This window comes from Gallinula chloropus (genome assembly GCF_964237585.1).
Source record: "Gallinula chloropus genome assembly, chromosome: 4".
Lineage (NCBI taxonomy): Eukaryota > Metazoa > Chordata > Aves > Gruiformes > Rallidae > Gallinula > Gallinula chloropus.
Window position 1 is genome coordinate 52,748,861 of NC_140088.1, and position 121,896 is coordinate 52,870,756.

Consider the following 121,896-nt stretch of genomic DNA (forward strand, 5'->3'; position numbering starts at 1 on the left):
ATTTTAAGAATATGAATCTTCCCTTGAAGCTATTAAAGATCAAGAAAGAAATTTATCCTTCAAGCAATTCTGGTTAAGCTAAAGGAGTTACACCTGGGGTGGTGCTGCATTTTTACTAAAATCTCTTTACTTTAACATTGTTATGCAGTCATCCGTACAACTTTTTCCCAGGTGGCTTAAAATAAATTGGGCTCCAATACAGAATATCAGATGTAATATTGAAGTCCATTCTCTTGTGATTTCCTTCATGAAATTACATGCAAGAAGTTTATGGTGAAAAGGAGGTTCAAGGGAAAGAGTTAAGGCAAATTATAATACTCATTTATTACCTTATGCTTTCTCCTACCACTGCATAAGCTGAATATAACTGGAACCTAAATTACAAGTTAGGACAGTGCTTTGGGCAGCCTGGTCTAGTGGAGGATGTCCCTGTCCATGGCTGGTGGGTTGAGACTAGATGATCTTAAGGGTCCCTTCCAGCCCAAACCAGTCCTTTATTCACCAATATTTTGTCTTACACACCAAATCTTTCCGCATCGCTACCAACTTGTCCCAACAAAAATATCAGACTTGACAAACTTGCAGTTTTTAACAGCTCAGCACCTGATCCATCACTCAACTTCTCAAATACCAATCCACAGATTAAGAATGGTTTCATGGATACTTTTATCAAAGACACAGACATCCACTAAAATGTTGATTCCATCAAGACAGACAGACATTTTATGTGAATCATTCAGCAACAATAAAAAGTTGACTTCTGAAAGAAACTGATCCAAATGCAGTCAAACAAAACAAGACTTTCTTTTTCTTTCAGTAGTCTTTGGATCAACCCCTGATTTATTTATCAGAATCTATTTATGAAGACCCTCAGGGTGCCAACTGACTCATCAGATTAAATATGGATCAACAAAAATTATCCTTGTGATTCTCATTTCCCCCTTATTGAGGAAACTCTTTATCTTGAGCAAGTAATTAGTTGGTGAGTATAACTATTGATTTCTAAAGAATAATGTCTGGTTTTGAACATTTTTTCTGCAACTCCTGCCAAGCCCCATGGAGATATTTTATATGAGATATTATTCAAAACTCTAAGTCTGCTAAATTAAACATGGGGCTCTAGGGTCTTTGAAAATTAAGTGTGGAGAAATCAGAGACTTTTACCTATACAACTTAGTGAAAATAAGCAGCTACAAAGCACACTGCACTTCTTTGTTTTGAGTTCTTCAGCCCATTACTAATTTTAAAGCCAGCATTTGGGTTTATAGCCTCTTTCCACAGATTTCCCATTTCTCATTTTCAATGGTTAGAACTGGAACCGGTTTTCTGTCCCTTTTTTAAATGGGGACTAAAAATAGATTTTCTCCTAACATGTTATTAATATTCCTGCTTTGGTCAATGATAGTCTTTGTTTTTCTGTGTCATTCTGAAGCAAAGTTCTGCTCATTATGTTTTGACATTTGCTTTGTTCTTTCACCTCAAAGAGACTCCAGACACTTGAAAAACTATTTGAGATAAGGATATGTAGGTGAATCATTTCTTCACCTTACTACTCTTTTTGGTTTTTAATACACACCAAGGCTTCAGCAGTTAGATGTGTTCAGAACATAGTTCAGTGAAATGTTCCAGTCTTATAACTTCTGGAAACAGTTCAGCCACTGATTTCATAGTCAGTTACAGAAAAACATTTCCTAGAAAGTATTCTGACTGCCCCATTCCCAACTAGTCAATATTTTATTCCTACTCTACTGTGAAGTTCTCTCTGGCTAAACTATTACATTTATGAATAGAGATACTTGAAAATAGTTATTAAAGATGTCACCTAAGGGCATCTACATTGTGGCCCCTCTGGTTTTCAGAGACACGGCATCCTCTAGACGTTTAAAATAATTGTAATACGTTGTTTCTTTTGTGGGATGTTTGGGGGGTTTTTTTGTGGAAAAAGTTAAAAAAATATCCTGTCTAGAATATTAGTTCAAGGCTCACACAGAATTTCAATCCTACTTAAGACCTCAGGCCAGGGTAAATTTTCATGCTTGAAGAGCCAGACAAAGAGAACCATTTTCTTTCCTTCTGACACTTTGGAAAAAATCAGTCTATTGTGTATCTCGACATTTTCCTCAAATGTGTTCTTCAGGTCACAGGTGGCCCCAGATTACCTCTCTCTGACAAGACATGGACTTCACTATAAAATGATGCAGAAAAAAAAGCCCAACAAAAACCAACCAAACAAGAAAACCCACACTGGAAATTCAGTGCCTGAAAGAAAGAGTATTTGTTGGCACTTGGAATACAGTTATATGAGAGATGGGCTGCAAGTTTACCCTTACAGCACTGTTCTTCAGTACCATCTTTATCATACCACTGTTTTCTATCACAATTGTGACACGTACCAGTGAGTACTAATAGACCTGTTCCAGGAAACAGTGTTTCTCTAGCCCCGTCCCACCAGATGCATTTCCTTTTTGCTGTATCCATGTCTTAAAGACAAAAGTATTTCTCCCAAAATATTTACAGAATTATTTGCTCTTTTGAGAAACAGGAACAAGCCAAGTACGTGGGCTTTGAACCAGCTTCCAGGGTCAAATTTCAAAACATATGGGACTAATTTCAAAGCTAAAGTCAACGTTTAAATCAAGTGACAAGAAAGAATGAATCATTTTAAACCACACCTTTAACATCACAATGGGAGAAGCTATCAGACAACCCTGATACAGTTCCTGGAGTACAGTCTAGGTACACGGTAGCAAATAAAAACTGAAGCAACTTCACTGAAGATTAAATATATTCCCTTGGGCTAAGTGTGTGCTTTATTTAACTCCAGTGACTTCCTTCATGTACCCCTCTGCACACACACACTTGGCTCACTGTGTTATCAGAAACAGCATAGAAATACCTGACTCCAGTAATACCTACCTAAAAGCATCCCGGTCTGCACTAAGCTGGCAGCTTCAAAGACTTGTGGGCTACATGTACTCAAAACACTCAGAGGCATAATACAGCTGGTATCAAAAAGCAAGCATCTAAAATCTACTATTAAGTATGGGAATGCTCTGACAGGAACAGTTGTTCATCCAGGGCAAACACCCTGGCTGTTTAAACCTCCTGGGCCAGCGCTACTTACTAGAGACAGAATATATTGCTGTATCAGACAAGATACATTAGAACAGGACATAGGAACCCAAGCTTCTCTTCTGTATGCATCTTTAATAAGGACATGCAAAACAAGATGTACTATATTACTCTTGCTTTGCAGAATCTACATCAAGTAGTACCACCTCAGAGCTAGCAGTGGAATGTTTGTGTGGTACATCATGTCAGAGGAAGAAAAATAAGCCCACTAAGTTCATTAGATGATGCAGTAGAACACACTACTACCAATACAACAGGAATTGGTAACACACCACTGCTTAAAACAAATGACCCACAGCCAGACCAGGTGACAGTCAGCGCAATGAGAAAATTAATTCATGACAGTCTATCAAAAAATGAATTAGTTTGCCCTGTTGCCAAACATGAAGTTTATTTCCTCTTGTAATTCCAATTAAGAGCCCAATTTAGGTTGAGACCCTCCTTCTAAAAGCTTTTCGTTCTGACCCTTCATTGCCAACTCCGCTAAAAGTGGCACAGAAACAGCAGGGCTATGAACATCTGCAGATTTATCTCTCTGCTGTAGTTATGCTTTAAACTTAAAATTTTAAGAGATGTTGAATATTTTGAGGAGACCCTACTGAGAACGGAAGCTGTAATGTGCCTATCAAGATGTACAGGATTGCAACATTAAAGTTACAATAGAGAGTTTAATGGACTGACACTTCCTCTGTGGAATAAAAGGAATTCTGCAAAAAAGAAAGGCAAGTCTTCTGCTTTCCAGGCTGCCTCCCCAGTTTGTTTAAGCTTCTATTTCCCATCCCACAGTTGTTCCAGTGCCTCAGGAATAGTGACTATATGAGCAAAATATTTAAAAAATTAAAATAATATCAATGTAAGTATGAAGAGCTTCTTTGTCCAGAATGATCAAATATTGGCAAATACTACAAGACTTTATAAAATCAGATGCCACAACAGCTAACCCATCCTTTCAGGAATAGCAGAGACATCACCCTATTGTGACAGTGAGACTCAACTAATAGGTGATGGGTTTGGTCAAGTCCAGCTTCCCACCTTGTTTTCTACAATTCCAGGCTTGTGTTACCAAGGATGATGAAAGAATCATGTCTGTGTGTAATGGTTGGGAACTTACACCAGTGGAAACCAAGCAGCAGAGAAATGAAGGTGGCAGAATCAGCTTTGTATTCAGAGACCCTGAAGCAGGTGGTGGTGAAAGAAGCCCATGCTACTTTTGGGTGAGCTCCCGTTCACACTTCTGCTGCACCATGAATGAGGCTAGAAGATCAAAAGGCATTTTACCTCCAAGAGGAGCTGAGACTGAAAATTATCAAACATAAGTCTAGTATTTTTTATAAGAAACAAAGGCAGTTTTGCAAATTTATTCTGGGCCTAAGAATAAGCACAGAAATGGCAAACAAAAAATATATATATTAATTAAATATTTTAAATATGCATAGCAAGAAATCCAAGCAAAATATGATAAAATTGTCAGAACATGTCATCAAAATGCGACAAATAGGGATTTTAAATATTTTTATTTCATTGATTCTGAAGTAAGTTGGGGTTTTCTTGGATACAGAAAATGGAAATTTTACTAATGACATGCACCTCACAGCAATTACAACATTTTTAGTTTGAACTATTTAGGATTGAGGTGAAAGACTCTTAAAATCAATTCTATTTAATGTTTTAAGAGCATGCATTCAAAATTCCATAGAAAGAGGCAAGAAATACTGTTGTACTGACATCTCCCTTACTACCTCCTTTTTTTTTACTGCTTAAAATACTGAGGTTAGTTTAGCTTCACCATCTCTTCCCCACTCCAGCTGTATCAGCTGCTCAACAGCCAACTGTCTGTATATGAAAGGGAATAGAAGGAGAGTTTCATGGAATGCTTTTAGCAAGAATAAGCAGGAAGGAAAAACTTCAGCAAACAAATGACTCCAAATATATATTTAGGAAATTAGTCTTGAAAATGTCAGAAAGAAACAGGGAAAAACCCAGGAAAGCTCTGGACTTTCTCCTCAAATAATCTATTGTTAGTGAAAAACAAAAGTCAGAATGCAATATTATTAAACTTAAGCTTTAACTAGGTTAGTTGATACAATAACTGACATGAAAACTGTCAATAAACTGTATGGGCAGGTAGTATTCTGAATCTTAAGTACTTCCAGCAGAGCATTGCTGAGGCAGATGCAGCTTTTCATGCCAAATGAGTCTATTTTCAAAAGGTAAACAGCAGAAGGTTACACAGATCTGATCCAGTTCTTATCTGTTAAGAAGTTACCTTTGTGACTGTTCTTTTATCAGTGCAACAGGGACACATCTGTATGCTCATTGTCTGTGTTTTTTTTCATTTTAAAATCACTTTGGTGTTTGTCTGTGTTGAAACATAACCTCACACCACACCAAAGAACATTTTAAACAGACTTGGGAAGTGAAAAACAGAATATTCAGAGTTTTAAAGGATGTACTTCACTCTAAATTCTGGTCTCTATAGCACAGACCCTCTTCCATGATTTACACTACTATGTAGAGCTGATTGACAAGCTCTTCTTTTCCAAGCTGTTCTCTGCCAGGGACATGCTGCAGAAACAGCCTTCACAGATGAGAGTAGGACCCAGCTTCATCCCAAATGCTGTACTAAATCCACTTACCAGAAATCACAGAATCACCATCACAGAATACTGGGGACTGGAAGGGACCAACCCCCTTCTCCATGAAAGCAGGATTACCTGGGTGAGCTTGCACAGGACTGTGTCCAGGAGAATCTGGAATATCTCCAGAGGAGATGACTCCACCACCTCTCTGCGCAGCCTGTCTCCATGTTCAGTCACCCTCACAGTAAAGAAGTTTTTCCTCACATTCAATTGGAAGTGCCTGCGTTCCAGTTTATGCCTATCATCCCTTCTTCAGTCACTGCACACCACTGAGAAGAATCTGTCCCCGTCTTCTGGATTGGGACATTTACCCTTCAGGTATTTATACGCATAGACAAGATCTCCTCTCAGTCTTGTTCAGGATAAACAGCCCCAGCTCTCTCAGCCTTTCTTCACAGGAGATGCACCAGTCCCCATATCATCTCTGTAGCCTTCTGCTGGACTCTCTCCAGTATCTTTCTTCAACTAGGCACAATACTCCAGATCTGACCTCACCAGGGCAGAGTAGAGCAGGAGGATAACCTCCCCCAACCTCCTGGCCACACTCCTCTTGATGCACCCCAGGATACCATTGACCTTCTTGGCTATAAGGGCACACTGCTGGATAACGGATAACTTTCCCCACCAGGACTCACAGGTCCTTCCCCACAGAGCTGCTTCTCAGGAGCTCAATCCCTAACCTGCACTGGTGCTCAGGGTTATTCCTTTTTACGTGAAGAACCCTGCAGTTACCCTTATTGAACTTCATTCAGTTCCTCTCCACCCCATTCTCTAGACTGTCCAAGTCTCACTGAATGGCAGGAGAGCCTTCTAGTGTGTTGGTCACTCCTCCCAGTTTTATATCAGAATTCAAATGAACTCAAAGGGAATCCATACCTAGAAGAGCCATCCACCAGCCAGTGACTGCCTTGTGCCCCAAAGCACAAGCTATTTTCCCCGCTATGGGATATCCCTATGGATTGCAAATATCCCTTTGATCCTCTTAGGAATTGTCTATGGACTTGTCTATGGTCTTAGGAATTGACTATGTAGTGATGAGCTCACCCCTCACATACACAGTATGTACTATGTAGTGCAGCTGCAGAGGGCATTCCTGAAGTATCAAGTGAAATACAGTGAGTGGGTTTGTTTTGTGAAAACAAACCAAAAGAAGTGGCTACTATGTTTCTTTTACCTTACCTATTGTCCTCCCATGTTAATATACATCTGTTGCAGGGAAGCAGCCAAAAGGCAGAGTGAGCTGGAAGCAAATCTACAAGCTACCTACCACCTATTTCAAGTAAACGATAATTATTTTCTTTGGCACCTTCTGAAACATGACTGACTGTACACAGGGACTGATGAACTCAGAATGGATGCTGTCATGCCCTGCTCACTGTACCACTCCTATAAAAAACTCCTCTGCCAAGACAAACAAGGACCTGGAATTCTGTGCATTTTTTTCTGAGCAGAGATAATGAGGTGTGGTTGACTCTGATCAAGCTCAACTGGGCTAGTGCAACTGGGTTATTCCGAAGGAAGTGAGAAGGGCTGGCTGAACACCAAAACCCACTGTATTTGCAAGAGGGGGAAAAAACTTTTTACAAAGAGCCTGAAAAGATCTCAGAATACCCACTCCAGCTGAGAATAAAGCAGAAAATTCAGCAGCAACTCACAGGGCTCATCAATTACGATAGGCTTCCAGAAGTCTTCTCAATCACACTCATCCTCTGCAAGCTCTTAGAGACAACCACTGATAATACTGAAACTTATCATCAAATTACCTAAGCACCCTGAAAGTCTACCACTCCCAGGTGACCTGAAAAGGTCTAATTTTATTATCTTTTTCCTTCTTTAAGATGATTACTTCTCTCTTTGCTACTGATACCATACTAGCTTTCTTATCCTCTAAAGAAATTAAATTCTTCAACATTTATTATACCACCTATTTTTAATTTTTCTTCCTCTTTTATCAGTGGACCAGCTCTGTCCTTGGTTTTCCTCTTAAGATTAACATGTTTGCAGAATGCCTGCTTGTTATCCAATGTGTACCTTCTTCCTGCATTGTATCCCACCTTCGAATTCCTGACCGTATCCTAATGTGTTCAGGTGATACCAGTATTTTCACTGTCATCAGTTCTGTTCTATGGGTAAAAGACACCATGTCCCAGTTGGTGATTCAGGTGATTTCATACAAAAATTATGTATGATTTATGGAAAAAGAAGATTCCTCGCTCTTCATTATATAACATGTTCTTCACTCCCACAATTTAGTGTTAATGCAAGACTGTTGCTGCAGTAAATGTTTCTGTCTTGTTGTAGATATTTAACACATATAAAAAGTATTTCTTATTACAGCTCATAAGCTAGGAGGAAAAACGTGGACTCAGCAACTACCACATATTATTTGGACTAGTAATAGAAGTAACTGAACTTTGAGGATTCTGCTCAGTTCCCTGAAGGAATATAAAATGTATCTTTGCCCTGATGGTATTTTGTCTGGAGTGTGTTGTATTAAATTAGCAGTAACACATTACCCATCTGTCCCACTCACTGCAAAGTCCATATTCATTTAGCAAATGTTTTTACAAGCAAGTGAATGGCAAACAAGCAAAAATAACAAATAATTATAAAGGAACAGCAATATTGAAGTTCATAGAACTATACATATTCATAAAAATCCGATCCTAATCATTAACAACTTTAGCAAAACGTTTTTCAGGGCAGAAGCCTTCTTTGTTTGGTCTGAGTCTGAAAAGACCTTTGCCAAGTATGACAAAATAAGATTCAGACATCTTATAAGTTACCAGATCACAACACAGTTTAAGATGCTTTTCTTTTTACTCAGATTAAAAAAAATATGTCTGGGATTTTTTTAAGCCTCAAACTTGGCAGGTGACACTGCTTTGAGTAAAAAAGCCTAATTCATATTTAAAAGCTGTTATTTGCTCAATGCTGCCATTGATATCAAAACTTTGCATCAGAAAGCAACATTCAGGTCAAAAGGGCTGCCAAAGATAACATCAAAGCAGCAAACAATCATTTTTACATTTTAAAAAAGCTACTTCATGTAAATAACGAGCACATTTCTTCTGTTCTTAAATTGCACAACATTACAGTTCAGCACCAGAATTAAGATGGTAACTAATTATGTGACTTAAAAAATTAAATATCTCCACATATACAATTGTTTACACCACTCAGAAGCCTTCCTTTTGTTGTGTTTTTTTTTCTGGGTCAATATATTTGCATCTGGGAACTCCAAAGTATAGTTTACCTTAAAATGCAAAATACAAGCCTATACATCATTTTCTTGTATTCTTCTCTAAATAATTGTTTCCATATTTTTGGCTTCCTTTGGAAATAGTGTCAAATTGTTTCAATTATTAGCTGATGAAAATGAGGAGACTGACTTTCTGTTATGCTGCCATGCACATCTCACCTAATTCAAATTACTTCCTTTCATATCAAGGCACACAAGTGCTGTTTAGCCACTTCATTCAAGAAATAGACGTTGCTTCCTTTGCTTACTAGGTTCTCAGGATTATAAAGAGCCTCAGAACCTCCAGACACAGCACTCACATGCATATCCAGAATCTTGAAGGCATGGAAGCATGAAATGTCTCAGGAGTTGGAAACAAAAAGATACCACACATACTTGAAACATTTTCCGATTCTATCAACTAAATCCCTGTTCTATATAGAGAACTGGGAGAAGATCACCTCCTTTCCCACAAGCTGACATGTAAGTTCTGCTTTCAAACTGAAGGACAACTGCTTGGGTCTTTTGTTTTTTGTTTAGGTAACTTACCAAAGCTGCCACAATGGGTTGGTAATACACAGTTCAGTAATGTTTTACAGAGCATCTCACTACTCAGTTTCATCCCATGTTTATCAGATACCCTGTGCAGAAGCAGTTCTCCTCTGAAATGGATGTAGCTAAATCAATTTAAAGCAGTGGAGAAGCTGGTTCTTTGCTTTCTTTATTTTTCTATTAGTTTAAAGGATTTCCAACAAAACAAAATGAAATGAACTTGCACAACACTGACTTGCACTAAGAGCTTGCAACTCCCCTCAACCTCAGGTAATTCTCATTTATTGAATTGCCATTGATCTGATGCTAAGTGGAGCGTGGACACCAGTTACATAAGGTGACTTCAAGTGCTGTAGCTTTATCATAGATCACAAAGTATATGAGAAGTGATGAGACAAAAAAGTTGAGGGTTTATTTTCCATGTGGCACATATATGTCCCAGTAAATGACTCTGAAGAGATTTTCTGTGTTTGGGTAGATAAGACACAAAGCCTTAGAATGTTTTGCTAAAACAGATTGCATGCCTAGATACTCCTGAACTTCTAGCTTTTGGAGCAGGGAAGCAGCTGATTCAGAATATGAATGAAAACCAAAGCGGCAAAGATTCAAAAGTATTTTAATCACTGCCTGTACTGGACTGTTAATTGTCCAGACCAAAGTGATTCTGTGTTTGACATCTGTATACAAGTCCATAAGGTGTTCAATTCAGTTTTACTCAGGCTTGAATTTGAACTGCATATATATTGGCTTTATGTACAAAATTCAGTAGTTGACAACAGACAGTTGTTGTGCCAGTGGAAAGCAATGGAGTTGAGACAGTTTCATTAGAGCCCAGACAGGATCTGGCTCATAGGTATAACTTGATATTCAGTTTGGGAGATGAAATTTAACAACTGAGGAATCTGTCTTGTTAACTAGTCCTTAAGAGTCAGAGGGAATCCCTGATTTAGGCTAGTTCAACTGATAGCTGCCCAGCAGGAATTTCTGAATTGCTTTCCTTCAATGCACAGATTTCTGTGGATCTTTTCTACAACTGAGAAACAAATCCACATGTCAGGTTAGGCAGATGTACTCAAAATCTCCACCTCTATTAGGCCTCTTTCTTCTGTGGTTTTGTAATCCAGAAAACACCATAATACCTCACACAAATCATTTCAAGAGACACACGGTTTACAGTGAAATCTACAGCCAACTCAAGGAAACATTATTTTTATTTCATTATCCGATTTTTCTTTTTACATTTCTGGTAGAGTGGCTCAGATTCTGTATTCCATTGACGTCAGTTGGAGTTACATATAAAATACTCAAGAACATGATTTATGTTCCAGCCCATTACATCTGCTTTCGAAAGGATATATACACTACAGTCAGACCATGGTATGCATCAAGGAACGTATGTTTAACCTGCTAATTCAAAGGTACTACATTTTAGTGTGCTCAAGACTATTTTTATTAAGAATTCCTCCAAGTTTATTCCTTTATCTAAGGATGAAACAGCCTACCAGATTTCTAGCATTCTTCGAACTTATCATCCAAAGTATTCTGCATTTAGAAGCCAATTACTATTATTCACACATAAATTCCAAACTGTAAGCCATGAACACAGAAGACATGACCCTGCTTTTCCTGATCCATGCCAATCCACGGTCTAGTCCCTTGAGTATTTCAGAATGCATCAAAAGAGCATTCTGAATAGCACTCATTAAATAAAGTATAATATAGCCTCCTAATCTAACGATGACAATGCCATTGGCTTTCATCTGGTGTTCAAAGCAGTAACAGACTCCAGGTCCCTCAACTATTTTTGCCTTTAGCCAATCTGCTCTAATCTGCAGATTTTGCAACACTAAACCCCAGTCAGCTCATAGGCTTTTGACAAGGAAGAGAAGCAAACCAGTCACATTGTTCTAACCAAACACAGAAGACAGAGGTTGTATCTAGAATCTAACATAGGTTTCTCTCTCTCCTATGGTAGCTTTTTCCTGCAAAGAGCCATTCACACTTCCCCACTGACAAATGAGATCCATCCACTCCTACAGATACTATGAGCAAACAGAGGTGGTAGATCTCTCAGCAACAGGTTAATACAGATGGAGCCAAAACAATTCCCCATTTCACAATTGCTTACTAGACTGCAGGTGAAATACTCTAGTCTTCTGAAGGTAAACCACAGAAATACAACTAACACAGGGAAAGCAAAACAAACACATCCTGCGGTTTTGTAAATAAAAGTCTTTAGCAAACAATAGAAAATGAAGTCTAGGATGTATTCCCCAATTTATCTCCTACATTGTCCTTGGGAATTGAAGTAGGACACATTACTGACAACCGTTTAGTTGCTGATTATTTCCTCGTAACTTAAGATTTTTACCTGAAAAATACAGTACTTCTGTCACCAAAATAGCCCATTCACCAGACAAGATGGCTAAGAGAGCTCTTTCAGCTGCTTTGGTTGGAACAGAAATGGTAAGAAGTTATTTCTGATTGATCTGTCCACAAAAGGGGATGATTTAAGGAGTCTTGAAAGAGTAAAGAAAACATCTAAAAAGGAAGCCCAGAGAGGATTTTTACTTTCATCTTCAATATTGGTAACTTTTCTTCACTCCACCTCTCCCCAGTGAAACTCTCAGATCAATTGAATCCCTTTGTATTTCCATTGGTTTCAGTGTTCTGACAGGAGGAATGAATTTTGCCTTTTCATCTCTATGTAAATATTTATGTCTAAATAGATACACTGCCCAAATTCTGGGCTGTGTTCCAGCACTTTCACTCTGTAGAAATGAGATAAGTGTCCCCAATGGACAATTAATTTCTTCATCAGGGTGGAAGCCCAAATGACAGAAGCTTCGCAGAATGGTTGTAGACTTGTCTTCCCTCAGGTTCCTCTAGGAATGGTGCAGGGAGACGGCCAAAAAAAAGGGACAGGGACTCAGAGAGCAAGAAGATACTTTGAGGGTATGGTGAGTTCTGGTTGATTCCACTGCCTGGTTAACTGTCCCTAAGACCAGTGCAGTGGTCGCTCTCCCAGAGAATAAGTCCCCCAAACTGCCTTGAAGATGTTTGCAAAGATGAATCACACAGAAAAAATATTTAACTGATACACACTCAAATAGTATTAAGTGGTTTGGAAGTTGGAGGGGTCTTACATCATTGATCCCTCTATTCCAAATTCTATATTCCTTGACATAGCAAGCAGGAGGTCAGGCATTGGAACAGGCTGCCCAGGGAAACGGTTGAGCACCATATAGATGTGGCACTTAGGGACATGGTTTAGTGGTGGACTTGGCAGTGCTGTGTTAACAGTTGGACTCATTCCAACCTAAAATATTCTGTTTCTATGATTCCATGAAAACAAAAGATTTAGGGCCTTTTCAGGATTTAGGTTTTAGCATTCCCCTTCACAGAAGTGGGATGTTCTTTGGGCAGCTTCTACCTGCTTCTACTACATAATCTGCTAGCACCAGAAAGTGGTGTTTTTCTTCTAACAGAGCGCTAAACTTCCAAATACTGAAGTCTATTTTTAACTCACTCCAGTATAGGCATTTACTGCAATTAGCTTTCTTCCTAAACTGGAGTTGGTAAACCAGAAACATGTGAAGGATACAGCAGAAAGCCTACCTTAAATGCACATGAACAGTTAAGAGCATCACCAGCTCCTGGGAACAGGCTGCTAGAAAACTCATCTACACTGCAGGCTTATTCCACTTCCTACCCTCTCCTCCCTCCCAGTGCATATGCTACTCGGAAGAGATCATGAATGAGGACTTCAGACAACTATTTCTCATAATAGCCAAAGTCCAAGGAATTCACAGCAAAAGAAAAGGCTGCCCAAGGTGTCACCAGCCCTTTTAGGAAAACATTATGTACCACAAGTGGCAAGTGGCAAGTTTCAAGAGTGCTTTAAATATACCACAGTTCCAGTACAACCGAAAAGAAGCCTTGTTGTAGAGTGCCTAAAAATAATCATCAGCTCCACACTTTCAGCCTAGCAACACAGAGTGCCCACCCACCAGGTGTGGCACTTGCTCTGAGCATCAGAGCCTCCATGCTTTGGCCACCCGTTCTCTGTTGCACCAAAAGATGATTGGGGTCTCCTAAATTCTAATCCACATGTGGAAAAGTGATATGCTTTGGCAAAATGGATGGAAAATGGTCAATTCTGCACCAGCTATAAAAGGAATTGGAGAAAAAAAGTCATATCTAAGCTTTCTTGTTCCTGGATCTGTCAGAAGAAACTATGTTTGACAAAGCACCCCACTGATTACAGAAATTTGGAGCAATAGACAATTATATGCTAAGGACTAAAGTAACTCCTTTCTAACCTGCTCGTGTTTAGTGGGAAGCCTGGGAGGAATCTGTGGCCTCAAATGATAACTGTCAGACTTGCAGCCACTATTCACAACAGCCTCTGTATTGTTTACATGTTAAGAATATTTTTAAGACAAATAATGTGTTTCATATTTTCTCTTTATCATGTTTTATAGCTTTTCCTTTTGTTTTATTCCCAAGGGTTTGTGCCTAGAGCTGCCTTGAATTCAGGGAGGTAATTAAATTGTGCAATTTAACCTCCACAAAGAAAGCGTTGACCTGGGTTGATTTTGAAGGAAGGGGAAGAGGGAGGTTATGTTCCATCCAGAGGCTTTATGCCAAATAGATTTGAAATGGAAAAATGCCCAGATTTCTTACTGCATGTATTCACTAAACCATACTAACTCATTGTGTACTGCAATACCACAGAAATTATCAGATGCCTTGAAAACACTGGTCTGAGATTTAGAAGCTCTGTGACCCTCATATTCAACAGCCCTAGTCTTTAAAACAGGGGGTCAGTGTTCCTGTGTCTGCACAGGTTGGATGAGCTGCTCTTGGTTGCCAGGAGGTAAATGATATTCCGACACATATGTACTCCAGCTCCAGCCCTGCTCTTACCTCTTAAATACTGCACAAATCAAAAAATAGTGTCTTTCTGGCCATTTTCAATAGCTCTCACCTCCATAACCATGGTCTGTTAGTGGCATTTAAAAAGCTAACCCTTTGGGCTGGTGAAAAAAAAAAAACAGCCACTGAGATAGCTACCCCCACAGCTGTCCTTGCTCAGCTGTAAGCCAGTATGAGTGGGTCATCATGCACTCAGGCAGTTACCCATTATTAGCAATTTTCTCTGCCAGTGCTCTACTCATTTTAGAGAGGCCAGAAGGCAATTCATATTCCCACAAAAAAGATAAGGTTGAGTTTGTTTGTAAGTCAGTTGAAATATAAATCTGACCTTTCTCTGATCTGCAACCACTTTCAGAAGAGCAACCAACTCATTCACATGAAAATTTTATTTTAATCTAGCAAGACCCTGATGATCTAATTTTTTAGATGCCTTTGCTGTGGCTGCATCAGAAACAGAAGGTAAGTTCGCAGGCAAACTTTGAGTCATTCCAAAGGTGCCTCAAAGGTTGCTCTACATAAAATAAACAGTAAGCTAATTAAAGAAACAATTCTGCCATGCATTTGATTGACTGGAAAAAGTGCACAAGTACCATATCATTGGTTGCACACAAGTCAAATGACATTTCATACCATACGTACAGAGGGGAATTCCACCCAGCCTGTCATGTATCTCATTTCTGATACATTTCCTGCAGTTTTGGTGGAGGACCTTTTGTCACCAAGCCATCAATGTACAGATTCTCTATGGCCTCTTCCAAAATAGTTGGAGAGCAGAATACGAGAGGAATCATACGTTAGGTAATGGACATGGGACTCTGGGTTAACTGGTTAACACTGTGCCCCACAGCCATAGAACACCAAGGAAAACATATGCTCTGCATTTCAAAACTCAGGTAATGTTTACACCACAGAGATCAGGGAGACCTTGTATATCTTGAGTTCAACAATCAGTCTTTGATACATTCCAGAATCTTGCTCAATAAAAAAAAAAATCAAGGAACTTTTCATACTCTGCAAAATCAATCATTTTCTTGATCTACAAAACACTGTTATCTCTTTTACCAGGTCATTTTGGGAATGACTTATAATCCATGAAGTCTTTTGATAGCTTGAATTGATAATACATAATAGCAATTTAATTGCTAATCTAACATTGTAGTTGTAGCTATTAATCAAACTAAGTTCACTAAGAGCAAATTTATAAGGACTGGTGCTATATCAAGAGCCGTTTTTATCCAGCTGAGTATTTTGGAATAAAATCTGAAGAGTGTCTTAATTTAAGGCAAAATAAATATACTTATGTCTCTTGTTTAACTAAATATGACCTCTTTATATTGATTCTCAACAATAGCCTGCATTCAGGTGGCTCACTCAATAAGTACCTTTCCATTTCATAGAAACTAAAAATTCTTGGTTTAACCAACCATTAAACATTTTATCCTTAAATGCATGCTGAAGTCATCTTTTTATAAAGGAGCACTTGACTAGCAGAAGAAAGAAAAGCATTTTTAAAGATTGAATTTGCACACACCACCTCAAAACTGTAATACCTCTTTTGGGAAAAGAGAAGCCAGCCTGTTTCAGGCAAAACTTGCTTCACCAGTCTAGCCTCTTCTTCCTTAAATAGTGATTCTGTAAGAATAGAGTCATAGCTTTACTTGTACATTCCCTGTCTTTGCTTCACAAATACTCTCCTCCTCAGTATTGTCTCTAGCTTTTACTATAGCTCAAACATTAGAAATAATTATATACACATTGATTATTCTGTGTTGTAGTGATGGATTAATCAATAAGGGTCAGGAAGACCATTTGTCTTAACATTTCCAGTGTTCATGGCTGATTCCATAGTATTAAGATGAACTACTATAGAAGAGACCAGGGATACAGACAGAAAGCATTTAAACTAACTTATCAAATTGTTATTGCTACTTAGCCAACGTAATAATTTTGGGACTGATTTATTTTCGTGTTTAAAGAGAGATAAATTGTGCAATAACCAGTTCCACAGCTGGTAGAATACAATACCTGCACAAAGGATGGCTCACAGAGTAGAATGACAAAAATTTAAATGCCAAAGAAAAGGAAAGATGAAAAAATTATTTGGAAAGGTATTCGGAAAAGCTGCTTACGTTTAGGAGTTTTCGTGTCCTTATTGTCTCTCTATGGATTCAGTTCCCCAGACAGATCACATCTCTCATCACACTCTGTAGACTAGGACCCTCAGGATGAATTTTTGTTGAGCACCACATATTTCTAATGATGTTGGAGTTGTGCAGTGGTTATACAATTTGTCCTGCTAATAAAAAACGAAGCTATAGTTGAGAGGATCCATAACACTAGAGAAACTGAGAAACAGTTACTTTAATACAACCAATACCAATGGACATTAAAATGGTAAATCATACCCTACTCCTTTTGGGTGCCCACCATCCTCCTTCTGTAAGGTCCCTTCTTCAGGGCTCACTGTTTCCTTGCTCCCAAGCCACCCTTCCTTGTTTTCCTTCCCTTATCTCATAAACCCCATATAGTACTTCATTTCCATGGGGTACTACCTCATAACTTCTGCTCAGTTGCACTGACTTCCAGACTACAATTCCAGTCATATCCCACTATACCCTGAGGTTTTCAACAGGAAGATGATTTATCATAGCAGATTCAGGTAACCAACAGACTATTTAGGACTATAAACATATCTAATTTCAAACTTGACCAAGTCTGAGGGAATGTGCGCAGAGAAGACTGCCAGGAAGATGCAATACTGGACAGCATTGGGGCCTCAGAGGTTTTCAGAGAAGGCTGGGAGAAAAGACAAAGGAAGTAATGATCAGGACTTTTCTAAGTAATTGTCAACAGATCCAGCAGTTTGTGGAAGAACAGGAAAGAGTGTCCATTTTAAACCCATCAGCTTAGTGTGTTCACAAGCTTCACCGTTACAGTGAAGTCTGGGAATTAGAAACATCAGAGCATTTAATTAGGCTTCACTAATCAGAGGTTCAGGAACGGGCAGCTCTCACAGGAATTGAGGGACAAGAAAGAACACCCAGGAGGTTTCTTCAAGAGCAAGAGACACTAAATCAGTCATGATGGCAGAGAAACAGTTTGGTAAGTGCTCCCATTCAGACTAGAATGGCTAGTTGGTGGTCTGTGCTAAGCCAGCCTCTTTTTCTGCTAACACCTCTATTTCAACAGCAGGTTTAAAAAATATGAAAATTTAATATTATGTTAACCCATTTAAAAGAAATCCTAATTTATTAAACAGTGGCCCTTTTTAAGGGTCAAAATTTGCCTTAAAGAAAAATAAGAACCAGCACTGGTTGGAGTCACAGGAGCCTTCCACTTTAATAAAATAAAAAATCTAGTTCCAACAATTAAAAAGAAGTTTTACCTTCATTAAAGGTGATTAATGCCCAGAGAATAATTCAAAGGCTTGAAAAGAAATGTTCGTAATCTTGGCTACTGGAAAAGTAATTTTTATAACTGACCCTCAGAGCTGCTAAGCAGCTGGGAAATCAATATATAAAGGCAGTTATTTCAAACGTCATGGAATTTTCTAAAGAAAAACAAAACCTTTACCTCAAACTAATAAATGGCATTCTTGTTTGAGGGAAAAATATGCATATATAGAAGTTAGTTTAATCTTCTCCAAAGAAAATTTCAAAGCCTTCATAATATTGATAACAATGTCTGAACGCTAACGTCAAGGTGGAAGCATCCCAGGAAATATCCACAAGGTTAAGCTTTCTCTGAAGCACACAAAGATCACTGGTTTTGCAGACTGAAGTCCAAAGTCCATCTTCCTGCCAGGCTGAACAGAGATATTTAATTCAAATACTGTGTACTTTCAGGATATGACAATAGCACCTCTAGAAAACAGATTAACATAGAAATCACAGCTCACAACCCCTGTATTAGAACAAACACTACCCTGTCATCAGGGAACTAGACAGCAAATTTGTGTATTTTGATTGGTCAAGTTGTTTCTCAGTTCCCTTTTAAGTAGCTTTAGAGGGACACAGGAAAATAGGGTACATGCTATGAGTAATATCAAGTCTCAGGAAATAGTCAACCTGTGATTAATACGTAATGACGCGAGGCAGAAGTTCATGGAAGCATAACAAAGTAGTAAGAGAAAACCTTCAAGATTCTTCAAGATAAATAATTCTCAAAGATTCTTAAAATGCTGAGGCATCATTTCCCTATATTTGAATCGCAGCCGAGAAGTCTACTTCATTCCAAATACACATGAATAACCAGGAAGTAAAATCCATCATAAAATAAAGCAAGGTCACTTACATCAGTTAGTATCAAACCACTATAAAATACAAAGTTTAACTACACTGTTAACACAGTGGAAGCTCTTAAAAAAAAAAAAAAAACACAGAGAAGATGAAGCAGACTAAGTTGAGTTAGAACACTTCCCTGGACACAAGCTAACTTGTTTCCAGTACCTATATTGTAGCTGACAGTGGCAGCTCAGAGAACCTGGGTTTTCTTCAACCTCTTCCTTCGAAAGAGGAGCTCCCCGAGTTTCCAAGGGAAGTGCTGGAGGCACTCCTCAGTTCCCTGGGACAGAAAGAACGATAAAGCAGCAGTTCAACTTCAGCAGCACCAGCTGGGGGTGTCCCCCCTTCCCTACCCATGGCTGAGCATCCCTGTCCCCTCCCCAGCACCTTCTCTGAAGGCATGTGGTGGCTTCTGCACCTGTCCTATGGACACCACCAGTGGTCCTGTTGGGACCAGCTACTACAAAGGGATGTACAGCATAAACACATCCAACTAGATAGCTTTCAAGCCCTGCCAGATTAACCATGTAACAAGGAAGAGAAATTTGGTTAAATTTGATTGGACTGAGAAAATAATAATGGGGTACTGAAACAAATTTTAATTTTTTAGGTCCTGATTCTGTTTTGCTCTCAGAAGATGAGAAGTCTTTCAACAGCACCTCCTTCACCAATGCCAGAACCAGACAAGCACTAGCTTCAGAAAACCTCCACTGTTTTTGTAGCACAGGCTTCCATTTAGTAGGATATACATGTTTTTTAATTAAATTTCCCATGAAAAACAGTGGTTTAAACTAAGAGAAACTCTGCCTCACAAAAACCCAGTAATATTGTTGAAACCTAAAGCTTAGTTAAGATGGGTGTTTTCATAAAAATCCTAAACACATTCATTTCTCTGTTTCTGAAAGTAAATATATCAGCTGAAAACCCCTCATTAATCCCCCCCTCAGGCTTCTCCAGTGGAATTTTGCTGGGTAAAGGATTAGGAAGGGCAAACAATACAATATAGTGCTTCCTGGGTGGTTTTTATAGCTCTGGGCATGGTAGCACTGGGACAGCCCCAGAGAGGCACAGAATTAGCATGCCTGATGTCTACCTTCAGAAACATGAAATCCAGAGGTCCTTTGGTCTCTCAGCTATCACCACCTCTAAGCAGCAGTGCAGATATCTTGACAAGAGAGAGAACAGGTACTGTGGCACTACAGCTCTTAAGTTACCTGTTCTGGTGTATCTCCACATTAATTAGGCTACTAGTCTAAATAATATTTCCCTGGTTTTGGAGGTATCAGTTTTTAATACGTACCTACATTATACATGGCAAGTATCTGTAAAGAGCTCAAGAGGCTAGCAGTAAGCACTGAATATTGGTAGAGCTTCTTACTCCAAGTGAGGGGAAGACCTGCTTGTTTTTCTAAGTTGCTTCCTTTTATTTGTTTCCTGTAAATTACAGTATCAACTTCAGAATCCACCTCTGGAATGGAGTGGAAATCAGGGTTTCCTTCATCTCAAGTCCAGGAAAACAACATACAACAGCAAGGCCAAAACTGCCAACTCAGTCCAAAATTGTGAATGGTAAATCATCAGATAGAGAAATGGTGAGGGTGGAAGGAGAGAATGGAATTGTTTACTCCCTTAGGACTTTAATTGAATAACAAAAAACCCTAGTTATAGCAAGAAAAGAAAAAAATCTTGGCTTATGTCTGTAACAGCCCTAGGTTTGGGATAGAAGCAATGCTAAAATCTATAATTATGTAACTTACTTAAACAGTTGCTTTCCATATGGGAAGTAACAGATTTGCCCAGCTGCATTTTGGAAAAGCCTGAATCTACCATTACAACAATTTCTCTCAAGTTTGGAAGTCTTACAAAGGTATCTACACATTTCACTGATGGTCTTAAACTGCTTCTCTAAGAATAACACATGGCTTGAATCCCCTTTTCAAGAGGTCCTGAGTCCTATTTATCTCCCAGGGTTGTCATTATTAAGTGTGTTCTGACTATAGATGACTGAGATTGCATTCCTTTCTTCCTGTGATGAAAGAAAGGACAGAGCTTCAGGAAGCACAGAAAAGATCTCTTTGAAAGTCTCACTTAAGTATTTTGATCTTGTATAATCCTCTGAATACACAGATTTAGTTCAGCTGCTTTGTGACCTCCATCTCAGGTTACCCTGCATCTTCTCTACCAGTAACTGAAGAAGTGAAAAGCAACACAGTTCTCTGGTAGCCTCAAAGCAGCAGCCAGCATTTGCTTCCTCTTCCAGTAGCTCAGCTATAACCACAAGGTTGATTACACTTCTTAATGTTTTGAAGATGGCTATACTTCCAATATTTATGAACCTGAACTCGCAGTGGTCAAAGCTAATGTTTGTCAAGAGTCCTTATGCAACAGCTTGAATACTAATTGATCACACCAGATTCCCTGCTGCCATGCTAGTGTCAAGAACTGGGAGATTTTCAAAATAAAACAAAGAGAGAAGTAACAGGGCCAGATGTTTGATATGCATATACAGGATCTAAGTTGTTGAGTGTGAGACTGAACATGGAAGCCACAAAAACTGTCACAGCTCCAGAAGATTGATGCCAAAGTGACCTAGTTACCAGAGGACCTGGGTAATCAAGTGAGAGTCAAATATGTATCAACTGGAACTGCTCCCACAGCCAACCTTTCAAGTATTGTACAGGAAGGACTAATGTAAGAATACTTAACAGGTTTAGTTCACCTAGTGTGGATAAAAAGCAAAGGTGTCCAACACCAGTGTGAACTAAAAGAGCATTCAGAAGTGGTTCCACAAATGCCACTCTAGCCTCCTGAGGAACATAGCCCAAAACATTTTCAGTATCCCAGTGGGAAATTACCTCAGATTTCCTGTGTTCTCATTTGTCCAACACATGTTTTTATTACTTTTTATCTTTAAGTATTCTGTGTTCCATTAAACCACTCCAAACGCAGTTTACCACATTATACTACTTTCTGCTATCTTTATGTATCATCAGAATTTTGATAACTAAAACTACTGTGGTTTGGAGAATCCATGGAAGGCATCTGTCACAAATAGTAGAGCTCAAGAAGAGACTGCATTCGTTGCCAGATCGTCTTCTGTATTTTGCACAGAAGAGTCATTGGATAAGAGATAGGAACAGGACAGGGAAAAGAACTGAGGCACATGGGTGAGAAGTTTGAATCCTCACAGGCAGACAAAATAACTGAGCACCAGTCTCCATACATCCTAGACAAGAGCTTCAGCCAAACCATGAACAGCCCAAATACCATCCCTGAGAACAGCAATCCACAGTGAAGGTCCTGAGTGGAGAAACCTCCTCGAAGCCCACGGTGAGCCAGATGAAGGTTCACATTTAGCATTTACCCTGTCTTTACCTTTTCCCTATGCTAATTCTAAGCAGCTCTGTGCTTAGTGCAGTAGCTGTTTCTGATCCTGATGTCTTGCTCAGTGCTTTGGATGCCAATTTAAATACCAACTATTCAGTTGGCTCTGATCATTCGTTTGCAGCTCAGTTTTAATTGGAAGTCCTGACCATGAATCCTGACTGCCAGCACATATTGGGGGAGAAGGGGGATGAAATTTGAGGAGGCATGTCTTCACCCAAATGGTAAAAACACTCAATCATCCTGTGAAGGAAGATCCTTCTCCACACCATTTATGTATCAGACATGACAATAGAGAAGCAGCCTGGGACATAGGCTCCTCTGAGAAAGGAGCATCAAGTAGGGAAATAAGGCACAAGTGATTGTATAAGGAGCACCACTAAAGCAACTAAGTTGCTGAACGTTGTTTTAGGGAGACACAAAATGCTTCCACTACAAGGGTCCTACACTACAATCATTTACTGAAGTGCAGATTCTTGCTGACTTGACATTCCAGCAAGTGATCTGGAGTAGCTTACAAATGTTGCCATATTTATGCAGCAGGAATAACTTCAGACTGCCAGCCTTCCACAGACCATGAAAACACTCCTTCCCCAGCCCCACAGTTCCTACACTCAGTGTTCTGTGAACTTGAGACACTGACAGTGTATTTTAACCAGTTCTTCAACAACTGCTGTTCAAAGTTGCTGCCTCTGACAAAGGTTGCAATTCTGTGTGCTCCCAAAACAATGTAAAGAAAACCTCCTGTGATTTGGCTGTATGTTTGATGCTTACAGAGACAGACATGTGCATACTCCTAATTAAGTTTCGACACAAAATAAGCCAAGGTGTTGGAATATGCAAACCATACTTGGGCTAAGCATGGGTTAACAAAGTGCTCTGGGCTCTGCCCCCCTGTGCTAGTAATAAGAATCAGGCTTGTAGGGAAGGATTTCTTGGTGACTGTCCAGGAAGAGAGCCTATAATCTGCAAAAGATGGGATCTGGGGCTGAGTCAGAAACTGCCTGAGAGTCTTCTGCCTGTCAGAGCCTCACCCAAAGCAGCCAAGCCTGCATGCAATGACAGGGGCTTGTCCCCCAGATCGTCTTTGTCATGCAGGCAATGCTTTGCTTCAGGGGAGGAACGGCCAAAGAAAACGTGTCACATGCTTCAGCTAGACAGTTTTTGGCTATGAGACTGTGGTGATCTTACAACAACCACTTAAGTTACAGTGGTCAAAACCTTGTGAAATGGGAGAATTTCTTTATCATTTAGTCAACTCCAAACAATCATCTGCCTTCACTTAAACACAGCGGTACTGACACTGTAGTAGGACAAGAGTCAGTTATTATTGGGGAATCCAGTAAGGTTTAACTCACAGAAGGAAAACACAATTACTAGAATCTCTTCAGACTGTTCCGTAGTGAAAGGGTACAAAAGGATCATTATTATAGTAGCTTTCCCATTAGAATCAGCTAATTGTGATCTGTGTTCAGCACATCACTACCTCAGATGAAAGCTTTCCCTCCTGAAACTTAGCAGAACAAAAGCACAAGGATGAAGGTTTCATACGTTCATTTCTGGTCTCTCAGTCAGTCTACACACTACTTCGATAAAAATGCAAAGATGACCAAGTACATATGGAGGCAAATCCTAAATATTCTTCCCTGCCAACTCAGATGGGCTGCTTTGAGTGCAGTTATCATGAGAGCTTACCAGCAGATGCATTTAAACAAAAACAAAGCCACCCAAAACTGGTTTCATGTGTATGTTACTTGGTAGAATTATCAGACTTCGTGTCAAGAAAAATATCGGATATACTGGAAAAGTTTTATTTGCTTTCAAGTCTCCGAAACTAATTGCCATTAATTTCCATTTTAACATTTTACAAATGCATTCCAAACAGTGATATCTGTGTGCATAATTAATACCAAGAGTGTGATAAGACTATTGATAAGCAAGAGATATCTAGTCTTAATTTATTCTACAAGTAAATCAGTGTTTTTTCCTCCTGAAGTTTTATTATAATTTTTATAGTCCCAGGAGTAAAAGCGGAATAGAGCACTCAAAGAGCCGGAGTGCCCTCTCGTGGTCCTACATCATCTGTATCGCTTCATTTTGGAAAATCCTTGTTCTTAGGAAAACAAAGAAAAAGCTGGTGGTTTGTTTTGTTGTTTTTTCATTACTTTTCTACAGAGAGAACTTAATAGCTATTAAAACAACATTCCTAAGAAAATATCTTTAAGAGAACACTTAAGAGCCAGACAATTAGTTACATAGATCCAGACAGCCAAAGGTCACCAATGTATAATGAAGCCCAGAAAACAAATCCCAGGCATCACAAAAAACCGAAACAAGCCACAGCTGAGATAAACCTCTCAGCAGCTAACTTGGTTTGATAACCTAAGCACCACATTGGCACAGTACAGAGGGGAGGAAAGGGAGTTAACCCTCTACACTGAACAGGAGTAACCATGCAAGTAAGCAAAGAGAGACTTCCAGACTTAAGTCTGCTCTGAAAAAGAGACCTAATTCTTTCCAAGAGCTCCTGCTCCTAGAGTTTAACATATGTACTTATCTGCTAGGGGCCAGATACCAGGCTGGTTTGTGCAGAGACTTCATCACTTACCTATTTTGGACTCATATCACTGTCATTTCAGATGTGCTGTAACAACACTGCTAACTGGGAAAGCAGCTCTGCACAGACACTAATACAGACTGGGCTGATAACTGGCAGGGGATTCTTACCCCATGCTGCAAGAAGGAAAGGATTTAGTCCTTCAATTTGTCCATCCCTCCTCTGTTTCTTGGTTCCTCATGGGCTGGCTCCCGTTTTCACTCAAGGGTGGCAGCTCCCCCTACAGCAGTAAATGGACAATTCAAAAGTAAAAATGAGAGGCTAGTCCCCAGTTCAGCTGAAGAACATCCTTCAAGAAATCAAAAGCAGATGGATGTTTTAATGCCTTGCTTCTACCAAGTTGCCAGTCATGTCAGGCATGACTGGACCAACGTCTGCTGATGCCGTCGTAGGCAGAAGAGTAAAATATTCTGATAAATGCAGAGATGCTGCTGCTGCTGCTAGGTCACCACTGGTGGCATAAAAAAGAATTCTAAACTTGCTGAACAGCACCTATATCAAAGGCAATTTATTCAAAGTCCACTTCCAGGAACAGCACAGCAGAAATACTAAGAATGCTTCTCTTTCCTAGGGACCTCAAACACTTGGTAATAAAGGTCCAATAAACATTCCATTTAATTTTTCTAATATGTCCTAAAGTAGCAAAACTAACACTGGCACTCATTTTTCATTGAAATAAGAAATTAAATTTAAAACAAAGCAGAATTCAGCGTACACATTTTTTTAATATCACATTTTTCAGTTCCAACAGAGTTTTACCCTTGAACTATAAACCAATGATTTAATACATTACCTACTGCCAAAGTTTTCCAAAGAGGGTAAAAATACCCTCTCCGGGCAATCTGTGTGCAAATGGAACAGCTTATTAAGGATTCCTTAATTGAGAACACGTAAACAAGGGTCTTAGCCACATCGAAATAATTTCTGGAGGCAAGCTTCATGGTCTGATTTCCCAGAAACACACTGGAAAATGAGCAAAAGGGAATGTCTTTCACTGCTTTAAGCCACAGAAAACAATGTCAGGGCACACCCAGCAGAGGGTCAGTTTGATTGCCTCTGGCATTAGCACAAATGTAACATCGAGCACAGCTTGGGGGGTGTGGAGAGGAAATCAGGTAAAAATCTCTGCTCAGCACTTAGCAGAGATTCCAGATTGCAGTATGTGACAAAGACATCGATTCTGTTTTCTGTTCTGAGAGTCTGGTGGTGGTTTTCACATTCTTGGTTGTTGTTGTTGATTATCAGCATCGTAATTATCCAAAATTTCCTCTTCCTCAGCTGAAAATCATCTTGATGATTGATTAGTACAACTCAGCCAATACACCCAGACACATTTGCCAATGTCAACTAAAGCAAAAACATCTATTACTAAACCAAATGGGGGAAAAATGTGGTTCCTCTCTGAAAAGTGGTTCTGTAAAATAAGTAAGAATTATTTCTTGCCTTGCTTCGTACAAACTGCTCTCTGCTGCTGAAGTTGGATCTGTTCACACAGCATATTTACTGCTTTTTCCCCCTTTACCAGAACAGATGCTATAATCTGGAAATGATATGTGGTGGGGCACAGAGTTACTGTATATCAATGCCTACTAATTTCCAATATCCATTTTGGATTGCTAGGTCAATGTAGCATTAGATACTGTATTCCATACCTCTTTCTTACATTGTGTCAAAGAAACTTTGCTGATGGTACCACAAAGAGAAGTTCAACACACTGCTTCCAGTTAGGCAAACTTTGGAAAGGACTTGATGGCTACAGTTGGACTTGATATAAGGTCTTTCCCAGCCTAAATGATTGTATAATTCTATGAAAGCTGAAGCAGTACACAACTGATTCCACTATTTCCTGATACCTTTAAAGTAGGCAAGTCTGACTCGTCATGTCAGTATGTAATGAATCTTCCTTTCCCCTTCAGTTCAACTTTACTGTAAAAGTGTGACTTGCTAGCCAGGAGGGGAACTGCTCTTCCAGTGTGTTGAATCATTAGAGAAAATAGCAAGAGGTTGTCACAGTGGGCTACTCTTGCACGAAGAGGTGTAAAACCATCAGCTGTGACATCAAGGTCCATGCAGCCAACTGGAACATTCACACTGAAAAAAGTGGGCAGTATACATAGAGACATGTAGAAAAGAAAAAGTGTCTACCCTTGGAAAAATCTTGAGTCACAGCAAAAAACTTACTATCAGAAAGGGAGTGATTTTACAGTCCTGTAATTGCTAATGCTTACTGAAAAGATCTTACTCTTTAGTAGTTCCACTGAAATTACTTGTTTGCGAACACACTGAACAGAAGGTTGTTACACAACTGATAGGTTAATTCTTTTATCTATGAAAACTAGGTGTCATCAATGGATTAATTCAATTAGGAGAGCTACTTGGACAAACAAGTTTTTTCATCTGCCTTAGCAAGTAATAAGATCATTCTGAGAAATTAAGGATGTAATTTTGCAGTTAGCTGCTTGTTTGCTGACTGCATGCCTCCTTTGTTCCCAAAAATTAATATGCTTAAAATCTCAGGCCACACACATGAAAACAACTCAGAAAGATATTGTCTAGGAGTTCAGAAGCATGTCATCTGGTCTAAGAGGTACTGCTTAAACTACCAATAAACCCAAAACTCACATCTAAATCAAACCCCAACAGCATCACTTAAGAGCTTAATTTCTTTCATTTGTTTCTTGCTCAGTTAAATCTCAGTCTCTGCAAGTTTTTTCATAGCTTTGGATTATATAAAGATATTATGAGGCCTAGCCTTGGGAATATACTCAGTGTCCTCTTGTAAGGGCACCTCTTGGTTTCTTTGTCCTCTACTATCACTGAAGTCTTCCTCAGCATTGCTATGAAAAACTAAGGACAGCATGCCTGTGTCTCTTCTGCATTCTCTCTCATTCTATGACATACACAATTTGAAGACAACCAATTGTAATAAATTTTCTTGCAGCATTATCAAGGTATGTTCAACAACTTTGAGCAAGGTCTGGACTGTGCACTCTGGAACTGTGAATGTTGCAGATTAGCAGAAGAGTCATGGCCAACAAATTCTCGACCAGCACTCCAATAGTTTTTTTCTTAAATCAGTACTTAGTAAGAAGATGGACTATCTTGCTACATGGAGCATTTCTAAGACCTCCTGAACCATCAGTAAACTTTTCCATATGACCCTGCATCAAGTAATTTGACCTACCTCTGCCTCTGTAAAACTATCTGGAAAAACATGTAAAATGTGTTATAAACCTGGTAATGTATCTGAGCTGAGTTCAGGGTAAATGAATTGCAGAAGCTGTGTAAAGACCTGACTGCTGCCTGGAGGCAGCCCTGTGCTGCCTTACTCCTGGGAGGCCCAAGATGTGAAAACCCCTGAGTATGGGTGTTATGCAGATGGAAATTCATTAGCATATGGCAATGTCAAAACACAACAGCAGTAGAGACTCATTTGGTTGCACTAGTTCTGCACCTAATCATAAAGTTGAAGTTCATCTGCAAAACACCTTGTGAGCCTTTACATATTGCAGGGAACAGCTCAGGTAGAAAATACAAATCCTTGTTTTCACATTCCAAAGACAGCAAGCTTTCTTCTCATTTGATGTTCACAATTGCTGAACTATTGGCAAAATTGTCAACCATGAGTTACAGAAGTTGCCTTGAAATTACTTCATCTTTACATCTTCTCATCTTCCTCTGCATTTTTGATTGGTTCACTGAATTTAAGCTAGATGCAGTTCTGGACCATACAGACATTCAGGTTAAATGTACCAAGCTGAACATCCTGTTGTGGCTGTGCAGCACAGGAGATTCACGCCCTTAGTTTCCCAGACTTCTAGACACACAGAACAAGACCTTTAGGGAATCCCAGTGCTTTTGAATGCACTGAGGAAAAAGGCACAGATGTGTATGTTGTGGGCAGAGGAGGAATTACCCCTCCAATGGAAGTAAAACAGCTTCACATCAGCTCTAATTTCAGAAGCTATTTTGCTAGGTGAGGATCATGAGGCAGCAGTAGTTTTGTGACTTTTACACTTTTTGCTGCTGAGTCAGGAGACCAGAACCAGGTGATGTAGTAACAACAGACTTGATCTACATCAGAGAAATTCAGCCTTAGGAGAATTCTAAGCTGCCTGAGAAATTAAAACAAAATGATAGGAAAAAGATTTCATCTTTCACAATCTTTATGGTCAGCCTAGCTGTTGAAAGCCATGGAAATCACATTCAAGTACTTTCCCATCACAACTACTGCAAAGTAATATCTTGCTATGGTTTCAGTCTGTTTGGGAAGAATTTTGCAAGCTTACAGTTTTACAAAAATCATACCAATTCAATTTTGCTTACTATAAGACATTGTCTCCTATTTCAGAACTTGGGAAACCTGTTTACACACCAAGAGTAGGTGCATCTCTGTCCTTCCTCTCTGCACTACAGCCAAGTGCTTTCTGGGCATATTGACACTGCTCCTTTGATCTAACTTGACCAAACTCAGCAAGTGACCTGATTCTGTCCTTAGGTCCAAATTATTCTGAGTTCTCTTTAAGGCAAACTCTAATTCCTTTAGTCACCAACAGACTAACACATCACCAAATTTTCTGCCTGCATGCATGAATATTTCTCCACAGCTTCATTCCAATACAAAGACCAACAGATTATTTTGAATTATACCTGCTGTAAACTCAAGCATTTGACTCTGAAGTGAAACAGTAAGAACCAGGCATTGCTCTCAGCCTTTGTGTCTGGTTCACCAGTCATATTGCAGGTAAAATCGCTCAGGCCTCCACTGAGACTGCTGTCCCTAACATCCCCTCACATGTTGATGCACAGAGCTCAAAAGTTGGTCTGAATGATACACAAGGTAGAAGTCAAATGAGGTTTGAGGGTGCATTGACACCCAGCGTGTAAAACAGGAACTTCCTGGGGAAGGAGGATGTTGGCATCAGTTCACTCTCAGCTCAGCCTGAGCCCGTTACCACTGACCTCAAGAGAAGAATGATGGCTGAAGTGAGTACAAGACTGGTGGTCATGACACTTAGGATAGCTTCTATAGACTTAGCTTTAAAGTATGCCAAAGCCACTGACTAATGTAATTTTCAATATATTCTACCCTTTTACTCGCTGCTAAAAAGTATCAAAAAGGGGAGAATTAGCATGGAATACATGTTATTACGCTGGGCTAAGAAGGAATATTTACTAAGATATTGTGGCCCTCTTGTACCATGTCCAATTCATTAATTTTAAAAAATTTTATGTGAAAATAATGCAATAAAATAAAACTTGTTAGCCATTTTCTGCCACCCTTGTTCTTGTTATATCAGCTGCTGTTGACATTTTCAACTTTGTATTCTCACCAACAGGTGGAGCCCTCAATTTTGAATTCATTATCTGTCTGGGATCTAAAACCACCTCAATATTTACTAAACCTTAAAAGTAAATATTTGCACATCCTGACTGATGTGAAAGAAAAGCTACAGAGTAAAAAGGACCATTACACCGAGACAGGGAGATTAGCTTCAGTAGGAGAGCATTCCAAATAAAACCCTATTGTTTCATTACTATTACTTGAAAATATGGACTATTTTTAATCTAAGATGTACTAAAAGACTCTCATTTAACTGTCTTCTGGTGCAATTTTTTCTATAGCCAGTAAAAGAAACTTCTAAAAACAGTTTAGGTAGCATAAAGTCTCATTACAGAAAAGGTGAACAAGATACACATTTCAAAAGCTTAGACACGGGGCTCACACTGGAAGCAACATTTCTTTCTCTCAGTTACAGCACATTAGTATTTGAAGTTTAGAAAACTTACTAAATTTTAGGGCTGAATCTTATTCTGGATAAGTACAACTTCCACTAACTTCTTAGAAGAACCATTCCCCAAAAGTCTTAGAAAGCAACATTCCCAAGAAACTTCAAATTCACCCTGCCATTATTTTCAGTCTACTTACTAACAAACTTCCTATGTGCTGACATATCACATTAAGACTTCCACACTAGAAGACGTTAAGCTTGGATGATACTTCACATACAAATAAGAAACAACCATTTACTTGCTCAAGTTTTGGCTTTACTTCTGTTCATAAACAGAAAAGAATAACAAGCCTCCAGGCCACACTCGGAAAAAATATGAATAATTACTCCCTACATACTGTATAGGTCAAAATATTATCATACTTTTTACAGCACTCACAGGACAAAAACATTGCAATTTCTTGTACAATATCTGTAGACATTCTGGTTCACAGCAAGTGACACTCTGCCAGGTAGGGAAAAGGGGTATAAGGAAAAAGGGGCTTTTCAGCATGTATAGGAACTTAGCTAGCAGCTCAAAGGAGAGGAAGGGAAAAGGTCATATCCTCACTTCAAGTAAATCAGCATCATCCCATGGATATTCAATTGATGTCAGTGGAGACAGAGTGAGAATTTAGGAAAAGCGTTATACAGAGAAGGGACACACAAGCTGTGTTCCAGTAATCCAACTCCTAAGTCAAACTTATCTTCCTCAGTATTTATATGAATCATCTTTAGTAATTTCAGTCTCACTGTAGTAGTGGATTTGAGTTTCTCACCAATCTCCTATTCCTACAGTTTCTCTAGTAAAGTGACAGGACCTGTACTCATTGACCTTTACTCCTACAAACTATCCCCATACAGCTTGCATACTGTAGTAGAGACTTTATGTATGTACTCCTGCCTTTAGTCTTTAAGCTGAGTTAACACACTGGTTTCGCCACTTCATTTAAAAATGAATGTGAGCATTCCTTTTTTTGCTCATCAAGAGAGGTATTGCATGAGTGTGGAGACAAGTTTGCTTTTAACTGTCCTGAGGTGGGTGTTTTTCTCCGCAGTATCAGTAAGTGTTTACTGGGAAACTATGTATACAATCTATCATGGATCCATCTGTTCATACAGCTCAATTCCTACTTCATTATTAAGCCAGCAGGTTGAGGCAAGTGACTCTTCCCCTGCGAAATGGCACAAGCCCTTCTGTTGGTACAGCAGCTTCTCTGCTGAGCCACCAGACAACCACAACCAGAATAAAAAGAAACCTGGCTTTTTTGCCAAAATAGCCAGTAGAAGTTTACTGCTGTGGTGGTTTAGCCCTGGCTGGAGGCGAGACACCCAAAGTCAGCCTATTACTGCCCTCCTTAGTTGGACAGGGGAGAAAATATACATTAAGACGCTCAGGAGACAAAATAAGGACAGGGAGTGATCATTCTGTCAGCAATGACATGGGCAAAACAGACTCAACACAAAGTCAAGAGGAGAGAAAATACTTAATTTATTACACTACACTACAAAGAACAGTGAGAACGAGTTGGGAGCATGACCAGATCTTAAACACAACCAGATCGAAAAAACACTTTCCTCCCACCACTCCCTTCTTAGCAGGTTTCAGTCAGGATTTTGCTCCCTTCTTCCCCCCTGTTCGCAGTACAGGGGGGCAGGGACTGGGGAAAAATAGGGTTCTCCGTTCCTTCATGAGCTGTTTTCCTCTTTCATATCTTAAAACACCCCAACCTCCCCCTCTGCTCCCTTCTTAGCAGATTTCACTCTAGTCATGATTTCACTCCCTTCTTCCCCCCAGTCACAGCACAGGGCAGCAGGGACTGGGAGATGGGGGCTTTGGTCAGTCCCTTGCAAGTTGGTTTATTTCTCCGCTGTGGGGGAGGTAAATGACATACATTCCACACCCTCCCCCTGCTGCACCGTGGGGTCTCACCCACAGGAGACAGTCCTCCACAAACTTCTCCAATGTGAATCCTTTCCCACAGGGCTTCATCTCTTTATCACAGTGTCTCTCAGTCCCAGTCCTCCACGGGATTCCAAGCCTCCCCCCAGCAAATCTGTTCTGACACAAATATTCCCCTCTCATCTCTGTGTCTGATTCTCCTCATGGCTGCAAATGCTGGCAGGGGCTTGTTCCAACGTAGGGTCACAGCATCTCCTCTATGTCTCCACCTGCTCCGTCCAGCCTGGAGCCTCTCCACACGCTGCAGGTGGGGTCTCGGCCTTTTCCATGGGCTGCAGGGGCATCTTTTTCTCTGGCACCTGGGCCGCCTCCCCCCCGGCCCTGTTCCTGCCTTGGTGTCTGCACAGCTCGTTACATCTTCTCACTCCCTTCTCCAGTGGCAAAATGCAGCTGCTTCCGGGTTGTTTTCTCCTACACATGATTCTCAGAGGCACTTGACTATCTCTCAGGCCGCGACTTTGGCCTTGAATTGCTCACAGTTCATAGTTCAGGCTGGCAGAAAACTAACTGCTGCTTAAAGAAACCCCATCTCAGCAGCACAGCCTCACAAAACTGCAACAACTGCAAATCACAACTGCACAGCTTGTTTTTATCACAGATAAGTTTCATTTGTTTCACTATCAGAAAACTTACTTCTTTGTGCAGTCATCCCTGAAAACATTGTCATGGGTTACTGAAGTTAATTTCCATGGAGGCCAGGCAAGTATCTAACAGTATGTTACTCGTAGCATATGGACTAATAGACAATAATTCTAATACACAAAAGGTTTCTGCGTGTTTTAAGTGGTCTGATTTCAAATTTTCCTTTGAGGGCATAAAACAATAGACATTCTCAAAAACAGTGATCATTGAAGGAGCATGCATTGTCTGTCACTTGACATGTACTGAAACATGAGAGTATCATAGAATCATAGAATGGCATGGGTTGGAAGGGACCCCAAGCATCATAGAGCTCCAACCCCCCTGCCACAGGCAGGGCCACCAACCTCCAGGCCTGGATCTACACAAGGTTGCCCAGGGCCCCATCCAACCTTGAACACCCCCAGGGACGGGGCATCCACCACCTCTCTGGCAGCCTGTTCCAGCACCTCACCACTCTCTGTAAAAAACTTCCCCCTAATATCTAATCTAACCCTTCTCTCCTTTAGCTTTAGTCCATTCCCCCTTGACCTGCCATTATCTGCTCTTTTTAAAAGTTGAATCCCCTCCTGCTTATAAGCTCCCTTCAGGTACTGGAAGGCTGCAATGAGGTCCCCCCACAGCCTTCTCTTCTCCAGGCTGAACAAGCCCAGCTCCCTCAGCCTCTCTTTGTAGGGCAGGTGCTCCAGCCCTCTAATCATCCTTGTGGCCTCCTCTGAACCCTTTAAGAGACACCATGTGACAGTGTAGTCATGACAGGATTTGTTAAATTACATTGAAAAATAACAATTTGGTTGGTCCTGAGGTCACTGAGATTGCATCTTTTCATCATCTATTTTTAAAAGCACTTCAGAAATTCGGAAATCACTCACAAGGAAAGCGAGTATGAGAACCCAGGCAGAATACAATTTATCATATCATTTGTGCCAAAAGCAGGTGAATAGAATGATTACAATATAAATGCAAAATAGAAATATATTACCAAGTTTTCTTCCCAATAATGACAAAGGATTTGACTTTTGCTATCTTACATGTGATTAAAAGTATGGGGATATTATAATAGCTTCTCCCCCCTAAAAATTTATTCTTGTCGATGAGCTTCACTGTTTTGAGTGAAAAAAACATTCCTTAAAAATCCAAATATAGCATATGCATTTCCGCAGTCAGTGGCATGTGTGCAAGAGATTTTCCTGAGTGCTGTTGAGGTCCGTGCTCTTAACTAAGAGATTCCAAAAAAACCCAAAAATTTAATAAGTGAGCTGAGATAAAGCTAAACAAGTGAGGAAATGAATTGGCAAAACCTTTTACTGACATATGATTCTGAACATAATGTAATTTATTTTTCCTTTGTTAATTATCCCAATGTATCTAATTTGCTATTTTATCTGTTCCTATTATATATTAAGTATTCCTGAACAGAAGCTTTTAAAAATTTTTACAAGGTTTTGCTTATAAGCCCTATTCCGTAGCTGGTGATAAAATATCTATAACTAAATTTCAGGAGTACAAGGAATACATAATAAAGTCTGCAACATGATATGAGAAAAGAGGAAGGAGTATGTGAATGTTTGATATATAAAAGCTTGGGAAAAGATTAAAGTCATACTGCTGATATGTTGTTGGTTCTTAAACAGAAGCCTCCACAAGCATTTAATTAATACTTTCAGCTTGCTGAGATAATGCTGCACATAGGTTACAGGGGAAAAAGACTACTTAAAACTGGACAGTTAAAATCAAAGAGAAATCCAACTATCCCCACCAGGGTTATGTTTGAAATTCAAGACACTCCTCAGTGATACACAGACTGACCCAAGGAACACTTCAATTCTCCTCCAGTTCAGCAAAGAGAGCTGCAGTACAAATTAATATGAATTCTATTAATGGCATTGTTAATATGTGGTGAAATATGCATATTGTATCAGTGAACACTATTCCAATTCTCAGCAGGCTACCTAAAGCAAAATGACTGAACTGGATAAATTCGATCTCAGCAGATCCTTCAGCATGCAGCTACTCATTTCCTATTGAACTACCCTACAGATTTAGGATTGCAGAATCCCAGACTGGTTTGGCTTGGAAGGGACCTCAAAGCCCAACTAGTCCCAACTCCCAGCCTTGGGCAGAGACACCTCCACTAGCCCAGGCTGCCCAGAGCCCCATCCAACCTGGCCTTGAACACTGCCAGGGAAGGGGCAGCCACAGCTTCTCTGGGCAGCCTGTGCCAAGTGTCTTGCCATCCTCACAGTATAAAAATTTCTTCCCAACATCTAATTTAAATGCCCCCACCTGCTTAATGCCATTCTCCTTTATCCTGTCACTCCACACCCTTGTAAACAGCTCCCCTTCAGCTTTTCTGTAGCCCCTTTAGCTACTGGGAAGCTGCAATAAGGTCTCCACAAAACTCTCTCTTCCCCAGGCTGAACAGCTCTCAGCCTGTCTTCACAGGAGAGCTGCTCCTGCCCCATGATCATCCTTGTGGCCTCCTCTGGACTAGCTTCAACAGGTCTATATGCTTATCATCTTGATGACCCCAGAGCTGACAACAGCACTGCAGACATTGGAAATCTGTGTAACCCATGGCATCAGAACTTGTTCTGACTAAGAGACACATGCTACCTGCTGTGTCAGGCTATTGAGAAGTTACAAGGAGCTCTCCTCTAGCTCCCATGAACAAACTGAATTACAAAAGATATCCATGAATGCTACCTAGCAGTTAGGCATCGTCTGGACAAAGAACCCTCAGAACTTTGCTGACAAGAGATCTCAATTTCATACCATAGATAACTCTTTTCTCCCTTGGTTTGCAGCTTCATTTATCAGTTACTTTCAGTGTACTTCAATACCCAAAACCACTTTCTCTGCCTTTCAAGATGATTGTTGAAAATAATCCCTCATCAAGACCTGGCAGGTCACAAGTGTTGGGCAAATTCCTCACAAACCCTTGACCAAAGCAATCAGAGTTTTTATAACAATTTTGTCTAACTTGTAATTTTGTGATATGCATTCTCTGGATCACATAACCAGGAAAGAGTCTATAACATAGCAGCAGTCTCATGAGCGTTGCAGAGGTTGCAAATAGTTGGAGTAGTGTTTTGGCTTGTGTCATATATTCTGCTGTCTGATTAGAAACAGTTTTATTGCTGGACTCGTGCTCTTTGAAATATTTCTTTTATGGCAGACATTTCACTGGCTTCTAGTTCACCAAAACAACGTTGTGTCTGACTGTTGACAAACAATTTTGTTTCAACACAAGTGGAGCAAGAATCTCCCAAGTCCACCAGTTTTTCCTTTAACCTAATGCAGTGTACTGTGATGTGAAAATTCTACAGGAGCCAACAAAACCACTCCATTTCAATGCATTCAACACAAAAAGCTCTACTCATCCTGCAGTCTGAGACGTAAAACACAGAAACTACCCTACTACTCTAGAGTAAAGTAAATGTGTATTACTGGCCCTGCTGTCAGCTCAAGTGTCTTTATGCATCTTGGATGTGGCACATGGCAGGGAGCTCATTCTTCCGATCATTACCTGCAGAGGTGGGAAACCCAAACCTACAGCTGGAAGTAACTGTAATTGTGATCCACCCTGGCAGTGAGCCTGGAGACTTATATTGTCCCTCTGTGGTCTCTAGTCCATTCCCACAGATGCCATAGCAGTTTGTCAATACAGACATGGAAGGAAGAATGAGACTATAAAATGAAAGGGAGTCTGAGAAAGGGATATATAAATAAGTGACATGCAGTCGATTACGCATGGCTATAGGGCAATACTTTGCACTTGGGTGTAAAGTGAGTGTAAAGTTCCCTGGTTATTCTTCCCTACACTTTCTTATGCCCTCAGCTGCTTCATTACCCCCCAAAAGATTGTCTTCCACATGGAAGAAGTTGTGTGTTTCCTGTTCATTTGGTGAAAGTCCAGTGACCAAAAGGGCAGGAGTCAGGAACATTGATGAAGGGACCCCTCTGGTTGATGGGAATCTTCAGGAGATAAGGATGGCGCTCCTACCCTAATTTCACACCAGTTAAAGCACACAGCAAGAGGGGAATGGAGACTGTTTATCCTGGGAAAATGTAAGGTTGGAGCACAAGCAAAGGCAAATAGAAGAAACAGTTGGAAGTGATAACAATCATGTTTATAAAAAGGTGATATGGTAAGGGTAAGAGAAATAAGACAATATACTCATCTCCAGGGCCCACCTGAAGCATTTTTCCAAAGTAAGCCAGCACTATAGCATCACACTGATGCTGCATGTTGTCTTTTTGGAAGGCTGACAAGCAAAAACCAGCAACAACACATTGATATTGCCATTTCTATTTGAACAAGTTACCTGTTCCTCTACTGAAATGTAACATTACTATTTGCTGTAGAAATACTTCAAGCATTATTACATGAAACAAATAGTTATCCTTGCCTCTCAATTAATATTGGGTTTAGGGTTGCTTTTGTTTGGGGAAGTAAGAATTTTTTCATGGATATATTCATTAAAAACAGTCACAGCTGATAATGGGATCAGCAGTTGGTTGAAAATGGTATATGCAAAATGAGGGCAAACCTATTACCTTTTGTCTCAACAATAAAATGAAGCCATTTAAAAACTTACCCAGTATTTTATTTAGGATACACACTGCACTAAGAGGTTTATCTTGAAGGAGTCTGTGTACAGACCACAGAAGTGTCAGTATTTTTCATTTCCAAATATATGCAAACTGCTCAAACACCTAAAGCTGAATATGTAACAAATTTACACCTTTCAGGTCCTGATAATTTTCATAAATGAAGATATAAGTGGGCAGGGTCATTTTGTAAAGATGAAGCTGCAGCAATAAAACAGGAAAACATGATCTCTTCAGTGTACAGTCAGAAATATACATGGACTACTCTACAAAGACCTCCAAGTTGACACACAAGTGATATTACCCTTTACAAATAAATCTTGATCTTTGACAGAAACCTGTTGGATAACCTCAAGAAGCTTCAAATTCTTAAGCAAAATCTGTCTCAGTAGTATCAGTGCAAAGAACACTGAAGAGTAAGTCATATTGACTGTGATATCATTATTTTGAAGATGGAAAACAGTGGAATGGAGCTGCCAGATAATGTTTGGAGTTCAAATAATTACCTGAAATTTAAAAGCAGCATAGAAATTCAACTCTGAGGTTTCTAGTAAAAACAAAATGGTAATTATATAATTTGCAATTTAAAAACTAGCAACAGTAGCACAGATGTTATTAGCAAAACCCTCTGAGACATAAATGACTACTACCTTTATAAATTCTATAGCTATTCAAAAGAAGGCAGGTTACTTCATTTACATGGCTCTCTGAAAGGCTAATTTGTGATCTTTCAGCAATCTGCAACAGCATGAGATGCTACTACACTGAATTCAGATGTCATTGGTAGAAAACAATTAAGTCTCTAGTTCATCAATGCACTTCATCACATCAACTGATTTAATTAACTCCCAGATAGAGTCATCCTTGTAAAAAGTACACTCAACACAGCAACTATCTTGGAAGGCAAATAGGCACTTGTGTTTCACTGTTTCATGGTGCCCGACACTTTAAAGTTCAGTTCTGATCCAGTCTGAACAATCAGAGTTATCCCCCCGCTGGGAATAATGAATTCAACATGGCAGTATTTTTGATGGAGTCAAAGCCAAATGAAATCTGGAGGTTTAATTAAAAAAATGCTACCAGTCCATCTGTGATTCTTTTTAGCAGAATTCAATTGTGTACATGCCTTTGTTCAATGAGATCTATAGCTCCTTGTACCCATCTCTAGAATGTCAACCAATATGCAGTGCTTCTGAGCATTTACACATAATATTTTCTAGACAAATGGTGTGGATCAAATTCTGTTCTCCTCTATCACCTGATTCAGTTTCTGCAATCCAATACTGCTCATAGCCCAAGCAGGGAGTTATTTCAGGAAACACTCCTGAAGAACAAAATCTGCAGCTCTTTTCCCCACCGGACATGCACTTGAGCCCTAGAAAGCCAGGTTTGATGCTATTGGTAGGAGGAAGCTATTTCCTATGAGAATCACTACAGCAAGGGGCTGCCTCTCCTGCTAGTAGCAGCACTGATCTCCCTCCCTGCCACCCTTCCTCAATCCTGGGGTAGCAAGAACAATTACAGCTCTCTGACCTCCCCTAATCCTCACAGGTAAAGGAAACTGCAGGGACTGAAGCTAGCAGGGAGAAGAATCCTGCCTCTCAGGAAGAAAACAGGTTGTGCAACCTCCAAAAAAAAAGGGGTATGGATGCAAGGGACAGGGAATGCCACATACTCTCAGGAACACAAAAGAGAAAAAACATTCCTCAGCCATTTACAAATCCCTTAAGACTCCTGGTTTCTTAGCCTGTTCAAATTCTTTTTGCCTGAGCCATGCTCTACTCCCAGCTTCCCTGTTCTTTTCACTCTTCTCATTTGCAGTCTCCTTATCTGCACTAGCTTCCATGGATCCCACCCAACTGCTTTTCACACAACAGCTTTTTACCACTCTTGCCAGAACCACATGTCCACAAACCTGAACTCAGCTTGCATCTTAAAGGAACCCTACCCTAGTTTTGCCTGTGCTGTTGGGGAGCCCTAACTTTGTTTTGCCTTCAGTATTGAGACTTTGATGTGTTTTCCAGGAAATGTTTAGCTGTTCTTCAGTTCTGCAAGGTCTAGACCAGAATCTCTCTGCTCCATACAAAAGTATTTCTGCACAAATAGAAGTCTAAGCCAGGCACTAAGATGGAGATTCACCCTAACAGAAGAGTTATAGATACCAGCTGTCTCCTTAAGTCTTGCGTGCATTCCTTTATTTTGTGTGTAAATTTATCTTTGACCCTCATGAATTTCTCACATGGACACATATTCAGTCAAACTTAACTGCTTCACTCCGTTAAATAAATAGAAATAATAAATTGCTTTTCATTTAAGCAAAATGCAGAAGTTCACACAGCATCTCTCTACCAGCTTCCAGACTACATGTGAACTTATGTGCTTATCCCTCTCCCCACTGAGAATACTGGGGAGAAGAACATAACTCACATTATCATTTTCATAAGTGTGGATGCAGCTATTTCACTGCTCCAACATCATGTTGTACCACAGATGTTACGAAGAATGAAAGCCAAAACACTCAAACTTTTGCTTCACTAATGAGCACACTGTTCCTTTTTTATTGCCTTGGTTTGGGTGTATAGACTCAGATAGCTCTGATAGATGTAAGGATGCAGAGAGCTGTGTAACAGTCAAACCCTGCAGGTGTATCTCATTAATGGCAGATAGGGAAAGATGGCTCCTTGGAGACTAGAGATTTATATAGCTGAGAGCTTTAGTCTGCACTGAAACAAACTAGATGCCATGACTCTAGACCAAAGCAAAGCCAAAGTTGACAGCAAGATTCTGCAACATAACTAGAAATCAACTATCTTAAAATGGGAAGCAGAACTTTTGCTTTAAAAGTATCATGGGACAAACTCACATTTACTTTCAGGTTCCTGAAGCTTGAGGCAGAATCCTTTTTTCCCCAAGTTTCTCACAGAAAAAAAGTACAACTATTACTGCAAGAAAACATGTAGTGCTTTATCATAAGACAACATAACACGCAGTCCTCCAGTTCATTTGAACACCAGTTAATTAGATAAGGGCAAAGGGAGCTTTTAGTTTCCTGGTATAGCCTGCAATTCCATATCCTACAGTGCAGTCACAACCCCATGGCTTCCATGGGGACAATGGGCCCTGGTGTACATGCCCTTGCCCATGCTCCTTGGTATGTCAATTGTAAGAAACAGAGCAGGTTGTGCTTTTGAGCTCAAGTTATGACTGACCTCCCACTCTGGAATAGAATCTGCTGCTTTTACCCCAAAATTTTCTAATATGCCCAAACAGGATGACTCTGTGTGTGAAGATAATAGATCAAATGTTTTAATAGCAAGTACTTCATATACCACTCATGACCTCTATCTGTAAGTCACAATAGTTCAGTAGCACTTTTGTTTTAAAATTCTCTCACCTTTTCAAGTGACAATTCTGTAGTCCATTTCAGTTTAAAAACAAGATTTCAAGCCATTTCAGTTACAGCAAATAAACTCAATTGGTCTTCTGGTATTTAAGATATTCCTGATTCATTTTTCCATCCAGTTTTTCTGGTTCCTGTCAAACTTCATCTTCTGTTTTTGATCTGACAGACAAAAATCAGTGAACTTAATGTTCCAGCGTGACAAGTCAGAATGAACTTTCACAGGCTGTCAGTACAGAAAAATATTAGCATACATTCACATCGTCCTCTCTGAAGGAAGCAGGACACAGCAGCAAGGGAATGTAAAGACCTGGTAAAAGGTGATACTAATCTGCAGCTGCTGCAAATTGAGTTAGTATTTGTCTAAGACTGGGGAGGGAACAGAAGATCCTCAAGCACTTCTGTGTAATTCTCCCCCTTTCCCTATCACAGGATATAACTCTTGACATAATCTAGCTGTTCGCATGAAGTGACTATTTGAATGCAGACATCTGTAAGCACTCCTGTAAATATCAAAAGCTTCACTGCACACATGTTCAAGGCTGACCTCTTCAAGGAGGAAAAAAGGAAGGTCAGATTCCAAATATAGAAGGCATTTGACTTATAAATTCTTAATAAGAAAGGCTGCAGTTGTCAAAAGTACGCAGCTTTCCACTTGAATGTGTGTGCATCCGTTACAGCTATTTCAAGACACAGCAATGTGAATCACATGTCCAACTTAAGGACTGAAAGAGTCCTGAAACATTATGGTTTATATAGGATGGCTTTTCCCACTTCAAGAATTTCCTAAAATGTCTCTATGTACATTACACAAGTCAGCCAACCAAGTTAATAAAGATGCCAGAGGCTTATACAGTTTTTAACTTACAGGTTGAGAAAAGAATTCCCATGACAGTGTCCCAAATCTGTTGGCTGTGACTAGAGTTACAACAGTGTCAAAGGAATCTGGGACAGATTAACAGTGGATATGATTCTTGAGGTGCTCTTACACCTGAGGCAAGCATTCAGTAGGGGTACGCTGATACGAATTGGTACAAAGACCTTTGAAAATAACTGGAGAGGACAGATCTGATTTGTTCACCCCTACTGCATGCTACATTACTTTGAAGGCAAAGGCTGAACATCAGGGAAAAAAGGTCCCTGTTCCCATTGTACTGGCTGCTGCCCTCTGGGTCAAGGAGACATTGGATGTCAATCCCCAGAGCAGATAAAGGTGCTCAGTGCAGAAAGGGTTCTGGAATGCAGTCTGGGGCAGCCAGAGTGAGGAACCAACTCACACTGTGAGAAGCCTAATGCAAGACCAAACGGTGACTCCACTGGTAAAAGCCTCAGAAGTGATAAAATCCTCCCACACACTTTTTCTAAGGACACACAATGTACTCAAGAGCATCAGGCCACAGCACTACTAGAGTAACAGCAAACCTGGAGACACTCCACGCAAGAACACAACGTAGAGAAGACACATATATACACTTCTTTCCTGCCTTACTCTGATAGATGTTGGCTTTTTTCTACTTGATAGACGCTCTTGGTTCTAATTTGTGCTCCAATTAAATTAACTTCTATAGTGCAATGCACTTGATCTATGGGGGAGCCTCCTAATAGGAAAAATGAATCATAAAGCCACCTGTACATTCTGGATGAAGTGGAGACCTGGCCCAACTTTTTTCCTCCTCTGCTTTGCTGTGGTTTTGGGATCTGCTGATACAGAAATAGAACCTTTGTACAAGACTTCTGGCTCTAATGCAGCCTGAGAAACTAAACTAATTACTTACTGCAAGATGTCAAGAACATGGCTATCAGCAGATCTTCTCTGCCCATGTCAGGGAGCATCTAACTTCAAAGTGAAAAAAGTGAAAGCATCTCAGTTAAATGAAGAAAAATAACTGAAGTTAAAGGAGGGATAGGAAACAATGAAGAAAAGCAACAATAAAAGACAGAGGCAGAAAGAATTAGCTGGGTATGCCACTGAAGACCAGCACAGAGGGGAATAATGCATCTGTCAACACCTTTCAGAACAAGAAGAGTAGCAACCAACATCCTGAAGAATAATGCAGGTCTTCCCTGCTGGGACCAACATCCAGTCATGGATGTGGAAACCAGAGGGGTTTTGATGTTCCGTCATGTGGATCCATAAATTAAATCAAAATTAATCCAATAAACCTGTTGGAAAATCTCACTTGGCATTTACCTCAAGACACAATAACTCCAGTGTTACTACCTGTGCTCAAAGAAAGTTCGCTGGACACCAAGGCTTTCTCAAAGTCCCACACATAGGGCTTTACTTGATGTTCAGTCATACTCACAGAAGCCAGACATCCACTAAGGACAGCTGCATGACATCAGATCAGTTTCAGACCCTTACAGCTCATGCCCAGCATACCAGGTTCATTTGCTACCACAGATTGGGAACTTGGGAGGCTATGTGATCCACTCTACTGCCAGTAGGCAGAACCAGATACACATAAATCACATCTTTCTAACCAGTTTGTAAAAACTTCAGACAAGCTCTGAGACCTTTATCTTAGGTTCAGACTACCACTAAATATTTTCTCATAAAAACATGGCCTTGAATAAATCCTACCTAAAAGCAGTGTTTTTTACACATCATGAATGAATTATATCTTAATACTTCAAAACTCCACTGCAATTTGTCAAGATGCTTGAAAATTCTAGTATTACCAACTAATTCCAGTATGAAACTCATGAAACTAAGATGGCTTTCTCCACAGGAACCTTAATGAAATATCTACCCCAGCATTCCAGTTATTAATGAAACTGAACAATAATAAACACATGAGAGATCCCTGAAGAACTCCACTTGGCATGTTTTTCCATTTCTCTGGGAACCTTTGATACATGGAGTATGACTTTTCAGCAAATTCTGTATTCACATGGTAGTAATTTAACCTGCACCAATTTGTACTCATTTGCTTAGCCACATACCATCTGAGACAGCATCAAAAGCTTTAAGGTGCAAGTGACATGCACTGCTTGTAATCTACACAAGGAACCCAGCCAGAGATGAAAATTAAGTTGCTTGAATATGATTCATCTTGAAATTTTCACTTTTTTCCTTTCTAGTCACTCAATTACCTGTTATGTAAATTCAAATAAATTAGTTGATTATTTGTTCTTGCATTTTCCTGAGTTCTAACTTCAAATGACTCATGTATAATTTTGTTCTAATAATACCACTGTTAAGTCAGGCATGTTTGCTTTCCACGAATCTCGTCTCTTCATTATGAGTCTTCAAATACAGCTGCCAAAACTTTAATATTCCACTGATATTATATTTCCAAAATAATTTTATATTCAGAAAGAAACCCTGAAGAGCTAAGGTATAGCTATATGAACAATGAAAGGCATAAACTGTCACTTTAGCATAAAAACATACCTACAGTATATATTACTACTGAAAAACATTCACTTGTACATTTCAGGACTGTCAGGGTAGGAGGATATATATAGGTAGCTTATTTCTCATCTTGAGTATTGTGCACAGGAAGTGTCATACATATTATGATTCTGTCTCCTAACGTTTCACTTCCTGTATATTATAGAATGACTGACAAGCAGAATCCATAAGACTCAGTACAGGAGTGAGGCTTCATCTTCTTCGCAAGCCAAAGCGTAGCTATTAGCCAACTAACACAGCTTTTTAACAAAACATGGGAAAAACGTCCCAGGTGAAAATGTCTCCACATCCCTCAAGTCTCACTATTTAAAGCAGCTCCAAGTACAACACATCAACTCAAACAGGTGGGATACAGCCACTTGCAAGTATTCAGTGTAGAAAGAATCTCATGTCTTTTCCCCGCCAGTCCCAGGCATCCTTAGCCATGGAACTTATGCCACAAGAAGGGCAATCACCAGGTTGCCTCCTCATCCCCCATGCCTTCTTGTAATTTTTACTAGGCAAACAATTTGTCAAAAACTTAACAAAACAGCTTTTTCCCCCCCTTGGCCTGTAGATCAAGCTCTCAAGCTGCAGTCATCTTGATTGCAATTAAACCAACAATAGCAACAACCATGACCACAAAAGCACTGCCAGTATGCTACAACAGATTATCTGCCACAGCTTTTTGTGGGAACACAACAAAAGAGTGTGGTTATTCTCTTAATGCAATAGTTCTGATGAAGATAGTAAAATCCTTTTTAGTTGCAAAATTCTGTGTATTTTGCAACCTATTTTTGAATAGAGGGTGTGGGCATAGTGAAGTCAAGTGCTACAGACGTACTTAGCCTGGTGCTACGTCAGTGTGTGCAAAGCCTGACAAAACCGCACTTGCTTCTGTTCCGTAACGAATGAGAAGCCATTCCACCAAAAAGCACTATCAAGGAGTTGAAATAAAAAGCATCAGAGCAGCAACTGCAAAATAAACTGAAAAGCAAGTTTCTGATATTCCATGACCTAAGTCCCTCACAAGAGGGCATCATAAATGCGCCATTGTCTAAGTGGCAGCATCATAGTCACATCATGGCAGCTCACTCGCAGACAGATAAACCTACAGACCTACTAAGAGATGCTATGTGAAACTATGTTAAAGAAAGGAAACATGCCAAAGCAAGCATTAGCACTTCAAAAACACTTTCGGAGATGGCTTTTTTACTGGATAAAAAGCAGAGAAAAAATCTGCATAGAAGAAGGGACAGAACAGTAAAAAATGGAGGTAAAGAAGCAAGAGGAAGAACGTTGATGATATTGTCAAAGTTGAAGTTGTTGTGGAAAGCAGTAATAATAAATGACTTTTAGCTCAACAAGGTCCCCACTACTCAGTTTACACTACCTGGAAAGGCTGTGAGGAATGAACTGAAAAAAACCTTTAACACAGGGAACCAAAAAATTTCACCTTCCAAGAACTAACATCACAAGGCACTTCAACAAAGAAATTGCATTCCCAGAACTAAACATTAAACATGTCACATCACAAAGTGAGGATTGGATGACCTACAATTAGTTAAAATTCATAAAGGCAGTGGGAGAGCAATACAGGACAGAGAAAAACCTTTACTACAACAACACTTCAAGTTGAGATACCCAAGAAGTCCCTTACTGAGTACGACTTAGAGTAACAGTGATTGAGGTGAGAAAAACTATAGACACAAATAATTTTCCTTTTTTAAGGCATGAAGCAAAGCAAGAACCAGCTGCATTTCATGTGTTGGCAAGATTTTTACTGTAAGTGTAATCATCAAAGAGAGCATTAAATTCTATTTACCACTCAGCAGAAACTTCATGGATTTCCCCAGCACATGGAGAGCTTCTATCACAAGCCACTAGAGAACATCTTGAACTGTTATTATATTTTAACAAAAATAATTGCCATCATTACAGTGGAGCTTGCATAGCTAAACACAGGCTTGAAAGAACTCTTAATTGCACAGCCTGACATTAAACAACATCTTCTCTAAACCATCATGTTCAGCACTGCCATTAGCTTCAATATTACAAAATACAGACATACAATATATGCATTCCACTCCACAGCAACAAAAGATGTTGAAGATCTACACTTCGTTCATGACATGGCTTTAAGTACTAGCTCAATAAAACGCAGATAAAAGCGGTCTAATCACAAAATATCTAACACCCTTCCCCTCAATTTTATATTACATAAAAACCCCAAAATTTAGTGAAAAAATAGAGTGTACTGCAACTAAATAACTTCATCACAAAGTCAAAACACAACAGGAAGTCAGTTGATTTCCATACACTGGCAGCAAGGAAAAAGTCTACAAGATTTTCAGAAAGAAATAATTAATTAATGGGCAAGGTGGCAGGTACACTTACCCATTTAAATAAGATTTGATGACTAAGATCTTGGAACCTTAAGATCAGCCTGTGCCCTTGTAGCACATTATTTCCATCATTCCAGATAGATGCAAAAGTTACAAATCAACAACAGGAAGAGAAATACACACCTTTGTGGTACCCCACACTGCTCGCTCACTCCCAAAGAAGGAACACACAGAGCCTACACGGGTTGGGATAAGGACAGTTTACTGAAAAAAAACACCTTGAAAAGGGAACAATAACAGCCCATGGCAAATTTTGGACACCCAGTGATAACAGAAAGCAAGTTACCAACCTGACAATAACCCAGAGGACTACAGAACAAGAAAACCAACTTGATGCCCCAACCACACTCAGACTGACCTGAAAACAGCCAGCCAACTACCTCCCCCTGACCAGCCCCTTTTATGGGGAAGTGATGTCAGGTGGGGTGGAAACAACTCTGGGCTAACTCAACTCACCTGGGCTAACTTGGCTCACCTGTGCTGGCTGCTTCGGGCGGTTAACTCTGGCCTGGCTAGAACAAGGACAACCTTTTATTTAAACTTATCAATCAAGAACATCGAAATATTTGGGACATGTTGAAAGAAGGTAAATCAAAATGATCTAAATGAGCTTTTCTTAAAACTCCTTGGAAGCAACAGTATCCAGGAACTAGTCCTCTCTTTCCATTTCAAGACATAAAAGGTGAAGGCCTTTTATGTCCAAACATACAGAACGAATTTGGACTTTGAAAAATCTAAAAAAGGTATAAAATAGGCACATTTGAACAATATTTGCTTGGATTACATGCTATTTATAGTTCTTACAACAGAATCACTTGCTGAGAATTCAACATAATAAGAAAGTGCAAAAGTACAACATACTGTAACATAAGTTATAAAAGAACAGGAGTCCATCTGGCAACCATGTAACAGATATTAAAAGACTATTTATAAATGGAACTTTAATTTAAAGTGTTTCTCAGATTTGATCCTAAAAAAAAATTCAGTTTATTTCTTTTGGGCCAAGTCAGCTTTATAGCCTGTATGAAAATATGTAGAACTGCTTTAGGGTATTGCCCAGACATGCCACCAAAGCCATGCATACTGTATTTGGGATTAAACCTTCCAAGCACAGTAGGAAGCTCAGCTAACAGAAAATCTTCACTTGCACTCCTTTTCTACAGACTCTCACACACTAACCAGCACCGCCAGCAAGAGACACTGAAACAATCCATGTGCCTGAGCAGCAGCAACCAGTGACAGCAGTGGTATGTTAGGACCTTTGCCTGGCTAGGTCTGACACATGACAAATGGAAGAGCTGGAAGAGCTGCCCTTCTATAGCAGCAGCTGGAAACCAGATGGGATACCTCAAAGCATCTAAATTAACACTAGGTTCCTGCACTTGAGGTATCTGACTCATACACATTGTTTTATTATTGTCTGTTTTATTAAGGTACCAAAAAAGGTATCTCAATCTGATTAGAGGATCTGCAAGAGAATGAATTACAAATGACAGCCACAATTGAGTAACTTATGAGTTTAGTCCATGCACACATACCAAACAAACTGATGGAAGGTGACATTTTCATTTTCATGTTGTTGTTATAAATCAGTGTATCTAACTAACATTAGTTTATCTGCATATAGGGCATATATCATTTAGATAAAAATATTTCATTTGGAGGAATAAGCTTTTGAATAATTTTATCCAGATGTTGGTCAGAAGCTTCCAAAATAAAAGCGTTTACAAGTGCCAGGTCTTATGCCCTTTATTTATTATCACAGCTGGGAAGCAGGATTCTGTCACCCAAATATCCAGTGTAGGACCACCTGGTTTGACACAGGGATATGTGGAAGTAACAAGCCCTGTTACTGAAGAAGTACACAAAAGTGGGGTTTAAAGCACAGTTCATCTTGTAGCCAAGACAGTGTTATGCAGAGAGTGAGTATGGGCAGAGAATGACATCAAAAGCTAGGCATGGGGGCAATCACATCCCTTCCTCTGACGCCAACCTCTGTTACTACTTATGGACAACCCATTCACTCTTCAAGAGTGTCATGAAGCCAAAGGCAGCCCTGGGGTAAATGACGAGTTCTCATTAGAATATACTGATTTCTTCAGTGCTCCATGAATCGCTCTACAGCCTCAGATCGGCTTTTCCTCCAACTTTCTGGGAGTACTGCTGGATATTGCAGGCGTATGTGGGAACAGTCTGGACTCTGCCTGGTAGGCACAGGTACCACATAAGCTGAACTATACCAGAGCTCCAGTATCCTCTGTGCTTTGTGAAGCAGAACTAGACAGAGGATCTATTAAAACTTTTTTGCAGGAGACCCATCCAAAAAATTAAGATGCTTCATGACAGCAGACACACAGGAGACAGAGAAAAATCCTCAGAATTATTTTTTCCAAAATAATTTTTCTTAGTATCTTAATGACATAAAACCATCTTCCTCAGTTATACACATGCAGTCCAGTCACTTGTGTTCAAAAGGAGAGCATTTGATCCACGCTATTGAAAGAAAAAATCAGCCTATTGTTATAAGAGCAAATACACTAGGCTAAGGTGCTGCAGGGAAAGGGGGAGGAGAAGGGCACATGTATTAAAAAGATTCATTTCTGTTTGATGTAATTTTTAAAGGAATTTCTCCAACAATGTGATTCAAAGAAAGAAACCTGTTTTTTTACCTGTTGTTGCAATTCAAATAGTTAGAAAACCTGGTAAAAAGGATGCCTTGGAGACTCTCATTGTGTCTGTCTGAAACAGGATTGCTGATTTTTAAATAGTTGCTTTTCGGCTGCTTGTTCAGAATCCCTTATAGGATTGAATACGCCAGCTTGTCTCTTACTAATCTGTTTGAGGCAGATTGCTATGTTTTCAGAACAAACAAATATCAAAATACATGTAGAATTCAGCAGAGTGATAAAAACAAGGAGTGGAGTCTGCTCACAGCTCACTGCAATGTTTTCACAACGACTGAGATGTTCTGTTCTATGAAATTAATTTAAAGTTCTGCTTATCAGAGAATTTCAACTGGTTTTGCCTTCTATCTGGAAGATATAACCAGACCATCCTTAACTGGTGCAATGAGGCTGCTTTAAGCCATATTTTAGCACTAACTTCTCCAGATGTTTCTGGACTATGAAGGCAGGTGTGCTACAATGGTACTGTATTTTCAAGAAGAAGAATTTTGAAGGAGTGTTTGGTAAAGCAAAACTGTGGCTCTGAGGATTCTTTTCTATACAAATCAATGTAGTAAAGAAGTGTGTACCTTTGAAAAGGGGAACAGGTAATATTATGTAACTCTATTTCTCCCCTGTATTTGAGCTCTTGCCATCCTAAGTTTTACTTTATTTTTGAAAAATAGTAAACATCCTGAATGAATACATATATTAATACATATATAATACCATAATTTTTTTCTGCTGAGATATGATAGGGTATTTGGTGCATCACTGATTGTAGAGAAATTTGGAGGTCATATTAGAATTCATAATGCATGGTGCTCTCTTCACAAACAATTCTTCACAGCTCAGTGATTCTTCCTATGACATAAACTATTTATCAAAAAAAGTTTGGGTCATCCTGAATTTGTCTGTTGCCTGTTTTGCCAGAATACCTCACCTAGAAGCTTTTTAGAGGTAACAAGAGTAACAAAATGAAGAATGTTGTCGTGGTCCCTTAAACGTAAGGGACAACAACAGTGTATTTTTATCCTCTTTACCTCTTGTTAGACTTCCCCAGGGGATTGATTTCACTTCCTGCTGTTTTTGAAGATGTTCTAGATCTCACTTTCCTCCTATTGAAATAGTTAACTGTAACAAACGTGTTTTAAAGAATCATTGGGATAGGAGCTGGTTTGGTTATAAAATTCTAGTCACCAAGCCAGAGAATTATTCTCTCAGTCATTCTGACTCAGTGCACATTTAAGAATCTTAAAGAAAATTACACAGCTGCTACAGCAATACAGAGGTACAAGACTGCCATACACTAGTGTCATGGCTGAGGCAGGGATTTGGGAGACAGATGATTCAGGTTCAAATACAGACAGGGATAAAAATGTTTATCATTTCTATTTGTATACTCCATTTGCTTAATTTTTAAGCTCCCTAGCCACAGGACTACTACAAAATACAACAAAATTCCTTGATCTGCAATACTTGCAGTAACATCTGAGGCAAAGCTTATGTGATTTGGTCTTGAACAAGCAGTGACAAGTGAAGAAAGATGTAGTACATCAGAAGAGAGATTATTGTTAATGATAAATTTCACCAGAAAGTCTGCTATTCCCACCCCTTCCACTTAACTCCTGATAGAAACTTACTGAAGTGTAACCAGGGCACAGTAAGCAAACTAACATGTTGATGGCTATGTCATTCCTCTGAAATAAGCAGTTCTAGAAAAATCAGCTAAAGTGACTGATTGTGTCTAGAGAACAGTAAAGGATTTCCACAATGTCAAATCAGGACAAGCTAAATTGTAGGCCTTTCCTATTGGCAACAGTAGCAGCATTGTCATTCAGGACTTGTTGCTGAAGAAACACTTGAATGAGGAAAAGATGAAAACCTCTGATTTCATCTTCTCTACAAGGGCACAGTACGCTGTTACTTAACTGGTGAAATAAAAAGCCCCAAGGCTTGCAGTTTTTAAGAGGATAATGAGTTAGAGCAGCTCACATTTTAAAGTGAGCACAATTTTAGAGGTATACTTAAAATACTGGTTTTTTTTAAAAGCCTCGTTTAGTGTGATCAATCTCTACACTTGCATGCTTGATCTCAAGATTGACAGAGTCTCTTCAGAGGAATTTTTTTTTTGTTGAGATATTTTTGATAGATTTTAACACACCACTGCATAATAAAACTAAGATGTGTGCTGAAAATATTTTCCAAAGAGCAAAACTGAAAAGCACTTAATTGAGTGACCACTTTACAGAGATACTCTGAGTGAGTGGTTTGTTTTCAATCAGTTAACAAAAAACATCCACTGTTGAAATCACCCATGAGGAATGTGGCTTGGTATTTAAAGTCCAGCAAGTTACAGTACTTGCATTTGTGGGTATCAACACAATACAGCCATGATAGCACAGAGTTTTGTTAAAATTTGCTTCTCAGGAGGTCCAGTTCATCAGGGTTAGGTCCCTGCTAGTCTAGATTTGTTTTCTGCATATTGTAAAAAAGCATGAGGACATATGTTTATGAAAAACAGGAAGATAGTAGTTCGTGTCAAAAGGGGTTCCCCACCACTTTCCAGAGCTTTATTTCAAAATTCTATCCTTCACCAAATGGTTGCCTTGCCCCATGTTTTTTTTTAAGGAACTGCATAACTAATTTGAACAGTTAGACACAGGAATGTAAAAAATCAGTATAAGATGTACCAACTACTACAGGTGCTACATAGTTACACCCATCTTACACTTCTGATGCAGCTCAGTAAGAACAACCTAGTAGGATCCAGCACAGGTTTTATACAAGACATGCAGTATCTGAGGAAGGACTTCAGAACTGGTTAGTCATACACAGGTAAACACAACAGCCTGATAGGATTTTACTGAGAAAGCTGCTGCTTCTTTGCAACACTATCAAGGCTTAGTATGCTAATTTAAGGTTCTCAAATATCTAAGACAAGTTGTTTTTTCCTCAAACTTCCTTTTTGACCTTTTCACTGGCATATCCTCTCTCCTTACACTCTTTTCCAAATAATCTCAACTTTTTCTTGGCTCACATCCAAAATATTCTTTTTGAACTCTCTCAGCAACAATCCCTCCTCTGCACAATTTTGTGTTATCTGCTCAGTTTTTCTTGTTTTCCTTGACATTCAGTAATCAGCAGGCCTGGCCTGTGATCAAATGAGTGTTAGAGCTGAGTACCCCTGAACACACGGAGTGGCTGCTGACATCATAAGGTCAACTGTAGGATAGATTTTCCTGGAGCCTTTGGTATGAGGTATCAAACAGACTGTTAATTGCTGCTGTTCTGGCAAGTTTTTGTCCTAGCAAATTCTCATAAGGTCCTGGAAATTTTGGGGGGCTAAAATTGATAGAGCAAAAGTATTCATCCATGGAAGAAGTCACCTCATTTAAGTTTTTAATTCACTTGTTCTTCATACTGAAGTTTTTAATTCTGGCCTGCTATAAACAGGCCAGACTGGGAGTAGTTTTTATGCGATGCTCTTGCCATCTTATTCTCCACACCTGCCAACACCTGTGTGGGCACATTATTCACCATATAAATCTCCTGTTCACATTTCTTCTTAAGATGATCTTGTCCTGGCCAAATTTGAAACATTCAAGTATCAGAAAGTATGATCAGTTCTAATTAGGGACGATTCATATCTTAAAAATTATTTTACTCTCTATATAAAAACCCAATAGCTCTCCATGGTCAGTTTAAGAATGTCCAGAAAATCATCCAACCCAAACAGTCTGTGAGCCTAAAAAACTGTGAGCTCATGTTTTTTCTCCTTTGTTTATCGGGAAATTAGGCTTATTTATATAACTTAAATTCAAGCATGATCAGCCTTTCTGTATGCATAAAGAATTAGATCTGATATCCCAGTGGAGCCAAAAGAGATCACATACACTTTTGAAAATAAAGAGATGGGCATTATATTTCTCTAATAATAAAATTATGACAAGGTTTTTCTTTTACATACGCAATAACCATATCTCTTGGAACTGCTTTTGTGACAGTTCTATCATTTAAAAAAGTCTAAAATATTGAGAACTGAGACTACTGCGCTACAGGGAATATCCCTGGGAAAGATATTTTTTTTTAATAAAAGTATTAAAGTAGTATTTATAGTTTGGACAGATGTCTATGCATTATTAGACACTTAATATCAAGGAAGGATAGGAATAGTTTAGGTTAATATGGGACACTATAAATTAGGACAATAAGATTATTATTCTTTGCATTATGTAATAACATCTAACTGCCTTAAACTGTAGGAAGCCGAATTACATGCTATCCAAACACAGCAGGTCCTTGCCCCATTGAATCAGGTTGGAAGTTAAAAAGAAGACATAAAAAGTGAGAATAGTACGTGGTAGAGGCTGGCAAAGACAGACAAGGCAAATGATAGAATAAGGCATACTGCTACACTGGGTATATAGCTACAGGCATGCTTCTAAATCACACAAATTTAGTGAAACACTGTCCCTTTGGATAATAAATCTGGACAGCAGCAAACCCACACTGACCCCATTATATTTTGAAATCAAAGAAGGGAAATGGGGACAGGATAGAGGAAGTATTTCCTAACTGTGATTTTTTATTGGGGAATTTAAATGCTCAAGCAAACAATGCCAAGGATATTTTTATTCTTCTGGTCATTTAAAGTGAAAAGAAACACTGTAAAATGTTGAACAGTGGACAATTGGGAAGAACACAGACCAAAATATTTAGTACGATGTGTTAATAGCCTGTTACTATGAAGAGTCATCTCAATGTGTAAGAAAGGGGATCTCTAATGAGAGATAAGATGAAAATTGGGAAGACCAAATAGCGTTAGAGCAACAACAAGGAATGACTTTGTGTCAATAGCAGTACAGTGTGAGAAAGGAATAGAATGGAGGGAGATGAGCTGTTCAAAATTCTGCAAGGGAAATGCAGGAAGAAATAGACTCAATGCCAAGCCTGAAAGATTGGTCAAAAGAGAGAAGAAAGGAAGGAAGCTTATCCTTTTGTAGGCAGAAAGATGTTCAGGGTTTGGGAAGGAAGGAATCATCTAGAATACAAAGCTATAAAATGATGAATTATGGCCTGGAATTTAATCTGAGGTTTTATGACCTGAACTTCATAGATTAACTTAATAGGCACACCCCCTATTCTGATAGAAAAATGGCCCCTCCATTCACACTGCACTGTTTATTCTGTATTTAATACTCCCTGTAGGTGACAGAACACTTGAGACTGTCAACACAGCAATCTGACATTTAGTATTAATGAGTCAGTAAATATGCCCTTTTTGTTATGTATAAAGGCCCAAGATGTTCTTCTGTCTTTGATTTTTCCAAGTCATTAAAAATACAGAGCTTTTCAAAGCATTCCCTGTCGAACAGAGATAATGGTGATTTCATTGGCCATTGCCTTGCACATGCTGACATATCTTCTAAACAAAAGTGTCAGAATGTTTACGCAGGAGGAATCTGGCCAGCTGGAAGGGTTTATTGAATAATAAAATATAAAATTAAAACATTTCTAACTGTTACATTTAATACAAAAATCTGCAAAAGGTAATGACTGGCAGTCAGAAAAAATAACTAAAAGTTGGCAGGGGGAATTTTTGTCACAGATCTCTGGAGAGCATAGCTGGAATATGGCACATGTTTTTTCAATAGAGAGCAATTACAGGCATCTCCAAATAATAAAAATCCATAAAATGTCCTGGTGCTCTTATTAATATTTTCCATTAGATAATGTTGAAAAATTACAGGATCCCATTGCATGCTGACAGGTCTCCACATCTGACAGGAGCACTGGGGAGATATAAATGCCTATGTAATCAGATCTGTACATGTTTTTAGATGTACCCGTTATGCTTAGTACAGTATCATGAAAATGAATACATGAACTTGTAAAAATTGAGAACTCTATTTGTCCTTTAAAGAATAAAATCCAGCGCCTGTGGACACATTGAAACAACTCAAAGTGAAACATCACAAAAATAAAATTTGGCCTGTAATAAATCATCTAACCACTTGCAACCTACTGTCAATGGTGACTGTATCACCTGCTGTAGGAAAATCATCAATCTTTTCCTTGTATTCTGATGACAACATCAAATACTCAAAAGTAAAAAAAAGACATCCAGTTATTTCGAAAACCAGGATGTCCTGTTTTCAGCCTCACTCTATAGAAGCTAATCCATAAGAAATGCTATTTTTGTTCCCCATTCAAGTTAATCAGGATTTGGTAAACCGATCCTAATAATACATTATAAACATAAATGAAAACTTGCCATCAGACTCAATTAATAAAAAATTCAGGTCATAAAGAGCACAGTACAGTAAAGAAAGTTTCCTTAGTTTCTGTTTGGCTTTGGACCACATTATTAATTGAACAGCAATATGTTTAGATTTTTCAACTATAACTGAAAAAGACCTCTTTAAAATATTAATAAAGCACATGTTAACTAGCTTTAAACATTGTTTATTTCTAGATCTCAAAGTAAATATCCACCAGAAATCTTAGTTCAGTAAGTAAGACTGATAGGGTTTTCCTGGCATTAGTACTAAGGTTATTTATATTCAACATTTTTTATCAAAAATATAGAAGAAAATACAATGTTCTGGTTGATAAAATGTGTGGAATCCACCAAGAGTGTCAGACTGGAAGGAAGGAAGCAATGTGATCTGTATCATTTCACAAGCTTGGATCATTAAAATTACATTTCACCATTGCCAAATTCAGGGCTACATCCACGAGTAAAGAATGCAGATTTTATTTATGAACAGTGAGGCTGCATCCTGCAGAGAAATGATTGAAAAAGATTTGGTCAGAATGGAGGGGACACTTGGATTCCTTCTACTGTCAAGCTATGGCTAACATTTAATACAGCCTTCAGGCCTATGAATACAGAGGATCGAATTGAAATAAATGAGTGTTATTATTTTGTGCAACATTACTGACATCAGTCCTGCACTACTGCACGCAGTTTTGATGCCAGCAGTTTCACTGCATTTGCAAAGCTGGAGAAGATAATGTAACAGACATTGAGATGGTACAAGGAGTGAGAGACTGTATGTAGGTCAACCTGGTTTGGTTTTAAAGTCTGGGAAGTTGCTATGTTCAGGAAAGATAAAAGATACTAATGATAAATTCTATTTAACAGGAAAGATGCTGTATGGTCAATGGCTGAAGCTGAATGAAGACAAATTTAAACTGGGAAGAGGGCACAGATTTTCAACTGCAGTTGCCTACTTGAACTTATTATCTGCGTAAAGGGTTCATTTTTCTATCCCCTGATATATTCACCCTAAGGCTGGAAGTGGTGGTTTGGACAAAGGTCTGAGAACTGCAGTGTTAGACAAACATCTGTATTTCTAAGGATCCATCTGATTGCCTAAGTAATAAAATGCATCCATGGATTCACTGACATGTTGGATAAGCAGAAAAGATCTTCAAAAGCTGGTCAGAATTTCCAATGGCAAAAGCGAACATAGCCAGGTATGGCAGCCATAACTAATGGTGAGAACATGAGAGTAGGAATCAGATCTCCAGAACTGTATTCCCTGGTATTTATGAGCATAAGCAAACATTTTATTTTCCCATAACCTTGTTTATAGATCTGAAAACTGAGGAGATGGCCTGTTAAATACAACTGAGGTGCTTAAATAAAGGGAGCACTATTTCAATAGCTTTCTTCTGGTGGAATTATTGTTACTGCCTTATGCTGCACAAATAACTTTTGATATTTTAGGCATATTCCATTACCAAGTCCTGTGCTTGTGGTCCCAACACTTCCACTAAAATAATAAAATACTTGGCTTTGGCTTTCATGGAGGCACAAACAAGTTCAGCATGTTTTATGACAACTGTATAAACAAATATTAAATAATAGGGGGTTAGGCTACAACATGTAACAGAAGCATTACCAGGGCATTTTCATTACTAACAAGCACACTGCTCCTCCAGGATGCTTATCATTTTTCATTACAACTGTACTGGCATGAAGAATTATTTTAATAAGCTGATTTAGTTTAAAAAAAAAAAACCTCCTCATTTTTAATTCACTGTTAGGCAGGAGAAAGATATGTTCAAGTTGTTTTACTAAAGTAGAATAGTCCAGAGGTGAGAAGGAGGGTTAGGGTATTTTAGGATTATTTTACATAATTACATGAAGAAGACACATGTTTTATGTCCTTCCAAAGGATACTGTCTCAGTACTTCTGCCAGGAAGATAATTCTTTTGCTCGGAGAGCACTGGTCTGTAAAACAGCACTGAAAAGTTGCTGTTTCATACCTTGCTTAATGACCCATGGTATACAGAAAGGGTACCAGGAACTTGTTACCGTCACTTTGCAAAAATACACTTCAAGATATGAAGTGTAAAATAATTCCAGGGAATTCTTGTTGAATAAAAATTTACAAAGTAATTTGCAGTCATTTATTCCTTGGCCTCTCTCCTGGGCTCAGTACTCAAGCAAACTGCCCATGAGTTCTGTGGAATCAACTAGCTGGGACTGTTTTCAATGGCATCTCCAGATTAAGTGGAATCTACTCCATTAAATCCTCTACTTGACAGAACACTTTAATAATGAGCATAAAGCACAAGCTGGACTTTTTATTTCAGATAAAATCAGAAATATTGTTTAACAGTTAGCGATACTGTAAATCGTTTGGTTTAATGATTTGTAAGATTAAAATTAAATTATTACAATTGATGAAATAAGTACTGTTTTTAAATGTTGGTTCTAATGTATTTCTAAATTGCACAATATGAATTTTTTTTCTAGTCCTTTGTGAGATGGTATTTTCTCTATTTTCCAGCCTTTAATCAGTAACACCCCGCTGTTACTATTGGCCTCTTTCCCTCCACAAATATAACTCCTTAATCTTTACATAATTCCTTCTCTGGCTAGAGGGCAATTCTTAGTGTTCTCCCTTCCCAGGGTTGAAAGAGCTGTTGCTGTTGCCCTGCAGAATGATAAAAGAATGATCAGGGCACAACCACAACTCAAAATACTTGAAAAAGTAACTTGCTAATACTTTTATGTGTTATTTCTTTGGTTTTGGATTTTGGATTTTGCTGGGGCGGGGAGGAGGAGCTAAGGAGGGAGGGCAAAAGCACATCCTGGACTTGCTTTCTCACTCCATTCCTCAATGCTTAGGATGAAATCAGAGAAATTCTTCTCTAAGCCCCATCTTCTAGTCAGACTCTGATCTACTCCTTAAAAACCTGGAGATATTCTACACTTCTACTTAATATGGAACTGAAGAAATATAAAATAGGAAGTTTTATTTCTTTCTTCATGGCAGACCTCAAAGGCAAGAATCCCAATTTCCATGTTTAAGAATGTCTTTTTAATAGCAGCGACCCACTGCTGTTCTCATAGATGTTCAGCTATTCCTCTCTGTTCAGAACATTCCTATTCGGTGAGATAAAGAAGAAAACAGAACACTGTAACAAATGAATATCCAAAGGTAGCACAGCACCACAGTGGTACTTGTCAACACAATAAAAGGTGCCAGAGTTAGCGTGATTGGTGTGCTATTACATGACTTTTTTTTAGAAGTCTTTTTTAAAAAACAATATCCAAAATACTCAAAATGTTTCAAATAATATGTCAGAAAAAAATAGGTGGACTTTATGGTTTACTATAAGATGGAACCTAGTGCATAATCTAAACAATATGATTACACCTTACCCTTCCAGCAGTCTCCAGTAAATTCGTAGTATGACTTCATCAGTTACCAATCAGAAAACAAAACCCCAAGCTACAGTACGACTTTTACTGCATAGCTTGTCATTGATTTATTATAATCACGAAGGCCTGTTATGCATCTTGACATAACTAGGCATTAATAAAAACAGAGCTGCATTAGTTCTGCCTTTATAGATGTTTCTGGAATGCAGTGGTATTATTTTGCAAGCTGGTTTAAATTGAAGATGTGTGTTCTGCTGTAATGTGGTTGAATTTTTTGTCATGTAAACCACTTGTGCTTAAGAGCGCTCTAGGTGAATGTAAGTTGAAGTGATTTGGGCAACAGGTACGAGATCCTACAGTTTTCAATTACACTCCTTTACGCTCCAAATTAACCAAAGAAGATTTTTGGTTTTCACAGAATCACACACTGATTTGGGTTGGAAGGGACCTTAAAGATCATCAAGTTCTAACCTTCCCTGCCATGGGCAGGGACACCTCTCATTAGACCAGGCTGTTCAAGGCCTGTATAGCTCACACTACTCTCCTTGAACATGCTATGGAGTGTTCATGTTGCTTTCCTATATAGCAATATGCTGACGTGGTTTCTCTTCTTAAAAGTCTGGTGAATACCGGCTTCCTTCCCCAGTAAACTACTGAATGTTACCAGGTAGGCATACAGGTATTTCGGGCACAATAAAGATGTACAAATAACTTTCAGATTCCAGCACTGAAAGCTCTGTCTTAAGACTCTCCTGAGAAGGATCATTACCATCATCATCTAAAAATGTAATTACATCTGCCTTAAAGTTGATTTTAATGTTCAACTCATTATACATCTTTTCCTAGTGAAGCCAAAGCTGTTATAATTAGGCTAGACAGCGGCAAGAGTCAATATAAAATGCTTTACCCTAGTTCATGTTGGCTAGGTTCTGGTTATGCAGCTGACTTCAGCTTGGCTACAAGTACTTGTTTGACGTTTTACTTGATTTGTGCCAGTAACAAGCTAAAAACCCCACAAAAATGTGGCTCGGAGAGAGCAACAGTACATCTCAATTGACCACAATAGACTTTGAATGCCAGTTACACTGTCTCTTGTTATCCAGGAATGTAGTAGCTATTAAAATATATGTTGTTTGGAACCCGAAAATTGCAAGTTTAGGGCATGGATCACTATGGCAAGTCCACTGCCCAAAGAAGCCAACAGAATTTCCTGATTAGTCATAGCTAGACGGAAAATGGTATCATTCAGTACCCATGAAGGACAACCATCATGCACTAATAAGAAGCACAAGTTCCTAGCTACTACCACTGATTGTGAACACAAAAATACATAACTGGTAAAGAAAACACGATTTAAAGATAAATATAATGACAAAACACAAAGTATTTCCTGTGCAGAAAGTGCAGACACCATGTTTCATTTTCTCAGGTCCTCTCCTGTAGTAATCTTCACCTCATTGCTGTTGGGCTTTACCTTATCTACCTCTAAACTCCTTATACGCTAGAAAAAAGCAGAACCCACAGCATCTGAGACTCTGAATAGAAACATTTTCAGATCTCATGGTGTAATTGTTCTGGTAAAAACTACAGCTGGTGGCAACTCCAGCAGTTTGTCACAATGACAAAAAAAAAAAAAGAAAATCACAAAAGCCTGAACCAGCAAACACAAATGAGATGCTGCTCCACTGGGAAGCACTACGAGAGCTCTGGTCTCTGTTTTGTAAGCTCCCACTGCAGATTTTCTTCAATTTTTTACATTTCTGTGTAACCTCAAGCCTTACAAATTTTTGTCAACAACTTGAGAAGGATGCAATAAGATGTCTGTTATTTTTGCAAACCCTGGGGCTTATGCAGGTAGAAAAAATCCATTTGGTGTTCTTCCTTCCTAAATGTTGTTCTTCATTCTTGTTATTAACAGAATACAACATGGAATAACCTTGCCACCAGTCTTCTCAGAAGTGGTTATATTTCACTTTTTTTCTTTAATGTGGTCAGATTTTTTTGCAAGTGAATTTGAAACACTAATCCAGTGATGAAAAGACTTAATTTCCCCTTTTTTTCCCCTACAAAACATACTTTTTGAAAGCATCATCTGTGTTGTAGACATAGTAGGTATTTCAGATCTTAAAATAATTTATTTTCCATTTGTTTAAGTATGATTTTAGCCACCATTACTTTATATATAAGTCAAATCCTACATTCTACACTGGATTTTACACAAGAGCTTTAAAATAGGAGTAGATCATGATTCTCCTTTGTAAAAGAAGTGTTGTCTGGTTGTTTTCTTATTGCAGAACATATGTCATAGGATTCCTACTTACTATGTCTTAATTTCCAACTGGGAATATGCCTTTGTTAGGACTGGTTTAAAGTCATGGGACACAACAGTTTCATTGGAATTGCTTTCTGTGTCACTGCTTCACTGCAGTGATATCCTTGACACTGTGTGTACTTCTAGTTCTGTGTAAAGTATGCTTCATTTCCTCTGATTTTTTCCAAAAGAAAACTCTGTCATAGGAATTTGTAACATTGTTTTTCTTTATATGGAAATCTCTAACATCCCTAAGAACAGTTCAGTAGTGACGGATGATTTAAATAGCTGCATGGGCTGGGTAGCTTAGCAATATGCAAAATTACTAAGGAAAAAACATCCAGGCTTAATCATTTTGAATCCAACACAGAACTACATACAAGTAACACAGCAATAAATGCCAGTATTTTGGACCCTGGTCTGTGATGGTGCATAGCTCTGTGCAGGTTTGCAAAAGTGATAGGAATGGGAGCAGCGGGATGGGGCTGCCTTTCCTTGCACTGCTCCCTCTGGCACTGTGGCAGCATTTGCACTTATCAAAAGAATATCTGCTTTGAAGTCTGCCACATACAGATATATCAGACACATATAGCCATGTAAAATAAAGAGATAAGGGAAGGTAAGCAACCATTTACCTTACAGGAAGACCTTCCTCTGTTATATCCCATATGTACAGTTCTGCCTCAAGAATTCTTTGCTTCCTCAGAATTTTTTCTCTACTATTTTTTCCAGGAAGAATGATCAGTATTATAGGGCACAGAAGTTCCTGAAGAGCCTGCATTTTTTGCAGGAAAATCAAAGCACCACCTTGCAACTTCCAATCCTATCACTGACAAATGACTTCTAAATCCATTCTAAAATCCCCGCTTTCTGTATACTCTGTCTTTACTTTCGCTCCCTGTCTATGATAACAGATGCATTTAAAACAGACCCTAGTGAAATTATCAATATTTTTGTTAAATCATGAACAGTATTTGTATCAATGCATGTGGGGGAAAAAAGTACTCTATTTATTAGACCAGAGATAGACTGGAATATATAACCCTACCAGCTGCCAGTCCCAAGTTATACAATTCCATTTTCAGAAATGACTGTGCCTAATACTGTTTTTGCTTCCAATTTCAGAGAAATCCATGTGCAACTTCAATTATGTTGGTTTGCATTGTGTGTGCTGCATATGCTTGCTGACCAAAGCAATCATTGTACTTGTCATTTAAGTGCCAAAAGTCGGGTTTTTTTCAGTCTGCACGTGGTCTCCACAGCTTTTTCCATCATGTTAGTAATCTTTTATTTGTTAATCACATGGAGAAGCAGAGCACTGTGGAGTTACCAGATGTATGTGCACAGAACTTTCAATGCCCTCTAGTGTTCCTTGCTTGCAAATTAAAATTTATAGTCGGTGAAAAATTGTTAGCATTGTCAGTTAGCTGGATTTTTAAGTCTCTCTGTGGATACTGAAAACAAACCCTTTGTTATTTATCATATCATAAAACATAGAAGATTAAGTAAAACTGTCTTCAAATGAAGCTGTGGGATGTTTTCAGTGTTTGAAATTAAAACAGTGAATAGCAAACCTCTGAATTCCTCTTACAAACTGTAAGACCCCAATCAATGGTAAACCCACACATTTGGAACACGCCTGTGCAAGAGATGTGATGTATCTACAGTCACACAGTGAGAAAGAAGCCACAACACTACCTATAGCTAAGGAGTGAATCTTCCAGAGATTTGGGGCACAGGATTAGATAGCTCTGTCCTTTCAGTGCCACAGTCTCCTTTCAGCTGTGTGACCCTATGCACTGGACCAAGATGACCAAGTGCATGTGCTATATGGAAGCAATTGAGGAAGGAAGAGACTATGTAAAAGCAAAGTGCCTTGATAACACTGAAAGCAAACAAACAGCTGAGATTTCGGAGCACAGAAGAACCTAAAGTTGCATGATAGAATTGCATTATCTCAGTAAGAGAGAGCATCCTGTCCTCAACAGTCCTACGACTGCCCTGACTTTTATGTATGTGCACAGTGAGAAAAAGCATAGGTGCTAGAAGGCAGCAGCCCATCAAGACAAGAAATGACACAATGAATTTACAAAGTTCTCTTCCAAATGACACCAGGATTTCAACATCTAGCTAGCATCTATCTAAGAAATAAAAAGCTGTGAACGCTTTGATTTCCTGATAGGCAGCACAGCAGTGGTAATACATCATTACAGCCCCACGTCCAAGCTAATCAGCTTTGATCACACTTTTAGGAGCAAGCAACTACCTCATACAGTATTGCTCTTACCGTGGAAGGTTCTGGCTTGCAGTTGAGAGATCTTGACCATCCTGCTGTGTGCACACATGAAAATATGCCCTTAGTATCACGTTACATTAGCTTCCTTGTCAGCAGTTTCTGAACACAAAGGTGCTTAGTTCTGCCTCATTAACCTGAAAAAAAATAGCATTTTTTAGTTGGTTTTAATACTTCAAATACATAAAAACAATGAAATTCCAAATGCTGTGACTAACTCACAAATTGTCCACTAACTGTGACAGTTTACCTAGTTGTTGGCTTGTTTATTTTATAAATGTATTGGTGTTTATCGTGTGAATGTATTTGGTTTATAAAAATAGTTTTCTCACTTCACAAAAAATTACATGCAAGTAAGTAACATAATCAAAGCAGTGGCACACAGAGTGGTGTTTATGGGGCAAAGTGATCATAATGTTACTATCAGTCACTGAGGAGGAACAAATGGTAAACTGCAACACAGAAAAACAAAACATCAGGCAGAAATAAACCTTCTTGTTCTTCCACTCTCTTCACAGTAAGAAAGTCAACATACCAGTTAAACCTTTTGCCAATATATAAAATTTTACAGAAGTATGTTATCCAATAGCTTCAGCATTCAATAGCTTCAGCATTCAATAGTTTCAGTACAAAAAAACCCCAATTAAATTAATAAATTAGGCTCAGGATTTTCCCCAAGGGTTTTTATTTACTGTTTAAGGGTAAGGTAGGTTAGGAGAGACACAGCTAAGCTTTGGGAGAAGAGTTTCTTTTCACTTTTAATGATCAGATGTTGGCTTCCTTCTTTTGTTTGTGCATTCTTCAGAATCAGAAAGCCTTAAGAGTGACAGCGCAGCTGAAGACTGGATTCTAAGCTATAATTCTAGGTAGCGTCAAGATGTAGCTGGAGTTTAGGGTTCCTGCTGGGATGTCAAATTCAAAGGCTTTTTTATACTTTTCATGGGCTTCAATTGAGGACTGTATAAATATCAAGCAAGAAACAGTTGATTTAAAAATGGGATGCTATCTTTTATTCTTTTATTTGCAGAAATAAATATATAATGCCAAGAAGTCGAGTCCTTAGGGATACATCCTCAGGCACTTAACTTCCCATTGAATTTGACAGGTTTTAGGCATTTTAAGTCCTTTCAGGATGTAGGTCTTAACCTCAATTAGGCTTTCAATTCCAAGGACCATGAGAAAGCACAGAAATAATTAGAAACAAAGAAAACAATTGGTGAAGTTCACTTTTAGCTGCAGTTCTTCATCATCCTCAAATCTACACCAGCTGAATACAAGTCTAGAAATCAGGCTGTAATCAATAAATTTTCACACATTTCCAGAATGTTTAAGCTACAAGCCCTTTTTTTTTAAGTGCCTAACAAAGGGTAAATAATGGATAATGATGTAGGGGGGAAAGCGCCTATGAACAAGAAGGGCCAGGAAGCATTAAGAACAAAGAGAGTAGTAACTCTATGTCCCTAATCATTTGACCCGGAATCGGGATTGTGAGAGGCCGTAGTTTGTCTGTTCAGCAATAGTCTCAAAAAAGTGACTGGAACTGACCGTAAAAACTTTACTCAGCACCAGGTGGTGCTATTCTGCTTTTTTAAAAAATCTGGGCGCTCTAACAATATTACATTTTAAAGAATAACTTCTGTTTAAAACTAAAGGAGTGAGAAAAGCATCTATTTTCCCACACTATAAATCAATTGTGGCTGCTTTTGGCATTATGCCTTTATATCTTTAAGATAGATTTTCTCAGCACACCTAATAGAAAAATTAAAGTCTTTAGCTTTTAAAATAACCCTTTTTACCTCATGATTAAGCTAGTTATATCAACTGTATAACCCATAAATATTCTACATATGCTCTTTTTCAGTCTCAGGTGAATTAAGTTCAGCTTAATCCAAAAGTGCTCATTGTGAGATGGTAGACACATTTTTTAATTACAGACATGCTGTCTAACCAGTGTTCCATAATTCTCCTTCCCTTCTGAGTTAAGATTAATATGCAATCTCAACATTGCTATTACATGCATATATGTCAGAAAACTTTTTGCCATGGGTTGTTATTAATGATTGTGATATTTGGGGCATTGCCAGACCCAAATACTAATTAGCATAAGTCAAAACATTCACCATTAGATTTTTTTTTAATTATAAGATCTGAAAACAATAAAAGTATGTTTTAGCTGTCTTAGTACCAATAGAGTTGAATCTTTACATTCTACTTCAAAACCACCAGGACTAGGCATAGAAGCATTTTTTTTTTCCAAATTAAATTTTCACATGTCTCCAGAGAGGCTGGATTTGGAAAATATGCTTATTTTGTAAATGAAAAAAAAAAATCAAGAACAAACATTCAAGTACAGTTTTTGCAAACAAAACCATAATGCAAGAACATCATGCTGCTTGCCTTGGAAGAGTCAGGCAAACCGGCCTACTTGCTGCTTAAAGGAAGAAGAAAGATGGAAGGGGTGAGCACCGAAATCATTGCCTCCAGAAACTCAAACAAGTCCAGAAGGTGGGGATAAGGGGAGATAGAGCCTTAAAAAAACAATTCTAGAAAATAAATCCGGGGTGAAAGTTCAAGGATACTTTTTTTTTAAATTTATTTAGCATGCTGGCCAGATATTCTTACACTTTGCCCAGATGTTCATATAAAACATAAGTTGCCCCTTTTTACAGTTCTCCTCTATTTCTCAGAAGACCAGATGGTCACAAACCTTATTTATAGACACATTTATGAAAACCTTTCCAGCTTCAGTTTAACAAAATCTAATTATGTTTTATTAGACTTTGCAATATATCAATAATCTAATAATTTTAGGATAGCTTTTTCAATTACATTTAGACTCTTCATTTGTACGAAAAAATCTGTCTTAGAGGAAGTAGTAATAATCCTGCAAATTGTTTTAAAGGCCATGAAGTAGCCACATGTTGCTTCCCTGTTTCCACTGTTCTGCAAACAGAGAAGTCTTTGCAGAGGAGAACTGATAGACTGATATGAAATGAGAGCCATCATCCTACGCTGCTCTTCAGATTATCACTTAACCCTTGGAGTAATGGTTTACTCTTGGACTATGAGTTCTTATTTCCAGGGAGTTTTGTATTGCTGACTTGTCCAGTTTGTCAAAAGCAATGGCTTTGCGGTTGGTTTTGAAGAGTTCCCAGAATTACAAGAAATTTAACAAATAAACTGGATCTTCCTTTTGCTCGTGAAGGCTGAACTGAAGGCAGCCACGGCCACTGCACACAGCGGCTAGTGCCCCTGTGCTCTCAGAAGAACAGATAATTAAACTCAGCATAGCAGAGCTAAGCCTTCAGCTCTCTGCAGTGCAGTGCTTATATAATACAAATGAGTTAACAGGACAACAACTTGGGAACTCAGCTTTTGCCACACAGGCAGAAAAGGAGCTAGTCTTCAAGTGATGCAATACCACAAAAATACCTGTCTGGTTTGTTGGTTTGGGTTTTTTTAAATATGAATCTAGCATTAATTAGAATAAAGAAGCAAATCCAGAGGTAGATGTGCATATTTGATCCTGCCAGAAGTGGAAAAGTGTAGCACTGCTTCTGCTTCCTATAACCTGGATAGCTGGTTGTTGAAAGTTGACAGAGCCTGCAAACATCTCCTTGGCAACGATACCCTGCCAACCCCACTCCTCAATCTTTTAAACACAGCAAGAGGCAGGCAGTTAACAACCCAAATATGCATCCTCTGGTGAGTGAGAGCCTCTCCTGTTATCTGAGAACAAATATCCACTTCACAAAATAAGCCATCATTACCCACTATTAATCAGCAAAAGATTAAGCAATATTAGAAATAAACCACTATAGGCTTGAAGAATGTTTCTACACAGGATGGCAGAATTTACGCACGTTCATTCTTTACGGGTCATGATTCTGAAGAACTATATTCACTAATGCAAATTGCTGCTTTTTATTAATCTTTGCAGCTATTCTTAAGTTTTTAAGACAGTAGAAGCATCTGTGTTAACCAACTCACTTACCAGAAAAGGCAATATAACACAACACAGATCAATCCAGCACTAATTGGTTTCTTTCATGGGTTTTCATCTCTCTTGGGAATGTGGAGCCCCAGCATGCCAACTTGCCTACTACCTCCAAAGATAAACTATCTCCTATTTACAAGGTAAATTACTCATGACCCAGTTAGATGGAGAAAAAAATTAATCCTTAAATTGTCAAATCTCTGTGTTTTCAGATGAGTAGAAAATGTGGTCTCTGGTTCACCATTGCTGGATCCCTTCAGTTACCATAGCTTAATGCAATGGAGATGTGAACTTGACACTTTGCTGCCAAAATTTATAGCTTGGAATAACAAAATAAATGGAAGTAGACAGGGGCTTAAGTTAATATGCTGCACGATGAATTGCAGCTGGTAAGATACAGTCTCAGTGCCTGTTCTGCTGCCTCTGCTACAAGGGTAGTTTCATGAGCAAAGAGGTGAGAAAGCACAGAATAGCCAGAAAAGTAACCTTGTTCTCAAACAACAATTTGCCATAGCTCTTGTTTGGAAACTGAGTATAGTAAGGTATAGTCTCCCCTACTCATAGGTAGAATTGAGCAGAAACAGCTTTTTCTACAAACTTATCATCAGGACAAAGAAAATGTTACAGGCAAAAAATGTCTAAAAGAGAAACTCTCCAGATCCTTCCTGCTCACCACTCCTAATTTCCATTAAATTCTTACAATCTTGTCACAGTCACCTTTCCTTCAAGCCTCATTTTTAACCCATCCTGGGTCAGCAGCCAACAACAGCCCACAGTTGGGTCCTGCTAGGATACTGGACTAGAAAGTATGTGTTGCCTCAAGAGGAGGCGACAAATTAATAATTGTTTAATATTTCCCCCCTGCAAATTCAGTGGACGGAATGGAGTCTCTTCCGCAACATTTTAACTGTCCCCAGAGTGCTAACTTGTCACAGGTAATGATATTAATGATAAATCCTACATATGAAGCAATCATAACTTGATTTCCATCTTGTGCAGCCAAAGCAAGCAGGTTAGTCTCTGATGCCTGGGCATGCTAAAACTTACTAGCCTAGTCAAGGAAGTCAAAGATCTTTAAATATAACACAAAGAGCTTCACTATCTCTTTTAGTCTCTTCCAAAAGTGGGTGATACAAAAACTTCTGATCCTGTCAGCACAGGAAATAGTTTCATAATCAAGAGCCTAACAACTGCTTCTTTAAGAAAAAAAACACACTACAGTCTCAGAAAGAGATCTCTCTCATAAGCACAGCATCACGATACTTTGCTGGTCTTTTTCTTTTACATCAGAAGCACCAGAATTGCTCTTTAACAAAGCAGAAGGGCTTTCATAAGGCAGTTCAAGTGGCAGTAAAAGTACCACAAGCAGAAGGGGAATCCAAACATTCTACAGTTAATTTGTATGCAGGGTGCCTGTTAAAATTCTTTTTTATTACCACTGCTCTGTCTTTAACCTGGTTAAATTTCCTCCTTCCCCAGTCCCTGATAGTTTTGTTTCTCTGCACTTTAGAACTTTCAAATCTTTCTCCAGTTGCATGTAATTTGCTGGATTCAGGAAATACACTGCAATGCCATGTTCTCTGTATGTACTTAGGAGTTAAATACAAGAGGTGACAGATTTCAAATGAACGGTGACCCACCTTTTTCTGTGGATCATTCTACCCATGCTAACACCTTGCAGAAAATACAATGGAATGGCACTTTGTCCTTTAGAGAAACTTCAATCTGTAAGACTCAACTAAAATAATTCTTATAAATGCCAAAGGCTGGGGGTTGTATAGAAGCTGTGTTAGAGGATTAACGCTAGCTCAGAGCTCTCTTTTAACTGAAGAAGCTTAGGAGTGGCTAGGGTAACATAACAATATTCAGGAAAAAACAAATATGGGTCTGAAATTACCCACTGAAATTACCCACTTCTGAATTTCTGCTCCTCTTTCATTTTCCAGTTGTCATCCATAAGTATTGAGCCTATATAATTCATATCTAGAAAAACATTCTATTTGATTTTATAATTAGCAATTTTGCCTGTTTCTCAGCAGCATGGTGCTGTTGGATCTGCCATTTCATAATGGCACAAAACCTAAGTCACCTTTTTCAATTTTGACCCGTTTTGAGTCTCTCTTTTTACATGTTCTAGTTTTGCAGAGTTGTAAAATATTCTAATAAATAAGTTCATAATTGATTTTAAGCTCATATCAAAGTCCAATACTAGTAGCAGATTATGTTATCATTAAATTCAACATTAGGTCAGTAGTTCTAAGAAACACAAAAAATGGTCTCCTGTGAGAAGGATCCCAGGGACAAAGAAAAACTGACAAGCATCTTGGAAGGGCCTTCTGGCAACCCAGTGAGATTTTGATGGTAATGTTTGGGGGTTTTGTTGTTTTCTACCAGCAAATGCCAGCCCTAGAAGTGAGGTTTGCATTGTCCTAAGCAAACTGGGTAAACACACTCCTGCTGTGTACAAAGTCTCTACTCCCTTGGGGCATAAAAACAGTATTAAGAGTGAAAAAAAAAAATATAGCCAAGTAAATCTCTGCAGCCTTTTGCTCTGCTGCTGTTGAATAATGCTGTTCTGAAAACCACATTGAACAGGACTGATTGGAATCTAGTGGCCCAGATAAACTGCTGAAGTCCCAGATATACATGAAATTCTAGCCTAAAATGTGCAGCCTCAGTATGCATGTATAGGGACTTCTGTTCTCATTTTCTTGAGGAAACTACACACAATGCTAAGCAGCTCTGGCTCCTAATCATGGTACTGTCAGATGCTGAGCTGATTACATCAAAGAGGAATTACAAAATTTTATTTCATTAATCCATGCTACTTTAAATATAATCTTTGCCTTTTTTTTTTCAATTCAACACGCAACTTTGAATCACCTGCACTGTCTCTTCCCCACTTTCACAGGGCTCATTTACCATAGCAGACGCACTGCCAAGACATCAAAGTATCTATCAACAGGAGGAAAATGTCTGACCTTGAACATTTGTATATGAAACAGTCTAAGCTTCAGATCACACATTGCCCACTGGTGCTGTCACCTAGAAAATGTAACATCAGCTTTCTGAAATCAAGATATGGGTATTGCAAGAAGTTCTTTGCTCAGTGCATACCGTGGAAGCACTATGCGTGTTCTGATCCTGTACATCCCAAACTCCTCCAGACAGTAGTGTTAGACTCAAAATCCTGGTATACCTTCAGCTTCACCAGCACCATAGCCTTGGTGCTAAAGATCATGGCCGAGGTTTTGTGGTAGTGCTGCTGCTGCTACTGCTTACCTCAGTGGATGATGGTGGTTCCCACATTTTTGACAGTAGTAGAATTCAGAGATGATCCTTTTCTTAAATTCTAGCTGGCATCAAAGAAACAAAGAAAGAATTTAAAAAAAGAAAAAAAGAAGGAACAAATAGTAAGACACATAAATATTAGAGTCACACTGCTTGGCAAGAATCCCAGCCACAGACTCAGGGTGAGTCTGCATTCACCCTTTCCAAACTGAGCTGTCACCACTCTCTACTCAAGCTTTTACTCTGTGTAGTAGCCAATATCCCACGGAGTTGGGTGCTAAAATATTCAATGGCTTCCAATTCATTATCCATTCTGCATGATGCTAATGGCCCTCCTCTTAATGGTCTTTCTGGGAAACAACTTCATTTCTGTGTTGCTATAACTGTCTCAGACACAATGACTGAGAGAAACTACAGTTGATGCTTTTAATAACTGATTGCAAGACTTTATTAGCTATTGATCTTAAATCATCTACAGAAGGAAATCTAAAGGAGCTGACCACATCTTGAAAAATTCTAAACATAAGAGAAAACTGACCACTGGTCATTCGTGGGTAAGAAAGAAACATGGTGAAGATATACACCACTTGTGTACATTCACATCCCTGTTCATTCCATACACTGCCTCAGAATTTCACAGATGGGAAACCAGTAAGGAGTCCTGTAATTCAGTGGTCATCCGAAAGAGCATGTAATTACTGTTTTGTGAAAGAGGCAAAGAAGACTGGATTAGATTTTCGGGATGGATCCTTTTTTCATATTAATACTTAAGGAAATACAATCAACTGGGCAAAGGGAAATACACGGGGAAAAACTATTTTCTCACTTAAAGCTCAAGGGGAAAAAACTTACAGCTGCAGTTAGGAATGATTTTACTGCATTTACATGAAACTTGTGTTTTCAGGGTTTGCTCGCTCCCGAGAGAAACAACACCGTGTAACAGTGTAATGCAAGCCCCCCTCGGCGGCCGGTCAGAGGTTTGGGACAGACCAGTCCCGCTCCCTCCCGCTTCCTCAGCTGCGCGGGGCGCGTTTCTCCCGTGCCCCGCGGCGTGGCGCCGGCGGGCTCTAGGACCGCGCGGGAGGCGCGGCGGAGGCGGGCGGGTTGAAGGGCTCCCACCTGCCCGCGGCCGCCCGCAGTCCCCGGTGCTTTGGGGCTGGTGGCTGTGGGCCGGGCGATGAAGGGGCCGCGGCCGCCCGGGATGTTCGGGGCGGGTAGGTACAGCATCCCGCGGCCCGTCACCAGGAACCTGGAGGATCTGGACTCGGTGCAGAGCGTCCTGCTGCACAGGTCAGTGGCGGGGACGGGGAGGCGGCAGCGGCACCGGCCCGCCGCGGGCTTCGTGGCGCGGGGCAGCTGGAGTTTGCTTCCCGGCCGCTTTTCCCGGGAGAGCAGCGGCGGATGAGAAGCGCCCCTGTCCCTCCGCACAGGAGGGGGTCGGCGCAGCCCAGCAAGGACCCGCCGCCGGCAGCGCCCCAGGCAGGGGCCAGGCAGCGAGGCCCGCGGGGCAGCGGCAAGCCCCCGGGTCTCTGGAGTGGCTTCCCGTGGCAGCCTTTTGTTGTGGAGGCAGGAAGCAAGAAGGGCCGCGTCCCTGCCTCCTCACCGGCCGCCCGTGAGGCGCGGGCAGGGGAGGCAGTGGGTGGCTGTGGCTGCCCCGATGCTCACGGGAGGAGAAAGGGCGGCCGCCCGCGGGGCGCTGACTCACCTTCGGGTTTACCTCCCTCCTCGAGAAGCCGTGCAGCTGCAGGTGAGGGGAGTCCCCGAATGCACCTCTGAAGGGTGCCCTGCAGCCTGTGCAGGACTGTATGGGCGCCGGGGGGGGGGGAGGGGGGTGAGGGGAGGGGGGTGTGCGTGCGGACTTTTTACACGTGTAACCAAAGGGGTTGACAGAGGGAAACTGCTGCATCAATTCCTAAGCGTTTGAACCCTTCCTTAAGAGGAGGGAAAGGAACATCCTAACCCGCACTCAAATCCAGGATGAGCACTCCTTAAGGGGATGTGCAGGAGGCACGCTGCATGGGAAGCTGCTTTTCCCCCCCGCCTTCACCGTCCCTAACGTGCAGTTCTCCACAGCGTCCCCCCACAAAGCAATCTCGACAGTAAGCCCCTCGCCAATAGGCTAATGCACGGCTTTCAAAGTCTCCTCGATGCCGTGTGCTTTGGGCTAGCTGAAAGACGCCTAAACCTTACAAGAACACCGTCCCATTCAGCAGTATCCGCGAAAGACTCATCTTAAGTTGTTCTGTGAAGTGCCCATTTCCTAGTGTGTTTTCCCGGCGATACTGATTGGTTTCCTACTGTAAAGAACAAGTACGCTTTCTCTCAGTGCCAACCGCAAACAGTTCTTGCTATGGAAACTAACAACTCAGCTTCTGTCCAGCTGAAAGCATCGAACTGAATAATCGCTTAAAATCCATTCTTGTGAACGCTGAGGATGAAAACGTTACAGCCAGGAGGGCACGCCGGAGTCAGCCTGTTCCTGCCATGCACTTTGAAGCCGATTTATAAGCAAGAAATGTGCTCATAGGCAAACAGGGGGCCCGGGTGTCTGAAACCCCGTGCATGCCTTCATCAGTGACTTAACAGAAAATGTGCCGTTTCAAATTCGGATTAAAACCATGCTGCCCTATGGTATTGTTTATATTTGTATAATTGCAGTGTAATAAGGTACTATTCATAGTCGAAACATTTGCATGTTGACTGACTGCAAATAATGGTTTTCTTTCATGCTTGACATGCCTGCTATGCATAGCAGGTGATCCTAAAAAAAAAAAAGCCTGTAGATATAAAGTGAAATAAAAACAGTAGGAAAAATCTTATTTGAAACTGCAGCTGCTTTTCATGCTGCAGGGAACTCTTCAACTCTGTAAGACTGTTTTCCAGAAGAAAGCGATGTATTGAACTAGTCTTTCTGAATTATTCACGGCTATCTTATGTTGGGTTTATGTTGTTCTAAAATACTTCCTGTGAGTCGGTTACCTAGAGGGAAGTTGATACAGAAAGCTTAAAAAGTCAGAACAGTATATTTTATTGAGCAGTGGAGCGTTTTCTCACAAATTATCTGTTGCTTTGGTCACAAAAGTAGCCTTCGTTCTCCATTTAGTCTGTTTATATGTAAATATCCCAATTAAAAATGTCAGTCTGATTCAAGCCACTTTGCTGTGGATGGTATCTAGGCAAGAATGTCCACTGTGAACAGAAGATTTTGTAATTGCCATCTTTACGTAGTTTTATGTAAACCTTGTAATCACAAAATCTTACTTGTTAAGGTATGCCTTGAAACGTGCCTTTTGTCTCTTAAGAAAGGTTTTGGCTGGGTATGGGAAAGCTTTATTGTTATTGTTAATCTTTAAAACAGATTAACTTGTTTCTGTCTCATTTTTGCTGATGCTGTTTGCACTGGAGGAATAAAGGAATAGTAGGAATCAATAGCTGAAAAGCCTGTGATGTCACTCTTTAGCACTCACAACAGATTTTCCATTAGCTTTTCTTTAGATGTTTGAGTAATGCAGGTGTTAGCAGCAACAAACAGACCTGCTCTAGAAGAAAATATTTTTCTTGGTTTTACCTGCTTTTAAGGTATCATGTTATGTCTGTCCAATTGTTGATAATGCTTTTCTGGAGATATTATTTGATAATAAGCAGAAAGATAAAAATGAAACAATAAGAAGTTGCGTAGTCCTTATTGATAATGAAGAGCTGTGATATCAAGTATAGACGGGAAGGGGAAAAGCAAAGGGATTCTTCAAATGCTGTTGGTCAGTGTAAGAAAGACAGATTCAACTATAGTCCAGGTATATCCTGTGAGATTTGGCTTACAGTATTACCATGGGCTGTGTATACGGACTCTGATGTAGAAAGGAGCTGGAAAGCTGGCAGAACCAATTGTTAGACTTCCCATTTGGAGCACCATTCAGATAGTATGTAGACAGCACTGCCATCAGTGTTCTTCCTCACATGCTCTGGCATTTAGCAAGGGCAGTGACCCAGAAGAAGGGGAGCTTGCTGAAAAATCAGGGATCTGATGTAATTCCTGGATAGAGTACTGGTACCTCAAGGGTATGAAGAGGGTACTCTGAGTATCAGGTACCATTCACTTATAGCAGAGCAGAGTTCATTGGCTCCAGTACCCTGGAGGCGTAACACTTCCCTGGTTTTTAGCCCTGTGCTGAGAAGAGTTCAGTTACACCCATAGCTCAAGCCCAGTGTGCTTCCTGAATGTGAATCAGTGAAATCAATCTGGCATATCATCAGTGAATCACGGGTCCTGGTACAGTTGGTAAGATCGGGCCTGCTTATGCGAAACTAAACATGCTAAATTAGACTAGTTACAAACACAAATCCAAGATTTCCCTCTGTTCTTCCAACTAGCTGCTAGGAAAGAGTCTTAACTCCAGCCTGGTTTCTTCATCAGGTTGAAAAAAACTCAGCTGTCTGTATGTAACAATCAAAAACTCTTAGTAGTTTGAATTCAGCAGTGATGGGAGTAGGGGTTTGTAAGTATCTGTGCAACAGCATGAAAGGATAGTTACCCCCTAGTTATTTTCCTCCTTTATGAGAAAAGCCCAGGACATCTCTGGTGTGTCCTACACACTGTCCTCTTTTAACTACAATCTACTTCTGAATATAAATGTGGATGAAAGTTCTTTTTAATACACAATAGCTTTTGAAGCAGGTTAAGCCAAAAAAAGAGTAACAAGGAACTCTTGTTCTGAAATGAATTTCCACACATGGATTTAGTTCCTTGCAGGAACAACTAATCAGAACAACCTTAAAGCAAAAGAGAGTGCTTTTTAATTATCCACTTCTAAACGCTCATTAACCGGTTGTCCAGTAAGGGTGAGTAGTAGTATTGATGCTGATGATGCCCTGTGGCTAATTTTTACCATGTGCTTAACAGCAACCTAGCATAGAAGGCTTATGGGTTCCTTAGTGAGAAGCATCAGCCCATCTATTTGGACTAAGTGTAAAGGATCTGCCAGAAGACAAATTATTTCAAGTCTTTTCCTAATATTTATGCACAAGAAATGAGAGGCTTTCCTCTCAAGAGGGATTGTGTGGGAAAATCTGTGTCTTCACTAAAATAAAGTCCTGCTGTGTGAGATATATTATGTCTTGCAATCTTTAATTGTTCCCACAGCAGCAAAAATTCCACATTCATTTCAGAAAAAATACTTTGGTGACTCCCAACTACCTCTCTGTGGACCAAAATCCTCCATCATCTTTTCCTTTGTGATATGGTTATCCCTATAAAATAGCAAGTAGTGTAAGAATGCAGCCTCCTTTCAGAGGAGAAAGCAGAGAGCCTGTCTTCCTCACTTATTGAGCAAACAACTGGAAACAATTAACCACAACTCTTGAACTCAGTGAAATTTAACATAACTAACGGAGGACCAGCTGGCACAGACTATCACTTCTCTTCAGAAACACTGCAGTGTGCTCTTCATGTATTAAAAGTTCTTGCAAATACACTGTCCCGCCCTCCCTAATTCTGATTGTATCTCACTTACCTCTGGCAAAATCCTCACTCCTGCAGCATTCCTTTTAGCAAATCATAACCCATTAGGCTCTGTGGGAAATGCTGTTCATGCAGACGATTTTGTTTACAAAAAGTAAATTGTGGAGTGGGGGACTTTTAAATTATTTTTGCGCTTGTTCTTCTGGAAGCAATAGAAAGAATGGAAGTTGGTGTGTATCTTGCATTCTGACAACTAGAAACAACCACTTAGCTGGTTTTTTCTTTTCTTTGAAAGAACTGTGTACCATGTATGGAACTTTGTGTGAAGTGTCTGTTGCCTCAGAGTATTTTCCTCAGAAATAGGACTCTTAAACTATCTACATGTCCAAATGTGAATGAAACTGTGTAAGACACAACTTCCCCACCCCCCCCTTCAGGTAGGGAATATTTCTGTCTCCACCTTTGGATAGGTTTGTAGTCTTAAAATCCATGCATCAGCGATTTATCTGTCAAATCAGGCCATGTCCAGGCACTTTGGAATGGCAACAATATTGGCACCTTTATTGCAGTTGAAGCCTTAATCACATGGATATGAGTCTAAAACATTTATGTCTGTTAATTCACGTGAAATCACACTTAATGAACACTTCCCTAAAACAGTTCCAAGCACAGGAATTTCATACTAAAATTCTGTGACTCCTAGTAGTGCTCCAGCACTGTAAAACCTCACTGCTGAAGCTGTGCAAATATCCCGCTGAGCAGAGATTAAATCCAACGCATTAAAAATGTTCCAATAATTATTCTCTCTCCCTTTTCTTATTCACCAGGCGTGTCCTGATAGGCTTACTGACACAGCTACACAGCAAGTTGTCTGCAGTTGCCATGGGTCTTGTTTTTCATATACATGAATAATTCAAATCCTGAAAACTGAGCCGGTTTCCCCCCCACCGCCCTGACTGTGCATGATTTTGCATTTGTAGACTGAACTACTGCTCCATGGTGCCAACTCATCTAGCTTGTTTGGGTCTGCCTTGCGTCCTTGCCTCTCCCTAACTGCTCTCCTGACTAACCTAGGGAGAAGTTAGGTTAGTTCCTCACAACTCTTTACATGCTTGTAATGGAGCACAGAAGTATTCCACTGTTAAGCCTTTGAAGTGATGAAAATTGCTGTTTACCTCATGTTTCTTTGTCCAAACGAGTGTTTTATTAAGGGCTGTGCTTTGAGGCTCGCCCCAGGACTAGAGTTTCATTCTTTTGTGGGACTGTTGCTCAGAGCACCATAGAAATAGTTTGTTCTCGATTACACGCTCCATGTTCGCTGACTGAAAGACAGACTTTGAAGGGACTGGTGGGACTGAGCTCTTTGTTTCGAGGAAGCAGACGGGGAAGTTGGGCACTTCGACACGTTTGCCGCTTACTATCTCCGTCAGCCGAAGCAGGCGGGGAGCCGGCCTTTCTGCCAGGCGCTGCGCTAAAACTACGCTTTACCTCCTCCCGAGGCGGGCAGCAGGGTGTGCCGCAGCCGCTGCTTATGAACGCCTAGTGCTCTGAGGCCCGTTGCCGGCAGCTCCCGCGGCCGGGCTCTCCACGGGCGCGGGGCTCTGAGGCGGCTGTAACGCCGCGACCGTTAACGTTCCGCACGCGGCGGCCCCTGGCAGTAACGCGCCTTCAGGCTTCCCCCTGTCTCCATGGTGCCGGGCCGGGCCGGCCAATGGGAAGGGCAGGGCGCGGGTCACGTGCCCGCCCGGCGCGCCGGGGTGAGAGTGTCATGGCGTCCGGGGGGAACGGCGGGAGTGGGCTCGGAGGTGCCGCCGGGACGGAGGCGCCGCGGGGAGACGGCTTTGAGCATGCGGGCAGCGGCAGCAGCGAGAGCGGTTCGTGCGCCACTTCGCTGTCTGCTAGCTCCGAGTAAGGGCGGGACGGGTCAGGGCGAGCCGCGGTGCCTCGGGAGGGCGGTCCCGGGCCGGTGGCTTTCCCTACGCGGGTCGCGGCTCTGGGCCCTGCGGTCGGCACGCTGCCCCTCTAGCAGAGCCCGCCGAGCGGGAGTCCCCGGCCTTTAGCGTTCGCGGCGATGTGTAAGAGAGAGGGCGTCTTCCCCGGCAGGACCCTGCGCGGACCGTGTCAGCCGGCGGGGAGACCTCGGGTCGGGGCCCGCAGCCCGGCGGGACGCCGCCTGAGAGCGAGAAGGGAGGGAGCGGTTTGGCTCACGCGTTTCAGATGCTGCAGCATTGGAGACCCGGTCTTCCCACGTTAGTGGCCTGTCTGTTGGGAAGCGGGGGGACAGAAGCCCGCTCTGTAATGCCAGTATCTGCTCTGCAGCCGCTGGGATTTTATGCGTTTTGTGGGGTTTTTAAGTTACTAAAAAAACTAACTCTTTGCCCCTTCCCTGTATTGAATTGTTTCTGCGAAGGCCTGAAGCGTGTGCTTTCGGGTCTGATCAGTAGCAGCTTATTTGGCATGTTATTTTCATCATGTAAGGCAGCGAAGAAGAAAAAAGGTTGAAATGGGGGAGGTTCGAGGTGTGTTTAAGTCTTTGTTCTGTAGTTGCCCCATAACTCTGGCTTAGTGAGAGACAGAGCTATTGGATGTACCCCCACCTTACTTTGTTCCTCTGTTTATAAGCTGGAAATGAACCACAACATGCTTCTGCCCAAAGCCATGCTTTTTTTTCTTCTTTGTGTTTAGGTATTTTTTCTTTTCTGATTCTTTCATCTAAAACACCTCTTTACTATCACTCTTTATACCTGTTCAGGGGATAAAGCTGCATGCCACAGCTCTTAATGCCAAACAAGATGTGTAATACAGTTGGACAAATTGCAACATCCATAGACTTCTTTAAATCACTGGGATTTTGGAAAGAGACCAATGCCAGTGTTTCCTGTGTTTTTAGTCCAGTCAGATCCTCTCAGGGAGCTGTAGCTTTGCATAATGTTCTCTGGTCAACTAAGCTTTGAAGCTGTATCATTGATCTGTGTGTTCAAGTTAATGCTCTATTTAAACTGTATAATACTACTTTTAAACAAATTTGCATCCTTTATTCAGTATAATCTGGTCTCAGATGTATTCCTACTTTGATTGCTATTGATCCTCTGTGGTTCATCTTCAGGTGGAGAGCGGACCATTTGGACTGTTGCCTCTTGGCTATCATTTTTTTCTTTGGGTATTCCCTCAACCAAAAGGGTTTGATTTTTCTTCTGGCTCCTTCCCTTAGAAACATATTTACAAATGACTTACTATTTGCCCCTGGGCTTCTTCCAGTTATTACATCCTCCTTAAAATGCACTGTCCAAAACTGGACATAGTTGACAAACTGCTGTTGCCAAACTAGGACAAAAGGGTTGGTTTTTTTTTTGTGCTGTACTCCTGTTCATACATCCCATAGTTGCCTTCTCTTTGCAGCATCTTGTTGCTAGTGACATGGTGATCCACTGCAGCTGCTAAAACTTTATCTACAGAAGTGCTCTCTGCTTTTTTGTTGAATATTTCTGCATATGAGCTTGAGTATGCTATTTGAACTTATCTTTTAAGAAGTGCTACTGAGGGATTTGGGGTTTTATGTTGTATTGAGGTGACTTTAAAATGTTACCCTTGTCTTTCCAAAGGGCCTGCAGTACAATCCAGCTTTTAAATGGATAAGGGAAAAAGTAATGGGAGAGAACAAACAGGATGGCATTTTTTCTTCTATGAGAAAGCCCTGCTGTACCTATGAATGTAGTTATTCATTAAAACTTGCTGTGTATGAAAGAAATGGTTTCGGGGTGGGTCTTTTGTTTTCAGAACAGGGAATAATGATTTTGCAATGGCTGTTTTCTTGTAAGGTATCTCAGATGAAGAAACGATGTTAACATTTGGGAGTGATATCTTTCCTTGCCATAGCCATCATTTGTCTGAGAAGAGCTCTTACCTTTATGTAAAACTTAAAGCAGTTGAGCTTTCAATATTCGATGTGATTTATTTATTTATTTTTATTGTGTGCTCTTCCTATCCCTTCCCTGTTTGCAGTCATCATATGTCTCTATCAGAGCCGTCACTGATCGTTGTTCTTTCTTTCCCAGTGATCTTGAGCCTGAATGGCTGGATGGTGTGCAGAAAAACGGGGAATTATTTTATTTAGAATTGAGTGAAAGCGAAGAAGAAATTCTGCTGCAGAACAGCTGTCCAGAAATGCCAACAGTGAATCATGTCAGGTTTCGTGAGAATGAAGCTGAAGTTATTCAAGAGGGATCACGAAAAGAAAGAAAGTATGAACTGAAGAAACTGACCAAAATGTTAAAAAAGAAGAATCTTTTACCAAAGCATTCTAGTAAGAAAGGGAGTGGAAGCTGTAATGTGCATTCTACTGGTCCTACTTCCATATTAAAAAACCAATCCGCTCAGAAAATTGGTGTCACTGTTCAGCAAAAATACAAAGATGTATATGTTTATGTAAATCCCAGAAAACTCTCCAGTGCTGGGGAAGATGATCAGCATAGGCTGCTGGAGGCCTTAGTAGGGATTGTCCATCAGTCTTCATGGAGCAGCAGAAGAGCTGAAAAGCAAGGCAGGAAGGATAAAGTCATCAGAGGAATCAGTGAAGAGAAACTTGTAGTACATGGCTTGGTGCCAGGTAGTTCAGCAATGAAAGCAGGTCAAATCTTGATAGGTAAGTAGTGGAATTAAGTTTTCTCCTGCACTCTTCCTTTAAAATGATAGTTTATAAATTTGTAGGGGAAGCAGCTGGCTTGAATGTTCCTGAGACATAAGCAGTTCCTTAGAACAACGGTTTTGTCAGTACTTACGGGATTATTTTAAATAAAAGTCATTGCATCTGAAGTTTGGTACCCTTTCAGTTTTGTTAGTGGTTTTAGGAACACATGACAAACTAGAAGGTGTTAATGTAGTTAAGGAGATGACTGTACTTGAAATAACCAGGGAGTGAGAGGCTTGAACTTGGAGCAACCAATATCCCACTACCTTTAATTCAATGCAGAACTTGCTCAGTAGAATGTCAGCACTGGGGAAAAGCTGTACGCTGTCAAATGCTTTTGTTTTCATTCTTTTTCACGCGTTTTTCCTCCCTTAAATAAAAAGCTGTTCTGTGTATGCTTTAAATGGATTTTGTACCTTAAAAACGAGGTGAAAATACTGAGTAGGATATATGTTCCGAACTTTCTGCATGGCCTTGTTCTGATATTCTTCTGTTTAGCAAGTGTAACAGCTGCAGCTTCAGCAGTTGTGATCAGGCAGCCTCCAAATACGTCATGGGGCTGCAGTATGAGGCGGCAACGAGCCAGTATAGCATCTCTCCCTTGTGTTGGTTTGGCTTTGGTTAGACGCTTCCATGAGTTGATGCAAATAAATAACCTGGAAGAAAACTAACCCATAAGAAAAAAAGCCTGTCTGTTTTTTGCCAGCATGGGAAGTTAAACTCGGGTGTCAGAAGGTCTGACAGGCACCCGGGCATGAATAATAGAGGGTAATGAACTTATGTGACCGGCAGTGAAGGAGCAGAAATAACCTTGCTTCCAGTATCAAGGGATTGCTAATTGGACTCAGAAGACCCCAACCTCAGAGCCAGTAAATGTGAGACAGCTAGCCTACATCTGTAAAGGGTAGGAGGCCGTTTAATAACACTGAAGATGGTTCCTAGTAGAAGGAGCGAGCGCAGAGATGTGATGTTGGTTAAAGATCGTGAAAAGCACAAAGTCAAATCCCACAGAGTCAGCGTGAGGGCTCTTGGAATTGCAACGTCTTGTGTGTAAAAAAGCAAATCGTGCTCTGACTAGCTGATTCTTCTAGCACGTGCTTTTGGTGGGGATGCTAAAGAATGCTCCAGAGGGAAAACTGGATAACTTTCAAATTGTACCAGAAAGAACTGATTAGTCAAGAAGTGGGGGATGCAGACTGAGGGGGAGGAGGGAATGAGTTTCAGCTTGGTCTGCTTAATGGTATTTAATATAATTAGTCTAAGAGTGGGTATTTATAGCCTGAAAATTAATTTTGGGGCACAAATTTGTATGTAATCGAATGTTTGTAAGAGCAGGTGTGAAGTCAGAACAGTGTAGGCAAGTATCAGATCCTGGAGATAAAGCTAACCGGTATGGAGATGGTACTTCATCTGCAGCACATACTGCTTCTCAGAGCTAGCAAGGACAAAAACTGTAAGGTTTTTTGTTTCATTTTAAATACAAGAGCTATAGAATGATCTAAAGAGTCTAGCAGTTTAATATGTCCTAGGCTATCATTACCCAATGTTGCCTTGTTTTTGCACATTGGAAGCAAATACTTTTAAGCATACTGGAGTTATTCAGCCCTTAAACCAGGAAAATGAGCTGTATTCTGTGCCAGCAGTATAAAATGTATAATTTTCATATAAAAATACTTTCAAATTACGTATCTATAGTGAACACTCAGTACTCTGGAATTTTTATGTGGTGTCTAGAAATAGGGATGCTTTGCCTAAATTAGATGCTCAGGTTTCAGTGCTGTCTGCATGAAGAATATATAGTTAAAAAAATTGTTCTGGTCAAAAACCTGTTTGGTTTACTGCTACTGTGTTGTGCATCAGAGGATGGGATAGCTAAGATAGACACTCAAGGCCTGATTTAGAAGCAACTGTAGTTCAACAGATGGCCTCCTCAGTTCCTCATAGGATCTGAAGTGGGACAGACAGTTCAAGAAAAATACAGTAGAACTTTGCTTTTTGTTGTTGATAAAACTAAGTTTTTAGGAATCCTGTTGTGAATTGTGGAAACGGTAAAAAAATATTACTGTGGTCAGCTTAAAATTTAAGTATTTGCACAAAGTTAGAAGCTTCTTGAGCTGATCAGTATAGCATGATGCCTGATGGCTGGATTGGTTATAACTTTGTTCACCACCTGCATGTGCACGTTTATTAACCTGTTCTTGTTTTGCTTGTTAATACATTAATAGCCTTCAGTGGTGCAGGCCAGTGTTTGTAATAGTCTTTTGTGAAAGTGTGAGCACGAAGTCTATGTTCCTTTTAAAATACAGGCTTTAAAATGATGCAGTATGCTCTTCCTGGTGTCCAGTTTGCAACATATGCTGCAAGCAAACAATTGTGTCTCAGGGAGCTACTGAATTGAAATTTTTGCTAGTTAAAATAAAACTTCAAATCACTATTTCAGGTAGTGAGAAGCTGAAAACAGTACCGTAAATGGTTAAGAAAATGCCTTTTTCCCTGCCTTCTCTAGGTTCAACTTCAACCAAATGTTTCACCTCTCCCCTTTCTCAGTCTCAGTTGCCCTTCTTTTCACCTTATGTTAACACTGTATGTCCCAAGCCTGTTGGTGAGGTAACAGGTGGCACAAGACAGTGGGACTGTGTGTGTGATGTTCTCCTCCTACCATCCCTTCCTCCTTGTTTACCTCTGCTGCAGAATGACTCCCCACAGGTCACGGCCATTCACAAAGGGGACCCATCCCTGAGCTACTACCTTCCTGTCATGATTGCTGCTCTTTCTCAAATATGTTTGGGCAGTGGTGATGTGGTTTCCCTGGCCAGGTGATGCTTCAGGATGCGGTGAGTTGGGCTATGGGCAGCACAAGGCAGCTCATGATCTCCGGCCACATGGTCGCTCCTGCAGCACCCCACTACCAAAATCCTGCCAGTTATGTCTGATTGAGTGTTCCAGCTCTTGCATCCATCCTATTTAAAATTTGACCTCCCTGGTTAATTTTTCTCAAGACTTGGGTTTGTAGTATGTTAAATAATAATTACTTTCTGTTTTCATTGGCAAATCAGTTAATTTGTCAATGAGAAGTATGGTTGCCACTTCAGTGGCTACCAAGGTTGAATCATAAGTGTGACTAAACTCAGGGGTTTTTTTCACAGTGAATAACCAGTTTCAGAGTGTTTATTACTTCAACATTTTTAGTAGAAATAATCCTTCCCCCCCCAAAATAATAATTTTCCTCAGGTGGCTTCTTCAATTTACTCTGAAATGCGTATCCATTATAGCTTTGAACACTTAAAACATCTGTTTATTATTTGTGTGCTACACTTCAATTTTTTTTTAAGATTGCATATGGAAGTCGTAAGTCTTGTTGCTGTACTTTATTAACCAAGCAGAATGCAGGCGCTGACCATATGAAAGTAAATAACAGTTTTGCAAGCTAAAAAAACCCTGCTGCTTTGTAACTCTGTAAGAAGATGGCAATTTCAGTCAGTTCATTTATCTTCTTTTTTTTTTTAATATTAGCAGTTCAGCATCCATCTCAATTTTTCCCAACAGAAAAGTCCTCATTGATTTTTAAATTCTTGCTATCACTTTGGTTTTGGTTAGGATGAAATAACTGCTTTTATCTCATGCGTTTTAATTGTCTTTTGTATTTTTGGCACAATATTTTTCTTGCCTGAGTTTTTTATTAACAATATGCAAAGCTTGGTCTGTTATGTAGAACTTTCACAGAATCACTAGGTTGGAAAAGACCTTTAAGATTGAGTCCAACTGTTCCTGTCTCATCTTTGAGTGTATCTTCAAAAATAAACTAAATATTCACTTTTAGATCCAGGCGAATGGGGGTTGAAATAGGTTTCAATCTCATTTACAGAAGAGGATTCTTCTTAGACGTGTTCATGATTATCTTTGCTACAGAACAAATGGAAAAGTAATTCCAATGATACTGAAAATACAGGAAAGCTATTTCACAAGCAGAATGTACTATTGCTACCTTCATCTTCTGTTATTAACTGCTCCCATCACTAAATACTGAATGGTTTGCATGAATACTCCCACCTGATCAGTTGTTGTCCAAGTGTAAAAACTGCCTCGGGACAGGGACAAATCTTGGATCACACTACAGATGTGCTGTAATAATCCAGTTTTGAACAAGCAGGCAAAAGATGCAGGCTGAAAATGCAGGTTGAAGGGTCCAGATCCCGACCCTATTTACTGGCAGGTGTTTTTCTATGGGTTTCTAATCTGCTAATTCTATTGATGTTATGCGGGAGGGATATTTATTTGTTGTCCTTGAATAAAGAAATGTTTTAGTAGTAGTCTTTGCTCATTTTAACAGTAAAAACACAGATACCACTGGCAGGAGATTGGACAGGTCAGCATTGCTAGAAAGCCAAGTGTATCTGTCAAATTTATAGCATGGACTAGTTGTTTAAACAATCCATTTAGATAAAAATGGGTAATTTGGAGTCATCTTCTGACAGTCCAAGTGCTGATTTTGTCATTTGTAGACCATGGAACTAAGAATCCTGTAAAAAAAAAAAAAAGTCCTTGAAAGGACCAAAATACTGTGAGAGTTTAAGATTTTAATGAGAAATTACCATATACGGTGTCACTTGTTGAAAAGGCTCTCCGAAGTAGAGACATTGGGCACGCAAGATAGAAATACGCAGCTTGCGTAAGCTTTGTTATGTTCTCACTGTGGAGTTTGGGATGTCGTTTATGTTCTTTTAATCTCCTCTTGAAGCATAACAGCATTGGTTTGGGTAAAAGCAGCCTGCTAACATATAAAGCAAGTAATTGATCTGGCTTTCTTCAGTAGAATGTGTTCCATACTTTGCCTTTTTTGGGAAGGAGTATGTGAACATTTATAAGTACTTCCACCAAGTCATTACCAAGAACAGAGGAAATTAAGTATCAGCGTTTCATGAAAAAAGAGCCCTCAGTCCTCTCCCATGTGAACAACATGGTTCTGACTGTAATTCACCAAAAAAATGTTCCCTTCCCATTACAGTATGGAAGTGATACTTACTTACCCATCAGTGTTCCCTGGCTTAATACAAAGATGTTCTATGTTTAGGAATGGTTCCTGCAGGTTTACCTCTAGGGAGTGGTATTTAGCAAAAGTAACAGGCCTGTGCTTCACGTGGCAGAACAATAGGGAGTTCTGAAATAAACATTTCAAAGATTCCAGCAGTCCTGAAGTCTTTTCTAAACTTTGAAAAAGCAGGAATAATTTCATAAACTGTGCAAGCTTGGTGTTTGAAATCAATATATGCTGGTTTTGGCTAGTAATTGACTGGATGTGAGAAGTCTGTTCTGTTAAGATAGAAAGAAGACAGAAAAGAATTCCTGACACTCTCACCTTTCTCTTCCATCACTCTAGTAATACTCAGTTCTTTGTGTGGTGAATATCCATAGACATCTTAGAGTTTCTTTGGGGGCTGACAGGTTTTTTTTATAAGAAGTGATTATCTTCAAAAGCTTGACTAATCATTATGATAGGATTTTTTTTAAAAAAAAAAAGCTTACGCTGTTCCTTAGAGAAGAGCATGTGTTTTTCTAAAGATAAATTTATTGACCCAAGGTCTGATGTTTTGCCAATGTGTGAAGAAAATGTATTTCCTCTATTGCAGTTGCTCACTGTGTCTCTAAAAATGGAAACAAGTGACACTTTGTTCTAACGTTATTCATCTTTTAACTTGAATATTGGTGACTGTTGCATGACAGGTGATAGTGATTTTATTGCCAGTAGAAATGGAAGGGAATAAGAGCAGGTCAAGTGATTTTTTTCTATATGATATTATACAGTGAAATGTTTGCATACAACTTTATTGTTGAAAAAGGGGGGGAGGAGTTTGTGTTATTTTGTATCAGGTTTGAAAACAACATTTCATGCAAATGTCTGCTGCTTGCCTATGTAAGTATCTGTCTACTTGAGCAAAAAGGAGAAAGTTCACTTTGATCTCCACTGAAGGAAGGTCAGCTGGAGGGGGCGTTTTCACCCACTTTATGGAGCGTAAGAATGACCGAAAAGCATCTTTGCAGTCCATCCAGAGAACTGTTTCCACTAGCGCAATGGCTCTCCACATCTAAAATTCAGCTATGGCTTAGTCTGGGGAAATTGACTTAACTCTGCAAACCATCAAGTTAGATCAACTTAAATAACTGCAAGCACTGTTGATTAATCATGTAGACTAATTAGAAATTAGATTAACCCTCATACATTTGCACTATATTTTTAATGGACATCGTGTTTTCATACTGCTAAAAGGGAGGAAACAACTCCTAAAGGAAGTGTAAATGTGAAACCCTAGCAAAGGAACATTTGCATTTATTAAACTCTTGCACTGGCATTAATTATCACACTGGGTAGATCTTGTGTTTTTCTGCTTTCAGATACTCTGTGTTCATAATTTTAGATACTTCCTACTGTGCCACTGATGGCTGTCATTGTCTTAGTTCATAGACTCTATCCTTTGAATGCTTGTGTTTGGCAAAAAGGGAAAAAGCAAACACACACACAGAGTTCTAGACGGTCTGTGCTGATGAAGGTAGTTGTACATCACGTTGTAGTTCTTTAGTAGCAATACAGCATTTTTTGGCAAAATCAGGGCAGCCTTAAAGGACTGCTTTGGCTGTGTCTTCTGGAAGGCTGATCCATTTACAGTGCATGATTACATTTTTGCAAATTGAATGGGATAAATATTTACTGCTGCAATGAAAGTTTTACATACGTACATTATGCACCGAGTAAATAGAAAGCCTTGCGTATTTAACATGGAAACACTGATGGATCTTCTCCTTTCAAAGTGTCTGTATATTCCATCTGGAAGATGTGGCTCAAAAGTATTCCCTGAAGCGCTAAGGTACATACGTGTTCACAAAATGTGTGCAAGCTCTTTCAAAGGGCTTTGTGGATTAGATGACTGTTGTCTTTACAACAGAATTCCTAAGGTCTCTAGTAAAACAAACAGAACACAAACAACTTTAGTTTAAACAGTGCGCCAGATGAGTACAAGAGCAATTTATGCTTTCTCTTTTATTTGTGAATGATGATCTTTCACACAGTGTTCCTCAACAGAGAACACAGTAATTCTGTTTATAATTTTTTGTTATATTGGAGTAGCCCGAATGCTCTGGTTTTGATTACTAATTTTGGAGTCCTGGGGCTCTGGCATGGACTTCCTGAGTTGCTTTTAAATCCTGTCTAACTTTCAGTTTTCCCGTCTTTGAATTTATTGCTGTGTTGGAAGATTCAAGAGGCTAAAACTTCACTGTGCTGTGCATCAAGAAACAGAGGTTAGGGAGAGAGCTGCCTTGAAATAGAAAAAACAGTTCCAAGGAATGGTAACACTTGTGTGTGTAGAATAAAACGTAACCTTTTCTTGGTTTTGCTGTAAGAAGGAATAGGGATGAATTTTTCTTGAATGTAAAGGAACAGTGAACAGTGGTCATTATCTAGTGTATTAAAGAGGAATATTGTTGGCATTTTGGGGGGATTCTGAATTTCCTTACTGGTAGTTACTTAAGAATGTTCTTATTCTTGTGGGTCTTCTGTCTTGCACTGAATTTGAGCAATCAGCCTAGTACCTGGAAAGAAATCCAGTTCTGTTTGATGGTGTTTAACAGCAAGGTAGAAAATACAACTAATGATAAGCTGTCAGAATTGTAAACATTCAGATTCTGTTGTCTTTACTAGATTTGGAGGAAATGGAGAGGCCACAGAGATACTGATTCTGCTTTTCCTTAGTAAGGACATCATTGCTGTCACTGTTTTAGAGTCAAGCAAGTCTCTTCGCTAGGGAAAAAAAAGAAATCTTGAAGTATGTACAGATCCTTACAGTTATTCAGTGCTTTACTTCTGCAGTTGAGCATTTTTTTGTTGCCAAGTTAAGGCTTAAAAGATAGCTGTGCTAAACATACACTTTTGGTGTGAATCCATGTCCTTTTTCTAAGCTCCTTTCACTGGCTGAAAGAGTGAAAGCGCTGCTGCTACTGGCTGGCTGAGGAATTCTCTAGTGCAGGTGCTGCTGAACAGTTCTGTAATGCTGCCTCTGGCTTTTCACATGTCCTGATGCAGACAAGTTGTGATTTCAGCATCTAGCCTGCACAGTGTCTTCTGTGTCCCGATGATACTGGAAAGTCACTTCATACAGTTGTTTTTGTAAATTTATGCTGCCTGATCTTAGGTATTTTACCCTAGACAACCTGGCTGAAAAGCTTTTTAGAAAAATTTATTTTGAGACTACAGAACTTTCTGATTAGTACTCCAGCTGCTTTCACACCTAGTCACCTCATCTTTAACCAACACAAACCGGCTCTCCATTTATGGAGAGTGGGCAAGACATGGACAAGAACGTAATGGACTAAATTATGATGTGGCTTGAGAGACAAGGAGGATGAAATAAGGAGGGAATGGTTTCCTACCAGTTTCATTTCCTAAGCTGAGTTACTAAGACCCATGGGAACTGCCAGGACTGCTTTGAAGAGAGGGGCTTGGGGTGGGATTCTCCCACAGTTAAATTCAGCTAGCACTTGAAATGTGTGGTGTAAGTGATGTCCTAGAACTTGTAAGCTGCTACAGAAAGAAGGAGTTCTGGAATAGTAGCGTTTACATCAATAGAGGTAGCAGTGGAGAAGATTTAGCAAACAAACAGAGGTGGTTTCAGAGGGGAAAAATTAATTTTTGGGCATAATTTGACTGGTGAAGTTGTTGGATTCAAGTAACATCAGTGATACAAGCCGGGATGGAGGGGAGAGGCTTTTACAGTTATTTTTGTAAGATGCAAGCATGGCAATAAGGCCTTAAGAACATTAAAGGTAATAGACTAATGTTTTTAAACACAGTAAATGTCGCATGTAGAAAATATCTACTCAAATGTAACAAAGACATTTATGATTGTCATGTTAATTTTTAAAACAAAACAGTGTTTGGCTTTGTACTGTGGTGTAATACCATCTAACCTTATCATGCTTTTGTCTTTTTTATCTCCAGGAGATGCTCTAGTTGCTGTAAATGATGTTGATGTGAATTCTGAAAACATAGAAAGGGTTTTGTCTTGTATTCCAGGTCCTATGCAGGTATGGTAGTTGAACACTTACTCCAGATGTTCTCTATAAAAACGAATGTTGTTTCTAGCCTTTTTTTCCTCAAGAAGCACAACTTAGGTGATCTCTTCCTTAGAACTTTCCCCATCTAATTTTTCAACACATTGGTTGACTTCAGTGAAATTAGAGTAGAAATTTCAGAGTAATTCTGGTAAGTTTTGAGAAAACAGGTAGGTGCAAGTAAGTCACTGAACCCAGCATCCCCTTACAGGACATTGGCCACCATCCAGCTGTTACATACTCTGTCATCAGCCAGATTCAGAAAGCACACACAGCGCTGTGCAGAGGTAGCAGCATTCTTGGAAGTTTAGGCTAACCAGAAGACTCAATTTATTTTTTTAATATCTGCACCCCCCATCCCAGTGTGATAGTCAAGGTATTCTGTACTTGCTGAATACTGAATATTCGGGTTTCTCTGAGAACCAGTACATACAAATGTGAAAAATCCAGTTTTATTACTCTTCCTGCTCCCAAACCAACTTCACTAGTATCATTTCCATCAAAACTAATTGCTTCTTGCTGAATACAGGGAAGTAACTTCTTTGAGGTTGCACAACCTTTCAACCAGTGATAGTTGTAATTATGGTCAAAGATGGCAGATATGGTTCCTCTGAGAGTTATTTTGAACACACTGATCTCAGCAAATGAAGGACTGTGTATGTAAATGTTGCGATGCTGGGTGGGTAATAGGGCTTGGAAATATGCACCCTGGCAATAGCATGCATGAAACAAGATACTGAAGTCTAGCTTAAAAGTAAATGCCAGTTGCAGAGCAGCAATGGCTTCATTTTTTTTCAGATGTAAAAGACTCACAAGCCATAAGAGAGTAAAAATGAAATTCAGCAGGCCAAGTGTAAGGGTCCTGCACATGGGTCAGGGCAATCCTAAGCACAACTACAGGCTGGGCAGAGAACGGATGGAGAGCACCCCTGAGGAGAAGGACTTGGGTGTGTTGGTTGATGAGAAGCTCAACATGGGCTAGCAATGTGCACCTGCAGTCCAGAAAGCCAGCTGTATCCTGGGCTGTATCAAATACAGCGTGACAAGCAGGTCCAGGGAGACAGTTGTCCCTTTATTCCACTCTGGTGAGACCCCCACCTGCAGCACTGCATCCAGCTCTGGGGGCCCTGGTACAAGACAGACATGGACCTATTGAAGCCGGTCTAGAGTAGGCCATGAAGATGATCAGAGGACTGGAGCCCCTCTCCTGTGAAGACAGGCTGACAGAGTTGGGCTTGTTCAGCCTGAAGAAGGGGAGGTTTTCAGAGGGGACCTTATTGCAGCCTCCCAGTACCTAAAGGGGCAACAGGAAAGCAGGAGCGGGACAGTTTACAAGGATATGTAGCGATAGGATAAGGGAGAACTTAGATATTAGAGAGAAATTTTTTACTGTGAGGGTGGGGAGACGCTTGGCACAGGCTGCCCAGAGAAGCTGTGGCTGCCCCTTCCCTGGCAGTGTTCAAGGCCAGGTTGGATGGGGCTTTGGGCCACCAGGGCTAGTGGAGGATGTCCCTGCCCATTGCAGGAGGGTGGGACTAGATGGGCTTTGAGGTCCCTTCGAAGCCAAACCATTCCATGATTTTATGAAATAATACAGAATGATACAGTTGTTTCAGAATTAAACAAGAAGGATGATTTACTAGGGTGTTAGTAGCAGAAAATTAGGCATTTTGAGTTTTCTATTAAAATCCACTTCCCAGAGGACAGGAAGACCAGGTAGAAGTTGCAACTTACAGATTCGAGATGGAGTAGGTTAAAATTTTAGTTTCTCCTGTGGTATGTTTGTAACCTCTTAGTAGTTTTTCTTCAGATAGAATATACAAGGTGATAGTAATATAAATGTTTTACTGTCCAAGGATACAAATTTTTAGATTTTGTTAAACATGCTTCTGTTTGCAGCTTACGTAGTGTAAGTGCCCACAGAACTACATCTGCAACTCCAGTAAGATTGAGTACTAGTATGTGAGTTTGGGGAGCTTTCCAAGATACTTGACAGTATGAAGCTTGCCTAAGCTACCAGAGCTGTGGTCAGGTATTGGCAGAGTTCCATGGTAGAAAAACCTTGTGTTGCCTGTCTTTGACCAAATATGGAGTTGCTGTAACTTTTATTAAATACAGAATGATTGAAAAAGCAGAGATTATATAGTTTATTTAATTGTATCCTTGCTAGATTATAGAGTATATGTATTACTTGTTGCTAAAATGCAATGCAGACTTTTTATATAGCGGTTACTTTTAATGCAACATTAATGTTTACATTGTCAGTAAATCTGTCAAGCAGACAGCGATTACTTAAATCGTGTGTTTGTCATGTTGGCTTTCCAAAACCTTTTATTAAAGTGCAATTATTCCTTTTTTTACTGTGCAGTTTGAGTCAAGCCAGGAGAACGATTGCTGAACTAAACCTGTGGAGAATTTAAATACAGAGGTCTGAGGTTCTTGCAGTGTAGGTCGTTGTGTTTGTGCTGCTGAAGAAGCAGAGAGTCGTTGTTTCTGAGACTTAGTAATAAAGGCAGCTGCAACACAAAATTGTGAATTGATTCTCATTCATCATAAACTGCAAAGTATCAAAAAGATGTAGCTTAGGGTATTGATATAAGCAAAGGCACTGCTCTTGTGGGTTCAGTGTTACAGATTACTGGAGGTAATTTCAAAAGCTAATGACCAGTTGTCTCAGTTGCAGCACGTGGCACAACATCTCTCGTTATTGTATTTCCAGGATTTTGTTTTCTTTACCTCGGTTTGGGCAAACTAGGTAAGGACTAGTTTAGTGCAATTATTGAGCAACAGAAGTCAAAATGCTAGATCAGTCTGGTTTTTTCAGGGTTTTCTAGGTTTGGTTTGTTTTTCACGGCACAACAGTTTCTGTTTGGGTGCTTGTGTGTCACTTAATACGTCAAAGCATTGGACATCTGGTTTAGAAGTTCTGTAGCAGTCATGGAATGTGACAGGACAAAGCATTGTTCCATCTCAGGCACTGATTGAGGAGTATTAAGTTGTGAAATTGAATAGACTGCAGAATACGTATCTGTAATTGAAATAGCTGCTGTCTCCTATCGCCACAAGACAGAGAAGACAGACTAGCAAAGGGAAGATAGGCTAAATGAATACATTTTTCCTTACCGTGACACCGAACCATTTTAACCAAAATATTTTCTAGACATGTTCAGCCTGAGGCAGATACTCAGAATCAAGAAATTGCAGCCTGAAATCCTGAGTTAGTTGCTCAAACCATAAGCACATGGAAAACAGAGACTTAAAACAGGAAATGGCAGGCAATCTCATAAGGCAGGCAATGCCATCCGCTCTGTCTGTAATAAAATCCATATTCTAAGGCATACAGCTTTAATGCAGATAAACAGAACACATGCCTTGCTGGGTCAGATCAACGGTGCAACAGCTATGTTTCCTGTTCCTTACACTGACAAGTGTTTAAGTAAAGAGTGTTAAGAAGCAAATTAAATCCCATGATTTAATAATTTTCCAGCTTCAAGCAGTCAATAGTTAGGGATTTGTTGGATCACTCAAGGGTTTGGAACTCGTCCTTTTTTTAATCTATTTCTTAAAATTCCTTTGACCTTCTCAGTGTCTTGTAGCAGTGATTTACATAACTGATTTATATGTTAATTCATTCCTGTTGGCTTTCAAACCACTGTCTCTTCCTGCGTTAGGAGGAATATTTAACTGTCCATGTCTTACTCTTTGTATCATTGCATGACTTTGGAGAACTCAGTCATGTTCCACTTCTGTCACACCTTTCCTAAGCAGAAAATTTCCCATCTATGTACTGTCACTGTTACCTTCACCAGTGCCTTTCAGCAGTTTGATTAAATTTTGAGAACTAAGTGCTGAGGATGCACGCATGCTGTGCATTTGGAGTGGAGTAGTAATGTTTTCTGTGCTTTTCCCAGTCTTCATTCCATTTCCTTTTCTCTTTTCTCCTGTGCACTGAACTGATTTTCTTTAGGAATCAGAAGTTGTGAAAGTCAGCATTTACAAAAAGGTACTTCAGTAGTTGCACACTTTGTTTCCCTTCCAGAAAAAAACATGGTTTAGGGTATGTAGGCGACTGTTGCTTCTTGGTCATTGTCTATTACAGCGTTTTCCAGCATTGAGTGTCTTTTTCACTGTGGTTTTTAAAGAAAATTTTATGTTTCAAACTGTTAGGTAGAATCAAGAAAAATTTGGTAATGAACTTGTAGTCAAATTGTCACACCTTTCCCACAATACACAGCGTTCACACCTGAGCAGTGTGGTATTGCCCACAGCGATGCCAGGAGCAGCAGGGATGCCTATAGGAGGAAGGAGAGTTCAAGTGCTGTTTGGCCCAATCTGGCTGTATGGTTGTGTCTCAAAGAACAAGGCAAACTGGGTTGTTTTCTTTTAAATTGAGAGCCTGAAAGACAGACTGCAGCAAGAATTCTATCTCTGTGTCATTCGTGTATAGTCTGTAGCCCAGTGTCATGAAGAAGTGTCCACAGACAAGATGTTGTAGAAGTTATGAGGAAAAAAACTAGAGAGCCTTGAGGAAATCTGCAAGAAGTTAAACAGGGTTTGAGGAAAATCCTCTGAAATACTTGCAGATGGCATGATGAAGAAAGAGAACTGAGTTACAGGATGCTGAAGAAGAAAGCTGCTGCTGTTTAGCTGTTTGTTTCTGCTCCTGAAGTCCTGTTAATGTGCAGCGTAGTGAATCAAAACTGAAATGAGGAGAGAGGGATGAGTTGTGGTCAGGAAAGAAAGTGTTAGCACATGGCAGGAGAGCAGGATTGAGTGCAGTGCTGCTCCAGAAAACAGAAAGAGAGAAAAAAGCTGATAGCAGCCAAAATAGGGGAGGAAAAGATTAATGAGAAGTGTTGGGAGGGAGTGGAATGGAATGGCAAGGCAGCAGCCAGTGACATAAATGTTGTAGCTGGAAGAGCTGATGATGGCACTTGTCTCTGATTTAGTTTGACAGGCAGGCAGTGGGTGTTTTAAAGAATCATTATTTCTGGCTGGCGCTCCTTTCCTTAAGTATGTGTATATGCATACTCAATTACAAAAATGTAAATTATCTGCATTTAAATGAATAAATTACCTCTGCTCAGGCTTTTCCATTTATTGCAACTGCCAAAATATAAACAATTTTTTGTTGCATCAATCACTAGGCTAAACTGTCAGTGACTTCCAAGAGAAGCAGGATTTGGTGTGATGCATTATGTTCAGAACTTCCCAGTCAATAGGCTTGTTAAGGATACTTTAAGGTGGACAAGCAATCTTGAATAAAAACATCTGAAGGAGGGAACTGAGAGCATGCCTGCTTAGTCCAAGTATAGGTATTTTCAGTCATTTCAAACAATGATAAAAACTAAAGTCTCATCCAAGAAAATGAATCCATTCATTTTCCTCAAAATTTTATGCTTTGTCAAGAGCTGGTTATTTCTCCTATATCCTTCTTTCATACATTAAATGAAGTGTTCATTTGCAAAAAAAAAATAGTCTTCATCACTGCTGGAACAACTAACAAACAATTTTTGTAAGGCAATGCTCATAAAGAGGAGTTCTGTAAAGCAAACTGAAAAGTATTTCCACATCCAGTTGCGTTTTTGTTGCTGGTGAACCAGGAAGTACACATTTATTCTAAAATTCCTAGGTTTAACTTTATTTAGGAAATAAAAAGCAGTAAATGTCATGTTATTTTCTGACAAAGTAAGCCTGATCATCTTAAATTTTGTTACTTTTAAGAGAATGCTGTTTGCTTTTTTTCTTCTGAAGACATTGCGTAGCAAGTGATGTAAACTGGTTTTATGCCTCTTGCTAGTTGTGTGTAATTGTTGAATATGGCAACAAAACTTTAATTTGCTGACTTAACAGTTTCTTAAATTGTCTTTTTTGGTTTTAAATAGTGAAAATATTGGCAGAATGAACTGCTAGTAAGTGCTACAAATTAACAGACCTTTTCAGTCTAATATAAATTGATTTTCTTGTGCAAGTGTAGCTGTTGGTGCACTCAAAACAGCCGAGATGCTCCTGAAGGGCCTTGAGGATTATATACTTTGGGAAGTGCTGACATTTTGAAAGTAGCCAAATATTGTGTGTGTTTCAAGAGCATGGTAATAGACCCAGAGCAGTAAGCATGTTTTTCCATTCTCAAAACCATAAGAACTAAGTATGAAAACACACCAAACCACATGCTTACTCACATGGTTCACAGAGCATGTAATAGCTGGCTTTGTCCTTAATAATAGATGGTTCTGTAACGTTGAATAGAAAATGGCTTTTACTGAAACAGCAGGAATTTTTGTATACTTACATCTATGTCAGTAAAGCTAATAAAACTTAATCCCTTAAAGAGTTCAAACTGCATGTGTTTGATTTTATGTTAGAATGTTAATTGTAAGTACAGCCTCATTTTCACAATTAATTCTTTCAATAGGTTAAACTTACATTTCAAACGTCGATATTTGAGCCTGAAGGAACTTCTCAGCAAGGATATAAGCAGGCACAGTCAAGTATGAACAATCTGGTTCGGCTCTTGTGGGGAGAAGATAGTACAGACCTTCAACAGGCTATACAAGATGTGCCTCATATTGTTATGTTCCTCACCATGAAACCGGACTCTGAAACATCTAAAGATGAGGTATGTGGTTAACTATATAAATTGGAAGATAAAACCTAACAAGAGCAACTGTTATGCCCTTTGATATAAAAAAGAATAAAAAAACCCTTGCTAGTAATTTTGAGTAGTCTGTAAAATGTCCCTTTAGGCAGAAGTAAGGCTTGAAATTCCAGGGGGGAAAAAGTTGGCATCGCTGCTGCCAAACTGTAATTGGGCTTGAAATCACTCCAGCGCTGCTGAACTTCTTTATGTAAAGAGCAGGTGAGAGATGTTACCACACAAAGCAGAGGTAAATTCAGAAGTCGCTTATTGTGTCTCAGATACTCACTGTGATGTTTTCAATAGGCCTCTGAAATTTGAACAATTTAATCTGCCTAGTCAAAAAAAATTTCCCCAGCAGGAGCTGTTGGCAGTCCACCTACATAATCTGTCTAGCTCCTCCAGTTTTGAAATGCTAATATGCCTTTTCTTAGAGAACTCTCACATGTCTGCAGCTCGAAATAAACTGTTGAGTCTTGCTTGGGCAACATTTTTGAGCTTCTGAAGTACTTCTCCTTTCTTCTGTAAAGCTCCCTTTCACATCTCTCTCCTTTTTGTGTTCCTCAGAAAAAATTTACTAGTATACATATAAGCTATTTTAAGTTTTGTAGATGTCATTCATGGTCTAGCCATAGCTACAAATACTTCACTCAGAATGCAGGGAAGATGCAGAACAGGGTCTGTGTGAAGGGCTGAGCTTGGCCTCTTCCATGGTCTGGAAATGACAAATAGACAAATGGACTGTTTAGGACCAGACATTGCGCTCTTCTCCCCTTCTGTAGATTCTCCTTTAGCACTGTGCCCCAGTGGTCTGTAATATCTATGGTACAGAGACATCAAATGAAGCACAAGTTTTGCCAGTCCCCAGGGACTGGGCTGGTGGGACAGTGATGGAGTGGGGTGCAGAAAAAAGATATTTTCCTTTGTTTTACCTGTAATTAATCCTTTAATCCAGTACTGCATCCCTTCTCTGAGATACTGTTTTAAAATACTATTTTTCAACTGATAGAAGTCTGTATTGTTCTGTTGGGGAAGTGTACTAGAGAAAAAGTGTTACAACTACACATAATGGTGTCTGATTTTTTTTAAAGATGGAGCTGGGGAGGAGAACCCTAGGAAATTGTATGATAGCATAATATGTAAAAAAGTTTGTGAAGTTTGCAGAGTCAAGTGCTTGACAGCTAGGAAATGAGAGATTTATGGCTACTTGCGCAGCTTTCGTTTCAGCCCTTTTTCAGCATGACATGGCCTTTAAGTATTACGTCTTCTGGCCTGTCTTGTGTAGAGGACAAGGTGGACAGATGAGTGTGCATAATTAAGGCTTAGTAGGCAACCATAAATCCAGTACTTCATAATTTTGGAATGTTTGCCTTTGTAATATAAATCATGCTCTTTTAACATAATGCTTTTAAGGTAACATATGCATCATTGTGTAACACAGCAAGATACGAACACTATAAGGTTTGGTTTGCAGTTCTTTCCAGTCCTGTATAAGAGCCTCTGGTTTTTTCATGGGAGGTACCTTCAGCAGAAATTAGTTTATACAAGTGTTTCTTAAAATTTGGGGTTTTTTAATAGCGTTGCAACTAGAAAAGGTCATTTTGTGGGATTTTTTTCCCCACCTGAAGCCTGCTTTCATTAAAGAATATGATAATGCAGTATTTTTCTGCTTTGGTATTTCCCTACCATAAAAATGAAAAGAGCTCGTATAACTCTGATTTAAGTAAACTTAAGATGTTTTATCAAAGTTCACTTACATACTGCAAATAGGCAGTCCAAGGCAGTCCAAGACTGCTATGTTATGTGGATAGAATAGCTACGGACAATTGCTGTCTTCCAGTGTTTTCTTGGTCACTTACACAAACTTATGAAATACTAAAACAAAAGTTTCATTCAGGGCCTCTGGTTTCTCTGTTGATAGGTGAATAGATATGCAAATACCTCATTGCAATTCCTACACTTCAGAGTAAACAGAGTACTGCTTTCTTGATCCATTATTTCTTTACAGTCTCCAAAGAAACAGGATTAACCCTGAATGTTGAGCAGAGGTAAAAGAGGGATTGTAATGCACTTTTTCTCCCTTCATACTATGGAGGAATTGTTTCCTGCTAAATCTTGGCAGTTATGCTGCCCCGCCCCAAATAGTCTGTACTGTTGTGAGATGCTTTGCAGTATAATCAAGGTCGTTACAACATCTCCTAACACAAAAGTGTTGTCGTATTCAAGGCATTTTTCTTTAATTTCATTTTGTTAACAGTATGCAACATTCATTTATTATGCGGCTGTAGTTCCAGAGCTGCTTTACAGCAGTTTGTCAGTAGCACTGCTGTCACTGACACCTATGCCATACTGCACAACAGAAATACAGTGATCCCTTAGGAAGCTTCTTTACCCATAGCCAGAGGAGGCATGGTAAGCAGATCACATCCATGTAAACAACGGCAACTGGAACTAGTAACCTATTCTTCCACTTACAAGCTTCTGGCATCCAAAACCAGAATTAATGAGCTCTAAGACTCCTAAGCTCGATCTACTCAACTGTAAGTTAAAGTAGCATTAGAAACAATTTGGCATGTGTGCACTTGTGGGGAGCGTCCCATAGCATAATGGTTTCGGTGGGTAAGGTTCATCTTGCCTTTTTAATGTTTTAGTTCAAGGTAGGTACTACAGTTATGACATACATTATCTGTACCAGCATACACTGCAACACCTTTACGTGTTTGAACTCATTCCGGTGACACCATGTTTTAAAAGGAGTGATGTTTGTCCTCCTCCTCTGCGATGGTGTTACTAGAAGCATGGCTTGGGCATACGTGCAAAGTAGGTATTACTGAGTAGCTGATGAGATAGCTCAGTTCATACAGACACTGACTTGTGCTGCTGTAGCATTTCTCTATGTTTTTGCAATTGATCTTGATGAATTCACAGTTACCTTTTCATCTACTGGTTCTTTGTCAGTCTTAAGTAAGATGCAACTTAAAGCCCCTATTCACTGTCAGTGCCCTGTGAATATTATAGGAGGTTTCTAGCTGGGCAGCACCATTGTGACACGATTTCTTTTAGCATTTCAGAAGTTGTCCAGACTGTGCTAATTTATTTATTGTGTGTTATTTAGGCTCAGTTAGAGAAAGGAGTAAAAAAAAAAAATAAAAAAAATGAAGCTGTCTGATAAGCCCTTTGTTTAGATATTGTGTCCAGGTTTGTGGAGTTTTTTTGGCTTGAGGGAGGGCTTAAGCTTTTGAAGAAATGAGCTGCTACTTATTTATTAATTCTATTCTCCTTGGCCTCTGAACTTTGGCCTTGTTTTTGAGACAGCTGATCCTGTATGGCTGTATGTGTTGAACCTTGCTAACTCAGCAATACCTATATAAGATACAGCTATGACCTTTTGTTACAGTTATCTTTTCTTTCCCTGGGAAAGTGTCCGGATAATTCTCAAACGAACTTTGTGTGAAGGCCCTGGTTCATGGGGAAGGCGGGGGGGGGGAAGGTTCTCTCTAGCCCTTTGTAGTGCTGTAATTAGAAAATGGCAGGTTTTTTCCCAGCTGAGGGATTGAGTCAAGAAGAAGAAAAAAAATCTTTGATGCTAATGAGTATTTGAAAATAGAGCTAATTAAATTGGATAAGAATTGAAGAGTTTGCCAGGTCCTTCTGTAATGAAACTTTACATTCTTTTAATCTTGATGAGAGAAAAATTTCTAAGTGGGTATTGGCACTGTTTGGTTGTGCTTAGTGACATAAACAGGCACGTTAATTGTGTCTGTGTTTCGTTTCAATGCTCTTCGCATTGGACAGGCTTAATACCACAGGGATTCCTTTCTGCCAAACCCTGATGGGCCAGAAATAGTAAGAGTAAGGAATCGTATGTTTGCCTGTTACTATATTGTTGTGGCTGCTGAAACACTTAATGTAATATTTTTAAAAGCTTTAATAGACCATTTATTTTAATGAACTGGTTTGAGAAAAGTAGTTGTCACATATTTATCCCTACTGATCTTCAGTTTCGAGTTGACTTCTTGAAGAGTGTGCTGACACAGGTGGTCAGTCAGAGGTTTGGTGCTAAAATGGTTTATGGTGTATATGTTGTTATTTGAGTATATACCTCAGTTATATTTTGTGCTATACATGTAAAGCAATTAGGTTTATAGAGAGAGATTGGACATTGTATACTGTGGGTTTTAAAGAGCTATATGTTTGATTTAAATATTGAAAAAAACATGCATATATTAGTTTTCTCTTGGTATCAGATTTGTTAAGAGTGTATTTTAGGCTGTAAAATGCAATGGCCATAATGTTTGTCATTTTATGTTTCTTCAACAGTGATTCTAAAAGTCAATTCTTCTTTTCTATAAAATAGAAAAGTTAACTGACAAAAACATTTATGTGTATTTTAGAACCGTCCTGTAAGCCTGTGCAGCCCACTGCTTGTTTTGATACCATTTGAAAGCATATGATAAAAGATTTAATGTTTAAAACTATATTTTTTTTTCCTGGCATTAACTTACCTTGTTTTCCATGGGGTGTTTTGTGATTATTTTTTTTGTTGCTTGGTTTGTTTTGCTTTGCTTAACTAACAGCTGACTTTCTTCACAGCAAGAAATTCTTTATCAGTACCCCATATCAGAAGCATCCCAAAAACTGAAAAGTGTGAGAGGAATATTTCTCACACTATCTGACATACTGGAAAGTGTGACAGGTACCCAGATTATCAGGTAAAAAGTATTTGAAATTTCATGTTCTTTTACTTTTATTACTTTATACATAAGTGTACAGAAGAACCACGTGGGTCATGTATCAAGTTCTAAATAAAACAAGGCTAACCCATTAGGCAGTAATGTTTTAACTGATGTTGGACTGCTCAGCCTGGGTGTGCATTAACTTGGGGAAATTTCTTTGTCATGGGTGGCAATGACTGGTATTTTTAATTGTGATCCCTTAAAACATCCTTATCTAAACTGGGTTCTGTGGCACTACTATGGCAGACAAAATTCTACCACTGCTTCAGTGAAATTAAAACATTCAACTTGCAACATGTGAAATGACTTCTGTGTTCATACACCAGGACTCTAGTAAGAAGCGTAATAAAAATGACTTTCTGGAGCAGCATAGGGAGTGGTGGAGCTATGTCAAGATATTGTTGAATATTTTAAGGTAGATGATTTTCTGGAAGAAAAATTAAAAGTGTGACAGCAGGAACTGCTTCTCAGTTTCACACTTCTTCCCACTGAGAATTAGTGTATGAGTTTTCATCTCTTGAGGTGGTCTCAGCCAAGATTCTCTTCTGCACGTTGGTGCCTTGTGTGTCAGACACAAAACCTGGATTGATAAGCCAAATGTAAGTGGGATTTCATGCCCAAGAACAGAGAGTGCAAGCAGTAGAGGATAACATTGGTAATAATAAGGAATTCCTCAAAAGGCAAAAAGCACATTTAATACATTTAAGTTGAGCTTTCCACTGATAAATATTTCCTTTTCTTGAAGTGCTTTAGAATGCTTTTTTGATCTCCAGAAAATTAATACTGAATAATTTTCATTTTTTTACACTAGCATCTTCTAATTTCTTTTTTTTCCCCTCAGATTTGTTGGTATCCTGCTTTATTAAGTAATGAGTTTTAACCACACTTATAACTTTCTAGTTAGGTTACTGTAAGTCACGTTACTGATTTAGTGATCAGTAGGAGTGTGGATTGGCTCCTTTAGCAGCAGGTATCAAACACAGGCCTTTGATCTTTTGCATATACCAGCATTTTTATGCAGTGCCACATAAATATTAATTAGCACTGAGGTATGTTAATTCCTTTTAAATGCTTACATATTATTGATATAAATTCTGCCATGTAGAACCATTTTTGGACATGTGCAGATTTTTCAAACGCATCCAAAAGACAAATCATCCCATTGCTTGATGATCTATGCCAATGGTATCATCAGAAAAATAACAGAGAATTCGATAAAAGCACAGATTCACCTTTGCTGTAAAGGTTTTCCAATTTCTTATTCTAAACCTATAGAAGCACTTCTGTTGGTCTCTATGAACTGTCTAATCTCTCTTAAAAAAATATGTAACAGACAATCCCCAGCTCTCCTTTGGAAGCTTTTCCTATCAGAAGAGATGATGATGATGATGATGATGATGATAATAATAATAATAATGATAATTGTTGTGTCTGCAAATGTATTGTCTATCTTTTGGAATATGGATGTTTATTTCTCTGTCCTTAACTGCACTGTAAATACATAACTTGTAACGAAAGCTGCTTTCCAAACAAAACATGAAATTTTTCTGATGACCTGTGGGAACACTAAGGTATTTCTTAACTAATGGAGTTTTGTTCTACATTTAGTGTTGAAGTTATTTACAGGTCTTCATTTTAGCAGCAACCAGTATGTTTAATCTGATCAGCTGGTGCCTAATGTATGATTTGCTGCTAATCAGAACAGTGGGTCTCATTCTGTTTGATGTTCTAATCTGCTTTATGGTTCAAATGAAAAGTTGTCTTTGATTTTTGGGATTGCTGAGCTTTGCAAAGCAGTTTTCCGTACAAGCAGACAGCATGAGAGTTTAAGATTATGTTTATCACTCAGGTAATCTGTTCAAATACCTCTTGGGTGTGTTTTCAAAACAAGCATGGAGTCTTTTTAAATTATTTTGTGATTAATATGCTCAAAACCTTCATGAGTGCCTCTGGCTACCTCACTGTGATCTGATCTAATTTGATTGTGTTAAAAGCTAGGCAGATATATGTCAGGAAGACCTTTAAAGAGCATCTGAATCGTACAGAAGACAACTGGCTCTTCAGTAGCAGTTGCTCATCCTGTGTATGCTTGAAAATGTTGTTAGTATTTCTGTGATCTGTTTGAAATAGAAATCAGAGCATCTGTAATAACAGAATTACCTAACCCAGTTGCATGTACACACGAGCACAAGACTCGTTATATAAAACACATACAAATCATTCTGCTTTATAACAGTGGTCTTTCATAACTTCATAGTGTTAACAGAAATACTTCTGCTTTCATTTTTTTAGTTCCTCCCTCTTCTTATGTGGAAAACTGGTTCAAGTTGTTTACTGGAAAGAATCTGACAAATTGCTTGTAATTGGCCTTCCTGAAGAAAAGTGAGTTTTAATTAAAATGCTTTGTTATCCTTTTATTTTGTTTTTTAATATCCGTCCTCAAATTGTACAGAAAAGCAAGAATGGGAGGGCTTAAATGTATTCTTCTTCCTCTAACTGTTTTTTATACCTGTGATTGTACTCTTTTATTATTGACTTTGTTCACAGCATATATATCTGCTCTTGAAGGGTTTTCTCATTTCTTTTAAAGGGAGTAAGGTCTTGTTATATCAGAAATGCATGTAGACTAGAGAAATACATGTTTGGTAAAGTCAAGTCCTGGCTACTGAAAAATAGCACTAATATTACATATTTATGTGTTCTAGGAGGCCATCCCCCACCCCCAGCTTTACTACTGTCTGTGTCATCATAGGCAAGTCACTCGAACTCTCACATACAGGCCTGTGAAGAATATAGCTCTCCCCAAGGTGCCTGTGCTTACTCACAGAAAAGATGCTAAAGTGTGTGTTTGAATTTTATTTTCTAGTGTGCCACTTTCTCAGCTGAGGAACATGCTTGAAGATGTTGTCAGGACCTTGAAATTTATGTACAGTTCTTTAGACAGGTCAGTTCTCTTTTTTTTTCTCTTCAGTCACTAGTTTTTCATTGCAGCACTACACTAGCTACTAGAAAGAAAACTAACTCTATCCAAGCTGAACCCAGGACACACTCACTGAAAGAGACAGCTAATAACACTCATTTTCAATTTTTACATGGCATTTCTTTGTTCTTTCACACTGACACAATAAAACTGGGTTCTGTTCTTGCTGCGTTGTTTCAGTTTTAACACTAGTAAGACTCTTTTTAAACGCTCGTTGTTACTTCAGAAAGATTCTTCCTTGATTAGGTTAAATCTTTTACATAATCTTAAGTCACTGTGGATGTCAACAGCACTCTACAAATGTTATCCTTAGTGTTATAGCACTGTCAGTAAAATGTATGTATGAATCAGTGTTATACTTTTAATAAAGTAAACACTCAAGACTCCTCAGCTTTATTTGGCAGAGTGATTGTCTTCCTCTGCATTTGGAAACAACCCAGAAAGTTTTCAGTCTGACTGTAACCTAAATAAAATGGCCAAGGTAGGCTATTTGAATGCTTGCAGCATTCAATTCAGGGTTAAAGTGTGTATGCCATAGAGAAAAGCCTAATATTTGTATTTATTTTTCTGTGTTGAACACCATAGAAGTTTAGAAAGAATAGTGTCATGTAATGTCAGGTGGTATCTTTTTTTCTTATGATGTTTTCTTATGGCACTTCATGACAAGGAGCAACTTGTACTTCTAATAACCTGCAACTATTTTATATTATACAAATTTCTGGAAAAGCTTAGCTTTGAATGTGAGATAGCAAATGTTAGATATAAGTATAGAGTATCATTTGGTTGAAGCAACCAAAAATATCTGTAATGTGCCAAAGATAGGTAAATTACTAAAATAAAGAAAAAAAAAAATCTTAGTTTTCACAACAATGAAGCTGATTATTATCTTGCCTTAAGTTACTGTTAGCCATGTACTTACACTACTCTACTACTTCCAGCAGGGCAGGGATTTTTTTTGTTTGTAGGTAATGCCAAGATATTGGCCTAGTGGGTTTTTCATGTTTAAAATGAATGTTAAACAGCAATAATCCAACTGTAGTATTGTGCTGTAAGGAGACTTCGCTAGTACTTAGGGTTATACAAACAAGCTACAAGTTTCTCCCTGTTTTTCTAACTCAGAGTTCATGTTTGTTCAGCGCTTTTTGCCAGGTGGAAAATGTTTCTCGCCTGGATCACTTCTTCAACCTGTTCTTCCAGCGTGCGCTGCAGCCTGCACGGCTCAAATCCAGCGCCAGCCCCAGTGCTCAGCACTACGATACCTGCAGTGCCCTGTTCCTAGACAATCTCCCGGGCTTGCGCTGGCTGACGTTGCCTCAGGAAGTCAAGGTAAGGCTGTTTTCAGGGCTGTCTAGAAAAAACTTGTACACCAGAGGCCAAAAAACTGATGCAGGTATCTTCTGCCCTTAATGCATAATTCACAGAAGTGCTTTCCCCAGCTGAGACCACTTTTCCTACATGATCCTTTATTTAAGGTTTGGAACTACGCTATCGTTCCCACAGGAAACAGACTGTTATTATGAATGTAGTTTGGTAATTTCAGAGTTACCAAGGAAGAGAAGGGTGAATTCAGAGTTATCTAGGAAGAGAACAGGAATTTTAAAAAATCAAAACCCCACCAACCAAAACTATTTACACACACCCAACCGTGTCTCTCTAACAACTAGCATATGCAGGAGGGAAAGCAGCCCCTGGTGCATAACTCTGTGTTCGATTTCAATCATTTAAGTAATTTTCCAGGTAGAAAATAATATTCCAGAAGCCCATGTGTAATTTTTAGTTTAGAAGAATTAAATGGCTGATGTGGAATCAAAGTAAATATCCATATATCATTTGGGGCGGGTTTTTTACACCATCAAGATACAGTTTTTCTACTCTCTTTTACTGTGTCTGGTTACCTCCCACTCAGAATGAGTTGTGCTTTAAGCAGTAGTAAGGCAAAAACTAGATCATAATAAACAACATTATAGCTTTCAGTCTTAAAGCTAGTTTTCATGACTTTAAGAAGTTACAGTAGGGATCATAAGGACAAGTATTAGTGTAGGGATTTTTTAATAAAAATAATAGATTTTATGTATCTGTGATGCATAATCCCTGTGAAGTCTTCTCTGAAGTGGTTTTTGATATGCACTGTAGAATTTGTGTTACTGCATCAAAATGCACAACCATGATGTTTCTCCTGTTTGAAACAATTGTAACAATTTTTTTCCAACAGAAAACAATCCCCAGGAGATTTCAGCAATGGAGTTGTAAGACCAACATGGTTCATTTATTCAGAAATTTATCCTATTGTTTGGAATTGCATATTTGTTTGAATTACACAAATTTAATATTGAATTGAGTTTGAATTAGGCAAATTGAAGTCTGAAACAGGGGTTGCAACTAGAAAAACTTCGCCTTACTGGGTGGCAGGTTCTGTAACACACTTCCTGCATAGCTAGTCTCTGCATAGATAAGCACATCCTAGTCAGGTTGTCCAGTAGTTGGCAGACAAGCTTATAATACCTCTTATTGATGTAGTAAGTTCTGCTAAGTGAACAAGGTGTAATCCTCAGAGAATGTAGGGGAAAACGTGTGAAATTTCATTTAGGACAAAACCTGGCGGTTTGCTTACATGCAGAAAGCCCCTCCGAAATGTGGTGGGTTTTTCTGGTTGGGTTTTTTTGTACGATTTTTTTTCCCTGTTGTGTATCCAGATCAACTTTCAGTATTTTTTTTTAAGCCCTTGTGGTTATTTTTTTTTGTGAATTATGGTGTAAAATACGTTCTTTAATAACTTAACCGTGTTAGCAATTGATTTTGTTTAGAAACAAACCAGACAACTTCCCTTACTCCTCCACAGGGCTTGTAGTTTTCTTTTTTTCTGATTTCATGTTAGTTTGTTATAAAGGGATGTAACATGTCCCTGCCTGAGGGTTAAGTGCTCCTTGTAATGCATTGCTACAACATATTTTGATTTGGGTGATTGCAAAATAATGGCTTTTTAGTTTCTCATCAGAAAGACTTTCTGAGACTTCTGGGTGGCACAGAGTTGATGAAAGTTCTCTCTGGATGATCTCCCTCAAGATGATATAAATACCCTGGCGCTCTCCTGGATCTTTTTTTGTTCCTTCCAATTTCTGTAATCTCATCAGTATCAATAGCTGTTACTCCATGTAGGTTTTATTACTGTTTCTTATTTTAATCATATAGAGGGGTAGGGTTTATCCAAATTAGGTTTTTAGCTTCATTGCAAAATAAGGCAAAATGAAGCTTCTTCACTTAACTGAGTTTGTAGCAAGTTGGGGTAGTATCTGTCTTGCCTTCTTTTAGAGCTACAAAACAAATGCCTGCAGTTAAAGTGCAAATTCTGAACTCTTCCTATGATTTAATTGGGAAAATCTGGCAGTTCAGTAGCAATGAAACTGCTGGACTTCAGCTGTTTGGTACTAAATGAATTGTGCCTTAGAACTCCTGTGGCTTCATGTGTTTTAACTATGAAGAGAACCCAAAGTGAAAAGACTAGCTTCACATACAGAATATCTACACTGTAGGTATTTAATGAAATCAGGTCGTCTCATTCAAGGAAGTAAGCATATGACTATGTAGCTAATTACTGTTTACATCTGCTGGCCTTTAGCAAGAAAGTAGTAGTATAAAATTGGATCTTTTCTTCTATTTAGTGCAATTATTTGACATAAAAATATGGTGTGATTCCAGTTAAGGTATTTTTCCTTCCAGCATGCATACTTAAATTGCAATTTGGTAATATTTATATATTGTCCTTCATTCAAGAAGCATCAGGTATCGGGCGTAAGGTGCAGTGGACCCCTGAGATTATCAGTCATTTCATTTCTGGGCCTAAAGTGGAAGAAACTGAGCTTTTTCTTTCATGGATAGACCCAAAATATTTGTAAGCCTGTGCATAACATAGCTAAGGCTAGTTCTAATTATTAGATGAGGAGCTGAACATAAATTCCATTATCCAAACTATTTCATAAGCAACAACAAAAGAAATGAACGCTGTAGTCACTGAAAATAAAGAGGCTGTATGATGGAAAACTGTCAGTGCTTCCTGGAATGGCTCTTCAAAAGGACTGAGTTTGGATGTTCTGCAATGTTAGGTTACTTAATTTATAGGGGTTTCATTTGAGGATAACATTAACTAGGACTTCCCTGGTTTTCTGATTTTTATATTTAATAAGACCGCATGTACAATTTTCACAGAAGTGTGTTTGGAGGGGAGGCAATGAAGTGGTAAGTTTTTCAGCTTTACTATTGATAAAGCTTGCAGAATTATTTCAGGTATGCTATTATTCGGTAATAGAAGTGGCCATGGGCATTGCAAGCTGTGCATCAGTTCATTACCAAATAGCTTTGTGTGTGCTGGCGTGGTCTTCTCTCTCCTCTCTTCCACAACATGAATTGTCTTCTCTTTTACTAGCAGACTGGCAGTGATTTAGTTCTTTCCACCTTGCCGTGTAGTATGTGTCTGGATACAGGTTTTTTTGCTAAATGTGCTTGAGGCCACTGTGTTTGTGACAATATCAGTCAGATTTGTGCTTTTATAAGATGTATACCTGAGAATACCCTGTTATAGACATTTTAGATAAGAGAAGCACAGATTTATGGAGTGTGTCGCATGTCCTAAGTCCAGAGCTGGATCTACTATGCAAGTGAAAAACTCCTGTAACACGCCCATCCACTCACTTGCAAAATCCATGCAATAAAAGGGAACGAAATGTAACATGTAGTTGTAGAATATGGTCAGTCAGCAACCCAGGATAGATTTGAAATGCAACCTAGTGCACCTCTGTTTTCATGCATTTTTTTCATATCCAAGAAATGGGACTTCTTTTTCCCTGTGTACTATTTGGTGATCAATTTTTTTCCCTCTGTACATTTTTTATTTTCTCTCAAGTTTCTTTAGAGAGATACTATTACACTTTGGTCTCTAGTTCAGGTGATAGGTTGTTACTTTTTTGTGAAATTTTAGGTTGTAAGGGAATTGGGAGAACAACTGAGTTTGAGCCATTGCTTTCCAAACTTGTCCATGATTTTTCAGAAAAAATTTCTTGTTGCAGAATCTGAAACTTCTGCTTAAGTTCTGGTGAAGATCTGTATAGTATGTGAGGAATATGAAACTACAAATGTCTGTTCTTCATTGGGCAGAAAGCCATTTAAATTTTAACTGTGGAAAAGCTGAGATACTGGTTAGTTGTCGACTGCCAACAGACTTGCTGACACTTCTCTGTTTGAAAAACTTGATGTATTTCAATTAGAGGCAGGCTATTAATACAGCCCTGGAAGTTTCAAATGATGCATTTTAGGTTGTTTTCATTAAGTAGCACAATGATGACATGAACTGCAGTGCCTAGTACCATGTTTTGTAAAGGAAAGTGGTTTTAGTAAAACTTCAATTTAACCAACAACTCTTGCAGTTAACAGAAATAAGCTAGCTTCAAGTGGGTGCAGCAGAACAAAGGTAATGTCTGAGAAAGTTTTGGCAATTTCCAGAGACAAAAACAAAATCCATTGTGAAAAAGATTTTTCCTAGTAACTCAGTTGGATACAACAGCTTGCCAGATTTCAGAGCTGTCTTTAGCTTGCAAGGGGTACTTTCTAGACCTCATGTTTTAAAGCACACTGAAAGGAAGAATGACATCTCCTTTATAGCAAGCAGCAGGTTCAGCGCACACACAAAGCAGAGAAATTTTACAGTTTCAAAGAAGGAAATACACAGCAATTAAGATGGAGTTTTCTTTAATGAATTGAGGTGTTCTTGATATTTGATGACTGAAAAGTACACTCAAAGTTTTATCCGTTCACTTTGTACTTATGAATCCTAATCTTCTGAGACTACTGTAAGGTAATGTGTTGGAAAACTGTTTTAAGATGTGCTGTTTAAATATTTCAGATGGAAATTGACACAGCACTCAGTGATCTGGAAGCGGCTGACTTTGCAGAGCTGGTAAACGTTTTATTTTTGCTGATAGCATTGCACAGTATGTATTTTCTTTGATGTCATATTCAGTAGTCTAAAAAAGCACTAATTCCAAACTCATCCACTTTTTAACATCAAGTAGGAGTCAAAGCAAAGGTATACTGTAGTATTCTTATTTTAAGATAGCGTCATTTTACCCATTCTGTTTATCCTGAATCTCTCTCCACACTTAACATTACAGCCATATTATAATCCTACAGGATTAGTCACTGAAAGCCCAGGATTTATGACCATTTAAATCTGTGGGATGTTTAGAAGGACACTTAATTTCAACATCGCTGATGATTGTTACATTCCTTGTATATGTAACTGTCTCCTCAAGCAGTTGTGAATAAAATGAAAACTCCTATGGAGCACTGAATATAATTTTCCAGTTTACAGAAAGCAATTACAAGTTATGCATATTTTAAATACTGTTAAAAGAGAAGAAAGTAATTCACTTAAGTGGCATTTACTGTGCATGGTTTTTGCTACCCTGTATATGACAGTGAGGTGCAAATATTGAAATCTGTTTCACTTTCTAATGAAAGACCTTCCTCATGTTCCAGACCATTTAAGTTAAAATTATATTCTTGATAGGTATATTATAATTGAGCATAAGAATAACTTGTTTGATTGCCTATTTAGCATAACAATTTTGGGACATAAATATTCTTAATGACAAAAGATAATGGTTCTTAAAGCCTAAAATAGAAGGTAGGAAGAGGCATAGTCCATCTTGCCAAAAAAAAGAAAAAAAAAAATCACTGTAGGAAACAACCTGGATGATAACTTACAAAAAGCTGTGTTTCTAAGTTGTAGTTTATTGCACAGAAATTGATTGCACGCAGTTAATTTAAAATACACTGTATCCACCTAAAGATAGCATTTCTTGTTAGTCTGAGAGCACTGGGGATCTAGATTAAAAGATGAATGCATGGATGTATTTTGGGTAATGTAACGTTCTGGGGAAAATATGCTTTGATGTGGAAGCTTTACTCTGGGAGGGCTTCTGGTGTCAATAGTTATGCTTCAGCTACTTTGCTTCTAAGAATTCTTAACAATTAGCATATTCTAATATAAATAGTTTATGGACAAATGAGAACTAAATAGAAAATCTGTTATTTTGATCAGAAAATTGTAGTGAGACAAAAAGCAATAATGGAGGCTAAACACTTGTTATTCCACTTAGCTTTTTAGTATTAACTGCTTTACTGTAGTAAGTGGTGGTCAAAAATGGAAGTATTAAACAAGATATTGATTACAATTGACTGGCATAAGATGTCTTGCGTTTGGTAAATAAACTGAAAATTCTGAATTAAAAAGTATACTGTGCCTTTCTTTTTCCCCCACAGTCTGAAGATTATTATGACATGAGAAGATTATATGTGATTATGGGCTCTTGTCTCTTCTACAAGGTAGTATTAGTGATTAAGGTCTAAAAACTAGGAAAATGCATCTGGAAATCTAACTCAGTCATAGAATAACTTGCTTCAGAACCTTATAACATGAAAAAAGGAAAGTATAATTACTTTGAATGTGTTTGCTAGTGACAGACCTAAAATTCAAACCCTGTATCGGGGAAAAAAAAGCATCAGGAAGTGCTATGTACTATATGATCAGACAGAACAAAATACTACTTTGAAAGTCTTGTATGAGAATTTTGTGGTGTATGATCCAAGGACGGGAGAGAGAGTAGTAAGGAAGTCAAGTGAGTCAATTCGACTGAGACTGTATGATACTCTAATGGGAAATTTCTTTGTTCATTGACGTTATTTAATACAGATAACAGGTGAATCTGTCTTTAAACCAAAGACTTGAGAAATTGTATTGACAGCCTTTTTCACTCTGGCCTTTATTAAATGTAGAGGAAGGTAGCAGCCTTTGCTTTAAGGAAGCTTACATTGTAAGGAATTTATCACACAGTTGTTCTTTATGCTGCTGCTATAATGGGACCAAACTGTTAGCACAAATGGGGCTGCACAATACAAGAAATACAATGAGACCGCTTTAACTGTAATGCCCTTGGTTTGAGAAACACTGTGTACTACTTTGGGAGTTTCATTAATTCCAGTGAAATACCAGTATTTCTAGAGAAAGAACTAAATGAGAATTAAAGCACCTTAACTCTGTATTGCAAGCTGTCATGCATTTCCCAGCTCGCTTTTGATAACTTGCATATATGCTGATGGTTTATTTGCTTGTATTTCAGTATTTTGATTCTTCAGATGTAATGCAAAAAACTCACTGTTACCTGTTATACAGCTGTGTGCCAAAGATATGGTCTCTGGCCAGAAAGCTTACAGTCTCAATGCATGTGGAGCATGTATACCTCTATATGAGAAGTAGTCTTAAGCGAGAAGTGGTGATGTTGGATTTGTTACTGAATACACTTCCTTTTTTTGTTTAATTAAGGGTTATTTGATTGGTAATCACTTGCCAAAGGAAGATCTCATTGATATAGGTTTATATTGTCGGCACTATTGTCTGTTACCCTTGGCAGCAGAACAGAAGATTGGTCAGTTAGTGATATGGCGGGAAGTATTTCCACATCATCATATCCAGCCATGTGAAGTTTCAAGTTTTACAGGATACACGGAACCTGAAGCAAGATACTTTTTATTGATAGTTGGCTTGGTAAGTTGACAGTTGCAGCATGCCTGTTCTCTGATGCTTTGTTTTGCTGTTGTATGTTGTCCATTGTTCAGTAAAATCAATGGTCTCCAGGGATTTTATTTAGTGACTTCACAAAATACTTGTATGATAGCTAAATTGCAGCACAGAATTTCTTAGGCTACTATTTTTTTATACATTTGTAAAGCTTGCAAGTTTAAGTATAAATGTTCATTGTTGTTATGCCTTTTCACTTTGCTTGAAAATACTTTTACTTTCATGATTTATTTTCATAAAACTCATTTCAGAAGTGGGTTTTTTTTACATGTGGAATTTGTGGACTTTTTTTAAAGCAAGCAACAAATGAGTTTGTGAATGACAGCTTTTATGTTTACTGGATAAACTTAAGTAATGTAACAGAAAGATCTCCTTGAACATGATTTTGTTAGAACAAATAACTAAATCCCAAGCATCGGGTAAGATAGAAATATAATAGAGCACATACAGTATGTTAAACCAGAGGCTAATTTTGCTATCTCTGTCTACAGAGGCACTTCATGCTGTGTGTCCTGCTAGAGGCAGGAGGCTGTGCATCAAAAGCGATTGGGAATCCAGGACCGGACTGCATATATGTGGATCAGGTTAAAGCCACTATACTTCAGCTGGAAGGAATAGATGCCAGCATAGAGGAAAGGCTAGATTCGCCTTCAGTTCCCCCTTTATCTTGTGCTGACTGGTTCCTTCCTGCAGCACCTGACAAACTGGAGACTTTGACCACTTCACCCATCCTAAGTAAGCTACAAAATACTTCCAAATCTGCAACCACTCCAGCAAGCAAAAAGAGCCTGTTTGGTGACTCTACTTTGGTGACACGTAAGCCGAGCCCTACGCGAAGCAGTGGAGGGCCTGACCACGGTAACGAAGGTCCCCTGGAACATGACAGTAATCCCCAGTCGGTAATGGATCAGGTCTGACAACAAAGATAATTGATGATGCTCTGGTGGGCTTGGGAGGGGAAGTGATAGTTATTTTAAAAATTACAGTAGCTATTTAAACAATATGCTATAAACTAAATCTAAGAGACTCTGCATTCAGTAGAAAATACTTCTGTTGTTTGGGAAGCTTTGGGTCAGCATCACAGCTGACTTTATTTTACCATTGCTTCTACCTATTTGTGTTTTTACATGACTGAAATGGGCACAGCTCATTGGAATCAGCAGAAATAACTGGAGCCCAAATAATAAGGGTATAAACATAAGTTATCAGAACAAACTGCTGTACAGTTGTACAACAGCATCTAATCCATTTCAGTCTAAAATAGGCTGTAATATTCATCACTGTACGCTGATGTAACTGTTTGTGCCTTTTTAAAAAATGCTGTGTTATTTCCTTCCAAGTCGGTGATTTGCTGGCTTGATTCTGTTCTTCCATTAGCTGTTTTTTCTGTTAGTTCATCTGTGTTTGCTTTTCAGGTCACTAGGAAAAAACAAACCCTACCAAATCCATTTCACTTAGGAAACCTCAAAAAGAACCTTTCAGAGAAAGATACAGAAATCCTTAACACTGTCAAGTAAGAAAATATTTTTTTCATTCAGCATTTAATTTTTCAAGGCCACATCAGGATGTTTTTTTTAATATGCCCAGATCACACAAGTTTTAATTGTAACCACAACTCTGCTACACAAGGTTTCTCGAAAGTGAAACTCTTAAATGGAGAGTTTAATTAGAAAACACAACTGTTTGTCAAGAATGTCACTAGAATATACACATCCCAAGTATGACACCTTGAAAGTTCAAGTAAAAGATTGATTTGGTGTAGAACTAGAAACCTTTTTAATGTCTGTATCCATTTTTGTACTCTGATGTAGTTACCAGAAGAAACAATTCTGTTTTTAAGACACAAAAGTGTATGCTGTTTAACCGAAACTTAGTTCAAAGTTGTTTGAATGTTAAATGAATTCTCATATTTTTCAAGGTTGACATCTGGTCCTGAGAATACCCTCTTCCACTATCTATTTTTGGAAACGATGCAAGGAATCTTTATTACTCCAACTCACAAAGAAGTAACAGAGCTCGGTGGCTCCATGCACCCTCAATTAATCGAGAATTTCTATCGTTGCTGTCTTTCAATTCGTTCCATCTTTCAACAGTCCATGAGGAAAGAAGTATGGAAGCTTGGTTTCCTGTTTTTCTATTCACATTCTTGACTCAGTGTTTCCAGACTGTTTTCATTGTTTAAATAGTTCACTAGCAGGTGTATTTGCATGTGTGTGGTTGTTTTTAAAGCACCTGATACTTTTGCTCTTATGGACAGGTTCTTTCTCTGCCCCTCCAACCAAATTTGCATGTGATTATGGCCTGCTCTCACACCAAAATGCCCTCAAAATACTGTCTCCAATATAGTACTTGATTATTCTGTTTCATATTAGGACTCCTGTTTGTAACTTCACAAAAAGTTTCATGCCCTGGGTTCAAGAACTATAAGCAACAAATGAGGGGCATTTGGCCATTTGAATTCTGGGAGGGCATTTCAGGTTTTCAGCAAAAGGAAATTCAGGCCCTCTTTTTCTCACAGAAGGTGTTTCATATGAGCAGTGAAAGCACAGTCTGCCTTCGCTGTACTGTTAGCGTGTCTGAACAACAACCTGAGGAGGACCTCTGATGGCCACAGGGTCATTCATTCTCGGTGCCTTTGTTCCCTATGCTACCCAATATGCTTATATGTTTGCAATCCACAAATATCTGCAATTGTTCACGTGGATATTGGACTAAAAGAGGACTGGCTATAAAAATTGTTTCCTTTTAATTATGCTGCCAGACCTCTTGGATTTGGAATTAGGTGGGATGTCAAAAGTAGGTAAGGCTCTTTCCTGTTACAGAGATACCAAGTCAAGTCTTGCTCTGTATTTAGTCTGAGGCCTGATTCCATCTGCCACAGCTTTATGTGAACAGTTAGTATTTAGAGTAGACTTCAAAATGGACAGATATGATGTCAGCAACTGCACTGCCTTGTGTTTAAATTTTTTTCTTTACTTCTAATGATCCATTTGGAGTAAGGTGGTAGCAGTAACACAGCAATCTAAACAACAGTTATAAAAATCAATTTATGATATACTGCATTCAGATCAGTTTTCTGTTCAATGGACACTTAATTTTGCTAAAAGTCTACTATATTAATTGCACTCTTGATTTTTATTCACATGAACTGAATTAGGAGAACATGTTATCTCTGCAAATTTTGTGCCCTGTTTAGGCCTCTTGGAAAAGAGAAATAGTAACTATAAACCAGGCAGAATACTGTCCATCAGTTGTATTTTTTTAGATCCTAAAGTGACAATTAAAGGAGAAATGGGAAATAACAGTATAAATTGAACGAACGCAGTTTGAAAATAGCAGAATAATTCTTTTATGTTTTATTAAAGTTACTAAGGAAGTCACTTCTGGTTAGACCAATGTGCCTTATAAATAATATAGAAATTAAGTGTTAGAAAAAGAAGTTAATTTGGTGGGTCAATTTCATATGACACTGGGGCTTGGCTGAGTAGGACTTTCACAATGAGTAGTGTATTCTAGGCATGATGGTATATGTAGAAGCCAGAAAACAAACAGACAGAATGCACAAATAGTTCTTATCAAAATGCCTTTGGTTACAACTGTTAAACAGACAGTTTATAGTTTAAAAAAAGAAAAATAAAACCAACCCCCAAATAAAGAGACCATTCAACCATTAGGTGTAGTTCATAAAAAGTGAAACACTCACATGTGGAAGTCAAAACTTCTAGTTTGGCCACAGCTACCTCAGCACATGTTTTTCTGGCTTCTTCAGACCTAAGAACAACAGGCAGCAGCTGGGTTCATTCTGCTCTGAAAATCAGAAATAACCGATGAACATGGGTTGCAGAACAAAGTTTTTATTTTACAGAAATCTGGGGTAGTTTTTGCATGTTGGCTCCAGCAGTTAATGCTGAAATTTGCAGGCTGCATCAGGGCATGAGGAAAACGTAAAAGAATCAGTAGAGGTTTCTCTTGTTCACATTGCTTGGCAAAAAAGAAGTCCCATACAGCAATGTACCATTATACTGCTTATTATATGTAATAACCAGCACTGGCCTCATTTTCTTCATCATCATCATCTTAGCATTTTCTTACTCTTAAATAAAATCGGAAGGACAGAAGTTTTAATGCATATGAAAGTACAGATCTTGATAGTTCCACCAAATATTCCCTCTTAATATATACCTTTTCTTGAGTATTTCAGTATGAATAGCATAGTGTAAGATGCGTTAAAATATAAAGAAATGGCAGCTTGAAAATTGTTTTACGATGCTGGGGTTTTTTTTTTGGTGGAGAAGATTATTAGACTGAGTACTAACATATTCCTTAAATCACTTTCAGTAGCAGTATTGGTAAGGACGGGGTTTCAAACAATTTTACATACTAAGGAAAGATGTTGGAAGGGTTATCTATTGTGAAAACTCTTCCACTCTGTGAACTAGTAGTCATTTAGAATAAGTATTATGTATTAATCCAGAGCATGTTTAGGGAAACTTAAAAGACATTTTCTCAGTCAACTATTAGTCATTTTGTTTCTCAGATGCTAGGGTGGATTTCATGTTCTTCTACCATTTCTGAGAAATGAAGGTAGTTGTGATGTTTTGAACGTCTTCTCTCTTGCAGAGAGAAAAGGGGGCTCTTCAGCCCTCACATCTTCAATGTTGTAGGCAGACTGAAAGATAAGGTTTCTCCTGCTGCATATAGCAGAGAAAGTTCCTTGAGGGTTTTTTTCCCCAAGAAAACCTTTTCTTTCACATTTGAAGCAACTGATTGGAAGAGAACCTTCACTGACAGATCCAGAGATGCCCTGTCCCGGCAATTCTCTTAAAACAGATTTGTTTAAGAGAGATTTCCACTCCTGTTTCCATAACTTCATCTCACTTCTCAAGCTTCAAAAAGAAGAAAAGTATTTAAAGCTTGGGGGTTTGTTTTGGGGTTTTTTTTTCACTTTTACACAGAAATTCACAAAGGAGTAGTAAGTTTATTTTAACTTCAGTGGTAGAAGAGCTAAACTAGTGACAAATTCTTTCACCGTTCCTCCTGTGTTTATCTCCATGCACACTCCGGTCTCTTTCCCCTTGCACTTCTGGTGAAAGATACTATGGCATTACTGGACTCAAGACTGAGCATGAAGACAGATCAAAGAGATAAATGTAGACTTCATACATGCTGTTTTATCTTCACCAAACAGGTACCAGGAGTTCAGGTAGAAACAAATGAACTTCTGTAGACATTTATTCAAAGCTCTGTACAAAAGAGAGCCCTAAACCCTCAATGGAACATGAGAAAGTCTTTATCTTCTATACATTTTATTCACTCATACCGAGTAAGAGCAGGAAAACACTCTGGACATAGTGCTTCAACTGTTTATTTACAGAAAGAAATTCCTGCCTGCCCAAGTTTATTCAACAGATTTTTACTGCCGTGGTTCTTAATTAGGGAGGCACACAGAGAAAGAAAGGTAAGAGCTTTAGCTGTTGTAACACACTTTTCAAAAGAACCTGTATTTTCTCAGATGTTTTATTAGAGAAGTAGTGTTCAGTTAGAAGGGAAGGGAAAAAAGGAGTATGTATCTACCTCAGAGTTGTAATACAATAGAAACGCCTGCTGATAGCAAAGTACCTAAAGTGAGGAGAAAAGCATCCTGAAAGCAAGTTAGCTGTATCTTCTAAGTCTGTTTTTTGACTGCAATCAGAGATTCTTGAAGAAATTACGTAGTTGTATTTGCCTAGTGTTTATGTAAAAATATTTCATTCTATATGAATGTTTCACATATATTTTTTTTCTTTCAATAAAGAAAAAAGCAGGCAGCGGGATTTCAGAATTTAGTGAGGCAGCTGAGGACCTAGGTGTGGTAACTGAACATGGAGTTTTGTTTGAGTGCTCTCCTGATAACTGGACTGATCCAAAGAAACCACCACCAACAATGAACTACTGGGTTGTGGGGTGAGTTTAAAGATTAATGTCCTTAAAAGTCTTCCATTTTGAATATGCCATGATACTCTTTAAGAATAAATTTAACTGTAGCACATCACAGAACTGTTTAAGGTGACTGAGGGAGCTTTGATTTGGGATCTGGGAAGTTGCACTGGTGTAATGTTCCACCTGCTGTAGAACTCAGGAGAGCCCTGTTCCAGCACGTGAACCCTACAGAGCTGGCACCCTTTGCAGTGCTGCAGGCATGCTGAAGTGCCCTAGTTGTACTCATATTACTGTGCATTTTCTCCTTATTACCTTTCCATTCCCTGCTTTGTAAGCCAATCCCACCTCTCTGGCCTTCAAGTATAATTCTGATTCAGTGATACAAAGAAGAAAGGCTAACAATTGGTTGTGCTGGCTGATTATTTTTAATTCGTTAGATCAAATCAACCCATTTTCTATTTGACATTTTTGGAAAGGGAGTTCTCTCTACCCAGTTTGCTTTGGGAGCTTTGCCATTGTGATTTGTCACTGTGATTTGTGTTGTTATTTAAACTTAATTTTAAGCGATATTCTTAATGACACATAAAGTTATTGCTACATAGCATTTGCATGACAGAACAGCATGCTGCTCTAGGCATTAAGTAGTATAAATAATACATTTTTTGGAAATAATTGAAATAAGGGATAACAAGAAAGCAGTATGTATCACTTCCTCACAGTTCAGGCTGTATTGTTTCAGCCAGGCCAGTAAGCTCTATACTGTTCCCACTACCCTTATGTTACTCATTCTGTCATCTACTGTGCTGTCTACGTGTTAGCTGTGGTAAGTAGACAGTGGTATTTGGAGGAGACAGCTGGATGTCTCTTCCTTACCTACATTCACCTTCTAGATTTGGTATTGTTACTAGATCAGTAGAAACAAAAATGCCGATACCCAGTTAAATCGAGGCTATGCTTTCACCGTATCAGAGTAATTCAGTATAGGCAACTGTATCCTGGGCTGTATCAAGTACAGTGTGACAAGCAGGTCCAGGGAGACAGTTTTCCCTTTGTTCCACTCTGGTGAGACCCCCACCTGCAGCACTGCATCCAGCTCTGGGGTCCCTGGTACAAGACAGACATGGACCTGTTGGAGCTGGTCTAGAGGACGCCATGAAGATGATCAGAGGGCTGGATTTAGATTGGGTATTAGGAAGAAATTCTTCCCTGTGAGGATGGTGAAGCCACACAGCTGTGGCTACCTCCTCCCTGGCAGTGTTCAAGGCCAGGTTGGATGGGGCTTTGGGCAGCCTGGGCTAGGGGACGTGTCCCTGCCCATGGCAGGAGGTTGGAACTAGATTATATTTAACATCCCTTCCAGCTCTAAATATTCTACAATTAACATCTTATTTTAGCTCTTTCCCTAAAAGACCTTATTAGATTGCAATGTGGGAATGTACCTTCCCAGCTGTATGAAGTTAAAAATTAGTAAATATTTGCATACTGCAACTTGCTCCCAAGTACCCTGATTGCATCTTGTAGCCCAGAAACTTGGGTATTTGCAAACACACCTGTACCATGCAAACAGATGTTGAAAATATGAACAGCATTTTCCAGTCTTGAGAAAACTGAGCAGGGAATAACCCACTTGAAAATTCTACGGTACTGAAAGAAGTCAGTGCAGGAGAGCCACAGAAATTTGCTAGCTGTCTTACACAGCAGTTGTTTTTTACATCTTACTGAAACCTCAGAGTACAACTGAAAATATAAAACAGTTGAGGGAAGTTAACACCTAAGATAACTTCTTTTTTTTTTTCTCTTTTTTTTTTTTCTTCCCAGGAGACTTATTCTGCATCCAAAACCTCAGGAGTGTTATGTCTGTTTTCATGACTCAGTCACAGAAGCTGCTGTTGAACTGGCCTTTAAACTGTCCTTTGGCTTAGCCACATAGATAAGCTTCCACCCAACCTGTGGGGTGTTGTCCTCTCTCCCTCTTTATATTGAAGTACTCAATTGCAGTACCCACCCATGGTGTATCTTTGACATGTTCTTTTAAAAAACAAATTTGCTTTGTGGTAATGACACAGGTGAAAACCACAGTGATGACTCTAATATCTCACCAATTAGAGACCCCAGAGAACCAAAGTTCTTATTTTTATATACCATCAAATTATTTATCCCAAACCTCAGTTTATATATGAAAATATCACATAATTTTACATTCATTGTTCAGTGTGTTAAATGCAATGTAAAATCACCTGATAGCCTCAAAGTGCTCTCTAAAAATCTGGCAATTGGTGATGGGGGGGGGGGGGGAAGAAATTAATTTTCCAATTAATTAAAATTTTGTGCCTCTGAGGGCATGAAAAATACTGAATGTTTTCAGTAACACTGTGCTAACAGAGCCATAAATCCTTCAGCCAGTTTATGGCACTCAGCCACACAAAACTAATGGCTTATCACTTTCGCCACCAGCACACTGAAGCCCTATAGTGTGGTTGATGTTTTACTTGACTTAATGAATTTTAACTACAAATAATAGTTCTGTTTCCT

General features: G+C 39.2%; 1 protein-coding gene across 2 annotated transcripts; it reads left to right on the forward strand.

Moving 5' to 3' along the window:
- Positions 1-72,417: 72,417 nt before the first annotated feature.
- INTU (inturned planar cell polarity protein) lies at positions 72,418-121,405 on the forward strand (the record flags this gene model as incomplete). Of its 2 annotated transcripts, none has more annotated exons than XM_084262853.1 (16): positions 72,418-72,506; positions 80,730-81,316; positions 90,351-90,436; positions 96,879-97,082; positions 101,694-101,812; positions 104,129-104,218; positions 104,703-104,780; positions 105,953-106,142; positions 110,710-110,763; positions 112,131-112,193; positions 113,191-113,412; positions 113,937-114,356; positions 114,861-114,958; positions 115,364-115,553; positions 119,240-119,388; positions 121,183-121,405. In XM_084262853.1, 16 exons carry the CDS (start codon positions 72,418-72,420, stop codon positions 121,292-121,294), a joined length of 2,751 nt encoding a protein of 916 aa, XP_084118979.1. In that variant the 3' UTR covers positions 121,295-121,405. The 2 variants fall into 2 exon arrangements, with proteins under 2 accessions (XP_084118979.1, XP_084118978.1); XM_084262852.1 differs by lacking the exon at positions 72,418-72,506 and adding an exon at positions 78,443-78,582.
- Positions 121,406-121,896: the final 491 nt, after the last annotated feature.